Here is a 144,179-nt window from a genome sequence, read left to right on the forward strand (position 1 = left end):
CATAAAAAAATGAGCAATGACCATCATATTTTTTACTGTGTACTTTTTAGGTGGTATAATGGTACAATATATTCTTTTTCTTGAGATAGCATCTTGTTCTTCAGTGGGCTGCTCTTCATTTTTCCTAAAACCTATGTGCAACTGAAATTTGAATTGTGAAATAAGGAATAAAATTTTTGATTGGAGCTTTATTTAGAACTTCTAGTAAAAAAGGCAGGCTGAATCACACCAAAATAAATAAATAAATAAATAAATGTATATAATAATAATAATAATAACAATAACTTTTTATGTAACCCAGGTTCAGAAAAGGTCACAGTAATTCAGAAGTAGCTGCTAAGAAACCCCTTGTCTCCAAACATTGAGTCAGTCTGAGACACACACACATAGAGAGCATGCATGGGCATAACACTTGAATGCTGCTTCAGCTATGAATGCCACAAGGAAGCTGCTGCACACTCAGCTGTTTTACAAAGCAGACATACTGAGCTATTTTCCAGAGCACTTTTGTAATCACCAAGCACATGAGGAGGCTTTATTAATGTGGTGATTTTCAGACAACAGTAAGAGTACTCTCTTTTTTTAAACTTACTAAATCAAGTATGTGGCACATTCCACCTTAATCAAATGAACACTCCCCAAAATGTAAATATTTTCCTTTTATTCAGCATTTCTAGTGATTAAGTTTTACCATCATTAACTATTGGTTTTCCCCAGAACACAGTATCAGTACAGATCAGATGCTTCCTATGTTCCTCCTGTTTTTCATACAAAAACTACTTGAGAACTTCCATGATTATATGTTCCAGTTCATTTATGTTTTGTCCCACATACATCTGTGGGATTTTACCATAGGACATAAACCTGTGAATGATTACATCGGCAGCATAACCTCAAACTAATTTCTGGAAAAGGATTTGATGGGACAGAACTTGAAAAATTCAGTGTGAGTCGGTGTTTCCCACTGTCAGATTGTAGTTACCAATCAGAGTTTCTCTGATTTATTTGGCACTAATTTTTTACACAAAGGCTAACCTCTAGATCTGTACATTGGTCTTGTCTTTTAAATTCTTATAAAAAGAAAGAAGGGAGAGAGGTGGAAAAAGCTGCACAGAATTGATGCCCAATAAAAAAAAATAATATCCAGCAGTATAGAAGGTCAAGAGAAAAAAAAAATGGAATTGTGTTAGACAGAACTAAGTGCAAAAGGAAGGGGAGGAGATTCTCACTTGTAGCAGCATTTTGTGACTGCTTAAGCATTTGTTTTTCTGGAGTGGTTTCTTGTAAATGCCTCCATCTTTTACTGAATTATTTTGTTTGTAACTCTTTTTAAACAATATATTTCAGGCATGATCCTGCTCTCAAAAGAAACTATCTATAAAGACCTCAGTGCTTTTTCATCACTGGTACACAGATGTATTTAGAAAGATGCCTGCAATGTGGAGAAGTAATAACTCATGTAAATGCATTGTTTTACTTTCATTTTTAGTACACAGATATCTACATTCTAGGTCTTTTATTTTATTAATGAAATCAATAAATGACTTAAACACAGTATTAGAAGTTGTGCTTTTAATTCTAATTTTTTAGTTGGGCAAAAATGAACGAGCTGATAATAAGACAATAGTATTATAAAAAAACACATTACAAATAATGTGTCAAAAGTCTTACTGTTTAGTAGAAGCGTATTCTCTTACAATTTGGTTCTAAGTGTTGAGAACATTTATCTAAATACCTAAAAAAGACTGCATAGTTTAATGGTAAACACTTTACATGGTGTAATTCCATTTCTAAGCACAAATAGTACAGAACCACAAAAACCTAGGGAAGAAGGAAGGTTTCAAGCAGCTACAGAGGGGAGCAACGACATGGCACACCAGGACAGCAGAGTAAGGCATATGGTAGGTCACGCACAAAGCTTCTCTCAGTTCCTTGTGTTTTCTGGTGGAAGTGTGGGAGTCAAAGAAAGGCATGCATTCCCAGACTTTCTCTTAGGGAGTAGAAATTGTTCAAGTCTTAGTTTCTGAAGGGGTAGAAGGGAGGGAACTCGGTGGATATTAAAGTTCTTTTAGTCAATAATAAACTAATTAATTTTGGTATTTCACAAGCTTAGATTTGAGTTGGATCAGCTGTCAAAACCAGTTCACAAGATACTTGCACAAACCAGGTTATGTGTAATTCCTGGGTTGGGAAGATTGAAGCAGGAATGCAGAATTGGAGATGGGGAAACCTAAACAACCATGGAACTGTATCTACACTTATATAAGTTACAGACTGAGAAGGTATTTGGAGCAGAACAGTCCTACCACACTGCAGGCTCATGAAAACCTGATATCCATTCTGAAGGCTGCAATGGTTAATTCATGTACGTATAATATACCACATAATACTAATTTCATCATGGAGATAGTATGGGTGGAGATCTGTCTAGAAAATGATTAATGAGTTTTAATAGACATTCATTCTCTGTCTAGGCCAAATAGAATCTGAATTCTATTTGAAGTATGAATTTGAAGTTTAGCTGTAAAATGAATCTTAGACTCAGTTCAGCTCCACCAAACACATAAATAATTTTTTGTATGGTTCAGGAAGGCCCAGTTACTACTGATTGTAGCACTTAAAAAAAAAAAGGCTAAGTGACGCATGATATCATGGATTTAATTTTAAGTTTGCCTGTTTTTAATTCCAGGTTAATCTAAGGTTCTGCATTATCATCAGTGACAAAGGTAAATTAAACACATCAACACTGACTTGTTAACATATACATGATTCTGCAAAATAATGTTTATTAATTTCTCTTTAATTACAAATACAGTTCTAAATCTTACAAAAGCATATTGTTTACAAAAAGCAGAGCTGTTCAATCAAAACACTGTAAGTGTTCAGTCACCATGTGTAATAGTGCTATCTTGCAGGAGCTTTCTGAAGTCATTTTTCAAATGCTAAATTCATTAAGAAGTTTGGGGCCAAAATCTCTTGAAGTAAATGTAGAATTCCTATCTCCATGTTAATGAATCAAGAGATCCTAGAGATATATTTTTCTTTGAATAGTTGTCCTTTTATTTTGCTGTACAAGTACTCAAACTTTATAGCTATGACAATTATTTAATTTCCATTTCTGGCCTGTGTGGAAATTTTCTGTACACAAATTCCAACAATAATGTCAAAGAACGTTTTGGTTCTAGGCCCTTGTATATATTCTTGAAATATCCGCCATGCGAGTCATAAAAAAGTGCAAATAAAGCATATACTTTCTCAAAAAAAGTACTTTGTCTTGATCACTAGGTGGTAACTATTTCTTTATAATAGCTAAATATTTTAAATAATACAATGGATTTTTCTTTCATTCTTAAACCAAGTCACTATTTTTAAGGAGATGGCTGTGTAGAGGAGAGTCTTCTTAGTAAAGACAAATTTCAGTGTGTATACTATTTTTCTTAATAAGCAATCAAATTGTACACAGCAAAAGTTTCAAGATTTTTCACAAAAACTATCAAAAGAGCTTTAGTTTTTTTTTTTTTTTAATTTTATATTGTTTATTTTTCTTTGTATAAAACAATGTAATAATCTAACATTTTGTAATTAAATGATGACAGTCTGCAATAAACACTGTCCCCCAAAGAGTTGTCAGAGTTTTAAACAAACATTTTAATTCTGACGTAATTTATGTGTTCAGTATCATACCGACCCCACTGGGTCAGTGGCAAAACTCTCACAGTCATCATTTAAGCCTAGTTTGGTAACTTTATAAAGCAAAAAATCTTCTAAAAACAAGCTGAAAATTGTATCCTCAGTTTTTAAGATACGATTACATAGTATGCTTAATACAAGTGAGAGAACATATTCAGCTTAAGGTGCTGAATCATGGAGATTTGCAATCTGATTGAACACTCATAGCTCAGCTAGGCCCTTCAAAGCATATTTTACATGGATTTTTTTTCCTGTATAGAAAAATTGTGAAACCTAGATTCAGTCAATAGCCCAAATCTCTGTATATATATATATATATATATTTATTAAAATATACTGAACACAAAATTTCAAACAGTCAAAGGAAGAAACTAATTTTGAATAATTTAAATGTTCAGTCCCCCCCCTTTTTTTTATAAATATATGCATACATAGAATCTTATTCTACAACTAGTAGACAGCCAATTTCTTATTTGTGAAAACTGAAAAGTGGATATAAAATGGAACCTTTCACATCAGAAACGGCTTTTAGATATTTGTAAAACAGGCACAAATGCCTGAACTTTTCAGCCTTTGCCTAGTCATGTTTCGTGCTTAAAATATATATCAAAATTAAACAAATGTCAAAGGTTTAAGGACATTCTTCTTCTTCTATACAATCAGGAGATACATGTACTTACAGTCCACAGTCATGGTGTTTCTCTATGACTTCCAGTTTAAGCAGAGTCCAGTCACTGACTACTGCTTAATGGACAAAAGATAGACCTTTCAGCAAGATAAAAAATGTTTCAATTGGACTGATTTATTTTTTTTTAAGAAATTCAGTCATTCTCAAAACCACAATATGCATCTTTTCTATTTAAACATTAATTCCAATGATGAAAATTCCTCAAATGAAATTTTCTAACAAAAAGGAAAAGAACCACTCATAAATTCCAAGTTTTGACAGGGAGCCATAAGCCCAAATTTTAAAATACTGGAAACATAGACATCAACAACTCATTGGAAAGCCATTTAAAAGTAAATGATGATTAAATTACACCTTGCTAAAAAGGATTTCTCTCTATACATGTACATGCCAATATTTAAAAAGGAAATATCTGAACAACAACATAATGTCTACTAAATTTGAAAAGTTACATTATAAAACATAATTGGTGTCTTTTTTTTTTTCTTTCTTTTTTTTTTTTTTTTTTTTTTTTTTCTTTCTGCAGAGTAGTATATCCATCCAAGGTGAAAAAATAGTGTGGTGAAATGAAACACATTTCAGTTCTTCAGATAAAATCATATCCATGCAATGCTCAGTTCCATTGGCATGAACATTCTATAGGTTCTTGAATGACATACATAATTTCAGTGCCATTTCCTGCACAGTGTAGTGGCACAGTCAGATTACGTGTTCCATTTTCTCGACAACATTTACAGAATCTTAAATGGCTATCAATATTGACATTGAAAATTGTTGCGGACGGGCATTTTCCATCACAAGAAGCCACATTTATCTATGAGTAAATAAAAAACTGTAGTTAGACATCTCAGGTTTTGTTTTCCAGATTTCAAACTTCTTTCTGATTAAAATCCATTTTTATACTTGAAAAGAACTCTGGTTTTAGAAGTTATCTTCTAAAATTCATTCATTCCAAACGGAGATACATTTTTTAAATAAAGCATTTTTGTTGTATTCTGTCTTAACATTGAGCAATACTTTGTGCTGTGGATACCAAAATTGTATCCCTAGTTTACAAATGAATAATTTCAAAGCAGCAAAACAAAATTCATGCCTGTTTCATGTTCACTGCTGAAAAGTTACATTCTAAGCAAAACAAAGCATAGTCTGTCATTCTTTTTGAAAGTTCAAGAGGAGAAGTATATCAGTGCTAAAGCTTTTCCTTTCTCACTCATACTGCTCACAACTAAGAGCCCAACAATATTAGATGTGTCGTCACTGTAACAAATATATTTGCAAAGTAGATTTAGTATCAAACAGCAAGGGGAGAAACAGGCTATAAAATTATTTGTTCTGTAGACTTCATCCGAGCTAGTCTTTCACTATTATATTACGTGAAGTCTTCTTAGGTAATATTGTAAGAGAAAACAAATTAGTATTTTTTAATTAAAACTTCAAACTACATTGATATAGCAGGAAATTGGAAGGAGGCCATATTAGACCTAGTTTTTTTTTTTGTTTGCTTGTTTTGTTGTTGTTGTTTTTTCATGGTAGTGTTTCAATCTGATTTCTTATTCAAGCGAAGCCTGTGAAAGGTACAGTGATCCACACCCTATAAACAGTGTCTAAACAAATTAGATCAAAAGGTTAATCTTAAGACTTTCATGAAATTTGACAGGGAAAAAATCATATATATTATAACAATATATATACATTATATATAAAATACATAATATGTATATATGTTCTATATATAATTTTATATATTTATATATATATATAAGATCTTGTCCAAATCATTAATAATCTCAGTTAATAATTAATTAAATGTAATCATGCTCAGCCATATCAGAAGTTTGACAGCATTAATCTGCTCAAAGAACACAGATGTAGCTCCAAACCAGCAACAGCCACAGCAGATACTGCCATTTGATAGGCCAAAGTCTTGCAATGAAATAAGGTCCCAGGTGTTTTTGTGGTAGGGGAACTGGAAGGGGATGGATCTGAGCTAGCAGCAATAAATTAAATGGGAAAGAAGATGCTGTGGAAAGGGGCTTGTAAGATGGATGGAAGTGAGATAGGGCTTCTTTCTAGACAATGTTTATTAGAAGGTGCTTAAAGGTAGAAGGAAAGATAAAGAACCTACATGTATGGTAGCAAGTCAGAAGAAGCAAGGCTTAATTACTTGTGTCATTTATGGAATGACTCAGTGAACATTCTCATTGTCCTTCCCTGAACCCTCTCTAGTTCTACAGCAATGTAGGGAGACCATAATTGCAGAGGACTCTTTTTTTGCACCATTATTGGACTCTTTTATTGCACCATTGGCTCATAAGAGACACTAGAATGAGTTTGTTGCCATTCCCTGTCCTATTCACTAAATGTTGCAGGAGCAAGGTCCTTTTCAGCTACTTTAAAAACCTATGAGTTTTGACTACATCTTTCTTTTTAATATTATTTATTTATTAAATATTTTAAATTATTAAATTATTAAATTAAATTATTTTTTATTTATTTATTTAATATTATTTATCAACACTATGTATTTGTTCTGTCATATTGGTGTCCCCTAACCTGGCTTGCTAAAGTAACTGTGAAGGTATCTACAATCTTCTCTGCTCTTAACTATGGCAAAAAATTTTAATTTCATCTACAGACGTATACTCCCTCATTACCTACATTTTTTCTAAAACTAAATAAATACACCACACACGCTTATTCCTCCAGTTAAACCTTAGGTATGTCACTGTTGTACTTCTGACAGGTTGGAAATTAACCTGCCCATCTTTCAATCTGTGATGCTGTTTCACATCTTCCCTTATGACTAGTTCTTCAGCAGAATCTTATCAGAGCCATTACAGAAGGCTCAAGATATGGTGTCAATTGCTTCTCTTTTAAGTGCTACATGAGAAGCCCATTTGCTCCTCAGACATATCCTGGGTTTTATAGATGGGGCTACATCAAAGCTGAGAAATAAGATACATGAAGCAGACTCATAAATAAATGGGATCATGAATTTATGATATAGAGACAGGCTGTGTGGAGGAGAGGACACACAGAGTAAAGGTCTTCAAGGAGAAATATAGCAGTGTTTCCATCACATCCTAAGTGGAAGCATTTCTACTCTTGAAGAGTGGGATGTTATTTCATGGTGAAGAGTTCAGTGCCTTTGTTAGTTATAAGCAATTATGGTGTGTACTCTTCATTTGAAGACAGATGTTTTTCCAGGTAGGAGGACTCAGTCTTTCAGCGATAGGAACAGCTAACTATTCCATTTACGAGTAGAATAACATTCCTGGGGTCAAAGGTCTGCTTTTGAGAAGATAGCAGCATTTTTTGTTGCTTGTTGATAGGCATAACCCATTTCTAAATACTTGGATTGGTATGCCATAGGCCCAGCATAAAACATGAGTTTTTTTTATGCTTACCGGGGTTTGACTTATACAGTCATTTTTTCTTATAGTTGTCCTTATTGTCATTTTCTGGCAAATTCTTTCTTCCTTTTTACCTGATAAAATACAAAAAGAAGGCATATTGAATCAATATACTTTTTGCATGACATTTTTCTTAATAAAATGTTAATTTATTAAAATAAATTCAATGATTACACATTAGCTTCATTAATGTACACAATGAAACTATTACTTTTATAATTATTATTTTTTTTTAGAAAAAAACTCATATATTAATAAATAATTTCAGGAATTATTGATTTTTTAGCTGGCACATATGAGGCATCAACCTGTGCATTAATCTATAGAGATTTTATAAATACAAAAATATTAATGTGGTTTAAAATTGCCCATATGGCAAGATAAGCATAATACCAGTAACCAAGAGAAAGATCAAGTAATTTTGAATAGTGATAGAATTAATTCTCTTTTTAATGGGAATATGAAAAGTATGATTTTTTTTTTCCTGCATTTTAGAAGATATTCAAAACTTGACATTTGAAAAGATAAAGCTGTGAATGTGATTACAACTTTGATGCTACTATGACTGCTTAGAATTTAAATAGAATAATATCCAATATTTTTCTGACAAAGAGGTCCTTGAATGAAGCTTTGAAAGAAAAAGATGCATATATTTCCTAAATACGGTGCAGCTTTTACCATCCAGAACTGAACCTGGTCAGCATATAGATCTAGGATTATGGAAATACTGCATTTTATCAGTATGGTCTGGGAGATATTGATAGGAGAGCTTTTATTTGAAAAATAGAGCTGTACAGTGCAAAGCCATTTTTTTAACATAATAAAAATCGTAATATTATACTGAAATAATTAAACATAAAATCTTCCATGCTGCACTCCATAGCAGACAGTTTGCTATTACTATTTGTGTAACAGAAATTATTTAGCTCTCCAGTTCCAGTAAGCATCAAAATCATCTATTTGTTTGTCTACGTGGACATTCTAGGCATCCAGTTTATAAAATAATAACCACTATTCAGCAGAGTCTCTTCACCTTTAGCACATGCCTGCATGGTCAGGTATACACCTGACCATAAAAGCATAAGTTTTCTTCTGAGCATTTTTATAAATTAATGAGCTCTGAGTAACCAAGATATTCTGCAATCATAGCTCCAGTGGGTATCTGAAAATTAGTCTGGCTCCATAATACATCTAGTTTTTATTCTAAGCATTGCAGAATCAAACAGTATTCTCTTGTGGAGCTAGAAGATGACTGTAGGACCAAAACTGCAAATTCCTACAGTATCTTGCTTTTCTTTCATCAGCAACACTAGACAAAAAAGTATTCCTATTATTTTTCCCTTAGAAAGCATTTGCCATCATGAACTCATACAGATATATGACGTTTCAGCATATAAGGTGCTTATGTCTAATGAAAACTTCCCTGCTGCTATATTTTCTCTCTTCCACTTTCAACTGTCAAAAAGGTCTTCATTCAGTATTGGGTGTACTTGTTTCACTTGCTCCTTATTTGAGTAAGGAATCTTACTAAAATTTCTGTGACTTATCATTAAAAGCAGAGTTATGACCATAATGCGACAGTTCTGTAAGCTCCCACAATTACTGCTGTAGAGTATTTATTAATGCATGATTTTACTTTGAGGATTGTATGGTTTTTTCCCCCAACATTTTCATAACTTTGCAAAACGTGTTATTTGTGACAAAGAAGTACTGTATAAATCCATATCTACAAAGATGAGATAGGGCAGTAATGTGCACTTTTGATCTATTTTAAGGCAAAAACAGTTGAGTTATTAACTTCAGAGACATAAACATGAGATCATTATCTCTTAGTAGCAGTATTAAGGATGATGATGTTTTAAAAAGTAAAATCATTTCTTATTATAACTGTATATTATATAATTATTTCTTATTATGTACTGTACCCTGTACAGTAGGTCCATGTAATAAAACCAATTTTAGAAACAAACAGGAGGAAGAACCATCTTCAGCATATAACATAAATGAATGAACCTAATTCTGACAGGTGTTGAGCAGTGAACCCTAACCAGGTTTTAAAAAGTCACTGATTTGGGAGGCCAGCAGGGGTTCACCGTCTCTCAGCATCAGGCCAATACCATTAAATACATTTAATGATGATGACAGCTCTATGCATATATACAAGCAGTGCTTACACTACTATTAAAATAAGAAAATACATTATTAAAAATAATACCTGGTTCACAATTAATACTATCAGTAGGCACTACTGGACTAATGGCAAAGGGTAATAGACCCAATCCAGAACCTGGCAGAACCATTAGGAATGTAAGTTTCTCATGAAATAAAAACATATTTATATAAATGACATTTCATTAATTCTTACACTGCCAATTGCAATTTTTCTTTTAGCAAAAGATGATGAGCTTTCCTGTTAGTATTCGAAATTTAGAAACTGTAGCTGCTTCAAGTCTCACTAAAGATGTCCTAAACTTTATTACTCTCCTGATTAACACAAAACTGGAATGATGCTTCCTTGTAGACCAAACTTTTGCAATGAGTCTCTCTATGGCAAGGTAAGAATTAAATATATGCACTCACTTTGCATGCACTGAATCAAGCTCTTCCAAAAAGACTATTTGTTCCCATTAAAACCCCAAGGTTTTGCAAGCTCTATTTACACATACTCTTTTTATCTGCTTCACCACTGGGCACATGCTTTTAGTTAAAAACAAAGCAAAAACAAAAATAAAATAGCGTATAAGTGTATGGATCATATATATTTTTAGCAGCCACCTGAGTAAGAATTTCTGAAGTATAACAACACCTTTCCTGAGGCCACAGAATATGGCCAAAATTATAAATCTTCCTAGTCAACAGAAAGTCAGTAGCCATTAATTCTTCAAGATATTTTTCTAAATAAAGCCAACCCATTTTTTCTCATTTTAGTTAAAGATTTTTCAACATAGCTTATTGCATTGGAGAAAGAATATTGATTCATAAGATTTTAGCAAATTCTGGTGTGTTACTTTTCTCTGCTGATTCTCAGTCAAAAAAAAAAAAAAGTATTTTGTTATATTAAAATAGCTTCTATTTTCTATGCTATGCATGGTATAGAGCAACAATATTTGCAGATAACTTTCAAAGTTTTACATAATTTGGAAACTGGAGTATTGCTCTGTATTTTATAAATATGAATATTTCCCCTTACATAGCCAAATCATTTAGCATACAAACACATGTGTAGCTAATACATTGCTGAATTTTACTTAATACCAGTACAGTATACTTACAAGCCTGTGACTTTCTATTCAACATTATTAAAGCCTTGTTTAAAAAAAAAAAAAAAAAAATCCAAAGATTACTTTTTCTGTACATTTTAACTCTGATATTGAACACAAAAAGATCAAAAAAGGGAGGTAGTAATTTCTGTAGCATTCAACAAGTTCTTGCTCTATGTAATTAATTTCAAAGAACAGTGCTTAATTTTTATGTCTAGATGATTATCGAACTTGATCAGAAAACCTTTCCTAAACAAAACTGCAGAGCAAATCAAAGATTGTTCTCAGCCTGCTTTTAAACTTTAAATAATGAAGACTTCATGTGTTCATAAACTTATGTAAATGTAGGTAAACACGCATCACAATACATTCATCATATTTTAAAGTTACACACACAGAAAATGTGGATGTATTTCCAGATATTAAAAAGTTAATTTTATATAAGAATTGTTAACATCAATACTACTCAACTCCCAATGACTTTTCCTCATTTGGGATTGAAATATATTTTCTACAGTAGAAAGAAATAATTTTCAAGTAAAAAAAATTATTTCAGTATTTTGGCCCTGGAAAATACACAGCAGTGAAACAGAATAAGTAAGTATGTTTGGAAACTTAACATCAAATTAAGTATCAATTTTAGATGGAAAATTATTATATTTTATGGTGAACATAATTTAGGCAATATTTTAGAGTCTGCTTAGTAATAAGGGCAATCTTTTAATTATTTTAATTGAGATAACTTTTTATCTTCGACAGGTTATATTTGGAGAGATTTGGTTATACTCCAGAACATTAACATTAAAAACCACCAAGTCAGCAGCCAAATGAAGCGAGACCATTTAGTAAGAGTAGTTAAGTAACTATAACAATTTTGATTTGTGTAGGGACAGCATGCTTTTTCCTTCTTTGTGTCCCAGCAACAGGTTAAAAAACACAGCCCTCCAAAACCAAAGCCAAACTAGCATTTACTGCAGCCTTCATCACTTACAGGTCTTGCAGCAGCCATCATTATATGTCTGCACAATTCCTCCGTTCTAGAGAAATAAAAGAAGAATATATCAAAAAAGACTGTGCCCAATGCAAAGGTATATTGTATCTCAAGAGATTCCATGTTTTAAAGATGTCCAACTAATAAAAAGTAATATCTAAATCAAGAGAATTGCACAAATATGCATCAAATGTTTGGTTCATAAATTCTTTAGTCTTTAACACTGAAAATTACTTGCCCCTGGTTATCTGACCTTAACTAGTATCCTTTGAATAAGCCACTTGATTTCTATAAGCTGTTTTTTATATTGCCCATTATCATCTATTTCACCACCAGTGAGATTTAGCAGGAAAGTTTAAAAAATTCATTTATGTAACTTTGTGGATGATGTAAAAAGGTTTACACTGCTTATATACCTAGCAGAAAATTAGTACCTAATAAGGAGCTATTTACAACATTAGAGATATACGTGTATGTGCAAGTACGTATATATACATATACACACACTTTTGAAAGAGAACATGAATTGCAGAGTTTCATATATGTTGATGTGCTCAATTATTTTTTCTCAAACAATAATAGTCTTTGCTATTTTATTTTCTAAAGTCACTTGTCAGCCAGAAAGTAAAAGTGTATCAAAGTGGAGAAAATTTCCTTGTGAAATTAAAAGAGAGTGAGAAGGAAAGAAAGACAGAAAGAGAGCCTGCCGTCTCTCAGAATGTGTGCAAGGAAGAAACATGTGCCCACAGTTTTATTGCACAGCCCAGAACTGTGTGTAAAGCAGACAACTGAACATCAACAACACTTTTATAACAAAAGACAAAAGCTTCCATTTGTAAGGTTCCATTTTTTGCATGTATACATGCATTTTTTATCTCATTACAGAAAAATTACTAAGTTGTTCAAGAACTTCTTAGATGAGCACTTAAACTCAGCCTCTTAAATCTGTATTTGTTTCAAAGTTATCCTGAGCAGACTGTGAGAAGAGCTTTCTCCTGGCTCAAGTCTACGTTTAGCATCTCTGAAAAAATAGGTCAGTCAGGAAGTTAATTTTAGTGCTCTGTTCATTACAATCTCAACTAGAATTATTAAGGAAAGATCCTAATAGGTAGTGACAAAAGGATTCCAAGGAAGAAACTCAAGGATAAAGTTAAAGTGGAACAGGCATTAATTTTAGATTGAATGCCTTCTTCATGACTGGAAGAAATAAGGAATTTTAAACAAATGCAATGGACATATAAGAGTTGGGCTAAATTTGTAATGTGTAGTCAAGACAGTGATGGTACTTACCCTCTCTACGTGTGTTTTTGTTTGTTTGTTTGATAGCTTATATATGGTTTGGTATACCACAAGTGCAAGAACTAGAAATATGAGAAGTATTATAAAATTAGGGAAGTACCAAATTGCAAGAATAAAATTTTCAAACAAATTTGTAATGTACATGAAGCATCTACATTCTTTAAAACAGCTTATTGGGCATGCCAAAATTACCTTTTTAGATATATGGTGTAGGTAGATAACCTTTCAAGTATGATAAATACTTTTTGTTATGTCATACAAAGTTTAGTTTGAGATAATTAAGTTTGTATACACATGGTCATCCTTCTAATCCTTGCATTGCTTAAGTAATTTTTAACACAGTTTGCATTTATATGCAAGATTTCTGAACTGCTTCATCCAATTTATTCAATATATATGCACTATAAACTTCAAAGTATTATTCTGAACTAAGTAAGAACTAGTGATTAACACTTCATATAGCGGTATCTCAAGTGCAACACAAATTCAAGAATATTTCAAAAGCAGTCATTATTAAAGCCCACAAGGAGTTTCTGTACTCCTCACAGATATTGTTAGTCAAAATGCAAACAGAACAATAGAAAACAAGACTGTACATTGATCACTTACATCTTGTAACTTACCACTTTTTTTAAGTTTAAAGAAAGCACACAAAGTGTGTGTGCATTTTCAAGTGTAGGCGAAACTCCATACTGACAGATGAGTTATTGTTACTTACCTCACCCAAAGTACAAACCTTTGTACACTCAGTGTCATTGAAAGGGGGGCAAACTACACCAGAGCCCAGTATCATAGCACCCGCAGCAGTCTTTGTACACTTGTAGTTTGTGCAGTTGGAGCTCCAAGTGCTTCCTTCCTGAACATGTAATACAAAACTGTTGTCAGCAAAGAAACACATTTCAGCTACATCTCAACTCCCAGATGTCTGTACAAATCTTGCCTTCATGCTGCAGTATCTACTGGAGTGGAAAGTTTGTTGCACGCTTACCCACACCAGCAAAGACCATCCTCTAACTGCAGTGGCGGCTCCTCCCTGGAGGTACTGGGTGTACTAGGGCAAAATGAAGGGGGTCTGTGCCAGAAAAAGAGAGTAATTCTTTTGCTCTAAAAGCAATGGAAAGCATGAAACAAGCCATGGCCATGTCTAAATTTTCTTGTATGTGGCTGCTGGAATGCAACAGTCAGATTCTGAAACCCAGTCATTCTGTTTGCACACTTGCATGCTGTAGGAACCAGAATGGAGAAAAGAGTGACCCTGAGAAGAGGGTGACACAGGAGTCCTGATGTGGACCCAGAAGCACAAAAGTACTGCCAACTCTTCTCAGTCACAGCATATGACTTAGAGTTACAATTCAACCTCTAACTTGCACTTAGAACATATCCAGCCTTAAGTAAATGACTACATTTACCTGTCTTTGTGGGGGATATTATAATCAATAAAATGAAACACAGTATTTATCTGCTGTGAAATGGCAAGTGTATAAATAAATATAATTTTTCCCTGTTATATCATTTACCATAAAGAGCCCCCAAGTGCATTAGCAACAATAAGGAAGTATGAAGCAAGACTCACTGCATGAGTTTACTAAGTGACCATCAGACATCTGTGCTTATCATGTCATTATACTTCTGTCCCTCTCCAGAGGCACTTACCTCATATACAATTTGTGTGCCATTCTCAGTGTGAAAAAAACAGGACACATTTAGACAGGTACCACAGCAACTATGGTGACTGGGGGAAGGAATATATATTTGATGCTAGAGGAAAATGGAAAAAAGAAAGAAAAAGACTTTTTTTTTTAAAATATACAACTTATAAAAATTCATTGAATTCTGAAAATAAAAATACCAAGACAAACAATATGTATGTATGGATGAATATATTCACAAACACTACTAAATATCACCTCTTAAAAGAAGCCTGGAGTCACAGAAGATATACATCATCACTGTTAAGTTTTCAAATTCTTTCTGAGTAAACTAGACTAACAAAAATCTGCCCTTTGATTTTTGTCCTAATTGTGAAGTTGTGCTTAAAATTGCATCATTCCATTGTTTAAAGTATACTTACAGCTTCACATTGCTGGGAACAGTTCACTGTTGTAAAACGCATGGCATTGTATCCTGTGTTGTGATCTTTTTCTTGTAAACACTGTACAGTATAACAAAGGTCTCCATCCAAGTACTGAATCACTGATTGTCCAGGATTCAGTACTGTTACTTCTTGGAAGATGCACACATCATCCTTTTCTGACACCAAAAGAAAAACATGTTACAAGTGAGAAAAAAAAAATAAAAATAAAAAAATCATCAAGCAAGTTAAGAGGATCTCTGTGAGGACAAAAGTAGGGCAAAGTCCTATTCACTGCAAAAGGCTTCCAAGTTTTAGATTTGATCAGTTTATGCATTTAGTTACCAAAACAAAGGAGGGAGGGGGTATAATTCAGCTCAAAAAAAAAAAAAAAATGCTACAAAGTGCATAACTGACTAAAATTGACAATATTGCTACTGTGGATTTTTTTTTAAATAATAACAATCTATTGTTCTTTTTTAAAGAATTCTGTTTTTTAACATTGGGACAATTAAATTACATGAATTATTCTGCACATCATAAAATGTAGCACTTTTTTGTCAATTAATAAAGCATTCCTACAATTAAATGTGGGACATTAATATGTTCAATCTGTACTGTAAATTTGTGCTTTGCTACCAGAGGCAGTTTAGCCTGGGCTCCTGTCAGGATTATGGGATGCCTCATGAACTCCCATAGACAGTGGGCTGTAATCTAGTTTGCATAAGGTAAATGAGTTACAGAAGGGAGCAGAAGTCTAATCTTAAAATTGGGCTCCTACCTTCATGCTGGCTCATTTGAGATTAATAGTGTGCAGAAGAAAAGAAAGAAAGAAAGAAAGAAAGAGAGAGAGAGAGAGAGAGAGAGAGAGAGAGAGAGAGAGGGAGGGAGGGAGGGAGGGAGGGAGGGAGGGAGGGAGGGAGTATGGACAGTTTTAATACACTCCCTATGCCTCTCAAGACCAAACACAAAATTGATGAGTTTGCAGATGAAATACAATATTAAGTAATGACAGCATAATTCTATATCTTGGTAGACATCCATAACAGAAGATTGTTAAAATTGAGAAAGTGATTATCCCCCTATTTCTTCTTTCTTTGTATGCCCTTTTTAGTAAAATTTAAAATCAAGCAGACATAAATAAAAAGTTACCACAAATGTAGTGAGTGCATCCACAAGCACTGTAAATGTTACTGTCTATTTTTTTAACTTCTCCCTGAGTGTAAAAAAGATAAAAGAATTTGCAGTCATACACAAATGTATATCTCTAAATTTCTCTAAAAATATAAATTATTGCTTTCATCACTTTCACCCATGTTCCATAAAAGAGTAAAATTGCAGTGTCCTCAAGAAACAATAGCATATTCAAAAATATTCAATGTATTTATCTCTTTCAATAAGCGCAAAATACTTCATTTTCTCTAGGAATGAATATAAACAACAGAGTGGTTCTAACAGCAGTTTTTCCTGAGATAAAAAGTTATTTCAATAATGAACATATCAGCAAAAGAATGCCTGCTATGAATTTTCTTCCCAAAGATAGGTAAAAGCTATTAAAATTTGCAACTCCTGTTTACATATTACATTATCTTTCTTCACATAAGAGGAAAAGGGGGACAAACTACAAGCATTTAATAGGGAAAATGTCCCTGATATTAGAAGTTTGAAGATTCGCTTATCATTATTTTCCAGCTCACTGTCCTTGCTGTGGGAGCATACAAGGAGCAAAGTATTTATGACTTTTCATATCTAAGCTAAGATATAGCTAAGTTCAATAATGTTAAATCATCCTAATTTAAAGCATAAATGCTTAACAAAATAACACATTTCTCCGGATGATACATATGATTGTAAGGGTCATCACTCATTAATTATTAACAACAATTAGGAATTATTTAAGTGGGGAAACTTCTAGCATTTTGTTTTGAGTCAACATTGAACAGAATAATATTACAGTTGCTTTTCTTCTTTTGTCATCCTAAAACACACAGAATGAAATTTCCCCAGGGAACAGCTGACAACACCATATAGAAATTTGATCGAGTTACACGCTTGAGCTGGGAGCTGAAAGGCAGAGTCCTGGCCTGTCCAAGTTCAGACTTATCACCCTTTATAACAAATTAAACAAAGAATGGAAAGGGAGGAGTAAGAGTGCAGTCCATGATTAATAAAAATATTTAAAGGGCAGCTCTTACCAATTTGCAAGTCGCCATAGTAGCATTTTCACAGCTACATTCTGAAAAGAGAACAAGAAAAGCATATCAGTCAGTTACCTAATTACTTTTATTAACTACAGTGACCAAGGAATAAAGTAATAATTACCACAGTGCCACTCTGGACAACACTGCCCAGGTATTTTTTCCTTCACAAGTTTCATGTCATCTGTACAATTAATAGGAGGATCAGAACAAAGGTTTTCATCACAAACTAAATGGGAAAAAGAGACAGGTATCAGAGTACTAATGAAGAGTACAACAGAGGTACAATGACATAAACGCTGTCTATTTTATTATAGATGTTTTAAATGTATGGATGTATATGAACAATTGTATATTTAAACACTAAGGATCAGATCAGAATCCAGATTAATGTATTGGTATCTAGATAGCCCTGAAAGTAGCTTTTTAGTGTTTGGTGAACTAAATAAACTCTTCAGATTCCACTGGCTGTTCTGGTTAGACCACCATTAAGTATACCAAGAACTTTGAGCCTATCTCAAATGTAGACACCCTCACTTAGAGCCCTTAATCTCTAGCTGAAGCACATCCTAAATGCTGCATCAAAGAAACCTCCACACACACTTCCTGTCATTTTTATTAAATTTGGTAACATATTGAACTAACAGTTATACTCACCACAGTAGTAATGAGGACAACAGTAATGTATGGTATTAAGGTCTACAGTGAGAATTTCCCCTTCATTACACAAGGGAACAGGCTCAATACAGGATTCACAAACTAAATGAAAAACAAAACAAATATTTACAAATTTTAGATAATAGAAAGTTAACGTGCACATTTTATTTATTACTACAAGTCTTATGCCTCTTACTTGGATAACATAACTTTTATGGACTGGTATTCAAATCCAGAAAGATGCAGTGCATGTAGTAGTGCATACACTTAAGTGTCAGGACTTACACTAAGTCATAGACAGCTTGGTGGTAAGGAACTACTGAGGCTCAACTGTGATATGGCACACTGACAACACAGATCATATAATTCAATGGTGAAGATCACTGTATGATAAAATTATGTTTGAAATGAAAGATCCCCAAACCCAAGTGTAATTCATGCTCCAGTCAGCCTGGCCTGTGTGAAATCCCACTGATGTCTTCAGGAATTCCTGGTTAAGTTATAAGGTTTAAAAATATATACTACTTTTGTAAATACTTAACTATTCCTCAGTTACCCACAAAAATAATATATTTTTTTTTTTTTTACCACAGACATAAGAGAAACAACAGGGATCTTCCTGTTTTGCTTCAACAATGAACTGGTCTTCTCTGCAGTCCAGCTGAGAAGCATTGAAACAAACTGAAGGATCACATTCTGTAGGATATGAAATAACCAGTATTTTAAAAAGAGTCGAAGAAACAATGCTAAAAAGATAAATAAAAAGAAATCTTCTTTTGCTTATTAAAAAAAAAAAAAAAAAAAAAAAAAGGACAGTAAATCAAAACTGGCACAAAACACAAATACAAAATAATATTGAGAATTTGAAATAGATATACCATTGCCTGGAGCTATTTACAGTGTCCCATTCTACTAAAAATTAAAACAGCCTGTAAGGCAAACTTTCTTACTACAGACAGTAGAAGCCTGGAAAGTGTCCCAGTAATTGTGTTTTTGTATTTCCCTTACCACATCGGTATTGTGGACAGCAGGACAGAGGGTTGTAGCCTACAACCAATTTTTCATTGGTTTTGCATGTTGGAATAATGGCATCACATAATGACATGTTACATTCTGTGGGATAAAAAAAAAAAAAAACTGCTTTAACATTTACAAACAAATACAAGTGTAAATCCTACAGTTCAAGCTATTTATACCATTTACTAGGAGATCCACATACTAACAGCAGTCCAAGGCAGCTTGCAGTGCACTGCACATCGGCACGTAAGCCTCCCGGCTCAACCCAGGGCTGGTATAGCTCTGTTCATGTAGCACTGTGCAAGCACAGTGTACCTAAAGCAGGTACTTACTTTGCCCTGCTTCCTACAAATGGAGCCAGCTAAAGTGTCCCAGTGAAAATGTTCCTTAAACAAATCAACAACACAGTGTTAGTTACAGGTAGCTAAGGAACAAAATCAGCAGATCTGCTAGACCATTTGTTCTCTTTTTCCCTGAAGACGTTATGAAGAAGGAAGTATCTTCTGCTTAACATTTTTAGCAGCAATAACTATATTCATTTTGCTACAAACCAGAGCTGGGTAGAATAAAATCAATGATCATATCATGGAGTAATGTTTTCTTTGAAATGGCATGAGGTCAGAGGATTTAGCACCAAGACACTCATAAGAAATGCAGATAGGCTTGGGTAACTGCCCCAACTACCAAGCTACTTCTTTCATTGAGTATTTGTTAATTTCTTTTGAAATTCTACTGAGGAGCTTAAAAAATCATTTTTTAACAGAAGGTTTGTTTCACTAATGGGTGTGGAATACAAAATAAATAAATACATATTTCAGTGAATCACTTCTTACATAGAAGAGAACTTTGCTTTGCTGACCCAACCAGCCACAATTACCTAAAAATCACTTCTCAAAAATGTCACCTTGAACCCTGCCTAAAAATAAACCTCTGCCAACAAATACCAAGCACTTAACTTACACTTATGTTACTGAATACGTGTGCAGCTGGGTACATACCACAAACTTTCTTGGGACAGCAAGCCCTTTCTTCAATGACATGGATGATAACTTCTCCTTCTCTTTCACAAGCTGGTGGTGGATCATCATTACATTCAGGTTCTACAGCAACAACACTTCCATTTTCTAAGCAGTTGTATATGCAACAACCTCTCATGGACTCATTCCAGATCTCCCCAGCAGAGTGGGGTTGGCCTCTGTTATCTGTACATGCTGAGAGAAAAATATCATATCCCGTTGACAAGAGGAGAGTGCAGATTTCCTGCAAGCAACTATTAGTTTGTCATCTAGGTGGCCATACTGCACAAAATAAGAGTGCTGCAGAACATTACAATGAAGGAGCCCCCCCCCCAAAATGATGACATTAAAAACCCCAAATGAACAAATGATCTGCTAGGGCTGGGAATAATCAGTTGATGCAGGAGAAAGAAGCTGTCCATTCTACTCATTCCTGAGTACTCTAGGAAAGAAAGCCTGGGAACTATGGAAGGAAGAATGATCATCATTTTTCCTGTGCAGGGTGACATCAGCAAGTGGAGTTAAAGTATAGACTGCTATAGCTTGAGATTAAAGATAGGTTCTGCAGAAGGGAACTATACCAGATTCACACCTACTGAGGCCTGAAGTAGAACTTAAACATCTCTTACACTGGTCAGTGGTCAATATTAGCAAGTATTTGCCTAGCTCTTCTGTCTTGCTGTACTTACTACATTTTTCTTCTGGAATACAGAGGTCAGAGTCTGTTCTATGTAGAATAGTTCCATTTTTACACACACAGTCTTCCCTTAAATAGGAGCAGGGAGAATCTTCATACAACCACTTATTCAAGCATGTCTTTGCTTCACAGGGTTGCACACAAGGCTGGTATTCCTTGCCCTCTGGACAACTCAATGCTGCAAGTCATAAAAAGAGGAAACTGAGTGCTGGTATCATTCTTTCAGAATTTCATTAGGTATACAGGTAGTAGGAACAATAAAGTATATCACAGAAAGCGTATATTTATATTGTTAGTGGTTCTTTAAATAAGCTTCTTGTTCAATCAAGATTAAAATTCTTTCATGACACTAACTGGTGGTACATTTCAAGAACTTGGACTGTGGCTTACTAATACTGTGATAAAATGAGACAGCACATCCAATAGCAATAGGAAGAAATTTATTTTTTAACTCATCTAAACACTGCAGCAAGATAAAGTCACATCAGAATATAGAACATTGTTATTTGCTTACAGCAATAATCAGATGTCCTCCATTTAATGCAGATATTGTGCTTGTTGCATAATGCCACATATGCAGAAAGTGCATCACACTCATAATTCCAAAAATGAGTGCTGTTGATCCACATCTTTTCACAAAACTCCTGTGGTGAAACCTAGGAACACATTGTGATTGAGAATTAACAAGTAGAAGAGTTTTCTGTAGTTAAAATTAATCATTAATTACAAGAAATAACAGAGCTGCAGGGGAAATAAAATCACAAGCATTCTCCAAAGTAGAAATTTTTTTTTTTTTTTTTTTTTTTTTTTTTTCCAGAACAATCATTTTGCAAAACTCGAATTGCCAGAAACTTATTCTCATTAGTAGGCATGAGACTGTAATGCTACTTACAAGAACTTTTGCAGTACTGTCTGATCAGCTAAAAATCAACAATCTCAATTAAACATTGCTGCTATATCTTCCATAAATTCCTGCTGAGTACTCCTTTTGTGTGTGTATAGGGCCTGATTGCCTATGATTGTCTAAATGCAGGTTCCAAACTATCTTATTTGCATTGTTTTTCTTTGCCTAAGTTTACAAAAAAGGTGGGAGAAGTCAGAATTTGTTTTATTCTGCCTATCCACTACTGTGCAACAACCCAGCTCTCCTGGTGGTTTCAGCCAATCTTCAAGCTGTTGTTCACTCCTGCCTTATAGTTTGTTACACAGACGATTCTGTTACCTATCCTTCTCCAGTTGCTTCATGTCTGTGAAGCACACAATATGCACCATCCAGTCTCACTATGCTACCATAACGTACATGAAAGAAAACAAACTTTGTAATGGATGAACATGCTATGTCAGATTTTGATATAAGCCAGGAAGATATGCAATTGCATCGCACCTGAGGATATGACAGTTCTCCTGGAAACATATATGGAGTAAATTCTGACTATTCAGATTAAATTATTTCAAAATCAGATATGGTAAAACAATTATGAAAAACCTATTGCTGCCCACTGATGCTATTCTCCCTTCTTGATTCCGCAGTTCATTCCTTGCCATTCAGCGTCTGTGGCAGATAGCTATAAAATCTCTTTAAGCCATGTTTTTAGGAAGACTTCCCTCCATTTTTTCTACCTGGGAAAAATGAGGAGAGGACTTGGAATTGCCTACAATCCCTGTAACAGCATTTGTCTATGATGAAGACCACACAGAGTCATACAAAGCAAATCCAGGTTGGAGAGGCAGAAGAGCTAGAATTGAATCAGGAATCTAGACATGTCCATCTCTGAGAAATATAGGGGCACTTGAATAATTAGTCCTTTTTATATCGAATTATGTGGAGAAAGTCAGTGCTGAGAGAGATGGGCTTTTTCATTTCCCATTGTGGGAAGCAGCTCTGCTGCTCTAGTGGTAGTCTGCATGCTAGAGATACATCTCTGTTTGAAAGCACAGTTTCCAGAAATAAATTATTGTGATTTCTGTAAGAAAAGCTACCAAACTGTCAACACAATAGTAGCAACATTAAAAGCCATTTAACAGGAAATTTCATTAGTCCAATCAGTCTTAGACTACATGAGTTGCTGTTGTATACAGAAGAAGCATGAGGCTTTCATTTGTAGTGACTGTTGTCAAGCTTTTATTAAAAAGCTATCATTCTTCAGTAATATACCTGTGTTGACTAATCAGTAATTTAAGACACGGAGTTAAAGCACAAAGATCCATACAGATGCACTTTTCTTTTTATGTTACATCACCTGAGGAATTATTTACAATAGACAAGATGACAAAAGCATTAGAGCCACCCTGTTACAAACTCATGAAAATAAGCAAAACATAAAAAAACTGCATCTCTCTTACTCTTTTCTTAACAATGCAATTTTCATTTAATTTGCACCTGGAATTTCTTTGAAAATTGTACTCACTTTCTTGTGACAAGGAATGAAAACACTTCTGTTTAACAGTTCTATGCAGTATGTGCAGTTATCTTCAGTACAGTTTCTTACTGGCCTCCTAGTTGTTACATCATGTGATTTCTCAATTGCCCAACTCTTAATGAACATTTCAATTTCTTCCATATTTGTAATTATGGTCCTGTTTTGCATTTTCAGGTCATCAGAAGGGTCTCCATTACACACCCCTGGAGTCAGAGCATCACATTCAAAGTAAAAACAAACAAACAAACAAAAAGGTGTGTTACTTCCTTTGAGAAAGAAAAGTGCACTTGGTAAGATTAACATTGCATCAAGTTCATGTGTGAGACAGACATTTGAATTAATAAATCAGAGCAGCTACATGTTAACTGTAGATCCAACTGTCTAGATATTTTATCATTAGCTTAGCAAGGCAAGCAGATCATATAATACAAGTAATAATGCTTTTCCCAACAAAGAATGAACTTTTAAGAAAAACTGTCACTGAAATATGCTGTTGAGGGGGGGAAAATTCATTGACATGGCACCAAATTCTTTTCTGTTCCACTGAATAGCAATCATCTGCATGGGGGTAAGTGTAAAAGATTTTCAAATTAATTGCACATCGCTGACAATATGACGCTTTATTGAAATTTAATTGGACATTCTAAATGCAAGAAGTTGTGAAAGAAGCCTTTTGATGAACAAATTGCATTCTTAATTGAAAATATTTTTCCTAACCGATTTATTAATACAAAAGCATTCAAAAAAGCACTCCCCAAGCCCCAAACATCCATTGGCTACCTGAATTAGAGTGCAAATAGAGTGTATTTGGTTAGTTAGTTTGGAAATAGTGTATTTAGTTAATTTATCAATGGAAATACGTATCTGCTATGAACATACAAGAAGTCAATAACTTCTTTCTAACACCTTTTTAATTTCCATAATAGTGTTTTAAATCTCAGAGACAGAATACCCAAAGTTTCTGTATCCTTTCTCCACTTTGCTTCTACACGGCTAATCATAGCCCAAGTCTTCATGCTTCCAGCCCTGTATATATATATAGCTTCCAGGGAACCTGGTGGGCTAGGCTGGTGTGATTGGTGTGATAGGCCCTGCTATTCTCTCTGACAGCATGGGGAAATACAGGAGATGGTATGTGCATGATAAGAAGCACTTGATGGTAGCACTGCTTCTTCTTGTCCCAATGCCACCCCACAGTCAGTACTGGCATTAGAATTCTGTAAGATCACCCTATAGATCATCAGCAGCAATACAGATGTAAAAATAAAACCAATTTACCACATAGTCCAACATTTTATTCAGTATGAAGGGGAGAGGACAGAATTCCAGATGGAAACAAACATAAGATAACAGGAAAAAAAAAAGAAACAAACTAACTAACTAACTAACTAACTGAGGCTTCATATTTTTTGCAAAATACCAGGTAGAGCAGCACTGTTAAGTTGAAATTGGATTTTTGTGCATATTCATCTTCCTCCTGTCTTTTCATGACACAAAGAGCAACTATTCTATAATACTTTCTACCTGCAATCTCATCTCATCACAACCTTTCCGGTTTGAATAGAGAAGATACTGGGCATGATACTGGGAAAAGGTGCAGTATCTGCCACAACCAGCATTCCCCTTCCCTCATAAGATGTAGGAGAACTTTCCTTTTGTTCAAGCAGAATACGGAAATTGATTTTAAATACTTAATCTGCTTAGAATGAAAATGTAAACCATACCTGAATTATTTTGTTTGCTTTTAAAACTAAAAGCAGATTGAAATATTTCAAAAAAAAAAAAAAAAATCTGATCAATATGGGATAGATTTCAATAAAATAAATGCACTAGAAAATGAACATTTATGATGCAATTAATGTTACTCTGGAATACCTGCTTACGTTTTTCCATAAAATTCATACTGGCAGAGTTATAAAGATATTATTAGGGAAGCTTGGAACATGCAAAATTTACTGTCATTGTAATTTAAGTCTGAGATACCTCAAACAGCCTTTGACTCTAGATCCAACTGTAACACATCTGGATTTGGATTCACCATCCTTAGAGAACTCAGACCCTTCCCAAGTTACACCTTTTATAAGTGTTTGCATAGCACTAGCTGACACTGCCAGCATCCCATAGTTATCCCTTTCTCCTATAATCATTGAAGCATACTCTCTGTATTTGAACTTCAGCAGTCACTTTTCCATATAAAGTTTTGCCCTTTTCTTTGCTTGGCTTCAATGATATTCTTAGCACAGGAAGAGATGAGTACATTAAAAAAAAAAAAAAAAAAAAAAAGATAGTTAAATACAGTGTATTGATCACTACTTGTTCTGAAAACTGCTGTTATCAATCATTGCTTTCAAACAGTATTATTGATTTATCCCTGTTAATACAAATTCACAAGCCTACCTCAGATATGATTGTCAGTGTAACTACTGTGAGTCACAAGGAAAGCTATAGGGATAACAGATCACAGACACAAAAGGAAGGTGTAAATTGTAAACATGAAAGTAATTAATTGCGACCATAGCCTCACCACAAAGTCCTTCTGTCTTCATTGATGTGTTAGAGTGTAATCCATACTGTATATCTATGATGCCTGTAACATGAGCCCACTTGATGCTAATACCAGCTGGGGTATTAATGACATACATTGCACCAGTATCCTGAATACTCAGTCCTTCTTTTGAAAATGGTAATGATGGAATTACAGAATCCACTACTACCTACAATAAACCAAATACATTTTAGGGACAAAAGCAGTTTGCAAGGATGTGTTTTATATTTATTTGCATCTTAAAGCAAAAGATAATTTTACAGTGTCTGCCACATACAATAGCAGTAGTCACTGTTTATATCACAGTGCTTCCTGTTAGCAACTCTGTAACTGCAGATGAAGTAGGCATGAGAAAAAATAATGACGTGGAAGTCTTTTCTAATTAAGGAAGCAATAAATATTATTTATCCTATATCATCTGGTAAAACAAAAAAACAACAACAACAAAAAGTGATTATTCTGATTATTCAAAGTTATCTGTTCTAATCTGTTATTGTCTAGCAGAAATGACAGCCTAAATACTTATCAAATCTTGCAAAAGTATTCTGTTCTAGGTTTTCTGGAAATATTGTCTCAAATATAAATGCCTTTTGTAGCTTCTTTAAAATCTCAAATCACTTTAAAGTGTTGTATAAAAGGCAAGTGAGGCTTAGTATCAGAAATGTAATTTTTTCTTCTAGCATACCATAAATTACCAGGAACATGAACTGCAGAAGTAATCCTAGTCTTGTACTACATTCACTATAAGCCTGACCTACTGTATTCTATAACAGAATAGCTCTCCAGTTATCGCTTAAATGTACACATATATGTTGGTGATATATACTTACTTTTCTTGCTAAACGATTAATAAGTAATTTAGATCTATGTGTTGTTACATTCAACTTCTTAAAACAGAGCCCTGAAGTGCTTGCAGGGGAAACCTTGAAAGAAAAAAAAAAAAAAAAAAAAAAAGTGATAAAAAAGTTTTAAGGAGTAGAACAACTATTTCAATATATGTAATACCCGTACAATTTATAATTAACAAAGGAAAAAACTACTTACTAGATTTCTTATTGAATTTGCACTCTGAAAAATAAAAAAGTAGATTAGAAGTGCAATGATAATCAGCAGAATTCTTATTTGGCAAGAATAAGTTGAATGTTCTCTTTTTGTTTAAAAGTTCTTCTACAAACAGCTTCCTAATTTAAATCATCCAATATATTCCTTATAAATAATAATAAATAATAAATAATGATAATAAATAATAAAAAATAATACACATTTCCCAGTAATACACTGCACCTTTCAATTAACTAATTTTAGAAACTTTCTTTACTTATTAAAAAGCTAAATAAAAGGGGTTTATATGGCAAATAATACAGAAAAGACAACCCAACAACCTAGACAAGTTGATTAAGAAAAGAATACTTAGGGATATAATGGTCATCCCAATATAATCCCCTGCCTTAACTCTGATAAAACAATTTTACCAAAACGTCTTTCCACACACGATTGCAACTCATGTATACCATAGTTCAGCTGGCTTCCAATGAATCACCTTTAACATTGAGAGCAACTCATTAATAGCCTCATGAATCTCAGCATATGTTATAAAACCCTTTTAGAAAATATTTATTAAATAAATACAACTACAGACTTCTCATTTGCCTATGTAAGCTACAATCACACCTTTAGTCTTCATCCAAGAAACAGTGAAAAGAGTAATTCAAAAGAACACATCTAAAACATTGCAATGCAAAAGAAACATCTGTGCAGACTCTAAGGATGAGACCGACCTGATGAAAAATGGCAGTCCAAAAATGAAATGTCTGGACTCCCTCTGCAGGCAGAGAGGTAGACAATTGCAAAGTATCTCATCATACTAATCCTGAACTTCTACTACCTTCCTTAAATAAAGACAAAAGGTTTCTCCAAGTATTCCAAATATTTCTTCATTTTGACAATACTGTAAAGTATAAATTCAGTTGAATTTATGAAAAATGAATTTGATATTTGAAATGATTTGATATGAAAAAAATTGATATGAAAAAATATGAAAAATGAATTTTTGAAAAATGAAAGTTTTTAGTGATGCATTTTTGCGCTTTTTCATACCTATAACACCAACATTCAAGACAAATTATTGAGGAAAAGCAAGTATCTTACCTGATTAGAAGGACATTTTTCTATATGAGCAACAATAATTTCTCCTGGTAGCTTGACTAGAATATAGGAAGCCATATTACAGAGGGCTATGTTGTTTCCATCAAATGTAATAACACTCAGTTCAGACAGTACAGAACATTGACCTAAAAAAGAACTGTCATTTATTGAGGTTATCACGAAACAGAATACTAGGAATTTCTAAAAACATTATTAGTTTGAGCAGTAGTTGCTTTCATATGAGGTACATTCATGTATATATTGGTGGCATTTTTGTGTAGATAGCATGTCGAGCCACAAGAAGAAGCACCTTGTATTATTCAGTGGACATAGCTTAACCAAGTGCTATATGCCCAGGAAATTTTAAAATGGTAAAAATTTTCACTTACAAGAAGGTTTTACAAGTAAGATTAATGAATCTGTACATTGTTAGATGAAATATATACATTAATGTATACAAATATTTGGCATGCTGATAGCAAGATACACATCCATTCTATCTTGAAATAAATATATAAAAATGTGATCTGTGTTTCAGAAAAGATGCAAGGCTTTTAATATGACTTCTCTTCAACCTTCTGGTTCCCTTGATAGACAGTCTGCTGCCCATTTCTACAGTTTCTAAATATAATTAAGTACTCCTTTTAGAGCTAAGTGAAGTTGGGGGGGGGGGGGGGTCTTTCAGAAAAACAAGAATTTAATTTTTCTTCCCAAAAGTGTAGACATCTCAATGTTTTCTAATGATAGAAATTCTGAAGATTTTCAGTTGAAAATGTTAACATTTGATTTGCAGATCTAATTGCAATGTTTTCAGTTCAACAATCTTTTTGACTGTCCTGAATGATAATTTAAAGATAACAAAGCTTTTAATATATTTCATTGTTTTGCTGATGAGGCCCAAAACAATCTCCTTTAAACTCATTTCAGTGTTCAAATTAATCTTCCCACTGTATTAATCCCTTAATTTATTACTTGAAATTTCCATATTAAGTCTCTGTGTTGTAAGTATATAATAGTAAAATGGTGACTTACAGGGACATTCCCATTCTGGGCAACAACTATCAGTGTTAACTTGAACTGGCATTCCTCGAAAACCACAGTCTGGCTTCTTCACATCCTTAGGACAGTTCCTTGAAAGGTTGTATAACATCCAACCCATATTAACACATATATACTGGCTACATTTGTCGACAGGTTCAAGATATCTTGGCTGTCATATATGGAAAAAACAACCAGAGTCAACTTTACACTCATTGTACTTATGAAGTCCAGGTGATCGCTTGTTTATTGCCCTACTCTGAGACAGAATTAACATATCTATGTGACTCCTCCTATATATTTGACTTTGGGTCTGGAAGCTGGACTAAAATATTCTCTTGTCATGCAACTTTAGATACAGTACAAACACCTGATCTTGCATTTGACTACCATGAGATGCATAGGATATCAGCAAGCTAACCATAGCCTTTAGATCTCTCCCAGGCAACCTGGTCACAGGTTAAAAAAAAAAAAAAAGAGAGAGAGATAATTAAATTAATATTCTGCACTGCTAGTACTAGAAAATAAAAGACCCCTAAGTAACCAGAACACTGGGAACAAAAATGTAGCACTTCCTGGGAGAGAATAAATACATACCCACAAAAAAAAAAAAAAAAAAAAAGGCATTAAAATAAATTACATTAAAATAAGCAGAATTCTGAATATAGTTTGGACAGTTAAATTCTTCAGGCTGACAAGCCAAGGAGGCTTGGGTGAGGCAAAAATGTCCTCCAATTTAAATACTGAGTGTCTAACTTTGCTGTATAGACTTAATTATTGTGCAGTTGTTATTTGCATCAGTTATTTTGGAAAAAATTGCTTATTTGTCACATATGACAGTGATGAATGTCAATTCACCTACACCCCTTCTGTTCCATCTAGTGACAGTGGAATACTCTATATAAACCATTATAATACAAACACATTTAAAAAAATACAGAATCATGCATTCCCATCATTTTATACCCTATCAGAAAGAAAGAAAAGGAAAACAGAAAGGTCCGATTATGCACAAAACTCCCATTTCTATGGACTATGGCTTTTTTCTGCACCTCAGAAATATATTTTGCTGTCTAGAATCAGCATATAGCTTTAGACTTTTTTTTTTCCTGAGCAACATATCGGGGGGGGGGGGGGGGGGGGGGGTTGGTCTATTCTCCCATGTGCCTGTTAGTGTTAGGTCAGAGGTTGGATTCAATGATCTTGAGGTCTCTTCCAACCTAGACAATTCTGTGATTCTTTGATTCTGTGATATCTAAGTTGCAAAATATACCAGGGCAGTAAAAGTGCAGTGATACAACAATCCTCTAAGAATAATTCATTTTTACACAAAAGAAAAAAAAAAAAAAAAAAAAAGATACTTAAAATCTCTGGTATAACATGCTGAATATCAGTATAGATATCCATACATTAACACATCAAGGCAAGTAAAACTTATCATACCACGCATTCAGAAGATGTATACGACAGTGCATGCATCATTGTCCCAGAAGAAGCCTTGTCAGCTATAGCTGTCAATGTTTCTGTGCTTGCCAGAGAAGTTTGTGTTTCCACAGTCTCTGAAGGGGAAGAAAGCACCATTTCACCAATAGAATGGGATAAATCTATTATAGTTCAGTTCTCCAACTCTGGCCTTTGTTAAATTGAAATAAGGTTTACCTGTTTCCTGTGTTACAATTTTAGACCAATCTGATGTTGTTACATCTGGAACTTCAGAGAGATTTTTTGCTAAGGTTATATTTCTTTCTCTTGAAAAGGGTGAACTCTGACCTGCAGGTACTGTCAAATAAGGCAGGGAAGATTTCTCTGTTGTGGTTGACTTTGTCTTGGTTACATTTCTTTGCAAATGTGAAGTCTGGCTGCTTTCTAAAGTATCTGAAGTTCTTTCAAATAAGGTTGCATACTTAAGTTCTGAAGCTGTAAATGACAAACTCTTTGTCTGTGACAATGGGTTTGTAGTACCAGTTGTTTTCATGATTGTCATTTTTGGAGTTTCTGTACTGCTCTCTGAAACGTGAGATGCTGGAGATGTAAATAAAGACTTGCGTGATACATACATAGGTGTTTCTATGGTAGTAGAAACTGAAGATGAAGCCATATGAAACTTCAAATCAGCAACAAAAGAATCAGATGTTTTTGTAGTAATCCTAGGGGCTACAGTAGTGTCAGAAGCAATTAATAAACTGGCTGAAGAACTAGGTGGTATTTTTACAAAAGTATAAGATGCTTTTAGGGATGTAGCATTCACTGTTGTGTTCATTATCATTGGTGTAGTGGATTGAGTGATGATTCCAGCTGACATAACTGATATTCTTCCATCTTCTGCTGAAGAACTTACCGAAGAACTCTGTTTTCCTAGAGAAACAGTAGAGATATGAGTGGTCTTAGGAGGAGGTGAAGATATGGAGACCCTACCAGACTGGCTTTCTAAAGTGACCTTAGGAGTTTTAGGCATTAGTAAAGAGGGCATTATACTGGATGTGTTTAGTGCTGCTGAAAGGCAAGTACAACAGCTAACGTTTAAAGCGAATGTAGGAAAATCTGCAGAAGTTGCAAAGTCTGTAACTGGACCTTTTGAGACTCCTTGTGCATCTAGAGATGAAACTGGTATTTGGGTAGCAGTTATATTTTGTGTTAATGAAGATGTCCTGCTGAATATGGGAATTACTGAAAAACTTGTAGTATGAGATGTCACAGAGGATGGTAGAGATGTTGATAAGATTTTAAGTAGAGATGATGGTATTGTGAAAGAAAGATCTTTAGGAAAGAAAGTGCTTGCACTCTGTGCAACAGGCATGACTTTCATCTCTGTGCGAAGACTTATTAGGTACTCTGTAATTTTTTCAGTGGTAATGTTGCATTTGGAGGTAATACCAATGTCCTAATAGGGAAGACTGTAGAACTAAAGATTTTCTTTGGCTTTTTAGAAATGAATGACAGTGAAAAGGAATCAATGAGCCTTATGTATTTATTTTCTGTTGAGGCTAAGCTTGCTAAAAACATATCAGAGATTGTAGGATTGACTAGTAGAGACTAGAGAAGTGGAAGGTTCTTTATAAATACTTTTTGTGACAACAGTGACATCTCTCATAGCTTTGGGCTTCAGGGAAGTAGTCAGAGAATGCACTGGTATTGAGACTGTGTGTGTTATAGAAGGACTTGAAGAAGTTTTTATAGGGATTTGAGAAGCAACTTGAGGTAAAGATCTCTATGGGCATTTCACTATGGGCAAAGCAGTAGAAATACTGCCTTTCATTAATGGAGATGTCTGCTTAGAAACAGTCACATAAATTTCCACTGAAGATAAAAATGGCTTTGGAGAAAACCTAGCTAAAGAACTTGTATTTAATGGTACCAGAGAAGTTTTAGACAAGGGCTTGGTTGCTTCCAAAGATGAAGCTGTGATTAATTTTCTCAAATCTAGTTGTTTTAGGAATTTGAGAAGCTGCTGAAGTCAATGCAGAAATGGGTGTTGAGTGAACTACAGGTTGGCCAAAACCAGACATAGTTCTAACAAAGTGGATACAGGAGAAGTAGGTGTACTTAATGTCAGCCGTGAACCTAGAAGAAATATGGATCTTGTGAAAGTTGCTCTGCCAGCCAGCAAAGCAGGCAAAGACACTTCAGAAGATACTCCTGTTCCCTTAGAATGACTTACTGAAGGACTCCTACTCCTCACATTCCCTGCTGGCAGCTCAGAAGTGACAGATGATGGTTTGGAAATCAAATTTGTTGAGGTAGAGGGAACAGTTCCTGTCTGGGCGGTTGATGCTTCAAGTGGAAGTGGAACTACCCCCAGTGAATTGTGTATTAAAAATGTAGAACCTGTTGGAAGAGGACTGGCACTGAGTAAGGTTGTTGAAGTTGTTATTGGAATAGGTAAAGTTATAGGTGGGGTAGAACTGACAGTATATGATGTGACTGCTGAAGTTTGAAAAGCAGTTAGAAAATCTGTTGAAGATATGAGTTTGGAAAGGACAGAAGGGCTTGCTGTGCTGTGAGGTACACCAGAAGGCTCCACTGTACTTGATAATGAAAATGTCGAATAGGTGGCTGCATTAGATGCTTCCAGTGAGTAAAAGTCTGTAATGGACTGCGCTGACATATTCATTCCTGCTGACGTTGTGTTTGCCTTCATGGTAATTTCAGTTGTCATATGGGTATGAGTTGACTCAGTCCCTGAAGTAACAAGAATAGGATGTTTCTGAGGAAATGTCGCTCTGGTAGTAATCATGTGAGGGTATAACATTGAAGGTTTTGTTTCAATTGCTGATTCCACAGGTGTCACAGGTATACCTAAAATGAAAATGCACATTTCACTGTCTTTTGTGGGTTATTGGTAAAGCAAGATAGCAACATCTATGTATACTCAAGTCCCTTTTAAATACTAACAAATCAGAGCATAATTTTGCTGAAAAGATAAGTTACCAATGGTTCCAGGTTGCCTGATGGCTTTGAGGAACTCAACTCACTCTCAAGAAGATTCTAATTTTCTTTGCAAATGGAGTAGCCAATTTTTATTATTACTGAAAACCTTGAATTTGCAGAGCAGTTTTGAAGCAACAAGGGAACTCTATGGAAAATTCAGTAAATATAAAATAGTAAAGAAAATTGGCATAAGTAGATTATAGAGTATGTTATCTTCTTTTATATCTTTGGAAGGCGGTGTAATATATGAGATAACTTTGTACTAGCAAATATCAAAATGCAATTAATTTAAATTTGTAAAGGAAAAAATTAAGTATTAAAATGCAATAGTTGTGTTAAAAGAATGCAATATTCCAAAAATAAGCAAATAGTGGTATCTTCACACACCAGAAGTTATTAAATTGATATAAGGAAGCTGTTAGGGATGGTTCACCTACTGAAAAGTCTGAATTTTTCACCGCAGCAATATTTTTTCCATTTGAGATCTTTCATATACATATGACACTCTAGCATTATATAGTCAAATCACGGTTACAGTAAGCCTAAAAACACCAGAAATGTTGAATTTCATGCTATTAGATAAATGAAGGTATTCAATGTAAATACTCATGTGAATGTAGAAGATTTATTTTGGATGACTGGGAATGGAGCCTTGGTCCCAGAGAGAAGCTCTTCAACAGAAAGATATTTTGTTAAAACATTTAATAAAAATAAATAATAATAATAAAATCAAAATACATCTGATTAAATCACTTCTCATTATCTGTAAAACACTTTATAAGATTAGATTAATATCATAAAATATACTTACAATCTTCTGGGTAAACACATTTAAGTGTGACCTCATCAAGGATCATGTTTTTGGGACAGTATGGCAAGCATCCTTCAACCCTTTAAAATATTGTATAGTTACTTCTAAAGCCACAGCAGAAATATAAATCAATTTTTAATTATTTTACTTTGGTAAAATGAAACATTTGAATGTCTTCCACGTCAGAGTTCTGAGAACTTTCCGGTGTAAAGATGAACACAGAATTATGAGTTATATTAAGGTCAATGAGACAGCACAATTCTGTTTCTAAATTGTTAATAATCAATTATTTGCATATACTGATGGATGTGATGGCTTTGGAGCATTCTGCTTCCACAAACAGGTGGAAGTTCAGGTGCCTAAGCTGAACAGATTCCAACAGGACCAAGAACTTAACTTGCAAGAGTGCTGTTTTGCCCAGATATGTTCATTTCAGATATAAAGATATTTAGACTGACTCTATAAAAAGTCTCATTCAAGTCTATATATTATCTTACCTTTTAATTATGGGGGGAATTTTAATAATAAAATTATTTAATAAACAACCAGTCTGCCAATACAGAAAAAATGTAAAAATAGCAAGACAGGAAATTAGTTATATTAGAAATAACCCTAACTACACATTGCATAGGCCCATGGAGATAATCTGAAATTCAAAATATCATTTCTTTTCCACCGGATTTTGTGTCTTGAGTTTTTAGACATATTTTCTTTTGGTTTATTTATAAAAATTCATTTTCCATAGATGCTGGGGAGATCCATGGAAACAGGAAAGCTTGTTACTAAGACTAACAAACTAACACCAGCAGGGTAAAATCCCTCCTGTCATGCCAAAAACCATCTTTTAGTATAAAGTTCCATCCTCTCACAGGAGAGGGCGTCATTCACCCTAACTATTCCTCTAGCTTTTGGTCTCAAACTTTTAACCACCAGAAGGATTAAATCAGTTACAGTATCATGAGACACTAGTTTAGGATTTGAATATATAATATCCATTGAAGGGAACAGAGTTCATTTCATTTAATATATGTCAACCTAGCACTACCAGAAGCTAATCCCCTAGGCTAAATACAAACCCTTTTATTCTTTGTTCCTTATGACAAAAGATCACATGTAAACAAGAATATACAACATGGAAAACAAGTGGCTTGTTGCAAATGTTTTCACACTAATTGTGAGAGTTGCTATTGAAATTTGGATGACTAAAAATTAATGGACATTGCAGCTGAAGTAATTTTCAGAAAACATACTGTATGAACATTAAATGAAAAAATATAGCAGTAATATTGAGCTTAATTTGACTTACGGAGGAAGAAATTTACATGCTATTCCTTCAGGATCACTACATGTTTTAAAACAAGGATTAGCACAAGGTTCATATCTCCATTCACACATCCTTCTATAAGGCACAGAGGCACTGAGTTCTGAGAAAGAAGAAGGTATTATTTATTGGTTTAGTAGTAAAAAAAAAAAAAAAACAAAAAACAACAAAAAAAAACATAAATTTATAGTATTTTTAATATCCTTGGAATTTTCAGAAAAATGTAAAAAAGGAAAACCCGGTATGGAAATATTCAAGAACTTTAACGGGTGAGATTTTGTTCATTTATGTCATTTGAATAAGTATTTTAAATTCAGTCAAGGTAAAAAACACTGAAACAACTACTCATTTTTCACAACATATTCTGTTTAAAAAGATCAGTTAAACATAGTTAAACACAGTGAATGTATTCTTTGTTTCAGATATGATACTGTTACTCCATTTGTTTAAGAAAAAAAAATAAAAGATATCTGTAGCTCAATAACAAGACATTAACATGCACTTTTTGTGACATGCCACATTTATTTTGAAAGAATAAAACAATGACAATATAGTCAAAAGATAAAGTGTCCTTTGTATCTGAAAATAATAATAATAATAATAACATTTGGATGTAGAATGGAAGACAAATACAGAATAGTAATTAAGAATAGGATAAAAATACTTGTTACTATTGCTAATGCATGAGAAATGCTCTGAAGGCAAGCAGAAGAAATCAAACTTATCCCTGCAGGTTATGCAAAATTTACCTTCAATACTAAAGCTACTTAGACGTTTGAATTCTTCCGAGTCATCGTACTTTGCCACTTTAACACCAGATGATGTGAGAATGATGAAAAAGCCTTTTTTACTGTGCAGTTCGAAGGCACTGAGCCCTGGACTCCAGAGGCCATGGTGGTGGAAAAACGTGGCTCGTCTCCGAAAGGAGGCACTTGCCTGCCACTGTTCCAGCCCAATGGTTTCATTAGCATGTATGTACAGAAAGTAGTTTGGCCTTTCAGCAGATTCAAGCGAAACAAGAGAGAGAGCTTCAACAAAATAAATAAATAAATAAATAAAAGTAAATTAATAGCAAACTTTTCATAGAAAACAGTCTGAAAGTGAGATTCAATCTATGTATTGGCTAAGTGGCTCCTTTCAAACACCTGCTTTATAGAAAAATAAATAAATAATCTATGGTATGGAAAAGGTAGAAATGCAGGTCAAAAAGAAACTTCAAGTGATCACATAATGCAGAGCTCACAAAAGAGCTAATCAGAAAAAACTACATTCTGCCTACTACTACCAGCCTTCAAAATAATTCATAAGCAGTCTCAGCTTGGGATATGCTCAAATGGAGATAGTTTTTCCTAAGCTTTGGACATCCAACTGTTCAACTGCAATGAAATTTGTTTAGTAAGTAACATTGCAAATTCTGTAAGACCATGCTTTACTTCATCTTCATGTCAAGCTCTTTTTACATGCAGTCATAGCCAGAAATACAGTAAGAAAACTCATGGGTAAATAAAAGACTTAACCCTCTGTTTTTTCTACTCCTCCTGAAAATGGAATGTGAAGAAAATTCTCTGAGTTTAAGAACTTAGAATAAGGCTGACTTCAGATCTGTTTGTCGCCTTGAATACAATCTAACAATATCTTTAATCTAGATGAGAACTACTTCATCCCTCACAAATATGAAAACTGTGTATTACACAGACATAATGAATATACTTATGTCAAGTACTTATACTTGACACTGGTTGGAAAATTGGACAAGACTGAACTAATTCTTCTATTTTATACACTTTCTGTTTTTAAAATTGTAGCTAAAAACCTACATGGAAAATTGTCCACAGCTTGTGCCTATAGTTTCAAATTTTATAGTAAATACAGCCCTTCTCCATGTTGACTTTTGAGGGTTTAGAATTTTGTCAAAAAATTAAATTCTGTAACTACAGAAAGCAATGAGAAAGTCAGTATTGACTTCAGTGGCACAAACTCAGTGTACATGAAGAAAAGAAAACATATGCAGAAGGCAAAATATTTAAACATCTCTTTTTGGATATATTGGTTGGGTCTGTCTCTGATAAATGAAGAATAGACTTTAGGAATAGCTGTTGACCTAAGAAACTTCCTTCTACATTATATTGAGATACTGTTCACTAATAATGCAGGAGCCAAATTGGTTGTTCTAATTTGCATGCTTTATGGTGCATTAACAGTCACAAAAAAAAAGAATAGAAAAGAAATTATTTTACTGGAGACAAGATTTTCTTCACTGATCTTCAGAATTGTTATTTTTTAGATACATATGCAAATTTTTCTATTTTACAGTTATACAATCTAATGACATTTTTCTCAAGAAGGAATTCTTCACTCATATTTTGCAGCATATCTAAAACAATTTCTGAAAAGTCAGCTTTAGAGCTGGCAGGTATGTTTTTCACTATTTTTTTCCAAAAAGTCAGTATTCGTCCTCAGAAGTCCTCACTTCATTGTTATTACTCTAATAACTAAAAATAACTAGACTATTTTAGGTTTAGAAGGTGCAGCAAAAAACATTCATATAGTTTGAAAAATATGTATTGACATTCACAGTAATGTTGAGAACACTTACATAAATCTTTATCTTTGAAAAGACCTGGAGTTATCATGAAACTGAAAAATACATTTCCATATGCTCCAGTTCTAGGCAGGGGAAATATCCTTCTACTAGATACATTAGCTCCTATAATTATGTCATTTTCTCCAGAACTTGCCAAAATATAGGGTCCTTCACCAAGCCCTAAGGGAAGAAAAATCAAATTTTAAAAGAAAAAACAATCCTACTTGCATAACATACAAAACTTAAGCCTTAGCTGACATAATATAATGCCTTAAATGTTTCACCTTACCTGGAATCAAATATTTTATGAACTACAGCTCAATGCCTCAAGGTATTATGCTGGAGTAGGTCTGTATCTATCTGTTCAAGGTACTCCGTTCCTCTTTGCTTGCTTTCCAGAACAGAATCGATACAAAGTGAGCATAAAGTGTGGGAAGTGATCCTCATAAAATGGCACATGCAAGAAAGCAATCTGGGTTGCCTTTGTGTAGTATTTTGTCTTTCATGTGTCCTTATTTCCATATTTTGTAACATCAACAGAGTAACTTTAATATTATTCCCCAAATAGACACTGAAACTACTCCAATATCTACAAGGCAATTAAAAAAGAAGGCTGTAATTGAACTTTTGGCAGCACCCTTGCTTAAGCAGTTGTCTAGTTCATCTTCTCCCACAGACCACTTGCTTCTGTCCCCCTACAGCCCCATTTATTATGCCATCCTAAGTACTTCATCAGTAAACTAATCCTACTGAAAAATGACCAGCTAAATTTTCCAGTCTGGTTCAGCACATAGTCATCCAAAAGTTCATGCCAATATAGCGGTGACAACAACTTCAGCTGGTACTGCTGCCAAAATGCTGCTGTCCCAACTATGCCCCAGACATCCTATAACATACCCTTAAAGCTATTTCTGCGGGGCTGGAAAGGCTCACGGGGATATACTGAGATATAACAGCATCAGTCTTTGTCACTATACCCCACTGAAAGAACCAAGAGCAGCATACTTCTAAGACCTTGCTTTGTGAGTAATAAACAAGCTTTGTAAATTTTGAGAAAGCTTTTAATCCTTTAATACCAGTGAGAAGACTGAACCCCTATCCTAACCTAGAACATCTGCTCTCTGATATGACTCTTCTAAGAGGGAAGAACTTATCTTAATAATGAGATTTGGCTTTGCTAGAAGTTAAACACCATTTTCTGAAGAGAACTGCAAGAAAATAACCAGTGTTTTTATAATGAAGCTATGCTAGAGTTTGTATACACTGGAAGCTCACAAACTTGCCACAATGTGATCCCTTTTATGGAAGTGGCAAGTCAATTACCGACTCTACCCTAAATCATGGGATGTTCATCCCCATATACTAACAGACATTTTGCCTGTGACTTCAGCAAAAGCAGGACTAAGCTGTTACTGAGAAAGTTTCCACAAATGTTCAACAGTTTGACATCATGCAGAACTAAAAAGAATCAGAGGAAGAGCCATCCCACATACCAGAAGGTGTTTTGATGGCATTCAATGGTCAACACATACTGCCCTTGATTTTCTTACTACTTTTTAAGTAAGACAAAATTCCACATTGCAAGGAATATTGTAGAAAGCTAGGTATACCTAGCAATATCTAAATTCTGCTAAAGTAGAGGGTTGGACTGCTCTACAGCAGAAAAGCATTGTCTACTGTATGATGCTCATTACAGGCTGCAAATTGCTAAAAAGGATGTATTGAAAGTCACATTTGTGTGATTGCAGTTAGCCAATTTTCCCTTCTTTTTTAATATCTCACTTCCTACAAATGCTTGCACAGTATCCAAATCTATGACAGGATGCCACAGGAAGTTTATTGCATGAATACTACTCTCATTCTAAGGCGTTAGTTACTTTACAGTACAGGAGTTAGTTACTTTATGGTAGAGTACTTGTGAGACCAGTGTAGAAAATCATGTATCTTACCAATTTCAAAATGTAATAGGTCTCATTTCTGCATTCTGGAGCACAAGAACAAGCTAACTTCCTTCTAGAGCTTCTCCCTGACTTCAAAAATGTGCTGCATGGCACAGCAATCCACCCACATGCTGAAAATGTTGAGGTTATGAATTGAGACATTAGGAAACACTAAGATTATTTAACACCTTCACCCTTTAAACATAGAAACAAACCAGTTCTAACTACACTTGCCAAGTCAAAGAATCATCCCATCAGTTGGTTCAACCAAGTTCTTGATTGAATTAGTGCAAACTCTTTTATATTACAATATAAGAAGGAAAATCGAAAGAAAACAAGCCAATTTAGAATAAAAGCCAATAGCATAACTTAATAAGTGTGACAAATATTCATAAAATATGAGGGTTTTCTTTTTCTTTTTCTTTTCTTTTCTTTTCTTTTCTTTTCTTTTCTTTTCTTTTCTTTTCTTTTCTTTTCTTTTCTTTTCTTTTTTCTTTTCTTTTTCCCCTAAAAATCCTATCAGATTAATTATGATGATGATGATTAATCTTAACTCAGTATCATCAGAGATGCATTATGTCTACACCATTCCTTTGTGGATAAAAAGACTTAAATTTCACAACACCAAAGGCAATTAGTTCAGTGGGGTGAAAATTCAAATGGTAATAACCATATGTAACATTGTTAGATGCACAACAATGTGTCAATATCTGAATCCCTTAATAATGTGAGATTATCTGTTTTAATTCACACCAGACAATTCCCAAATAATATATCAGATATTGCACAGAAAACAAACAAACAAACAAACAAATGCAGTATTTTTAGATACCTATAGCAGAACTGAATGGAAGAAATACCAAAAAATAACAGGAATGGTGGGTTTCCTTAATCATCAACCAAATCTTTCATGTTTTAACATCCCACGTGCAATATCCAGTTTCCATATATTTTATTTTGTTCTCACAGATATTGTAGCACAACACCAGTAAACAGTGTCAAAAAGTAATTTTGTGCAAATTCATCCTGTGAAACTCAAGAATACAAGGCATGTGTTCAAGTACTTGCCTCCAGTGACACTTTACTGTATCTGCCTAAGCAGAGGAAAACACCTTTGTTACAAATCAGTGGTTATGTTGCAAAATATAGTCAGTATAGTGATATAATGATATTAAATGAGCAAGGAATATGTGGCAAATTACATATTTGTCACCTATCCTATCTAATGGATCTGAAGGTCCAGAGAGCTCAAGTGATTGTGACTATGTAACCCTACCCTAGGGAACAGGGAGCACAGAAATGAGATAACCTCCAACACTGCTGCAGCTTATAGAGACTCTTCCCAGCACAAGCTATAGCTGGTTTTGTTTTCTGTGTGCAGTGTATCATATTTCATCTGAGATTCCAGATGTGTGTTTTTACTTACAAGTAAGTTGTTTCCATGCTCCCACTGTCTCTGGACATACAGCAGAAAGACTCATGGAGACTTGCTTTGCTTACTTGCTGAGCTCACTGAACTCATATACTCAAATCAAGAATCCAAACAAATAAATAAATAAACCAATAGATAAATCATAACAACTAAAGAGATATAAACTAAATCATAACAGCTAAAGAGAGATATTACCATATTAAATGTTTTTTTTTCAGGTTTATTCTGAGTGAACCAATATAAGACAAGTGTGTCTTGTTTTTGTTTGTTTGTTTGTTTTAAAGAGAAACAAAATAATAGGTGGGGAGAAAAGTATTTCAAAATAGCATAGTACAGAAAGAAGGATGATAGTATGTCCAAAACACCTTCCATATTCTAGGGCGGTCAATGTGAGAAATTACTGGTTTTTAATCAATGGCTTGCAACTGAATGCTTTATAAAAACAGATTTGATCAGGGAATACAGATTTGTTTCTAGCATATAGCTAGGTGTTATACTAGCAAACATGAAGCCTAAGTGTTTTGAACAAGGTATATAAAAACCAGGATGAATCAAAGAGAGTAATATTAAGTACTACATACCTTGATTGTAATATTCACAGTCATAAGCTAAAACAAAAAGAAAATAAATTATTACTGTAAAGTAACAATAGAGTTCATGCTTACCTTCATCCTAAAAATGTAAAATTCACTTTTATCAGAGGAAGTTTCATTTTCTGTAATGTATTTCAACTAGTGACTTTATTTCTTCCGGCTTTTATTCAGTGACATAGAGCTATATTTGAATAGCAGACCAGAAGCACTAATTGTTCTATAGCTAAGAACTCTTCTCACTACCAATGAAAAGTAGAACAGATTGAATCTCTTTGCTACCCCACACAGAATCCTGGGCATCCCCCACAATGGTGTGCCTGTGTCTTTCCAACAGCCTCTCAGAAAACCAGTCCTCTTAAGGAAGATGGTATATTCAGGTGTTTAGCAGTTAACACACAGGCTGCTTGAAAAAAAATAAAAAATGTAAAGTATATCTATTATCCACCTGCTTCTGTCAGATTTTTATTTTTGGGAAGAGAAAAGCCAAAGATGTCCCTTTCTCTGAGTGGGCTCTGGTGTGAGGCCAGCCCAGGTACATACCACAGAGAGAGGGAGATCGCCAGTGTATCACTGCTCCCTGCTGGCAGCACTTGTGGGCATAAGCTGCAATACTGGTACACAAACATTCACAGTCCCCGCCAAGATTGCAGTTACAGGTATCCGTATGACAGTTTTTGACAAAGGAAGTCACATCAATCTGGAAAAAAAGAAAGGGGTAGGTGGGGAGAGAGAGCAGGTGACTTTATTGCATGAGCTGTACAAATTCCTGTTGCACAATTTTCAGCAGGAGTGCTACTTCTGGAAGAAGTCTCTGAAGTAATTTACCACGAATATAAGGCATTTTCTAAGGTTTGGATACAATTCTTTATAAAAAGTGCACTGTGAATGACCATTTTGTACCTACCTTACAGATCAAAAGAAAAATTTAACTGGTGACTATTAATAAGTATGACTGTCTACACTTTCTGTTTGTTCATTCTGAAGAGCATGTTGAATGTGACAGTTCTGTGTTTTCATAAAGCAAATGCTGCCACCTATAGCCATTCTGTTAGTTTTGCATGAAGAACAGCAAAACCAGAGCTGCAACTGATGATCAAGTAATTAAAGTAGTAATTTTTAGAGGGGCTTTTGGTCAGCAGAAGAAAGCTTGAGCACTTGGTGATATTTTACAGAAAAAAAAATATATTCTGCATTTATCAAGTTTTTAATATAATTTGTCCAAAAATCTTCATTAGATCAGGCACTCACTTTGCTGCTCTAAAATCCTACTGCAGTCCCAAATTTAATAGCATGATACTGATCCAGTATTTCTTGGATTTAAATCACCTTTTTTGTAATATCGAGTTGATCTCAAAAAGAAAAAAAAAAAAAAAAAGCGTTCTTACTCAACACATAGGAACTTTAAAACAATGCATTTCTTCAGTTTAGAATCATTTATAGACTCTAATCTAGCTCAGCTGTAGAGCACTCCAATGGCACTCATCAGATTTCAGATTACCCAAATAACGCCACAGCAACAAGGCAACACTTATGTAACATTGAGACAGCTTCTCAGCTGGCAGTTGCTAGACACTGGCAGAGATAAGATGATCATTTTTCTGTCTTTAGTGCTTGGAGAGAGATGCCATTTCGCTTTCAATCTTTTTCTTGTTTTGAAAACCAGTGGGTCAGGGACATGAGCATTAGCTCCATTGAAAATGGATGTAGTAACTTAGCAGGAATCACAAATCAGCAGAGTTCAGCCTGTCTCCCATTCGTAGAACAGCATCTCTCCACTTTTGTGACAAGCTGGGAGGCTAGGGTCAAAGCTCCCGCTGAGTTCAGGAGTTATGAGGAAGACCTTTCTTTCTGCAAGTGTCAGGGCTCCCCTCAGGCCCTGCTTTGCTCAGTGCTCAGCCAGGCAATTGCAATCCATCAGTCACTGCCAGCCAGAGATGCGAGATTTTGTCTCCCTTAAAATGGGGTTTTCCAGCCTATGCTGAACACACAGGCTGCCTGTCCTAGAGAAGAATCTTGCCCCCATGCACAGTAGTATCCTTCACTGCCCGCACAACAGGAGCAACTGCAAGAGCACAGCTCCATGCACATCCTGAGACTCACAACTACACCTTCTGTTCCTCCCAGGCCTCCAGTGTCTGTCTCTGCTTGTATGCTTTTTTTTCCTTGGAACCACTTTCCCTGCCTGTGCTGCCAGTAGTTAGGCAGGTATCTTTGATAGGAAGTCACAGTACCTTTCAAAAGAGCAGTATTTTTCACATGCTAAGGTTATAAAAACACCTGAAAGATGTTTACTTTAAAAGCTGTCTCATACAAGATGGATGTGCATATGAAAATACCTGACAATTGATTAAATGCCATGTTTTGCACCTGACATGAATTTCTTAATATCAGTATGCTAAATTCTTGGAATAATAATTGAAAATGTTAATCACAACATGGGTAAGATACGGGAAACGAATGTTCAAAAGAAAATGTCTTTCTTTAAGAGTTATTATAATACAGGTCCTTAAAAACTCTCAAAAGTTCCATTTTTATTTATTGCTTTCCACTTTGAAAATACACTCATCACTGTGTTCTCAGGCACATGCTCAAAAAATTCTTCACATAGTAACCAAAGTCAACATTAATAAATTTCCTGGGTTAAGCTTCTGCAACCTCCTCTTCAGGCAAATTCCTCACCATGTTGATATCAAACTTCAGTCCTGAAAGTCAGGAGGTTCAGCTGAGACACCTAACAATCTCATTTAATATTAATAGTCATAAAGAAAAACAGAGACTGAAACAAAATGTCATAGTGAGTCTTGCCTGCACAGGTGTTAAGAAGCACGTCCAATTACTGAATACCTTTGGGAGGCTAAAATCGGAAAGAGGTATAAATGTAATGAGCACATCACGCGTTGATAAAGGGTGAACTATGATGGAATAAAAGATTCCCACACAAGCTGTTGTCGTCCCCATCTCATTTAGACTGATCTTAATGACATTCTTGCAACTCAAGTTCCAAGCTCAGCCAGGTATTGGGGAAATAAGGACACCATACTGTGGAGTTTTGATAAAAAGCAGATGATAAGCTGTCAGCCAATTAAAAATACTGATAGCTCTGAAGTTAAAATCTTGCTCTCTCATATTTCTTTCTATATTGAGCAGAACAGTTAACAAAATAAAACCATTTTAGATAAGCTGGAGGCACATTACACAAATGTTTATTTTAGAAACCTATGATATACACAAAAGCCTTTAAAGTGCAGTTACCTATATAAATAAAATATATAAATAAAGCCTAAAGAGAACAGAACTCTGATTGTCCTGTCTACTAACTCATGACTCCCAGTTACCACCATAATGTTTAGGCTCCAGTTTTGATAGGAACAAGGAGCTCTGCTCAAACATAGCCCACCCACATAGTAGCAGAGCTCTACTAAGTATCCTCCATGGCATTCAGGCAGAGGGGAATGGCAAAAAGAAATTAATTACTGGAATTTTAATGTTTTCCTATTTGAGAGCAAATCTGGGTTATTTAATAAACTTACCACATTGCGACAAGGTGCGAAAACATCACTGTATAAAATTGAGCATTCCTTTTTCGCATAAGGGAACTTGCTCTGATGTACCTCACATGGTCTTAGTGTTTCATTTGGGCTCTTGCACTTAAAAGCAAACAAAACCATCACAAACATTTTACACAAAGATGTGTTTACCATGGACTCAGGTACACTATATGCATCCTACATGTATATTTCAATACTTGCATACTCAGAAAACTCATATAATGTTTACATGCTATTTTCTCCATCTTCTTCTACCCCTGATTTGTTGTTATAATTGAAAACATTTGAACAAAACAGAATCTTTGTGTTTTGTTCTGAAGTACTAAAATGTTCCTGCTGTCTGCTCAGTGTATGAAGACAAAATGTTTTCTTTGTGACACACTATAATCATTACCAGAGCAACCAACTGTAACATCACAAACAAATACATGGTCCAAATCCATCTCTGGTGGTTTTGCACTGACTTTAAATGGAGGCACACTACAGATGGCTTTAGCCCTGTAAGTTCAAATAAAGAAGCAGCGGTAGGAAGAGAGCAACACATAAAAAAATAGAGTCAAAGATTATCATGATAACTCAAAAGTGCTGAGATACAGCTCCCTCTCTTTAAGTCTCTCTTCAAGAAAAAAACAAAATGAACAGAAAAATATAACCAAAACGACACTCGGCTCACAAGTTCATCCAAAAGCATACTCCCTTGGTGCAGCAGAGAAGCCCAGGAGACGGCAGTGATGGATCTATAGGCAGAGTTGGGGTGTTGTGGCACAGCCTCGGCTGCAGAGCAGTCTCCCAGTGCACTGCCCTCCTGTGCGGGTGTTCTGATAGTGTTGTGTGGGGATGTGCTGCCACTCCCCGGAGGGAGAAACCCTGGAAGCATCCCACACGCCTCATCGTGCCAATGCCGGCATGTTTGCCAGTAGCAGAGTTGGGTTGTAGGCCTCCAGTTACCAAATACGCCTTTCCAGTGTTTAGATTACACAGAAAGGATGACCAGGATACCTCTCTGCAAAGGCCAGAGCTCCTTTCTGAAAAATGTCCTAATGATGCCTACTGAGAAGGCAGATACAGTGCCAAGGCTGCCTGAGCACAGGCTGCCTACTAGGCCAGTAATGAATTCAGGTCCTCCGTGCTCTGGCAGCCACAGAGACTGGAAGATTATACGAGATTTTACAAAAATATATGGCCTCAAAAAGGCAAGTGCAAGTTTGGGTTGGTTAAGCAAAGGTCATAAAACTCCAGAAGTTCATGTTAGGTTCAAATTGTGCAAACACTGTGCCATTTATTAAAGCAACCACTGAATCCAATGAACAGATAAATTGAAAAAAAAAAAAAAAAAAAAAATATATATATATATATATATACGGGATTGGAACCAAAAAGATATCTTTATTTTTTTTTATGGAATAAAACCCAAAGCCTCCCAGTTACACTTGCTTCTTCAAGTATTTTTTTCAAAGGGAAGAGAGCAAATGGAGAGCTAGTCTCTGGGACCCCTCCTCGTACCCTGCTAACCCTGGCTATGAGTCATCAACACTCAGTGCTCAGCCAAGATGAACACTTTCAGTGTTCACTGTGTAGGAGCCAACACATTTCCCTTGCTTGGTCACAGGATTAAAAGATTTTATGTGGTGTAATATAGACCCAAAAGGAGAAATTGAGGGAGAAAAACCTCAAAGGCTTTCTTCCAAAGCAGAAGAGAGATCATATTCTTTCATGAGGTGAGAGATTCTGGTTCAATTTCCTTCTCTGGGTCAGGGAGAGAACAGATTAAAAACCGGGTCTTGCAGGCATCCTAAGGGAGTGTTTAACAAATATTGATTTATCAGGAGGTTCACAATGCTATAAAACCTTTCTCCTCAGCACAAATGAATAAAATACCTATTCTCTGTGTTATAAAACACAGTTGCACACTTGCTCTCTCCAGCCTCTTCCCTCCTCCTCTGAAAGCTAATGGGTTGTGCCTGATGCTGTTCTTGCCTTTTCTCTCCCACCACTTCACCACTGCTGCTTCATCAGTTTGCTTTCCGATTACAAACTACAATCAAAAAAGATCACTGATTGAACATGAATGTACATTTTATAGCTTCCTTGGCATAGCTCCTCCTTTGAATTTCTGTCTTGTGCTGTGGAGAAAGCCCCTTCTGCATTCACTTGTATGCAGGCAGCCTTGGAGGGCTGATGACACCTCCTTCTCCAGTTTATTCTTTCAAATCCTATTTGCTTTCAGTATTCAACATCCAAAAAATTACAATTGCTTTTAAAATTGGTATGAATCTAAATATCAAAAGCATTTTATCTAAATTTGTAGAAAACTGAAATCCAGACAGCATCATTAGTTATCCAATGATAATTAGTTATCATTAATACAGGGATAAGTGTATCCTTACCTAAAAAGATTGGATTGTTTCATTTAAATTCAGTTTATGTTTCTTTCATTTAAATTCAGAATACATTTCTTACAATATAAGACATTATTAACACATCTCATACCTACAGACATAAAAATAAAAATATCCTCGTGCATACAGACCGTCAGTTTAGAAAATCCCTGTACTTCATGTACTAATAATCTATTCATTTATAAATTAAAATTAATGACTTTTTTTTTCTAAATTTTAACTAGACATGGAACTTACCTGTCCTAATACCCAGCTGTCTCCAAATACCTGTGCATTTCTCACCTCCATGTTGTTGGATGTAGTCAGATCATTTGAAGTGTATTTGTCAAAATTTCCACACAAACCTGCCAGTTTACCCTAAACAAGAAGGATTTATTTTTTACATATACTGATAGTCAATAATCAATATGGACTATATTTGTAAAGTAAAATATTCTTAAACTGTAAAAAGTGAATGCAACTCTGACTTAGACTTGGAAAATATCTGATATTATGTGATGCTTACAGTAACCAATTGCAAATAACTTTCCATAGAAATTTCTTCATGTTTCCCAGAACTTGCTCTAACTACAAAGTAAGAACTTAGTAATATTTTCTTCTGAAAGTTTAGTACTACATACAATCCAGAAGTCAAAAGTTCAGGTGAATTACCTTGTAATTTTGCAGCCTGTCTAGTTGTTATGATTAAAACTCGCTGCCTCTAATTTTAGATCACATAGCAAGAACATTCATAACAGCAGTTATGAAAGAGGCAGCTGCAACATTCTTGTGTTTAGGGAAGTGCTGCTGATGAACATACATATATGCATACATGCACATATAGATACATACAGGAAAAGACACTTCTGCATGATAATACAATGTAGAGCTGGGTTTCTGGGGTGCTCCAGCTCACTCTAATCATTTTTTTCATAATGAATGCTGCAGACCTTATCTTACTAAACTGGAGCCTAAGGAAAAAACAGCTGCTAGAAACAGAAGGAATTTGAAGTATTGCTGCATCTGCGTGCAACTTTTAGATCTTAGCCTCTTGTTAGCTTACTGTAAAATAGGAAAATAATTTTTCATCATCATTATTATGTGTATCGACAGTTGATAAATCTGCAAGCAAGCATCTTATGGTTATTGAGAAAAAAGCCTACAATAATGTTGCTTTAAAATAAGATTAGATGGTTATTATAACTTTGACCTACGCTTCAAAATACCTGATGTTGTTTTCTAGCATGGTGCACTTTCTCTTCTTTTACTGTAAACTGTTCTCTCTCAGTACATGCACTCATAGCTAAAATGGAGCAGGGATGTAATTATTGAAAGTGCAGATTAAGTTACTCCATTAGAACTCATGGATTGAGCTGCAGATGCACCAAGGCATACAGATGACGATGTAGAAAAGGACTAGAGAAGAACAACTGGAAAGATAAAGAGCCTCATTCTTCCCTGCATCATTACCTAACCGTGTCATGGGATGCTTATGAGGTTTAAGTGCAAGTTCTTGTCTAGATCCTTTCCCATCTCTCTTTTTTTTTCTTTAATTGATACCCTTGATACCCAAGACGAGACACCATCTGTTCACTATATCTCAGGGTGCAGTTCCACCATCAACCTAACACAATCTGTGGTACAAAACTGCTTTCTTCCATGTTGCTAGCTAAGCATTTCCTGCGTTTCTTTTCCACTATTTTCAGCAATTACAAAAACATACGCTTAACTAGGTAACTCAAAACAAATCCTCTTTTCCCACCCCAAATTAACTTTGAGTCAGAGCTGAATCACTTGCATTGCAAGGCTGCAATGTGTGGAGCATCAGAGTAAACATGCATATAGGAACAACCCCTTCTCTTCAGGACTTCAGTCATTAAATTGCATCCTCAGGCACTTCTTATCTGTGAAATGCTAGCAGCTGAACACCATGTTAAACAGCTATATCACTAGGAAATTTAGTCATGAAGAAAAGGCAATCACAGTAATATAAGAAGATATCACACTAGTAACATTGAGAACTACACAAAATCTCAGTTGATTTTTTTTTATTATTTTTTTTATTTTTTTGGCTCACCTTCCATCGAGGTCCAACTTTAATATGCATCATGGTCTTCTTATCCCACAGAATTGTAATGTCCTGTTCTGGAAAGTGTATCACAGTATAATATCCAGCCTTCCACAGCTGATAGTTAGATTTGTTTTCCTGTCCCCTTAAGACATTCTGACAGAAATGAATATTTTTTATTATCTAATAAAGTAATTCTACCAAGGTATGCAGCCAATTAAGAATGTAAAGTGTATAGTGAATAATATTGTACCTGTAGCATATAACTGAATCAATACTATTACTATAAAGGTTGTTTAATATTTTGTTACATGTATTCTGCCTTCTTCGATATTATGCCTTTTGGATCATTCAAGTTTGTTTTTATTAGATACTTTGGTTTCTCTTCAAAAACAAACAAACAAACAAACAAAAACAACAACAACAAAAAACAAACGGAGAGAAACAAACAAATGCCAGTATGGTTTGACTCCTTGAGGCTTTTGAGCAGTCTTCTTTGTGAGACAAATAGAACTCAGAGAAAAAAAAAAAAAAAAAAAAAAGATAAAGTAAGATTTTTCATGGGAGCTGCTGTGTATTTGAGGCCTAGGCATTTGTGCTTCATTAACCCAGACTGAGATATTTTCCAAAAATATGCTCCTTTAGAGTTGTAACTTCTATCTTAAAAAGCAACCCAAAAAGGAAAGAAAATAACTAACCTGCTTCTCAGAAGGTTCACTGAAATAAATCTCAATGTCTCCAACAGTGATGAAAATATTCTTTGAGCAAACAATATCATTATCAAAGCACTTTTTGTTCTGAGCAATTATAGATATGTTTGAGTTATCTGTGCTCTGCAACATGAAGAAGAAATCATTTTACTTATAGATGCAATTGCATTTCATTCCTGCAGATTTATTCCAGCCTCATAAACACAAAAACAAAAACAAACAAACAAACAAAAAAGTTGAATACCTTAGTGTTCTCACATCTTTGAAATTAAATTCAAGAAAAAAAAAAAAAAAAAAAAAAAACACCAATTAAGGAACTGCATTTTTAAATTCAAAGCTGAACCTTCAAGAAACTTGGACTTTGGATTTTAGCACAAAGAACCATTATGTTCAGCTATGAGTCCTCTTTCTGAGGATCTCAGAAACTCATAGGATCAACCTATCCCTAAACTAAGAATCTAGTTTAGTCTTGCAAAATGTGCTCATACGTGGAATCCAATACTTACTGCACAGTCTGGTTGTCATAATTGAGACATGCTATAAAAAGAGCTGTATTTTTAAACCAAGGTACTTGAGATCAAGCTGTTCATATTTTTAAAGCCAAGAAACCTACCATCAGTCAGTAGTAGATAAAACAATTTTCATACAAACATCTATAAAAATGTATGAAGCTGTGAGTCATACTCAACGTTATTGGAGTGGGGAATCATTTCTGACGATATTTTTTAAATTATTATTATTTTTTAACACTTAGAGGTATTGTCTGGAGACCAGTGATATTATCAGCATTAATAACACTGCCACAAATAAAAATGAAGTTGTTATTACTGTTACTATTTTTTTTTCTTTTATTTCAATTCTGTACCAACCCTTGCAGGACAACAAGAAACAGTAGCTGTAGGACAGACTCAAGAGGTTTATCCATAAAAAACATAACCATTTACAACCATAAAAGCCAGTAACAGTGCTTCTGAAATAAGCTCAATTTATGATCACATTGAGTCTTATAGTCATTACAGACCTGTGACAGACATGAAATAAAAATCTTGGAGGTGGCAAGTTCTATATAAGGGCACTTAGTCATTCAGTCACATATGAGACACTTGGGTAGTGCTGGAAACAAAAAGATGTTTAAACTTCTCTTCTCACTCCCACCCTCCTTTAACCTCTCTCTGAGAACACAACTAGCTAGAACTAATTGCAGATGCTAATGAGCATAGTGGGCAAGATGGGAATGGTGGCTCTCAGCAGCTTGCCAGTGCTGGGAACTCTTGGCTCCCAGCGATGTTCTTGGAGAGCTCCACTCAGCCGCAAGGGGAGGGACCCCTGCCCCTGCCCTGGTCTGTGCCCTCAGCACCTCTCCCCAGAGCTTTGCTCCCTCCCTTCGGCAGTGTACCCCAAAATGTGCAGGGAGCATACCCCTAACTACTCCGTATTTGTTCTGCACTCATCAAAGTTCAAAAATAAAAACCATATCAGCAATTTTTCCTTACCAGTGAGAAACTGCATAGAGAAAATATTCCTGCTGCAGGAAGCAGCTTTTTTTCTTTTTTCCTTTAATAAAAATCAAGGTGTTTTAAAGAACACTTTCAATCCAAAACCACAAAACAAACATTTAAAAAAAAAAAATCCTAGATGATGGTACGTGTAGAGGTATTTTTGTTGCCACACAGAGGAGGTGCTCTACAGCTTTGCAGCCCTGAGTCTAGCATGATCCACAAACCAGAGAATGATGCTGCTTGGCACAGAGAAGACTACAGCAAGTGTGAGTGGATGCGATGAATATGAGATCCAGTAGATGCCAGCAAGCTTTTTTACCCTAACACCAGGGTGTAAGAAACAAGCAGGTGGTGTGTGCCAGCAATCAGCTGGGAACACAGTGGTTAAGGTGGGCTAAGCAGGGTCTAGATGCCAGTGGTGAGGGGCTGCAGGAAAGCAGCTCTGCTCTTCACCTTTTAGCAAGGGAGCACAGTTCAAAAGTACTGGAAGCTTTGGAGTAGAGAGAGGTTCATCTGTCCTGTCCTGCAGTAAAGTTGTTTTAGGTTGCACTCGGAATAAAATTGGTCGCTACCTTTTTGGGAAATGCACTATGTTTTAATTAAGCCAGGCTTACTGCTGGAGCCCATCCAGTAATTATTCCCCTCCGAGTCAGATAACAGCCCAGAGCATTTTGGGATTTATTGGAGGTGATGTGGTAAATTAAAAAGGAGACAAACTCATTAGTTTGGTAAATAGGATGCAAGTCGATACCTTCTATGCTGGCCAAGGGAAAAGTGAGCAAGGAAGCTACCCCCTTGCCATGAGTCAGTTCAGAAAGGGGCTTAGCTTGCAGTCTGCAGATCTAATTGATGCCTGGAACATTACGGGCTGTTTTCATTGCAAAGTTCATTCCTCTTCAGTTAGCTTAGCCTCAGCAAAAGGGGGTACTCTGAGTTAATGGGGAAGCAATGTCTTCACTGTAAGGAAAGAGATGGAGGGTTTTATTTTAAATAAGGATTGTTAATTCAGGCTAATTATCCCACAGTAAAAATACACCTTTTTTGGCAATGAAGACAAGTTCTTGGAGCAGCATCGGGTAACTGTACTAGCTATGCTAATCAAAACTGCTGCCTGTGCCTTCTGACAGTCCAGGCCAATCCCTTCAGCAGAACAGCATCAACATACTCGAGACAGAAGTTTTTGTGTATGGTTGGGATTTGAGCCAAGGGCAAAAGTTGAGTTATATTTCAAGTTAACTCTGCAGCAGAGAGAAGCCTGGAGACAGGGAGTGTTTTGCTGACCAAAGCCAGAACAGGGAGTCCTGAAGACATGTGAAGTACTTCCTTACTTGTAGGACTTCATGTTGGTGTTAAATTACTGGAAATGGTGCAGGATGGAAATGCAGTTCAATAGAACTATGTGTAAACAGATGTTTAAGAAAAAAAAAAATGTTTACATTAAATACGGAATCTTCTGTACTTTGTCTCTTTCCAATTAAATCTTAGACCTAAAACAAATTTAAGAACAGTTATCTCTTATGGCTCAAACCTTTCAAGACAAGATTTCCTTTACTTACGCGCCTTTGCCATTCTCTCCATACAACTCAGTAAAAATGGTTCTTCTCCCACCCATGCAATACCATCTAAATTCAAAGTTGATTACACCATGGCTACAATGGGCTTCAAATTAGTCTGTAGCTGCTGTATGAGCAGCCTCTGCTATCAGCAAGGAAGAAAAGTACGGTTGAAATATAGTGCTTAACTATTGCCAATGCAGAAGAAAGAACAAGGACTAAGATAAAGTGAGGATTGTCTTTTACTATTGAAGACAGAGAGGTCTTGGGGAAATCGCTGGAGCTCTTAGGGACTGCGACGTTATAAGTGATAATGATCGATTTCTATTTCTCTAGTCTGTGCTGGATCCACACACAGGTATGAAAACCAGCTTTTGTCAATGTTGTTGGAAGAAATGTCTGAGTGGGCACTTGGAGCAGGTCTAATAAATAACAAGGTGTTATTTCCTCCTTTCTTTCTCTCTCTCTCTCTCTTTCTTTCTTTCTCTCTCTTTCTCTTTCTCTCTCTTTCTCTCCTTCTCTTTCTCTCTTCCTCTCTTCTTCTCTTTCTCTTTCTCTCTCTCTCTTCTTTCTTTTTTTCTCTCTTTCTCTCTCCTTCTCTCCCTTTTTTTTTTTTTTTTTTTTTTTTTTTTTTTTTTTTTTTTTTTTCACAGCCTTTCCAAGGCAGAGTTGCTCTTTACCTTTTTAGGTAAAATGCACCCGACAGGGGATGTACTACAGTTCATCATGTTAAACCTACTTACGCTGACAGAAACTAGAAATAAAATGGTTTTCCCACTGCAAGAGTATCTTCCCACGTAAATTACCATATCCAGCCTGTTCCAACTTAATATCAGTTTCTTTGTGATAACATGGAGTTGCCAAGCAACAAGGAAGACAGAGTCACAGATCTGGGCAGTCAGTCAAGCGCTCATTGTCAGTCCTGCTTCTCAGAACATTCTTTTTCTAGACTTCACTGCACTTTTTTCCATATTTCTTCTTATCCAAAAAAACATGGTCCTTTCGATTTTTTTTTAGTAGTGCTTCGGAATGCTAGGGCTTATTTTTGTTAGAAACTTTCTATTTCAATATCCCAGCAGAAATTTCTATCAACCAACAACAGCACTGTGCAGCATACTTACATAATGAAACTGAAGCCTGGGATGAGATAATTTACGGGGGCTGTATTTATTTCTTTGAAAGGTTCATTAAAATCTCTCTAATTTGTCAGTATGAAGACTTATTTTATTTTATTGATATGCTGCCTTCTTTTGTTGTTGTTGTTGTTGTTTGTTTGTTTCCTACAATATGCTAACTTGCAAACTAAGTTGCCCACAAAAGCATCTAGGGACATACTGTAAACTAGACAGAGATAGATCAGCCCCATTTTCCTTTTGTTTTCATGACTCATTGGAGATTTTCATATATAGCTGCAAACACAAATACATGTCAAAAGCTCCAAAACAATGAAAAAAAATACAATTATTCTTAAAAGTATATATATATATATATATATATATATATATATTTCTCTTTCCTGCATATTTTAAGAGAAATGCTATTAGTTCTGTTCAGACAAGCTTTCAGGAAACTCAGAATTAGTCTGATAGTCGTTTAGAGTGTTCTGAATTCCTTCTGAATGAATTTAACATTCAAAAACATTGCTTCAGCAAGCTTGATGCAAGGGGGAGTAAAGCATCTTATCCCAGGCTTAGTGAGCACTTCAGCATAAATATTAAAGTGGTTTTGGAGACCAGCCATATGATTTGGCACCTGACATGATCTTTCTGTTAGTTTATTGTACCATTTTCTAGGGTGGTTCATATCCAGATAATCTTTAAAAATACATTAGTTATTCAAAATTCATTCACAGATGACAGCAAGAAGCATCTCTGATTGAAAGGCTTCTTTTTGTTTTGCTTGTATGATAATTTCTCCTATACCGTTCCAAAATGATACACATACATTCTGTATAACTACATAATACCTGCTTATCCTGAACAAATTTGTACCATCAGTTTTCCCTATAGGTATTCAAATATTGGAGCAATATTATTCAAAGTCAGCAGATGGCACTGATACACACTGTCTCAGTTTAGGAGAAAATCTGCATGAGATTTTGGATACAATATTATAGGAAAGAGAGAAGTTGTCCTCTCACAGGAGAGAGAAAAGGAATAGTAATATTATTTATTTTCCCACTTATGTTATTTCTACATAAGTATACAAAAACACACTTAGGAACTATGAACCTAAAAGAGATAAATTGCTCATATACATACAAAAAAATTTTAATTCCATCAGTGTCTTCTACAGTGGCAGACTATGTGATTATTTGCACTTAAAATATGGCAAAGAAACTTGCAATGAGTCTGTGCGATATGACACATTCCTGTTACTGTCATACAATTGAGTAAAGATGCAGGAGAGCAACACTAAATAGAATCACTGAAGAAAATTCAAAGGGAGAGAGATTATCCCAGCTACTGACTCACTCTCAAACTACTTCCAGATGTCTGCTAATGCATTCATGATAACTCCTTTCTATTTCTTTAAAAGAGACTTCCCAAAATTATAAACCTCAGGCAACATGAACTCTCAACAACTCTTGAGAAAGATCATTACAAGTATGTGTACATGTATACAAGCAACAGAAAAAATAGATCATCATATCAGTTTTTATTTATTATAGAGATATTTAGTTGTAATTTTATGGCAGTCTAGAGTTGTTGGGTGTTCTTGCATTTTATCAGTAACATTTTTAAATCCAAATAAATTTCATAATTCTACTGCTAATAATGTAAAGTACGTAATGGGGAAAATTTTACTTGATACACTTCATAACCTTTTCTTCTAAGTCAGCACTTTTGAATTTTTAAAAAATTGATGAAATCAAATAGAGATAGCTAGAATGGGTTTGGTTTTTCTTTTTAATATTTTAAGATAAATGCACTAAAGAGGTTTAAGAAAAGATCCTTTAAAACAGATTTTCTTTTGTTCCACTTATTTAGCTTTGCATGTTTATGCCGGCAGACTTACTTTTGCACAGGTCAGATTACTGCAATCCTTTTCTAATTAAAAATTAGATATTCTGAAGATTGAGGATTTGGGAACATTCAAATATTTGTTTCCAAGTGACACAGTCTGCAGCATAAGCTGTTCTGATATATAAACCAGCAGCACAGTTGGTGATGTTATTTTTACATATCTACATAACTATTTATATGAGACTTATTTGTATTGTACTTGTATTGTTTTATTAATAAGTGCACAATAAATGTAAATATTTTATCACTATTCATTTGCAATGATAAAACATAATAGAACAGAAAACAGAAAAGGACAGGACATAGTGGTGATAAATTTGCCTTTCTGACCTCTAGCAAACTATGGCAGGAACTAGAAAACTGGAAATTGCAAGAAAACTATTTATTTATTTATTTTTAATATAAGGAATGTTAAATGTGCTTACTTACACTGCTATAGGCTTAAGTCTTATATTCATACATTCAGAAACAAAAATACTCATATCCTGAACTAAACCAAAATAAATTTAGGTCACATCTCTCACTGACAACAGCAAGCATCAGAGGCCATAAAATGCTAAGCAGCATCTATGGGTGACAAGCCTGAGCACCTCCTACTTCAAAGATGGCAACAGGTTTCCATTGCACTGCTGACAACGTACCATAGAGCTTCCTGAAACAGCAGCACATGGTGCTATTTTTTCCTCAACTTTTACTGCTCTAACAATAGAATGTGGGCAGCAACAGTCCACAAAGCTTTACCCACCAGAGGTGTCTCAACTGAGACAGCCATTCTTACAGTGATCTGACTTTTCGGGCAACTATCAGATGATAATATTTTAGAGTTGGTATGACCAAAGAGCTGATGGATGCTGAACATAAACAGAAATCCAAGGTGAAAAGGTCACTTTCTTCAAGCTGGGTGGTTACTACATGGCAAGGCCCACAGAAAGAGGATCTAACTTATGAGTCATACCATGCTCCTCCGAATAGCCAAACTCATGGCAAGAAACTTTTCCCCAAGCCTTTCCTGGAAACCTTCCATGCTAATCTGCACAAATTGAAAGAAATCTTTCCTTTGTTGGAGAATAAAAGTGATTCATTCACTGCATAATTTAATGGTCTGAAGAATCAGGTGTTGGAGACAGAAAGGCATGTAGAGGTAATTGAGTCTGAAATCATTGATCTGGAGAAAATGGAACCAGAGCATAAATCCATTGCCAAGTGTAATCAAATCTTCTGCTCACAGAAGGGATAAAACAAATGGAAAAACACAAACAAGCCAACATTATCTGGGCTCTGTGCTGCCCAGCTGAAGAGTAGGATGGAAAGGAATGTCTCCCACGGGGACCTGGCTACTGTCTTTTGCAGGATTTCCATAGACCCAGAAAAAAAGGGGGCATCCAGAATGGTTTCCTCTAAAATAGTAGGACTGATGAAAAGCAAACTGTTGGTGTTCTTTGCAACTAGAGCAAGGCAAACAACTCACAGTAAATAATATTTTCCCTGAATAGTAATGTCCTTTTTTGGACACTAATTTGCACAGAAATTGTCAAGAAACACATTGTTATTTCTATGCAGTTACTGTTGATATAAATTACTTGAAAAGTGGTTTAGGTGGATATATTTTGGTATATCACTTACTCATGAAAGCCTTTGATGGAAAGTAGCTTTGAGGATTATATAGGTTAATTAAAAAAATAAAGATGTTCTGATTACAATCCCATGTTACAATTTTATTCCCTGAATAAAAGAACTTTTAGAGTCAGGTTTCCAATTTAAAACCCCCCAGCCTGTTAAAAGAAAATTATTTTCTTAACTATGAACAGTTCATTTCACGATGTTGGTTAACTGAATCTGCAGCTGTAATCCTCAATAGGGTGACCAACAGCAAGCAGAATGTGTTAATTTTACCAGCAGGCTATGAGAGAGATCATGAAGATACTACTACATTCTATAGGTTTGCTAATTTAATGGATCTACAGACTGTCTGACACAAATAATGTCAACAAAAGCCACACAAAAAATATATATACATAAATATTCAATAAGGGGAAGTGGAATAAAGGCTACTTCTGCCTCCTCAGATGTGACAAATGAATAATTGAAAAGTGGTTGCTTTGTGTGTGGTTGCTGCAGTTTATATACAGTCATCATTTAACAAATTTAGTAACCACATATATCAGCAAGTAACAGGTAAAAGATTATCACTGCATCAAACAACTTCTGTATTAAGCATTCTAATAAAGAGAGCATAAACTAGGAGCTTCATAGTTGTCTCAATTTATAAAAGAAGGGATATGTAAAAAAAGGAGCTTCCTTACTGTATTCCTGAGGGCAGACCCACTATCTAACACAAGGGACACAGGACAATCATTTGGAAAACTGGGATACTGGCTTAGTTGATCACGTATGTTTTGTTAAATGAACTTCTTTCTCAACAAATGGGCTCCCATGTGGTGACTCTTGAACCTTCTAATTGGTACAACATGCCAATTATTTGATCAAATGTCTGCTTGTTGTTTTCATAATCCTCCAACACATTAAAACCAGTGGCAACTTTGTCTTTAAAAGAGCCTTCATGGTTGCATCAAAGTGATTTAGAAAGTGACTAACATGGCCAAACCCATGGTCCCTCTAAATTCCCCTTGCAGATTTCACCAAATCAGAGAAAATATAAATCTGCTCCTCAGAAGAGAACAATTCTGAGGGGCTCCGAAGTACAAACATGCTGACCCTACAAGCCTCAATAAAGAATATACTGAAATGCAGGACTGGAAACCAACACAAAGCAAGAAAAAGACCAATGTGTATAATAGAAAGACCGCAATATTACTGTAAAAGCAGAAACTCTATGAAACACAACTGGAAGAAATAAATAGCAAGCACAAATAATGCTCAGTAAAAGTTTGCTAGAAAATAAGATCATTTTGTTAGGGAAAGAATGTAGCATCACTGAAGACAGAAGACAAGAAGGAAAATGTAATAAAACAAGGTATTTACATATTTTTAATTAGGAAATTGGTTGGAATAACTAAATCAATGAAGTATTTGCATGATCCATACTGATAAAAGAGAAATTTATTGGTCTCCTAGGGTTTGCTTTTTTTCCTTTGAAATTACTGAGTCGGGTTTTAAGAAGCAAAAATATTGATATCTTCTCTGTGAATGTCAGCTATTCATACAGAAACTTTACACCTCAGTGTGCATGGTAACTCCTAATTCCTTGTTATCATGTCATGAAACATTAGTGGCCTAATTTTCTTGATTGCATTAATTTTTTTTTTGGTCATTATTTGACTGATGTATATATCTCCTGAACTAATTATAAAGGGCTTTTTCATTCACCTACTGCCACCTTAAACAAAAAGATCTGACAGATGATACTCTTGTTGAAAACAAAGTTTAAAGTTTCATAATTGGCTGAAAGATAATACTTGATTTTCCCCCCATCAGAGCACAGGAGTTCCTTATTAAAAAGTAAGGATGACTACTTTGTTCGGTAGAGTGCAATATAGTGGCAAATTAAAGAATAGTTCAAATATATTAGATTCATAGAGTCTAACAGCCAAATCAAAAGGTGTATGTTTGTAAAGCATGTTGGAACAGAGCGTTATCCTGAAATTGGGGACATGGGATCCAGGTGATAACTCTTAGACCCGGTTCTGTCTCAGGGATGAATTAGTGTGCTGACAAATTAATTGTAGTTATGGTTTCCCTTATTGCACTGCTATAGTACCCTTGTTTAAAGTATTTAAGATAGCAAAGATGAAATTGTCTAGTTCTAACAGGAAAAAGATTAATAAAAGGACAAAGTTATTACAGTGTTGTATATATATAAAATATTAGGACCACATCAACTACTTCAGTTTCAGGTGTTTGGTGAGCCCTTTACACACTATTCCTAAAAATCAACTTTATAATAGCACTCCAAACTACCAGTAAACCAATTAATTTTTCACTAGTAACTATCAAATCTATGATTCTCTGTAATACCTGTGCATATACTTGAATTTATTTTTAAGTTAAAAAATACTGGTATATTGGTTTGTGGGACAGGTAGTATGGTTTAGGAGACAGCTCTGCCTGCCAGGATGTTAGGCAAGGCACTTAAACATTGGCAACTACATCTTCTTTCCCACCTTTCATCTGGCTTGTTTATCTCAACCTAGAAATTCTGTGATTCTGTGATTCTGTGATTCTGTGATCTGGAGAACAGACTGTAAGAGACAGGGCTCTCTAGCATACATTCTACGCAAAAAGATGCTCAAGGGGACTCATTATATTAATGTGAGACTACTATAAAAAAACAATGCTGCACATGGTCATTATATAGAGTAGGGCAATGATGAAAATACAGGCATGGAATCCTCTGATCTTTGAACAACAAAGCCTGTTTTGAAAGAGCAGCCTCATCACGCAAACATGTCTGCTCATATAATGTACTTTAACCACATCACTGCATGGTACACAGCTGCAGTGGAACCATGTACATGGCAATAAAAGCATATGTGAAATTGCAGAATGGATGATGCCTTGTATTATCACTCAGGTTGCTGCTAGTAAGACACCTATTACAACTCTTTCTTATACTTTTGTCACATAAAATTTAATTCCTGCATATTAATAGGCAATTTAGAGTCTATCTTCATGGTAGCACAGTCACAGTTATTTTTTCTAAGTGTGCACTGATCTGTATTTTTCATTGTAGAATTTTATCTTCCATTTTATCTTGCAGTGTTTTCTACTGTAAGATATTCTGAACTTTTTGGTGGTCCATTCCTGTTTCAGCTGTTCAGACTGTTTCTATATGATCAGCACTCTGTTTGCTCAGTCCCAGCAAAACATTTTCAAAATTGTTACTGAAAATGTTAAATAGAGGTTTCAGAATCTTCATGGGATATCACCAAGTTCTTCCCATTCAGAGAACAAGAAAAAAAAAAAAAGTAAAAAAAGCCATTTATTCCAATCCTTTACATTGTAACTTTTAAGTTATGTTTGAAAGAATCTTCATTCTCATCCTATTAGAGACTAGTCTATAAAAAATATTTGTTGAAATCTGTCTCCAAAATGTCTTTATGTCTAAGATATACACATATTGACCTGATCATTCTTATCCATATGTCTTCACTGAATAAGTCAGAAGATTCATGATGTGTGACATTCTTTTACAAAAAGGAGTTCAGTTCTTCCCCAATATCATGTCATTTCTCTTTATTATGATTTCAATTAATTTCCTTCATATGGAAATCAGATGTATTAGTCTATTTCTGCCAAATTCAGCTGAGGAGTCCTCTTAAAATATTTAGTTATACTACAATCTTCCATTCCTCTGATTCCAGGATTACAGATCACATAGTTCATCAATTCTATATTTTAGTTCCTTCAAAGTTCTTGTATATCTGCCATATGATCCCATCTTTTGTTTCTTTTTTTCCCCTAAAACTTCTCCAAACTTTTCACATTTAAAAATGAGCCCACAGATATATAATCTATTCTAGACACAATTACGTAGTGCCTGATTTGTGAAAAACATTCCTTCAATATAGATCAAGTTTTCCATATACTAAAGAGAAATGAAAGATCATGAACAAATTAGGCCATATTTTCTCACATTAGCTAAGTTGGGAGGAGGTGAGATCTGAAAAGTCTGAAAAACAGAACTACACATAGGCACTCCAGTTACCGTGTTCACCTGATGAAAAGACTGTTGGCAGGGTGCCATGTGCCTTAATGATGTCACTGCCAGTGCTATTCTTGGTCTCCAAATGCTCCCCATGGTTTGTTTCCAAATAGGTGTTTTCATATGTAGTAGAGTGGCAGGTGACATTTGATTGTAAAAGCAAAACATTCAAGTATCATATGAAAATTTGAAAAAGCAGCCAAGATTTGCCTTATACATCTCTCTAGCTGGATGGCATATAAAATAAGAAACAGCAACCCACTTTTCTGCCTTGTCATATGGCCGAGATTGTTTCACAGTTAAAGTAATCTCTGTTTTTTGCATCTTAAAGGAGGCAGGGTTGTGCAAATACTCATATTCTTCTAAGAGCAAGAGCTCTGTTTTGAGACAATATGATACATGCCAGGAGTTTGTAATGAGGTATTCTTATAGAAAAAAATTCTGGGACCATTACATTTTATTTTGCAGCTGTGAATACTCTGCCAAAGTGTACATGAGATAAACTATTTTCAGTAGTCCTTGTTGAGAAACCATTCTTGTTCTTAAAGTTCAACATTTAGGGTTGACAGAAAATGAATATTCTTCTAAACACATCACTGTAACTCAGAAAACACTCTTAATCTTAATAATAGCAACAATAATAAACAATAGTGTTGTTAGAAATAGAATATATTTCTAAATGTCAGTAATGGTATTTTTAAACAAAAAAGGCTAGCAATGTACTGTAAATATGTGCTATGAGGAACATTAGCATGTAGCTGCCAGACAATGTCAATGAAGTATTTCATTATTCAATTATGAAATCATCATGCTTGATATTATTACATAAACTCCAGATCTGATGCAGAGTACATTTGAGAGATTCCAAGCAGCCTCTGAGGTCCTCATTAACCCTCTGCCAAGCAGAGTTCACAGATAATTTTTAAATAAATGTAAAGATTGTATCTAGCTGTAGACCAGTTCTATAATATTATTCTTCCCTCATTGTGATGAAAACATGGTTAAGGTAGAACAGAAAACTTTGATTTCTGTTCTTCTCTAGACCACATAGCTACATGTACCATTTTCAAATGAATTAGCACAAAATGTCATTTATGGAATCTTCCTTTAGACACATCTGTTTTACACCTGTTTTCTTGATGTTTGTTTCTCTCTATCATCTTCTGATGATCCAAATATCTGCCCTCTCATGGAAACTTTCAGTTGGACACATGAAAATATATGAACAATCTTCCTACCTTTAGCAAGTAAGCTTGGCAGTCACTGACATAATCGTACTCCAGTCCATCAAAGGTATAATAATGTCGATCACCATAAATAGTGCATACAGCTGGACAAGGGTAACTAGTGCAATTGAATATCCCTCTCCGACAAACACTGTAAGGAAGAGCAACAATCAGTATCATCTCATAGCATTTTCTTTTCTACACAGTGTTGAGTATTTGGCCATCAGCACACAGATACAAGGATCCATAAGAAATTAATACAAAATCTTAAAAATTCTATGACTTACGCAAATATTTTCTATCACTGCCTCCAGTAGAGCTAAAACACTATATCATAACATGCTCATTCATAAAACATCAATATTATATTTTTTCTTAAGAAATTTTGTTACATTTACTAAGATATAAATGGCACATATTCAGTGCAAAGGACCTTCAGTAGCTGCCTGTAAGATTTCAGGGTATCATACAAGTATGGAATGAGTTTAAGAAATAAATGCTTATACTTTGAGGGATTACCTTTCCTGCCAGCTATATTAAGAGACATGCTTGAATTTGTTCAAAAGTAGCAGTACAAAAAATTATGAGAACCTCTGGTTGTGCGTGTCCAAGTTTATAAGCTCAATCAACTTGTCAATAATGCATTCAGCTAATTAAAAATGGATAGGCCAAACTTTTGGTATTTTGATAATTCAATGAATATTGAAGTAAAGACAGCTATTTTGGCTAGCAAATTATAAAGGATGAAAAATTGTTTTGTGTCAACATGAGTCAGGTTTTTCAGAAAAGATGCTGGGCACTATCCCATTTTCCAGTATTAATGTGTTTTTTTGTTGTTGTTTGTTTTTAATTTCCTTTCTATTTTTATTGCCCATTTACTTCCTTTATAGTCCCTCATGCTGAATGGTAAACTCACACTGCAAACAGTCCCATTTCCAAGGTGCAGCCTATTTACCAGTTAGACATTTAATTTTCCTTTTTTTCTCTCTGGTTCTCTTTCCTGATAATCTATTCACAAGACACCAGATGTCTTTTCTCTAGAGATTACCTGATATGTGTGTAACCAAACATTTGTTCTTGATGCCTTTTCAACTTTCTTATCCACTGCTTTCTTTTCAGACCTGAAGAAGCACTCACCCAAGTCTGTCTATTCTTCCAAGACTATTATTGAGCCTAATAACAGATATTTCTTGCAACTGTCTATAAACAAGCATATACATTTTTGATTTTCAATTTACTCAACACATTTGCTATGCCAGTTTCATTGCGTGACTAGACTGGGATGATTTGGAAATATGTAAAATGCATGCCACTCACCAAGTGTAACAAGGTGTAGCTATGACTTCTCCTGACAAAAATTCCCTGTCTTTCCAGGTGCATGGACAACTGTCAGGAATATAACATTTCCCTCTGTGTTCAGCCATCCTTTGAAATAAAAGAATTATTAAGATGAAAAAGTAAATTCTTAAGTATATCAACATAGATCAATGCCCAAATCACATCAAGGGCAACTGGCCTTGCATCCAGCCAGGGACAATTTTTCCAGCAGCAAAAGCTGCCCAGATCAAAAAGTGTCCTCTGTGCACCGCTGGAGACCTCACAAAGCTCACAGTTATGGCTCCTCCTTCTACCTCAAAGACAGGATGTTGGTGTGAGGCAGCAGCTCCTCTGCAAGAGCACAGGTAGTGTAAATGCTCCTCCCTGCAAACTGCAACTGCAAAACCAAGTATCTTTCAAGGGTAGTGCCCCACCTAACTATACAGCATCCTTGTGTTATGCACGCTGCTGAGGCTACAGCCAGGCTGCCCTTCTTTCTGTGCTGCTCCATCATTCTCATGTACCAGAGAAACAGTTGGACTGGCATGCCTGCTTCTCTGTCCAGAGCAGCACTCACCCTGTTCTAAGCACAGGAGAGCAAGTCGGGCTATGCTAGCTGTTGCAGAGTTGGCAGAATCAACAAAATACTGCTTACAAAGAGCAGTGCTGAAGGTTACTTGCCTACACCAGGGAAATTGAAACAACTGGCAAGGTTAGACCATTTAATGCAAAAAGTTGCAATTCCAACTAGATCATGAATAAGTGACCCAGAGATGTGGCTAACTACTTTTTGCTGTCTCCTACTTTCCTACTATTTGGCAGCATTAACTTTTTAAAAATGATATACTGCTGGTGTTGCTCTGGAGGGGAGCACTTTCTGCAGTTGTCACTGCAACTGTTAAAAGTAGAAGCAGAGGGTTTTTTTCCTCAAATATGATCTGGAGATTGCTTCACTTGAAGCTAAAGCTGAAATTAAAAGGAATACACAGATTAGAGTTTTCTTCTCCACATAATTAAAGGTTCGTTAAAAATTAATTGGTTTTAAGGAAAGTCAACTTAAATATTCATAAATATGATTAAAATGGGAAAGCACTAGAATGGATGCCTTAGGAAGGTCATTTAGAGTTTCCATGAATGGAAGTGAGTTTAAAATCTGCCACGAATAATATAGGTACTGCTGACACTACCTGAAGGCAGGAGAATGACTTAGGTGGCCCCATGAGGTCCTTTCCATACTACTCTGCTTCTGTGATTCGACAATACCCTTGTAACTCTATCTCAGTGTTAGGATATGTTTAAGGACAGCTTTGGATGATGAAATTACTGGGATTCTCAGCTCACTTCCTCATGAAATTTTGAGCTGTGCTATTTCAGGTTTTATAGAACATTCCAGAGAGCTTCAGCATTTCTTTTTCTTTGCCACCTCTTTAGTTACTAGCTAAAAGAAAAACAAGTTGTGTAATAGCTTTAAGAATAGAAAATTTAAAGCACTTTTGTTTTAAGAGGACCATTCTTTGCATAACAGAGTTTGTCCTGCCATGTGTTTCCAAAGGAAAGGGCTTCACTACCATTCACAGTAGTGCTTAGTCATCTGGGAACATTACAAGTTTTTGGAAGGGCAATTCTAGCAGTCTCACTACACTGTGATCTGTGCACAACCAGTATACTGTCAAGGGACCATTGACTACTATTCAGGAAAATAAAATCAAATGTTGATTTAAAAAAGAAATGGTGAGCAATCCACTTGAGGTCAAATTGCAGCAAGACTCAAATCTGAAAGTGCACACAGAAGGTATTGGAGGGGGAACAGGCGGGGGAAGGAGTGAGTGGTAGTAGATCCTGACAGAGACTTCACAACAAGTGTTTTTAGCTTTCATACTTTGATTTGACCCCTACAGAGCTCAGCAGACTGTTTCTGGGCAGCAAATACAAATATGTGAGTGGAGAGAACAAAAACTTTGGCTGAGTTCAAAAGAGCAGAGAGTGAATGAAGAGGAAGTGTGCAGGATACAGCTCATACCCCCTCCCTCCCTCCCTACCCCCATCAATACCATAACCCTGACTAGAAGTCTGGGTGAGACAATTACTTGTGTAGTAGGCAGGAACACAGATAGTTTACTTTATGATTTATGTCATGTTTGCTTCTATACTCATAATAACCTGTACTGAGCAAATGTTGGGAATCGTCCCCTGTCCAGACAGTCCCAAATACCAGTTAATCAGACTGTTTGTGTAAGCTGGGTATCTCATGAGATACTGGAATCATGGTATCAGGATGGAAATACCATGGGACTCCAGGAAAGCATGGAGCCTCATATCAGCAGGAAGGAGAAAAGGACTGTGAGAGACAAAAGAGACAGTCTTTTAAATGTAACTATATTTTCAAAAATAGATAGAGCAATTGATAAAGTTTCAAAATTAGAGGTGTGATGCCAGTGGAATTTAAAAAGAGGAATACACAGAGTCAAACTGTAAAAAATATGCACATAATGCACTGCTGAAGCTTACCCAGGGGGGCAAATACAGCCGCTGGCACAGGGTGGTGAAGGGACACAGGAGAAGTTCATGGCAAGGTTTGCACAGGAGATCCCGCAATTCACACCTGCTGCCGGTAATCCAGGTGCAGGAGATCTGCAGTCATAGTAGATTTTCCCTTCTGGGCATGTGTGAACTTCAACCATAAAATACAGGTTAAATGAGATTAACTGCTCCCTTACACTGACTACTTTCTAGATGTTTTAGTTCAAAATCTATTTATTTTAGTGCACTGTTAGCATACAACATAGTGCATACAGGAATACATTCTGAGTAAAAGTCTATAGCTTCATTTTTATTACAGAAATATATAATGATATATGTTTTAATGTAAAACAATAAAACTATTTAATGTTAGGCATCTGTATCTATGCACCCTGGATCTAATACACAGTCAATTCTTAAAGGAATTAATGCCTCATTATGCCTCAGGGTGGGCAGATTCTTTAGAAGTGGCAGTTTTCGGTATACTGAAATCCCTTCTGAATTCACTAGAAATTTCTTTAAAATTTACTTGCTAGAAATCAAGGTCCTAAAATTTGGATACCAAGCCTTAATTTAGGTATTCCTAAACATCCTGACCTACACCTCGCATTTAAAAACAAAAAAATCCCAAGTGACAAAGCAGTACAATTTTTACTATACAAGCAGGAAAAAAAAAAAAAAAAAAAAAAAAAAAAAAAAGTTGTGCTACTAATCTCCTATTTTAAATACATCAGGACATTAAGTGTATCAAAATTATTGTAGACATGAGGGTAAAAAATGATTATTCAGTGTCAAAAACTTCCTCTGTGCAACTGTAAGAATAGACAAGATGATTTACCTGTATTGTCTGTAGTAGCTTCCATACATCTCACTGTTCCATTCAAACACTGGCTGATTAAAAGAAAAGCGAACCCATCTTTATTCTATGGGAAAATGTACATAGCCACCACGTTTAAAAAATAATAATAATAATAACAAAATACAATTTACCCCCGACTTAACAGAAATCAGGAGGAGAACAGTGATTAAAATCTGAAAGTGCAAGTTCTGACCAACATTTTCTTGGCTCTTCTAAATACTGATGTGTAATGAAGGCCCAGATTCGCAAAGGTGGTTAGGTACTATTTAACTGTCTAAGTTTCACCAAAATAAAAAATAAAGTGGGTACTTAAGTCTCTCTGGGAACATAGGACCAGGTCGTTCAGGATGCTGGCAGTGTAACACAAAACCTTATCTGCCCTCGTGAATACAGAAGGCTACATCATGCAAAATTGCTTGTTGCAGAAAAGGTAGGATACATAGCTTTATTCTTTTGCTAGTAAAACACAGAATAGCAGAAAAACACATTAGACAATAGAACTAGTCTACTTTTTTTTTTTTTCCTCATTAAATAAAATGTAAAAAACAGAGCATAGAAATAACAGAAAGTGAAACCCCCACTCTCACCTCTTCAACTGCATGATTACAAAGCTTCAGTTATAACAACTGCAATATATGAGACCTCACCAAGAGCCAGTCTTGACACTCAGGTCCCAGACATGTTTTTTAATTAGCAGATTGAGAGCACTCCTTGTAAAATGAACAAGTTTGACTGGGAAACCTGGGAGGTTTCCTCACTCATTTCAGTGAGGCCATGATTCCATCACAAATTCATAATACAAAATGACACAAATATAGCTCCCTACAGGCCTTTGTTTGAAAGACTTCCCAAGATAGAATCACATTGTTTATTCTTTGGATACCAGCCTCACTTTGCTATCATAATGCCCCAAGTCTAAGAACAGCACTGCAATCTTGATGCATGTATTTTGAGATACTCTTTAGTCCCTGGCTTACAGAATATTTATGGTATCTTCTTCTTAAAATAACTGAGTATACAATACAATTTATATTAAGCTACCTATCAATAAGTGTCTAAAAGAAATCAAATCTTGATACAAGAGACTTTCATTCTATGTGAAGAAAAAACAAACAAACAAATCTCAGGACTCTTGAGTAGCATCTGAGCTGTAATACACAAAAGATAAAACCCTTGGCACTGAAACCTACCAGGAGCCTGTTGGTGTAGGGAGGATTTCTCCAGGCTGTAGGGCTTTGCCTTTGTAATGACAACGACAGGCAGATCTGTTAAAAGAATATTTATACATATAGATACAAAAGCAAAATGAAATGGTATTTAAAGGCAATTATCAAGCTGTTATGATAAGAAGGCTTTGTAATTCACTAATTCAATCTCTTTGAAGGTCCCTTCATCTGGACTATTCCATTCCATTCCATTCCATTCCATTCCATTCCATTCCATTCCATTCCATTCCATTCCATTCCATACTATGCTTTTAATTTATATTTACAACATACTTCTAACATTAAAGGATAACACTCTATCTGTATTGAAGTTAATGGCAATACCCCCACCATCTTCAAAAAAGCCAGGCCTTTCCTCAATCTCCATCTTATGTATGTGCTATTTCTGTGCATTACAGTCTTATAGAAAGAAGCGTTCCTCCCTAGTTATGGGAGTAGTGTGGCAACATGTAGTTCCTGTTCAAAGTAGTTTAAAAATCATAGGAGAGAGGAATTGTCATAGAAAAATCCATTAACCCTGACCTTGACAGGGTTCCAGCCAGACAGGACAGAAGTAGTAACAGAATTTCCTAGAAGCCGCCCAGTAATATAGCAATACCTGGTTACCTCACACTCTTCAGTTGTTTGAAGCAGTCCTCATCCCAACAGTATGAACTTTACAGATCTTTCCAAAATACATGTCACAATGAACAGCAGTATCTCTGAATAATCTTGAAATTTGTATAAATATTCATTCTATTTTTTACTCAGTACCTGAACTCAGTAACCCACAGTTGTAACCTACAAGCTGTAGGTACACAATTACAGAAACTATATCCTTTCATTGACTATTTCCTTCCATCTAACTGGAAATTCTTGCATTGTGAGAAAGTAAAAATACCTCTAGCCACTTTATCCATACTATGACTTCATGGAGTGCTGCTATGTGCATCCCTTCCAATTTTTTCTTAAGTGTTAAAAACAAGCGTTTCATGTGAAAATACTTCCCCATGAATTAAAAAAAGTTTCATCACCCTTCTTTAAAGCAGTATGACATATTTTCTCTGATGTTCCCTAGATGGCTTTACAGACAATAGGGCATACATAGTGGAAGAAGCTCCACTATTGATTAGTACATAGCAGTGTATGAAATCTTAGAATCAGAATCATTGAATGGTTAAAGATCCCCTAGTCCAAGCCTCCTGCTGCTTGGGGATATCTTCCACCAGATCAGGATATGCAAAGCCCCATCCAACCCAACTTCAAACACTTGCAATAACAGAGCATCCACAACCCCTCTCAGCAACCTGTTCCTGTGTCTTAGCACCCTCATTGTGATTTTTTTCCTTATATCCAATCTAAATCTTCCCTCTTTATGTTGCCCCTTGTCCTGTCACTACAGGTCCTAGTAAAAAATATTCATGTATTGCTTGCTATTCCGTTTCTTAGGCAGTCTACATATTGAGAGAAACAGCAGAAAAACTATTTTCAGTCTTGCTGGAAAGAGAAAAATGTGCCTACACACATATTCTATTTTAGTATGACTTACATTGATACACAAAAGTTGACCGACTCTTCAAAGTATTTCCCATCAGGACAATTGCATCCTTCTGCACAGTCATCACCACAGATATTTGCCATAGAAAGTGAAGCACAGGAGTGTTTACAAAAAGAAGAGCACTGATGATAAAGCATACCACTGTGACACATCACAGCTGGGGGAAAGAGAGAGGGAGAGAGAAGGGAAAACAGCATACTCTTAAAATGTGAAAAATAAAAAACAAAACAATATATCATGGGACACCAAAACAGCAGTGCAAAATGGTCCTTTGCTGTTCTGGAGTGAGTTAAAATGCATGAGAAAAATAAACTAGTTAATTGATTTCTAAAGTTAGAAATGTTCAGGATGGCCTTATGTTAGAAAAATCCTTGGCTGGAATTAAGTCTATTTTCTATTTCTGTGTGTGTGTATGTGCGAGTGGTGTGTATCTCCATTCATCCAGTAACTCAGGAGAGGAACAACGGTCCAGTTAAAACTAAGGCATCACTCTATGATTTGGAAATGTCCTCTTTCAAATCCCTGTTCTGCCACAAATATGCTGTATCCCATTTGGTAAATCCATGCCCACCCCAAGGCAGTTCCCACCACCCTGTTTCACCTTCCCTTAGGGAACAGCCCTGCTTCTGCTGCTTCCTGACACTGTTTACTACTGGCTGTAGCCTAATGTGTGCAGCAGAAAGGGACAGACACCTCTGTGAGTCAGCTCAGGGTCCCTGACTCAAATGCCTAACATAAGGCTATCAGCATTCTCCCCCTGAGCAAGATTTTAGCCCTTGGCACAATTCTAGCTTCCACCAAAAAATCATCAATTGCTATATTTCATGAAGCCAGTGACATTTCTAAAATTTAACACATTTTAAAAGAGTGTCTACTTTGCAAACATTACTCACCACAGTAAGAAATATGAGATCTGAAGTCCACGGCAATGCCATGCTTTCCACAGACATAAGCATAGTGTGCAAGAGCATTACACAAACAGCTGCTTCCACATTTGCAGGCATCAAAGCGGCATAGTTGGTAGTATAATGCTGGACTGATGTAGGCATGGCAGGGAGCAAAAACTTCTTGATTTATGATATCACAGTGAGAAGCATACCCAACTAAAATAAAGTGACATTGTTTTAGCCAGATCCATGTTAATATAGTAATTAATCAAATTAATAGCACAGAATATTAACACCAAACATAATCAGCCAGTTGTACAACAAAATCTTCTATACAATGTATTTCTGAAAAGTTCTATGGTTTAAGATTGTTATGTTATCTCAACAACAAACTCCACTTAAAACAGTTAATTATTTAAAAATAAGATAAGATAAGATAAGATAAGATAAGATAAGATAAGATAAGATAAGATAAGATAAAATAAAATAAAATAAAATAAAATAAAATAAAATAAAATAAAATAAAATAAAATAAAATAAAATAAAATAAAATAAAATAAAATAAAATAAAATAAAATAAAATCTTCCCATAGCAATGAAGGAAATGTAAATGGCAATATAACATATTTCAAGGGAGTTGGCAAAGTCCTCCAAAGCTTGGAATATGTTTTTTCCTACTTAATGTTACATTTAGCTTTGAAATTGGTAACATCCATATTGTTCTTGGCATGTCAACTCAGCAAGCATTGCAAAATGGAACTCAGGAGCATACAAGCCCCAGGCTAGCCATATACCTTCTAGTACCAACAGACCCTACTGCTGCCACTGGAACATGCTATCATTACAATGGTGGAATATCTCAGGAACACCATAGTGTGGGTCATATTTAAACCAATTTTGCTGCTAAAAGAGTGTCCCTAACCTTCCTCCTCTCTGTTCATTCCTATATTACATGCTGACACAAAGGTTTCTGGAGTCCATCTATAAACAAGATTTAAGGAGTGAGTGTATGTGACTTGACTGAAAAATAGCCTGACAAGATAAGTAAACAAACAGATCGTGGCAGGACTGAAAAGATGCTTCTGCTGGCTCAGCACAGGTGATAACATGCAACAGCACCATGTAGCCGAGGAATGTTTTTTCCATAATCACAGGAAAATGCAGGTTAGAAGGGACCTCAGAAGGTTATCTAGTCCACCTTCCTGCTGTAAGCAGCTTAGTTATATGTCAAACTCCATCTCCTCTGAGGAAACACAGAACTGAAGGTAAGGCATAAAGGCAAAATGCTGGAGGCATAAACAGTCTTATAATGCCCCAGATTCTTAAAGGTTTATGGTTATTCTGGGCTCACTCCCATTAAATATGGCCAAATCCCACATCCTTACTTCTGAAACATTAAAAACACCAAACTAAATTCTGTCAGAATTGGCAACTGCTCTCTGCTCTATTGTCTGCATTAATTGGAAAGAACAGCAACATGGAAAGGAGACAGTGAAAGTTGAACATAAAATGTGGGCATGTCAACAAGCCAAAAGTAAATCTTCAGTCAGGAATTTGAACAAATCTGCAGATCTCAGATTGTTTGTCTTGATTTGTGTGAGAGACCATAGATGGAGGATAAGGAAACCTTTAAATACAGCTTAGAAAAGCATGGAGAAGCCAGAGACAGGACTTTTGATCTGAACACTGGTTAGACAAGACACTGTCCCATTACTTTCTTTCTCAATGAGTAAACATGCATTAAAAATATCATTTGGTCTTCTTAACTGGAACAACTTACAAGACTACAGTACAAGACTACTGCACCATTCTGCCTAACGTTCTGCACGTATTCTGGACAGCAAAATTTAGGGCTTGTGGCCAGTATGCCCAGCATAAAATGATCAACTTACTTTTTTTAGTTTATTTGCTAAATGTGTGGAAAAAAATCATCTTTACCAAAACAGAAAAGGAAAATAAAGAGTGTGCATTTAAAACTTAAGTTTTATATGAGTTTTATATTCATATATATATATTCATTAATGAATAGTAACAGTGAAACTCACTCACAGAGAAAACAAAAATGTCCCGTAGCAATAAGATACAAATAATTCCAGATTGCCCTGTGAAATCATACCATTTTGCTGATTAATGTTGCAGGGATCAACCACGGGAATGTTGATAGGCACAGAACAAGCTGAGGAAACCTTCCATGCATTGGCATGAAGTTGTGGGGTCCCTTCTATCATCCCTGCTGGAGAACTGAAAATGAAAAGATCAACGCTGCAAGCATCCTGCTCCCCTCACAGACTACACATGAGAACATGTGTACAAGGTACATCAAAAAGCCTTAGATGCATAGAGACATTCAACATTCAACATGTCAAAAGAATTTCTGTCTGTTAAGTATAAAAGAAGAGAGGGTATGTGAAGATTTTTCTCAATATTTTGCTCATGCAAAAATACTCTTAACACTCAAAGTCTGCCCTCCTTTACACTTCATGCAATTACTCTGAAATAAGTTGGATGAGGCATTAATGAGAGAAGAATTTGGTCTTTGTTCAGTGGAATGTCAGAAGATCAACCCTTTAGCTTATTTCAGCATTCTAGAAGGGGGCCGTTTGCATTTTGATTATGTTTTTCACTACATATTTCAAAATAATTCATTATTACTAGAAAAGTTTCAAGATATAATAGCTTGGAGAACTCTGGTGAAAATTAAGTCAAAGAATAAAGAAAATGTACCCTTCTAATTAAACTATTCCTGTGGCTCAGGAATATATTTTTCCATTAGAACTTGATATAGGGAAAACAAAATCAAACAGTAGTAGGTGTTAATTAGGTGAGGATTCTACTAGTACTGTCATCCACTCCTTTTATCAGTGCTCATTTATTTGCTCTGATGCTTAGGGAGCAGCAGGGAGGGAAAGGCGTGCATTCAAGCAATATCATGATCCAATAACCAATCTTCAAGCTTTCTGTAACAACTTAGTTAAATGTCTTAGAATGACTTTTCTAATGAGTTTTATATTTAGAAGTGCCTAAGTTTTAATTAAGATATTTTGTATTGGTTATTTTAATAAAGTACAACAGAATTAATGACATAAAAATATGAGGTGGTTACATTCAACAAAACTTTTCACTTGTTTTTAAAAACAGTCTAAATGTATTGTATCTAACTTACAGAAAATCATCTCTTAAATTCCCATTGTAAGTTCCACATAGTCCCAATGTTCTTCTCTTCCAGCTGACATCAACTTGAATATAGATTCTCTCTCCATCTTTAGCAAACAGTATCTTCAAACCAAACGTAGTTTTTAGTTGAACAAACAAGGAAGATATATTCCGAATTTCAATAGCCCCTGCAAATAGCAAAAGAAAAGAAAAGCAGTCACTGAAATCCATTTCCAGATTCTACATTCATCCCTAAAATAAAATTGATTATGTACAACCTCACCTGTAGCCAAATAACTTTGCACATTCTATTCTATTATCAAAAGTTATAAGACTACAAATCTTTTTCATTAACAACACAAATCAGGTATTGCAGCTACTGTCAACAGTAAAAAAAATCTCACCTTTCTGTACCTGTGAGTTATCCAGAAACGACATGCACTTTTTTTTTTTTTCTTTACAAAAAGCAATGCAACAGCATGCCTCTGGTAACAAGAAGACAAGACAAGAAACCACTTGTTCCTTAGCCTTCAGGGATGTTATAAGATAAATTAATAGATGTCTGTAAAGTTCATTGCAATCTTCAGATAGAAGGTTCTCTCTTACTGCTATTGATATGACATCAGTATATCTCATACATACACATACATACTTAGATTGTATGTGAACTAAGGCCCTATCAAATTCCCAGCTCTCCTTCCTAGCACATCCATAATGCGAGGAAATGGAAATTTCACAGTCACAGCATTCATGTGCTACACATTGTTTGGCTACTTGCAGCTGCAGACTTAAATCAGGTCTGTCTTCACAGCAGCCTCTATGCACAGAGACATACAGACAGTGAAGATAAAATGCTTATGTGAGCTGATAAGACTTAACAGATACAGCCAATTATCAAGAATGTGACACTAAAACATTTGTCATAGGTAGTATTTGTCATAGACTGTGAAAAGGGACAAGTCAATAAGGTCTGATTCAGAAGATACGAAATTAAATTACCAGCAAAATTATGAAGCAGAATTTTGATATAATTAAAAGTACGTGTATAACTGAGCTGTGAAACTCTTTGTCATAGGATGCTGTGAATGTCAAAAGCAAAACTATGACTAGTAAAATCCAATGAAGTAAAGAAATAGTTGCAGCCAACAGCTCAGAACTCCCTAAGCTCCTGACTGCCAGAGGCTGGGAAAGGACCGGTATTGTATCGCCAGTAAGAAATTATTACTGATCATTTTGAGATACAAAATTTAGCTATATCATTCCCACCTTCAGTGCTTGATTTTATAACATCCTTTCAAGGTAAATTTATCTTACTATCCTTTTCAAAAATGTGAAGAAACCTGCCCAAGATCATCAGTCAGCCTTGAAAGCAATATAGACCCCACTGAGTGCATGGATTCTATTCCATGCAATTCATTCTAAAAAACTTCAGTCAAGCTCCACCTTAACATCAACCTTTCAACTTTCAACCTCTCTTAACTTCTGTTTTGTGTGTGTGTGTGGTTTTTTTTTTTCTTACCTCCTCCCCCCTAAACAGAGACAAACCAGATGAGTAGAATTTCTAGGTGCTCTACAAGATAAGAAATGCAAAGAAAGGAGGGCGTCGTTTCATGAGGTGAAATGGTATATTTCTGGAACCAATACAAAGGTTATTAAAAGTAAGTGATTGTACTTTTCATATGTTATCTTTGAAGAAATTCCTTTTCTGATAAACAGATATAATTAAAAAGCTTTGGAGAATATAAAAGAATAAATGGGAATCCTGGTAAAACTCTACTCTTTATTTCTTACCATTAAGATTAAAAGCTTGATTAGGACCAGTTTGGACTTGACCATTTCTTGTAAGAGTTACTTGTTTGCTTGCATCATCTTCAAGAACTAGTGTTATAGACTCAATGCAGGCATGATCAAAGTTCTAAGGAGAAACAAATTTCACATCAGAAAGAGAACAAAGGCAACATTAGCATGGAAAGCAAAAGCAAACAGTGGGAGAAAACAGAAAAAGAAAATGAGAGAACTGTCATCAGGTAAATCAGGTGTAAACTATTATTCAAAGCATTAAACTGAGTACCCAAAATTAAATGCAGGACTTAATAAAACCTTGCTTATGGATGTAAGAATGAGGTGAATGCATTTTAGCTATTATGGCAGTCTAATAGTAGACAGAGCAGACAGAGATCCCCCAAAATTGATACTGGGTTCACAAGACCATACTTGCACGTCCACCCTGGGTTCTCTTCATTGCTGGATTAACCTGTGTCAGCAAAATTCTGACATCTGGGCTAAGCTGGTGCAACCAGAGCCCAAACATAGTACTGCAGTAGAAAGAAACTATTGCAGTTCTGGAGGTGCTTCTCTTCTTCCTTGAAACACAGTCATGACCTCTGACTGCAGACAAAAAGATATAATTTCTCTAGAATTATACTAAAATAATTTATAAATGTGTGACTATCAAAAAATGATGACATGTAAACTAACATCCATTGTTTTAAAGTGCTGTCCAAGCAGAATTTATGAAACCATTTACAGGACAAATGGTGACGCATAGCCAACTAAAACCAACTTATGTTCCCCTGGGCCTCTATGTTTTCACACAGGAACTTTTTAAGTTGCTTGGAGTTGTGCTAAGGGTCATTTTCAGTAGCAGCCTTATCTCTCAGTGGCTACCTAACCAACTGTATCATGCTTGAGGCCAACCTGAAATGCAGAAACAGGAATCTCAACACCTATGCAGAAGAAGGTATGTACAGAAAATCAGAGACACCAGCACACAGGCTGCTGTGAGGCAGTCTCAGAGTCCTTTCCCCTAACAGCCTAGTTGATTAAAAATGTCTTTAAATCAAGTCTCACAAATAAGTACTTTTTATAAACACCTCTATTCATAAGACCTGTCATTGAATATCTGCCAAAATACTTTCAAAAAAATATGTATGGTGCTTAGTCTTTTCAATAATTTTCTAAAAGGAATGGTTCCAACAATGTAAATATGCTATAACATAACAAATAGATATCTAAAGCTATAAAACAAAAATATCTTGCCTAATTGTCAGTGTATTAAGCATGCTCCATACAGTCAGCAAAAGCTGTTCTAAAGCTTCATGCAACTGTTTGTACTGTAAACATAGAAACATATGTTTATTTAATGTATGTAAATTAATAACTCTTTAGACTTAATCCTTTGAAAGTTACCATTGCTTTTACAAAGGACAGTAAAACATGTAGCAATTTGACAACTTAAAAAAAACTGTGAAAAGGTTTCAATGTATGATATTTTTCTGTTACCATAAACTGCTAGTTTACAGTAGCACCTTTACAAAAGTAAATACATATGAAATATATGACCACATGTTTGTTATGGAAGTTCAATAACAGTGTGACTTACCTGTCCACAAGATGCTTTTTGTAAAGTGATTGTGAATTTGTTTTTCCCAGTGCCTTTTACCAAAATGTACTGGCAAATCCCAAGAAAGGTAAAATGACGTCCATCAAATGTTGTGAAATGAGAGTTACCTGTGATGGAGCATTCAGCTTGAGAGAAAAAGGATAAATAAGAATGTTCACTGACATAAGAAGTTACTGTCCTTCTGTAAATGAGAAATATAATATAATTAAAAAAAAAAAACAAAAACTCTCCCCTTATTTTTTTGGCACATAATCCAGTCTAGCTTTAATCTTTATGGCTGTTACAGCATTTGGAAGTGAAATATATTATAGACACTTATTTCTATTTTAGGTATGTTGCACGTACCCATTTGCAGCTTTGGTTCTAACTAGAGTGAGATATGAGTCACAAATTCTCTAGAATACATGAAAGAGATAATTAAAAAAAACAGAGCTTTTTCTTTGTTACAACTGAAGTTTCCTGGAATCAGCTTCATCTTTTGACGTGATTGAATGTAAAGGAGAGAACAAGCTTCTTTCTCCTCCCTCACAGGGAGCCTGTTACTGCAGGCATGGAGATGCCGTGTCCGAATATGGGGGCTGTCCTGAATTCCAGGTGAGCAGAGGACACTCTCTGTCCTCAGGATGCATCTATATTCATGCTTCAGTTCAGATCAGGAGTGCACTGTTGAAGCAAGTCTCCAGCACATACACGCCAACCTTGGTTCAGTTCATGAGGCCACAGCAGAGCACAACTAACCCTCTCCCAATGTTAATAAGCATTCAGTCCCTAGGATAAGACTAATCATAACCAACCCCTCACAGGCACACACAACAAATACGAGACACATATGGAGTGGTTCTATGTCAGCTTTTTTACTCTACAGATCCACCCTGTTAAGGTTTTTTGTTTGTTTGTTTGTTTGTTTTAGCACCAGCTAAGTCTTGTTTACTACTTCATTCAAAAGGGTTTCCTTAATTTGTAATATATATATATATATATATATATATATATATATATATATATATCTTTCAGAAGTTTCATAGCATAATCTTGTGTAAAGTACAGAACTGACAAGGGAGTTTCTCTACTTGACTAATAGATATTTGTCTGAGTAACTCATTACAGAGGCATGCAATCTTTAAAGATGATGATCGAGACATGAACTGCTGTTACAAGGAAGACAAGATAGCATTCTGAGCATTAGAATAATGCTCTTCTTGTTCTCTGCACTACAGCAGCATCTAGAAGCGAGGACATCCTTAAACATGGCCCACCGTACAGATAGTGTGGTGCCGGTCTGTGGAATAAGGTGCCTGTCCCCAAGCACTTAGAGTGCAAGTAAGAGATAGAAGAGAAAAGGTGAATGTAACACACTGAGTTATGGAACCAAATAGGAAAAAGCACAGTTAGTACTGTCAGACAGTTAACAGCTTTGCCTCAGCTTGCCCAATGCTGCTGGGCATGCATCTGCTAAATCTTTCTTAAAATCACATCCCAAACGCTTAGACTGTATTTGAATCTGTTGTCTTTTGAAAAGTTTATCTCTTATGTTCACTGAGGAGACAAAGAAATCTTTAAATATATACCTGGGCAATCATGATCAGTACAGTTCCAAATGCCACCAGTGCAAATACTAAAAAGAAAAATCACAAAACACAGAAATTCACTGTTTTGACATTTATCAAAAAGAGGAGCTTTGAGATAGTTAACAGGTCTTGAATTCACTGTTTGCATAAAATAGTCTGTGTATTTTGGTGATACACAGAGCTCAGACTGTAAAGCATAAACACGAACTATTCTTTAAATTTTAAGTGTGACTATCATGTTAAACTAACTACAGACTAGAGTCACAGACAGAGGAAACACAAACATGAGGCTTTTACATACCAATTACTACATTCTTGTTCAATTTTTGAGCCTACAGAGAAGGCAGTTCCATGATAAGTACAAGGACAATTTGACACGGAGATACAAGTTCCATTTTCCATAATGAGACCTATTGGGATGGAGGTTTATATTTGAGATTAAAAACAAGTTAATGGACTCCAGATCACTGCTGTTCCCCCATCTGACTCAAATACTCAAATATGCCAGAAGGTGAGCTCATCAGTCTTAGCCAGGGACCAACATGAAGAGTCACCTAGTGAATGCAGATGGCCCAGAGCAATCAACAACATAGCTCTCTCAAAGCAGTTTTCACTCTGAATGGTTGCTTTATGAAAAATATATGCCTGAAGTGTGTAAAACTGTAGAGCCAAAAATACAAAGATTCTGAGAACAGATAATCTTCAATCCTCCCAGAATAGGACTGTTCATAGTCCAGTCCCTACTTTTTGTTTAGTACAGATCAAAAGAAGGTTTCTTGTACAGAGTGTAAGATACATTCTGTTTAAAGAAAACCTCAGTAGGTTTAGGAGTCATTCAGATAAAGTGGATTAAATTTATGCTATCCCTCATTGTAGAGAGCATTAGTTATGGCTCCAGGTTTTAATTGATATTTCATCCTAAACCACAATGACTAGATAAATGTTTAGAACACAGCAAAAGGCAGAATCACAGTGAGAGTAACAACAGCTAAAGCAGAAATTACAATATTTTTTGGTTTTAACTTTAAGCATAGTCTATTTACACAACTTTATTATTATGCTGCATGGTATCTTTAAACATGTTTTTCACCTAAAAGTACCAGTACTTACCATCTGGACAGTAACAGCCATCTAAGCAGTGCAAGTTGCTGCCAAGACAATCTTTTTCAAAGGTGCAGGTTGGTGGACAACAACTGATACAATCACGGTGTACAAAGCTGTCTTCACACGTCTCAGCTAGGAAAAAAAAAAAAAAAAAAAAAGAACATTATTACATTGCACATTAGTGTAATTTCTCTTCCCATACTGGAGAACTCCTATTTATCTGAACAAACAGTTGTGCAACACTTCTGGTATAGGTAATTATTCAGATCAGGTACAGTGTTTGTTTGGAGAAACTGTAGCAGATGAACTGTGACAAATCTCTCATCACAGTATTTCTATGTATTTTAGTATTTCATAGTATACTATGACAACGTCATAGTATTGAAATCTATTTATCAAGTTCTTACATCACTTCTCCACTAGAAGTTATAATTTCTGTAACAGGGGAACATGTGTTCATATCTCAACTAGTTCAGAGTTCTGTGGATGAGACTGAACTGCATTTCATGGGTGGTGGTGATGACTAGAAGGAGCTGGATTCACTGTATTCATTCTGTTACAGAGCCAGTAGAGGCTGAAAGGTCAGCTGGGAAGAGGGGCAACATCAGATCTCCACAGATGTTTTTTCTTCCCCCTAGAATATGATCAGCATACATGAAGTTTCAAGCAATCTGCATAAACATGAATTTTGAATGGATCTGCATCAGATCACAATGTAATTAAAATATTCCTCTAGGAAATCATTTACCTCATTTTTCACCAGCAATAGTGAAGCTGGATGATCTACTTTGGTATCAGGTTTGAGTCCAATAGTAACAAATGTCAAGATGGAATTATTTGAAACGGATATGTGGGGTTTTTCAAAGCTCACACGATATGCTTTATTAAAGAGTCTTACTACAGGCAGGAAAATCGTCCCTCCAATCCCTCACAGGGGACCCAGCATGAGAGCATGCTCGAGCGTACTCTGTCACGGCTCTGCAGTACGTTTCATCATCATCCACTCTGAAATGATAAAACGAGGGAGCAATTACCAAACTCAAATCCCATCTACAAATTTCTGCCACCAAACACTGCTCAGGATAGTTCAGTCAGCTGAGGCTGCTCAGCTTTAGAGGCATACTTATTGAAAATACTGTGAAGAAGGATAAACTGTACTGAATACAAAAATAGTAATTTATTACAAAATAAGAAAAAAATATATGCTTATGATGAAAGGGAAACATGACCTTGTCATGAAGACGTCAAGATCTATGTCTTGGTCTCTCTCCTTCCTGTATGACGTGGAAACTCTGATCTACACTGATAAGAGACATTCTGAGCCAAGTAACAAGTTAAAGTTTCTGATTTATAGTTAGTCCTTGAACTTAGGTGAGGAGAACCCTGTTGGTAACCTCCTGACCTTGTGCTGAAGTGCTTGGCACTAGAAGCATAATCAACCAGTTATTGTAGACAATTACAAGACAGTGCAACCTTGAACAAAGTCATTATCTCCACCTTAGTCTGTACAGAAGAAACCAGACAGTGCACTTTTGTCAGGGTCAAGTAAAGAGACATTCATCAATATTTAGGTAACCTCAAACTTTATTCAGATTCAAATCACATAAGGCAAGACACCACTATTTTTTTTTACCGTGAAAGTTCAACAACTCCTGTCACTCACTGTGAACCTGATGACAAAATGAACTAGTCACAACAAGACATTTCTAGTAAAGCATGACCAGGACAGATTAGCTGAGTTTGTCTTTCAGCACAAAAGATCAAGCTTCCAAAATTAATGTTCTTGAGAATACAATAAATAGTGTTTGTATTCTGCTTTCAACACGTTATCAAATCAAACAGCACTATATTCTTCATGACAGTGATCAGAATCTCTTCCAATTCTCCTTACCTAATCCAATTAAATGGGTCTTAATAAAAAGAATACTTGGCATATACAGTGGCCCCACAAGAAACATTATAGACTTACACTAAGACACAAGAAGAGAGGTCTCTTTTATAAACAAAATAAGCCTAAATTAATGAGGTTCTCAGACACAGAAACTTTCTTCAAGGTTTTTAACATTGACACAATTCATATCAACACACACATGCAATTTGACAAAAATCAAATCCTCCTTAGCATCATGACACTGATTCAATGCCACATTTGAAAATTTCCTTTTCATTATTCTTCTTTTGCTAAAGAAGAGGCACAATAAACTCCTGAATTATGAAGTGGCAGCTCAGCTCTTCTCTTAGCAAAATCAATGTACAGATCATCAACTTCAGGAAGCACACTTTGGAGACCTGCTTACAAACCCATATTCTTCCATGCTGATTTGGTAGCAAAACAGAAAGTCAAAAATTCATTGAAAATGAACTAAAAAGTTGTAATGGATGCTTCTAAATGGTTCTTACTTTTAGTCTTGCGAATTTTTCTGTACGCTCTTGATTAAATCGATGATACTCTGAGAAGGCCATCATAGTATCTGCTATTACTTCTTAGTTATAAAACCTTTTCTAAAAGGAAGTTATACATTGCTCAGTTTTCTGTTCAGTTATGCTCTGGAGAACCTGTTTAGCTTGAACAACTGATATTAACTAAATGGGAGTCTGGAGCTAAGGAAAGAATACCAAGTTGCATAAAACACAAGCAACTGAGGTAATATAACTCCCACCAAAGCCAGTGAGTGCTGAATTCTTTTAACATCTCTTAATTTATACAAATAAAACAATTTTGAAAAAAGCCTACTAAGTTGAATGACTTAGTAGTTGAAAGGTTACTCTGCTATATTTTTATCAGAAGAATAGTACAACTGTGTCAGACAAATGGACCTACTCTTCCAGTATCATTGACATTTCCCCAGTAGATTTTCCCAATCTCCATCTATTTTTGATTCAAGACTTCCAGATATAGGTATATTGTGTGTGAGTGGTTAGCAGCTCTCTCTTCTATCATTAGTGATTTTCCACAGATTTCTTTCCCAAGCATTTGTCTAGTTTTTCCTTGAATCTATGTAAATCTTTAGCAATCAAACTATTCCTTGGCAGAGACAAAGGTTGTGCGTCCTCTGGTTCCACAGTAAATCACCCACTAAGCGAAACCCCATCTCTTTCGCTTTTAACTCATTTCCTACTAACTTCACTCAGTACTGCTCAATTCTTGTCTGAATAGAGAGAGTGAGGATTCATTTCATGCATCAAAAATAAATACACAAGAACTCCATTCTTACCTGCAAAGATCATTCATACAGCTAGAAATATAAGAATATGGATCTATGCTTTCATGACAGCTGAAAAAAGGAAACTGTAGGAATATTTGGCACTTGAAGAATATGTCCTACACATTAAGGAGAAACAGGAAACAATAATTAGCAAATACTTTCTGAATGAGCATAATTGTTTTGATTTGTTGAGCTAATCCAGGATCCCTTATATTCCCATTAAAACCTGAGAATCTCACAGTCTCATTTTATTATGTCTCCTTTACTGTACTTCCTAAGATTTGTCCTCTCTGCAGTGTCTTGATTGCAAACTGCTCCTGCATAGAGCTGAGATGGCAAAGTGAAAACTAACAGAAAGAAAAAAAAAAAAAAAAAGCATTTCATGTCAATCCAGGAATATGGTACTTCTGCAATATTTCACAATTTCTAAAATAATGAGGTGTAAGATGCCAGAACTGGTAACTGAACCCAGGAATAATGATAATGCAGCAACAAAGAGCTCTGCCAGTGGACTTGTACCACTTGGCACATCCTATCTGAACATTTGTACTCTTAAGCTAAACTTCAGAAGATCTTCAGATATTCCCTAGCAACAGTCCTGATCTGAATCTTCACAAAGCCTCAATGAATTTGAGTTGTGTTTTTTTTTTTTTTCAGTATGGTGTATATGGCTAGATTCTTGTACTGTCACTATGCAGTGAAGATGAAAAAAAAAAAAAAATCACTATATGATTAATTTACCTCAGTGGATTTTTCATCAGCTGAGCAAGGACTGGAAAAATCTGAGGCAGTAGGTACACAAGCTGCATCATCTGGGGTTTGCACAGCCCAGCTATTTGCAAATTCAGCAATGTCTTCTGTATGTTCACCTACTGCATGAAAAGAACACACAGAAAAAAAGGTTGTCAACACAATCACAAAAGGTATCTTGGAAATTTCTGAAAGTTTTAAAATATATTCATTACTTCAGATACAGATATGTTCAGAGTAATGGGAGTGTAGAAAAAGGTTATTTTTCCTTTTTAACTACAAGTGATATTTTATACCACATTTAAATGAAACAAACAAAAAAAAATTTAATACAATTACTGACATTTTTGTAATAAAAATTCAAAGAAGGACTGCAATGAATACTTAAGAAAGAATGCATTTATTTAAAATAATTTAAAGCTTTCATCATATTTAACAAAGCTCAGTTAGCACTATTATCTCACTCCCTTTCCCCTAGTGCAGAAAAGCCCTATGACAAACACAATGCTACATGCCCAGTTCTCTTCATAGCATGAGCAAGGGAGAATGAATGAATGAATGAATGAATGTAATGCATAATTGGAAGTCACAGTAACAGGCAAAGAACATACACACAAAAACATACAAGAAAGTTGGCAGTAGAGGAACAGACCCCAAATTTCCATATTTTTGCAGCAAGAAATAAATATTACATTTTCTGTATGTTCTTAGATATGATAAAAAGGGTGTATGGCCTCCACTTTGAAGAGCCTTACTGTAATTAGTATCTATACTATGGGTATCTATATCAATGCATGGTTAGGAGATGGGATATTGGAAAGAAATCAACTACGGTTTGTTTTGTATTGTTTTGTTTTCACAGGGCTGTATTTTCCAAAATTTAATCTAACTTCTTCCAGGACAAGTACAAAATTTGACACTCTAGAATGTGGAAAACCCCAAAACACAATAATCATATGTTTGTACTTGGATCTCCACAAATAAACAAAGCTATTACCCTAACCACCAATCTGATTTACTTAAGAAGCAGGGAGAGTTAAAACTTTTCTTCCTCTCTGACAAAAGAGCTCATTTTACACAGAAAACACTTTGCAAACATAAAAGGCTGTTGTTTTTTGTTTGTTTGTTTGTTTTTATCAAGAAGTAAACCTGTTGACATAATTCTGGTTCTGCAAGCACATTTTAAAATATTTTATTTTCATTTCAAAATAGCTTGAAAAATCAGTTCTAAGTCTTAAAAAAAAAATTGCCACAAAATAAAATATTTGTCTTTGTAATAGCTTTATGCTCAGATACAGTCTCATATATTAAAGCAATGCAAAGATACCATTAAAGATGATGATTAAGGAAACAAAAAAATGAGCTGATTTTTTAAAAACATACTTTGAAATGGAGTATAACATGTCTCAGCACCTTCTTTATTTGCAGCAATGCAAATACAGGGCATTCTGACTGTAAGACTCAGGATAGGTGTACAAAATTCCCTTACACTACTGTGGGAGTAGTTTAGTTGGGGGAGATAAATCATCGTCCTGGGTGATTAATGACATTTTGAAACACTTAGAAAAAAGTTGCTGCTTAGAAGCAACTTTAATTAGCAGTATATTCTTGTGAAGATAGCAGAACTTCTTGCTTTGTATTTGCACAGAATCAAGGCACCGTGTTATACAACTAGTTCAAGGTTTAAGTGATTCACAGTGTTCTGGATGGTACGCTGCAATAATGCTGTCATTTCTGACAATGAAAAATACTAAAGACGTGACAATAGAAAAAAAAATGTGGTTCTGTAAATAAAGAAAGCTAACAGCTGCCCTACTTCAAATCTTTTATAAAATATATTTAAAGACACTGAAATTATTACTTTTGAAGAGATTGTATGAATTCATGTGAATTGTAAATCTTCTCTGAAGTCCATTTTTATTCATTATTTTAGATCAACCCTTTCAGTTAATTATTAAAAATACTATACCCTGGTGTGCAGAAGTTCATGTATGAAACAAGGAACATACTTTTGTCATGGTTGAAGACAAGAGGAATTTATATTGGGAAGATTTTTAAAGACTATGCGAAGATATGTAGTCTGCTTCTTCCCTTAGTAAGAAAGTCAAAAACCTCCTACCAATTAACCACAATGAATAGTGCAAAACAGTGGAGGGAAAACAGTTACTGTGAGATAACCTTTGTGATTTAACGACCTGCAGGGACATGGGACTTGATTTTCTCGGTAACTAACAGTAAAAACAAGACAGTCCTATCTTTATTTCTACCAGACTAAGTAAAGGATTTCTCATATTCCCAAGCTTGCTCTTTTTTCATATTAGTCATGAGTAGGACAAAGTCTCTATAGAATATTCCCTATATAGAACTACAAAGACTACAGAACACTTTATCAACTTGGCAAATCACCTCTTCCTCAGATACAGCATTGGGCAACTCCTAATCCTACAGGGTAGTAAGAGACCCATAGCACAACATAAAAACAGAGAGATATGAGCAACTTTCTGGAAAGAACTTTAAAGATTTACATATTTCAACTCATATTTTTATGATGGTAATGTAAACAAATGACTCAAGATTGTGTTTTTTCCAAATATTAATATTTTGGCTTTTTGCTCCTTCTGCCTCCATCCTTAAACATAGAGAAAACCACAAGCATTTGTTTATTTATTTATAATTTGAAGGCACTTTCATCAGCTAAGATAAACATACCCTGAGTGCTTTGCTGAGCAAGAAAGGCTTAAGCATACATATAAATACTTTCTTGAACTGTTTTTTTCCCCCTTAACATTTTTAATGGCATTGAAGAGTAGAAATATTCTATTTTCTACTGAAATAAGGACTCTGTCTTTTTATATAATAGTTTTAAAGTGAACATTGAACCTGTTTAAACAAAGGTAAGGGTGCATTTCTAAGCTATTTACTTACTATTTTGCAGTATCAGGTCATCATATTTATTGCCATTAAAATTTCCACAGAGGCCACAAGGTTTCCCTTTATGATCTTCTGTCAGCTTAATATAAATACCAGAGTTTCCATCCCAAGCAAGAGAAAAACCAAAGGTAGTTTTCACCAGAATATAGTCAGCCAATCTCTCAACGAAAACATTTCCAACTGTCTGAGGCAACATTAATCTGCAAAAATAAACAGCCTACTTCAAAGAGCTCAGATGAGATGAAGTTAGTGATAGAAAAATACCACATAAAATATCACCTTCTAACTCACTACACTCTTTTTTCCAGTCGTATACAGTCACTTAAAGGCCTCAAGTTGCACCAGGAGAGGTTCATGTTAGAAATTAGGAGACATTTCTTCTCAGAAAGAGTAGTTAAGCATTGGAGTGGGTTGCCCAGGGAGGCATTGGAGTCACCATCCCTGGGGGTGTTTAAGGAAAGGTTGGACATCATGCTTAGGGATGTGGTTTAGTGGGTGACATTGGTGGTAGGGGGATGGTTAGACCAGATACTCTTGGAGGTCTTTTCCAACCTTAATGATTCTATGATTCTTTGTTACATTTTTACCATGTTCTTTTCTATTTGCTTCTCTGTATTGATCATCAAAAGTGAATGCTTTTCTACTGTATACATCTATCGGTTGTACTAATTCTAAGCCTGAAAGAATCTTCTTTTCAAAGACCAGAAGAGGCATATTAAAGAGCACATGACTTCATGAGCATGCTGTGTTGCACAAGAAGCTCTGTGAAACTACTACCAGTGTTCCTGGTGTGGTGAACACCAGAAGCCCTTCTGGGCAGAAGATGGATCATCAGATTAGATGTATGCCAATAAAGAAACTTTCAGTACAGAAAATACCCTTGACCAAAAAAAAGTATATCCTCCTCCTTCAGCCATTGACCATTGGAAAATAATATTTCAGTACGATTTAGTCCTAATCTTCAAAAATTGCCTCTGTTGTGGTGAAGAGAGATGGCACAGTAGCCATCAGTCTCAGATGTTAATAGCATTGTTACGTCAAAGGTAATCTAATCTAATCACCTTCAAAGTGATACAAAAAAACCCACATCTTTACAAGTCTTTGAAATTTTCTGCACTTTATCTAACAGTAAAAATAGTTGATAGCCTTGTACTCATTTATTTATTTAGAAAAAAAAAAAAAAAAAGTATATTTGAGGGTTTGATGTACCTCAGAAATGTGGAGGTTTTGCCCAAAAGGGCCAAAGAAGAATTAAGATCTTTGATTCAATTAGTTCAGGCTTATTTATATGAAGGTTATGTGTTGAATTCAGTATAGCTGCACATCAAGCGTAAATAAAGACTACCTTGTTCAAAATGTTATCAGGATGCACCAAAGATTAACCAGATTATTGTGATGTAGACCTTGTCTATACAAAATTTATATGGTTAATCCCAATGTCAGAGCTGAGAAGTTGAACACAAGGCTCATGGGGTGCACATGCTCATTCATGTATTCACGTATTCACTTCATTCACGTATTACATGAACAGCATTACATCTTCTCACACTAGCACTCTATCAGTCCCAATATAGAATATCCAGGGATCAGTAAAAATATATAGCAAGTTATTTTCTCTGGTTGATGTCAAAAGCATCTTCACATTGTCATTCTGCAATAAAATATTTGAAACCATCATTAGAACACTTACCTTTTTCCTTCTTTTCTTACTTCATGTCCTGAAATAATTATTTCTTCTTGGTTTGAAAAGAATAAGCTGACTGACCTCTGACAAGAATATACTGAACCATAACAGTCAGGACTGTTATGAACCTTAGAGGGGAAGAATACACACACAGAATAAATGTTTGTTCTCAACAATTTCGTGCAAGTTTTCATAAAGTCATATATGATAATTTATTTTTCTGAATCACTGAACCACTGAAAGAGTTTTAGAGAGAAATATTTAAAATGTAAAAAGGTCATACTTACAAACATATGCAAAAACAGAAGTTCATGCTACCCAGTACTACTAAGAAATAGAGCAAGTGCCTAACAGCACAAAGCATCACAAGTTAGTGGCTTAAGCACTGTGTGAAATAGGTAGTTTACACAGATGAACTTCATAGACACCATAGTGTGCTGTTTTATCACTGCCAGTGTAGGAGCTTGTTACTTGCACTGAGACACCCCTACTGCTCATTTTCTAGAGGTCTAGAAAGGACTACTGTGCAATACAAAACCTCAGCATAGTGCCAGCATTCTCCGAGCCAGCTGAGACTGGCACCACCTGATCCAGCATGCCCTCCTGAACCACTCAGGATTTGTTGAGATTTTGGAGTGCTCCCACAGATTACTGCAGGCATCTAACATAAACACATCTGTTAAAACCCATTTTGCATTAGTTTCTCAGCATTGTCATTGGAGAAGTGTAGGCTCTTCCAAAGTCTGCCTGTCCCCATTGTACATAGATAGGGTAGTGAGTCAGGGTGTTGCCTTGAATCTGACATCAGCTTCCCCAGTTTCAGCACAGAAAGCATCACTCAGACAGAGAGAGATCTGCAAAATAGGGTCTCACAACTATTGGCAATATGTAATTTCCATGACTGCCCACTACTAGAGGTGTTAAACAGATCCCAGATGTGTACTTCTAGAAAAGAAAAATGTGCAATTCTTATCTTAGCGTGCGTACAGATTTATGGCAATGAAGTAATCTCAAAACAAAAATAATGTTTTATCAGAACTTGGAATAGGCATGATATGCCAGCATGCATCCTTTTTATAGTTTGCAGAAAGGATGCTACCTTTGCAGTCAGGCTTCCTTTCCATTCCCAGTCATCAGCCATGGCAGAGCATGACTCCTGCCTTGTAGTAATGTCTGTATCCCCAGAGACAACAGGGCTTTTGTTGGCCAGGGTGCACTCTCAGGACATGAAAAACATTGGTTCAGGTTTACTCTGACTGATGATAAGAATGCAGGTCTCCAACTTTCTGTGTGTATGCTTTACCCAGTCAATCACTACGACACAGTTTTGTATTACTTTGACAGTAGCTTAGGTGAGTCTGAAGAACATACCTTGTCCAAGGGCCTATGCAAAGCTCCCGCTAATCTATGCTATGCTAATCTCAGAGGAGCAGGAATACCCAAACTGGTGTGATGCTCTAGACTACTATGCTTCAAAAGCATATGTGCTGGTTTTAGTAACAACTGAGGAGGCATGGGGATATGCTGTGAATCTTAGCTACCATTACCTAAATTAAAATGTAGACAGAGTTTAGACAGCTCAAGCGTGACTCCTCTGACCATGTGCATCAGCTTTCTGCGAGAAGGATTTGAGCCATGTTACCAATTTACTTGACAGTGCTGTGAAGCTAAATAGATGAGTAACTGTGAAACATTTTGCCAGCATAGTAATGGGGGCTGTAACTAGTAACTAGAGCTATCACTTTTGTAGAAAAGATTTATTGGTAAACACATACAGCACTCACACATACACTAACTAATCTTCCTAGGTTGACAGTTAATGCTGGAAGTGAAAAACAGTTACTGCTTCTCTGAGTGAAATAAACCAAGCCAGTAAAAGCATTAGGGTTTTTACATGTATAAAGAAAGTTATAATTAAAGACATAATAAATGTTACTAGTATTGACAGATGGTTTCTATGTAAGCCTGTCCTAAGACAGAAACACAATCAAGGAAAATCAAAATAGGTCTTTTGTTTTATTCTGCTCTAGAGAGGTGGATTATTAAAACCAGAAGGACCATAATGTGAGCACTTGGCAAGACTTTCAGCTCTCCACTGCCCAGCTGATTGTGACTGTATTGCTTCAGCATTACTTGTGACTTTTCTGAATAAACATTTTAAGTTTTTAACAAAGTATGGCATTTGTTCCAGCAACTGAAAGGTAATTTCTCCCTTTCCAGAGCAACTGGAATACACTGAAATAAAGATTCTAGATTTTTAATATAATCTCGGGGTTTGCTATAGCATTTTCTGAAATCTCCTAAGAGATAATAGCTGCATACAAAGAATTAAAATGAAATAATGGAAGGTAGATGAAACAGCCTATGATCTGAGTGAGTAGAAAGGGCAGATTAATCTTCTCAAGATGCTAGTATTTGGGGGGACAGGAAATCATATGTTTATAAATGAAAACTTGTTCTTGGAGCAGGAATCAGAACCTAGATTTGCCCCTGTGATCACTGTGGCCACCATGGTTGCATTACAGTTAGGACCTCTCTTGTTCCCCCTCCCCTGCCCAACCAGCAGCAAATCCCAACCATTGAAAAAAATACCATAATGAGCTTATGTTCTCTGCCCACAGTAACCTACAGCCTGGTAGTTAGGGCACGTTCCTTCAAAGAGGATATAGGTTTGAACTCTGCCTGATCTCAAAATCATTAACCATGGATACCCATAAATCTGAGGAAATTACTAAAAAGAATGCCCCCTATACATAGGTCAAGATGAAGGCTTTTGAGCTGTTAACCTTCTCTGCATGACACAGGGGTAATCCAAAATTAGAACACAAATCCACAGCAGGGACAAACTTTTTCATGGGCCAGGGGAGGTAGCTCCACATCCTTGCATGTCAATGGCTGCAAGTTGGAGATTGGTACATTTGGGTGCCCAGCTACCAGGCAGGTAACAGCTGTTTTCAATTTACTTGGCAACTCAATTTTTTTCTACAATCTGACAGCTAAAGTTTATTGAAGTTTCCAAGGTCTGCCTTAAGACCCAATTTTGCTACACAGGATTTCCCAGAGAGGAGAGAACAGAGATCCTTTTTAGGAGAGAGGGAGTAAGAAACACTATTTTTAATATACTGACTCTGCTGATTATCATTTCATCGGTGTTTTGAGTTGCTGCACACATGCTTAGACATTTTCCAGCAGCATAGTTTTGTATTTAAGTAAGTAATGCTACAGTTTGATCTATTTATTTTCTCTCTACTTACTTTACTTATGAAATACACGTATACGCAGTATGTTATTTCTAATGTATGCTCACATACTTACCCAAACAGTGTACTGGGGTTCTGGAGTACCGCAGTCTTTTGCAAAAATATAGGAGCAATTTCCCGGAAAGTAGTAGTAGATGCCATCAAATGTTTCAAAGTGATACTGTCCCCATGACTTGCAAATCCCATCTCGGTCCTTACCAGTGTTAGGAACTGGAAAGAACACACTGAGTTTACAACAAGCACGCATGGTATTCAAAAATTGACAGGTGGCAAAGGTGTCCACTGAAGTAAATGCTTAGAAGGGAAATAAGAGCTTATAAACAAAATGGACAACAAGGATGAAAGATAACCTCACTTCTTCAACTTTATTTAAAGTCAGTACTTTTTTTCTTTCTTTTTTTTTTTTTTTAATCTTTAGAATGCAGTTTTAGTCACATGTAATCATTGCAGGTTTTGGATTTGCTTTGGTAGAGGCATTTTAATTCTAAGTAGAAGCAAGAGATTAAAGTCTACTGAAGATCCAGAAAGATGATTCTTGCTAAAGGAGATTCCAGAAACCAGTGCATTGAAAGAGTTAATTATTTTATTTGCAGTAGGTCACTGCTAGAAAAATGCAGTGACTTTTTAGTTGTTCAGTTAACTATAAAAAAGCTGGCCAGCCGCTGACACACTAGACAGTGATCTGTTTCTTATGGCATCTGTGAATCACCATACACCAAATGTTAAAACGTAGGCATTTGTGACGGTGCTCTGTATATTTCCCTAACATATAATTTTAACCCCCCTGTCTTCTAGTGGATAACATCCCTACTACAAAGGAATCATAAAAGTGCTGTTAACAATATTGTTTTAAAAACTTTCCTCTTAAATCTTACTTGAACCCAAAACTTGACTCTTTTGGTCCCAGACTTACCAATTTGGCACCTGCTTCCTTGAGCCTGAAATAACTGACAATCACAGTCACCTGCCTCTGTGCAACCTGCTCCATTAAGGCACTCTGGAGAACATGAACCTGTAAGCAAGGACAGCAGCCTTTTAGCAGATACAGCATTCTGCAAACAAATTGAGACCCACATTAAATTTGTTTATTGTAAATTCATTAGCAGCTGTATTAGCTAAGAAAATTAACCAACAAAAATCTCCAGTTTTTATCATTTACTTAAATTTATCCTTTGTGTTTCTTGGTTAAAAGACAAGGTTCTCTTTTGGTCTGAGACTTGTACACTAACAAAGGAGCAAAAGGTCAACCTCCTCCCAGCAAACAAAAGGTCAAGTTCCCATGTAAAGAAACCAAATCCCAGTCCTCCTGATCTTGAAATACACAGGACACAGATTATTCTAATTGTCCAAATTCAGCACAATTTATGCATATGTTCAACTCCTCCCTCCAAGGCTTTACAGCAAAGGGTATATTCAGCTTATGAACAGTCTGGAATGCATAATTTACAAAGTCAAAAACAGATAAAAATAACCCTCCACGCATGCTAAAACTTTTAAAAGGTTATTTCTGCTTAAGAGGTGACTGGAGTCAGAGACTTAAGATTCCATGGGAATGGCTTGTTTTATGTTATAATTAGTAATTGTTTCTAAATGCAGTTTCATTAATGAGTTATGTGGTCTGCTTGGACGCTAAGACTTCACTGTCTACTAACCATTCACTGAGGTGGGTCTAAATCATAGTTCCCCAAAAGTGAAGGAGAAAGGAAATTTCAAATCTCAGGGTTTGCAGATAGTTGATTTCCTTGTTGGGGAGGAATTAAAACCCTAGATACAAACATTTACAAAGTTGCTTACAGAGATTTAAAAAACATTCCAGAAAGCAGGAAGGCAATGAAATAAATAGGCCCTTCCACACCTAATGGAAGCCACTGTAAGCTACTAGTGATGCTAAATGGGAACAAAACTAGACCTTTACAGTAAAGCTTACTTTTGAATGCTTAGTTTTGAATTTTTCCCATTTAAGAATTGCTTTCCAAATATGCACAGATACCCTGAAAGTACAAGGCAAAAATACTGTTTATAGAACAGCATTAATGTGGAAAACTTTTTTGCTGTTACAACTATGAACTATGAATTATATATATTCATTGAGATGGAAAAACACACCTACCCAGGCATACATATTTTCCAAGGATACTGAAGTTCAGTTGCATACAAAAAACATTTCTGCAAAATAACTTGGACCTGCTGTAGGTGTTTGGACAGTGCCTGAACCCCTCTAGGAGTAACCCTGTGCTCATTGTCTGGGTACAACTGTACATACACATAACCAGATCATGCCTCTCAGACAAAATTACATCCTCTCACAAGGACAGAAAAAGTGGTAGTAAGAAAATTGTACTAGAAATAAACTTAAAAAAAAAAAAAAAAAAATCAAAGGATTAGCTTAATTAGCTGTTCAGATTTGGTCATAAATCATTATTTTGAAAGTCTAATTTCAGTGGGAACCATATGCTATTTAACATGGATAAAATGAAGTAATGAGTTAGTGTGTTGGGTTTTTTTTAGGGGACAAAACCACTGGCAACATGGGAAAGTAACAGGAAGGCAGCGTGTTCAGGGGCATCTCCTCCTGGGACGAGCAGCACTGACCTCCCGGTGGGCTGCGCATCAAGGTCCCGTGCAGGTGTGACCGAGGAGAGGCAGCTCGAACCTGACAGAAACACAAAAGGAAAATCAGTGTGTTTCTGCTTTATGAATGCACCACTATGAGCCCAGGGACTTGCAGCAGCATTGAGTGAGGACTTTGAGGGTTATTTTAGCACAGGAGAGAGATTTGTGGCTGGTCCAGCACAGGGCATGGCCTCAAGTGCTGTGATTGGCAGCCCAGACTAGCAGGAAAGGCAGTGACTGCAGCACCTGGCACTGTGGGGAAGGGAAGCATGGTTTCTGGGGGACAGGGAAGGATACATCTGTGCCCTGGGGTCACTGCTGGCCTCCTCTCCATGTTTTCTGCTTCACCAAAGGCAACAAACCAGCAGGGCTCCACTGGGAGAGATTTGTGTTTACATTCGGGAGGAAGAGTGAGGGCTCAGACAAGACTCTTGCCTTTTTTGCTTCCGTCAAATACCAAATGTTTCTCCCCTAACTCATGCCCTGTGCCACTCCCCAGTCATCTAACTGTGGCCACTTCAACTGTGATGGATTTCACATCCCCCTTGAGATCCTTCAGAACTCATTTAAGCTGGTCTCAAACAAAAAAAGGGGGGGGGGGGGGGAGGGGGGTGAGAGAGAAGAGATCTGCCTGATCTGCATCCTGTCTTGTATAGGAACAGGGGGACTTGGGACTGTAAGGAAGTCCTGGATCTGACCCAACACTCTGCTATTGCAGTTTGTCGCGTCACATCATCTCTTCCAAGAACTAATCAAGTTCCACGTGACAAGCACTCTGGGGTTTTTGCCCCGACAAGTACGGTTGGGAAGTTTACCAGGATGAAGTGCTGGGCAGTTAAATATTTCCCCTGTACATTTATTCGTGGTCATTTAAAATCTTTTTGTTTTACAAAGCTTAGCCCTTTTTCTTAAATAGCTCTTCATTCCTGCTTTGTTTTGTTGCTTTGTTTTTTAAAAATTCCCTCTCTGCTGTATTACAAGAAAGCAGTTACCCTTCCATGCTCCCCACACGTCTAACACCAGCCTTCAGCAGTACAACAGAGCAAAGCAACTTGTTTAAGTCTTCATTTGCAAGATACTCTTTCTTCACTCCTTCTGCTAGTACTTCTCCATGTCTGGAGCTTAAACTAATGGATCTTGGCATAAACACAACAGTACAGTAAATGGTTCAGGTGAAGTCCCACCAATGCCTCATGCAGTGACATAAATACTTCCCTCCTCCAACTGGAAATACTTTGATGCACCCAAGTAGCACAATTTGTCTAAAATCAATCTGAAATGGACTTCACCAGCTCACCAGAAAGCTGTTCCAGGGTCCATCATTAGCCAGAGATGTTCCCCACCACCCCTGCACAAAAACACCCCTCTTCATATTCTCTCTTGGTTACCCTGAGCCAGGCCTCTCAGCAAAGAAGCTTTTTGCTTTTGTGCTGTTTTGGGGAGATAGAACTTATTTGCTCTCCTATTGAGCACACCTCTGGACCACCATCAGTTCCCAGAGCCCATTTCCCTCAGAAGGTGTCTTCCTAGTGAGGAGAAGAGGTATGACTCACCTCAGTGTTATATTTCATACTGGCTACCTTCTAACTTGGTGAGGAGACACAAAATTCTCCAAGGGACATAGAGAAAATGATTTGTGGTTCTGTTGCAGCCTGCCTGCAAGACCCTGAGAAGAGTCTTTGGGCTCCATGCCTGCCCCTGTAGAAGAGGGCTATAACAGCTGCTTGGGCTCTGTAGCCCAAGATGTCTACCCACAGGGGAATGAGTTTCCCCTTATACTACTAAATTTTAGTCAAACATCACCTTTGTGCAGCATAAGGCAGCAGTACAGAGCGTGGAGTGAGGAGGGACAGACCTTAGGCTGCAGTGGTAGGACCCGGGCCTGGGCTGGAACTGCCACCATCACCACACCACATGCAGGCTCCTTGTCTACAGCCATCATTGTGCTTTGCATCAAACACCAACAGCTTTCTAGGGCTTTCTGTTTGCCTTCACAAAAGGCAGAAGAACCACGGTGTTATTTCCCATGGTATGCGTCAGTCGGTCTATCAGGGTGGGTGATTCAGAGAGCGTTTCGCCAAGAACAAATGAATGTGTGAGGCCATGGGTCTTGGCTGGAGGTGAGCAGGTAGGGAACAGCAGCTCCTCCTCACTGTCCTCCTGTTACCACAGCCTTGCTCCTTACAAAGGCCCCATTGTAACATCAGCAAAGCCCCAGAGCAGAAAAGGGGGAGGCTTTCCCCACCATCCCCCTTTCAGAGGTATAACCTACCTCTGCTGTTAAGAGATCTCTTTTCTGTCGAGTTGCATTAAACTCATTTCTGGAAGAAAACAAAAAGGAACCTGTTTAATCAAAGGTCCCTGGAACAGCCTGAATAAGCAGCTCCCAAGAGAGAAGCGTTTCTCTCTGATTACCATCACTTTATCAAAGAGGTCTTTCTTGGCTTAACATTTAAAATGGTGATTTTTTTTCATGGTCTCATTTTACAGAATTCAATAGTGCTCCAATCTCTGCTCTCAAACATGGGATGCTTTATTAGGGAGGTACATAGGTCTTATGAGGGAGAGGTAAGCAGGCAAAATAAGCTTTTATGACAGGATACAAAATTGCAAAGCAGTTTCATAGGTACCTGGCAGTGTGTGTGGCAGCAAGTTCCCCCAAGTATGATTTGAATATATTGCGATAGGGCTTTAAATAGCAAAAGATGGCTTGCCAGCTATAGCTGACTTAAATTTGCAATTAAGTTTAGAAACAAGGGCAACAGGCTATAAAACATACTTAGTTTTATCAACAGTCCAAGGTGGCATATCATTTGATATGCATGTGTGCTCACTAGATACAGAGGTCACTAGACATCCAAAGCTATGTCCAACTGGACACTTCTACTAAAATTGATGGCATAGTTCCCATTTAATTCAATGGGATCAGGAACATTCCCTAGTTTGGGTTTTGTTTGGATTTCAGCTTCTACATGAAAACTTGTATTGAAAATGTTTATTTTATGGCTGTATAGCACTTAGTTTTCTGTGCTTCAAATAGCAGCTAGGATTTTATCATGCAATTAAAATTGTAGAAGGATACTCATTTAATGTATTTTTCCAGACATAAAATAATGATCTCATCCTGGTTTCATTCCATTATTCCACTAAGCTTTCTTGAGACCATAGAAGTATCATTTTTCATAAGTGCCTTCATTTTTCAAATAGAGGATCCATGCCTGTTGTGTAAATTCTTTGAAAAGAGATGTAAACATTCTGAAAGTGTGTTTTACATCCAATGCACATGTACTTGACATCTTACATGTCAAATTCAAGGCTATATTTTACTTTCTAACTTATGCTATATCAGATAAGTCTTATATGTTTTTGTTTTATTTGTAGAACTTGACAAATATGGAATAAAAACTTACCTTGAAGTTCTTCTCAAAAGAGAAAGCTTGCAATAAGATCCTGTAGATTAAAAAGTCATTAAGTTAAATGTTTTTCTACAAACTCACTCTGCATTTGGCAAACAACACTACTGAAATTTATTCTTTAAAAAATAGCTAATGATCCTGAGTTTTCCAGAGCACTTTTACATAAACTTTTTTCTCTTCCTAAGGGACCTAGCAACAGACGCTTTCCTTCCTGATAGCTTGATTCTTTCAAGGGCTTATCAACCCCAGTTTTCCATGGTCTCAACTCTGGTAAATACTACCACCAAAAAGAGAGAAGAGTTCTTAGTTGTTCAGGGGCTCAGACTAAATCTGATAAAATTACGGAAGGTAATTATAAGTACAAGGGATACTCAGAGCTATCCAGAATCAAGCTCCTTCAGCAGTTAGGTGTAATCATTTTCTGAATATTACTTGCAAAATTCAATTGTAATCAGGTTACACTCTTTCTCAGATTATCTTAGAAATCTTCATAATGGCTGCAAAGAAACTATCTGCAAGACCCATCTGAAGTGAATATACCAGTTAAAAATAGGATTGTTTCTATAACCAGAAGAGCAATTATTTATTCTAGCATTCCAAAAATGCTTAAACAAAGTGCAGGTGCAGTCTGATGAAATAAAGTCATACCTCGTTGAAATTCATTACCTGCTTACTCATCTGACAGTAGTGGCAAGAAATAAAAGAAACTTAAACATAGTTCCTTTATAATTATTTTGTAACAAAATTCAGACATAGAAAATGTGTCTTTTTAAAAAATAAGAGCTATATTTTAGCTTCAACACCTGTCAGAGAGAAAGGAGATATGTAAAATGGATTATTTAACCTATGTTATTCTTTCATGAATTCCAAGAAGGGTTAAAAATATTGTTTGATAATGATAGAAAAAGAAGGAGCTGTATTAATAAAATATTTAGAGAACTCATTTTAAAAGTTAGTATTTCTTCAGAAATGGAATAAAGTTCTTACCTTGCAAAGAGGACAGCAGTGAATGAAGCAAAAATATACTCCACGGTATCATTAAATTCAGCTTTCCCACAATGTTCATTTCAGTATAATTTGGTAATAGGAAATTTATCCAAATTGATGGCTTTGATTATGATGGCATCTTATAACTACGTATTCCTACAGTGTGTTTAAATCCTTTCAAAGATAAACAGTTGGATGCATTATTTGAAATAATACAACGCAAAAAAGGAAAAAAGAAGACATCAAGCTTGGTAGATACATACAGCTTCAGGAGCTTTGCAAATGTTGCATACAACTTTCCGGCTGCATGTCTCTCATTAGTAATGCATGGTAACTCCTCAGCAGAGTCTGTATTAGTTACACTTTCGCTAGACCTGCAAGTATTACTCCTCTGTTGAGCTCAATTGGCCCTTTATAACACAGAAAACAATGACAGAAAGAAATTTTGCCATGTCATGATGGTTTGAGAGATCCTTCAGTTGTCATTACACCTTTGTGTGCTTTGCAGGTTGCGTTGATCTCTGCCCTTTGCTTCTTATAGTGAAAAAATTTAGCAAGAACCTCCAGTTATGTTAATGCATAAAATATAACCAGATTATTTCAGAGATTAACATATGAATGTTCCTCATCTGTTCCAAAAGGAGAGACACAAAATTCCATCAAACAACACATTTGGATTCTTAAGAATATTTGAGATACATTCTTGTATATAGTTTGCTCCTGTCACAAAATAAAAATTCCCAGAAGATAATTGTACTTCACTTTCATTAAAAAACTTGTTTGGAAATTTTCATACTACCAAAAAGGAGAAAGAAGTCAACGGAGCCAAGGGGCTTTGTTTCTAATTTTCATTAAAATGGAAAAGTGTAACTTAAACAAAATTTAACATGAACATATATTAAAATGGAAAAACCTTACCCACTTTACTCTAAACATTAATAGAATCATTAAAAAGTGCAGTTTTAATGACACATATAACGGTAATTGAAATTACTGCAATTCACTTTCATTTGCAAAGCCTATCTTTTGCCTTATACTTCATTCCTCCTAGCACTTTGTAGGATGCTGGGAGCATTCTGCACAAGGTGGTTGTGGAACAAAATAAAATTCAGAAGTTTTGTGTCTCTCTCAGGTACAAATTTCTCCCATCAGCTCTTTTAGCCCTTTCTCTTCCCCTCTCCCCTGATGGACTGGAAGAGAGGGCAAAGGAAAACACACAACCTTTTCAACCATAGTCAAAGACAAGTCCACACAGCAGTACCCATGCAGGTTTAGGATCACTGGTGGCCTAAGGACAATTATTGCAAACTGATATAATTTATTGCAGTACACTATAGTTCCACTATTTCTTAAGTTTTATTACTGACTGTATTTAAGTGAATCTGGATGCAGTTTTCTACAAATACATACATGCACAAAATATTTACCAAACAGCCATTGAAATGGGTTATCTGTCCATCTTGTGTTTCATTATTCTGTAAATCCTAAAGGAAACTTACTTACACAATTCACATTTCAAGGAGATTTTTGCCTTGTTTTTACTTTTGACTAATTCCAGGCTGCTCCCACTCACTGAATATGCAGCCAGTCTGCATTTTCCAGCTTATTTTATTCTGCTCCACAAGATCCCAAACCACTCCAGTCTGCAGACTGAAGTAAAAGGATTGAGCTCCTTATCCAAATTAACACACTAATGTAGTCATAGTCACAGATTGCAAACATTTAATGGGGGCACCTACCCTGTAGGAGGTGGCAGGGGCTAATCAACATTTCATGCTCTCATAAATCTCCTGTTAGAGGATGATGCCTTGAGGTTGCTGTCAAGCTGAGATGAACCCAATACAGCATTAGAGTTTCCAATTTCCATTACCAGTCTCTGAGTTATTTTCCTCTGAAGCTATGTCTGATGTAGAAAACATTTCAAACTCTTGTAAGAAATCTGATCTGGGATTCTTCCACTCCTCAAGATGATATTTCACACCGTGTTTCATATGTGGCATCAAAAATAATAAAACTTTCCATTAATATAAATTAACTCTTTTAATTTAACAGAAGCCATTAAAATGATTGTTTGTTTGTTTGATTTCAATTTTTCTATAGTAAAGTTGAGGTAATATACAGTGTTAGTATTTCGTTGTTGTTTGACTTCTAATGTCTTAAAAGTAGAACAAGCCTCTGCAGCTGTAAAGGGTCTTTTTAAGAGTTAGAGCAATAGGTTTCATTAGGTCTGGATATCTCTGCTCAAGGCAGGGTAGGAAATAGCACAGTCCCAAGCACATGAAGGACATTAGCTAATAAGGAAAAAGAATTATTCATCCAAGTATACTGAACTGTAGCTCATAGAACTATATTAAGAGAGAAAAAAAAAAAAAAAAAAAGAAAAAGAAAAAGAAAAAGAAAAAGAAAAAGAAAAAGAAAAAGAAAAAGAAAAAGAAAAAGAAAAAGAAAAAGAAAAAGAAAAAGAAAAAGAAAAGAAAAAAGAAAAAGAAAAAGAAAAGGAAAAAAGAATCAAATTATATTCAAGCAATGACAAATTATCTACACAAGTAGTGGAATACTCGCAGATTGGGACTTCTGGACAATGTGATCAGAAACAATACCTTAGAAAATAATCACTTTGGTGAGAAAAAGTACACAGTACAGAACACACGTTGGCCTACACTTAAAAAAATCTGGTGTCATTTTTCAAGTTATAGATTTTTCTTTCAAAATTAAGTCAGAAGTTTTCAACACTAATATTTGCTTATTACCATCAAAACAAATTTGCTCAAGATTTTCCAACATAACATTTGAGATGACTTAATTTTATATACAGCTTATACATTTTATCATGATTATAAATAACGGCTGAAGAAATAACAGCCTTCAGTTATCTTGGGTTCAAGCTTGCCCTGTTTTGGATTTGGATCCATTATCATCAGTAACAAAACATGGTACTTTTTAGAGCTCACACTCCAGCCTTAATTGAAGTGATAATTGAGCACTGTGTGCAGTTTGGGGCACCAAAGTACAAAAAGGATGTAAAATTATTAGAGAGCATCCAGAGAAGGGCTACAAAGATGGTGAAGGGCCTAAAGGGGAAGATGTATGAGAAGACTGAGGTCACTGGGCCTGTTCTGCCTGGAAAAGAGGAGGCTGAGAGGAGGCCTCATCGCAGCCTACAGATTCTTCACGAAAGGGAGTGAAGGGGCAGGCGCCGATCTATTCTCTTTAGTCACCAGTGATAGGACCCACGGGAATACTGTCAAGCTGTGACAGGGGAGGTTTAGGCTAGACATCAGGAAGAGGTTCTTCACTGAGAGGGTTGTCACACACTGGAACAGGCTCCCCAGGGAAGCAGTCACTGCACCAAGCCTGTCAGAGTTTAAGAAGCGTTTGGACTGTGCACTTAGACACATGGTTTGAATTTTTGGGTAGACCTGTGTGGTGCCAGGAATTGGACTCGATGATCCTTATGGGTCCCTTCCAACTCGTGATATTCTATGATTCAATGGTATTTTCAATGAATAATTAAAGTGGGGACACATTCCAATGTGTGTGCCTGATCTTCCTAAGAATTTATATCAGCGAAGCTCATGAAAGAGCTGGGTGATACGGTTAGGGGCATTTCTTCTGTTCCAAGAACTACCTCCACAGCTGCTCAAAAACCTCACTAGGGGCTTGAAATCAAATTGGTTTTATTTCTTTGTGGAAGGGTGTCCTTGGCCAGAGCAAATGCTTAATCATCAGAGCTTGACTGACATCAGGAAAAGGGAGGGAAAGGGGGAAAGAAGAAAAGGGAAAAGGGGAAGGAAGATTTTTATGAAAATGTTTTCTCCTTACATATTCCCACAGTTTAAAACTTCATGTTAATTACCCTTCTGCAATGAAGTTAAGCCCTCTAGTGGTTAATCGGCCAACAACCATTTAGAATAAAGATCTCCAGCCTTCCACCACCCAGGCAGACACTAGTCCAATTCCGCAAACATTTCTCATGTAAAAAACAAGTTTGTGGGAATGACATCACCCTCCAGGATTAATAGGGCATTTTCATAGGATCAGAGTTCAGTTCAGAAAGCATTTTTATTATGTTAAGAGCTTTTTGTCTGAAGAAATAACACACAGATATCATCTCTGGATATATTAGTAGCAATGCAAGCTTTATTTTCAGCCTTTCCATAAAAGAACAACAAAACAAAACCCCCCAGTTGCTACAAGCTGCTCTGTGGGCAGAAAACTGATAAATCAGGTTTCCCCATAACTGTGAAAACACCTCTAAGGTTACTGGCACTGGGTATTCCGTTTCCCCTGCCCCTGAGTTTCACATCCCAGGAACTCTGTATCCCCCCCTTTTCCCCTGCATCTGACTGGTCTAAGAGCTCAGCAAGAATCAGTTTTGGACAAGCCACAGCATAAGGTACGTATGTGCCAACTGGCAGGCTAGTACACATTTCCTAAGCCCTGAGTGAGCCATTGCTTGTCAGTCACCACACGAGCCAAACAACTAAAAGGCTTATTTTTCCTCAGCTGAAACTAATTAACATCTATCAAGATGCCAGTTTTCACAAAACTCACGGGAATTCAGTAATCAAATTTGAAGTTATCCCTACATAGCATCTTTTCCTTAGAAAGCCAGGCTGCAAGTCAGAACACTGGAGTTCTCAGCAGTCCAAGAGCCAGAGTACTTTGTGAGCAACTCTTACAAGGTACAGACTCTGAGCAACTTGCTGGACAAGAAATGGGTCACACTGAGGATGCAGAAGGAAGGGACTGAGGAAAGCAAACTATTCATCTTGCCAAAGAGACAGCAAGTGTCTGGGATTTAATATATCATTCACTTAGCATAAGACAAAAAATCCTAGTATTTCAATTGGCAATAGAATAGGCAACAGTCCCCTCCAATGAAAGTGTGAAAGGTTTGAATAAGTTTTCTACTTCTATTCAGGTCATGAATTGAAGGATTTTGTGGCAGACACTTGACAGCTAAAATGAGAGATGGATGGAGAATTCTTTTTCAGAAAGAATTTGTTCAAGTTACACGTTTAACTCCTGAGTAACTACACTTCAGTGAGAGTACTTTAAATAAAAGCTTTATCCATAAAAGGCAAAAAGATAACAAGTGCCAATGATTATATATATAAAAAAAAAAAAAAATCTATGAATAATCATTTTCCTAAACTAGAGCAAAAGGACAATATCATGCTATATCTCCAGTTCCCCAACTCAACTCAAGGAAGTCAGTTTAACTTTGTATAGACTTACACTGAAATAAAAAAGTTAAGTGAGAGAAGAAATACCACATTTCATAGAAATCCGGACAAAAATCTGGAGTATCAAGATGCTCATATAACAATTTCAGTATTGTCATACAAGCATACAGCAGACAAAAAAAAATATCCAGATAGAAGAGAGCAGTAGGGCAGAAGCTAGGCTATTGGTTGATTTGTCCTCAATGTTTCTTCCAGTCCCTCTCCAGATTGGTTTCCAAACAGCAAACAACAGCATAGGGCTGTTTTCATGCCTGTGGGGTCAGCTCATTTCCAAGGTCTCATTCAATCACTTACAACAAGGGACAGAATTAGCCTTTCCAACAGCCTTGACACATCCCAAGTTTTACTCAGAACTTAACTCTTCCTCTTCCTAATCAGACCACATCCAAAATGAAAATCCTCAAAGCTTCAAGAGATGGGAAACTGGAACTTCTCCAACATTTTATGTTTCATAAACACACACACTAGTTATGCTCTTCCAAACTACTGTCAGATTTTCAGCTCTGAATTTTTCACATGTATTTCCCTAAGGACTTCAATCACCTCACCTAGCTCATGACATGAGCAGTCTGGCTACCAAATGGATTTTATTATCATTAGATACAGTTCTCCATGTCTATATCCACCTGTGTTTGTAATGAGCAAACATGGCCAAAAGATGAAGTGAGCCCCAATGTGTTTTGTAAAACAAAGCTCTTTTTATGTTTTACAATTACAAAAAGCTATTTTTGAAAGTAAGTTGTGTTTACTTCAAAAGTTTCCTATATTTAGACATACTAATCCAGAAAACTGCCTCTTACTGTCTGGTAACAGCTCGTAGGGCAAGAGGTCATTCTCTTCATACATGAACATATATAATTACTTTGGTTTTGACGATGTAAACTTTAAATAGGAATTTTAAAATAGTGTCTGAATATACACTTTAGACTATGATGAGGGAGTTGCCCTCAAGGTGGTGAATTATTTGCCTCACGCATGCATCAACATAAGCAGTACGTGCAAATGCAGTGCTGTCACTTAATATTCCATGTCCACATTAGGGACTTTAAAAAAGTGGTTATTTCACATTAATATATAATGGCAATAAAATTCCTTTGCAAGAACACTAAGTGCCAACCCCAAAGCATTCAGAGATACTTAATGCAGTATTACTCTAGAATGGCATACTAAGATCATGTAAGATATGCATTACCAGCTAGGAGTCAGACCCACTCCTACACATTGCATGCTGTCTGCAACTAGGCTTTAACAGACATTTTCACATGGTACTCATCTCCCCTCGTAACACCAGGACCATTCAGAACCCTGAAAAGGTCCGCATTTGTTTAGACTTAGCAGAAATGCAAAGTCCACTTCAACAAGCTGTTGCATGTACCCACCCCACCAGCCACCCTGCCCCCCCCCAAAAAAAAAAAGGATGTAAGCCTTTTATGTTCTGGTAATTTATGTTCTGAAATATATCCACAGCAGAAAATTGCTCTTCTTTCCCAAGACCCTGAAGTCTATCAAGACTTACCATGAAAGGATCAAAGAGAACTGATGAAAGCCCTCTGATTTTACTTTAATATCAATGGATTTATGAATCAATCTGAACTGAAAATCTATCTACCCATACAGGAAAAAAACAATTTATAAACACAGAATTTATCAAATTCTTATTTTTTATTGACTGTCACATAACTGTTGACCAATTTTAACGGTAAGACTTCTGGTAGCGTGCACGAGCTCCAGGTCCTCCAAATTTCTTGGATTCACAACGGCGAGGATCTGCAACCAGCAGAGTCCTATCGTACTGGATTAGGATATCCTTGATCTCTTTCTTGGAAGCTTCATCAACATCTGTTTAGAAAAAAAAAGATTTCAGTTTTAGAAACTTCACAAGGAACAAAATCTTGGCATTTTCACACCTATCAGAAGTAATACATTTCCACTTAAGGCTAATATAACAAACAAAACTCACGAACAAACTAACGAACTCACATTTTTGATAGTAAGCCACCAATGCTTTGGAAATAGCTTGACGGATAGCTGTTAAGAAAGAAGATGGATCAGTAAGGATTGCAAATATATTTAAAACTCAAAATAAACACAAAGTGCCAATTATCTGAGAAACTTGCTGTCTTGTTCTCTGCCAAATTGTCCTTCCCCTCCTTCATCTCCCCTCCCACATACTCCATGTGACCTTTATTTTGGCAAATCTGAAGAAACGTGTGCCAAGAGGCCACCCACAGTTCATTTTCTGATTCAACAACTGCTAACTAGCCAAGGTACATGGGCAGTCCTGACCACCTTCTTTAGAAACTTCAGTTTATCTTCTACCAGGCATGATTTTCAAATCCTTAAAAACACAGCTCTCTAACATGTCTATAATTTTCAGCAAGAATAAAAGTTTTTGGTGAGTTTAAATACTAAAGAGGCAAAACGCACAACAGGATGGCATGCGTAGTCGTCAGCTTTCCTCTGTAAGACAAGCCTGTAACGTACCCATCAGACCTCAAAGCAGGGCTATGGGAGTTACTGTAAACATTTTGTTTAGGATCCGTGTTTTGATGAAAAACTGAATTTTCTGAAAAATTAATGCAATCTACTTAAGAGACTGAAACATGTCCCTGCTCTTTAAGCAGCTTCAACTCCACTGATCTACACCCAAACTGTAACAGCAAAACAAATCTATCATAGGTAAAGAGCAACCCTATCTAATGCAGGTATGTTCTCAATCTACTCTGTAAGAACCACCACCTAGCTCTGCAAGTCAGATTAAAGATGATTCTGGACAACCTAAAAATTTAGGATTAAAGACAATTTCTAATGGTAAGTCCCATTCTCTGCCTTCCAAAAATTTTTGCGTAGAGGCACACTTCCAATTATCATGATGCAACATGCAAGATCCATTCCTCAAATCTCCTCACAATTTCACAAATGTCCTTAGTTCAACTTATTCCAGATGTTACAACTCTGCAAATAAAATATAACCACTATGTCCATACAAAAAACTGTATGAGTAGTGAAACCGAGATGCACAAGCTGCTACTCTCAACTCAGGCCTCTCACATGTGCGGTTTGACCTCTTCTATCCCACAAAGAAGGTTCCACAGAAAGCCTTACCGTAGATTTGCGCTACGTGGCCACCACCCTTCACACGGACTCTGATGTCAACACCAGCAAATCTTTCCTTCCCCAGGAGCAGGACAGGTTCAAGCAGCTAGGAAACAAAACACAATAAAAAAAGTTAATTTGTGATCAGAGACTGCAAGGACTAGAGCTTGTAGCACATTTACTAAGTGTGAAGTTACTAAACATTCTGAAAAGCAGAGCCTTAATTTTACAAGTACATGTCCCATGTAAATTGGACTTGTACATCTCTTGCAGCATTCTTTGACATCTACTAATACTACTGTAAAACTAAGTTGTTGGGTTTTTTATTTAAGTTTCAAAAGGTTGGACTCGATGATGTGAGGTCTCTTCCAACCTAGACAATTCTGTGATTCTGTGAAAAGGCCAACCAACCGTTTTATTAAGTTTTAACGAATCTTTTGAACAGGAAGCTTTGAAGTTTCCTGTTTCAATGTAAAAAATTGATTATCTCCTGAAAATACTTCTGACAACAAAACGCATGGTAACTGATTTTACATAATTTTGTTCCACAGCACTTCGTATCATTCATGCTCACTTGAGACTCTTTGTGTGTACATATGGATGTTTGCACGTATCAAAGTTAAGTCACCTTATACAGTGTAAATAAGGTATGTTAACCCAATTAAGCAAGAATCCCTCTACCAACACCATAATTATGACAGGAGTTTTCTGCGTTTTCTGCAGTGTTTATATTTCTACACACAAAAAATATTTAGTACTGTCAATAAGGCAATCAACTCTTCCATCCTCAAGTGATTAAGTGAATACAGGTATTTTAATATCCAAGCAGGTAGGGAGGCTAGGCGGATGCTTACTTTATACTGCAGAGTTCTGGGCTCAATCATTTCCAGAGGTCTTCCATTCACCTTAATGAGGCCATTTCCTCTTTTGCAGTGGGCAACAGCAGTTGCTGTTTTCTAGAAGTCCAAACACATGTTACTGAAGCAGTTCATTTTTCACAATAGCAACATAAAGTGAAATCTTCTGAAACTTTAACAATCTAAAATCTTTAGTTTCGTGCTGAATATTAGCACCCCTCAAAAAACAAGATAGTACCATTTCTAACGTTCCAACATATTAGAGTATTACAGCACCATCTTAACAATATTATATTTATCTGAGTGTGGGAGAAATACCCAATCCGTTCATCAAAACGGCAATTTTGTGGCCTAATTCTTCATAAAAGCTTGCTACCTACGACTTGTGGGGCGATGGGAACCCCCAGCGCAAGCTTTATTTCCCAATCTATTTAACACGACTCCCGGGCACCACAGCAGATGATCGGGGCCCTTCTACGGGGAGCCCCCATGAGGCTCCCTGAACCGGCGGGGCCGGGCCTGCTCCCTGGCGGCACCATCTCCGGCAGGCCCGCCGCCCCACAACACGTGGATGCTGAGCAGGCCTCTCCAGCGCCGACCCTGCCGCACGGCAGCTCCAGGGCACCACCCCCGGGACCGCACCGGGCTCCGCCACCCCGAAGCAGGGCCCGGGTGGGCGCCGAGCACCCGGAGGCCGCGGCCTAGTCCTGGGGGGGAGGCGGCGGGGGCGGCCCTCACCTTCCTCCCGAAGACCTGGACGCTCTGCAGGGGCCCCTTGGCTGGCATGATGACTCCTGCAAGAGAGAGGGGCGCGGGGTTAGCGCTGTGGGGAGCGGGGGGGGGACAGCGGGGCCCGGCGGCGGGGGGAGCCGGCAGCGCTCACCCTGCCTCGGCGGCGGCGCGGCGGAAAGGGCGCACGGGGCCGCCCGGCCGCGCCTCAGGGGCGGCCCCGCCGCAAAGCGCGCCGCGCTTCCGGCCGCGCGACGCAACGCCAAGCCTCCGCCAGGCTGTGCTTTACGGCAGCCATTGGGGGGGGAGGGGAGGGGGGCGCTGGTGTTTTTTTTTTTTAATAAATATGAAATAGAAACAAAATTCCTTTGTGAGAACGCTCAGTTCAGAGAGGATTTGTCCCCGGGGGGAGCTGCGCAGACCGTGCCCTGGGAGGGGTGTGGTGGAGTCACTCGCTTTCTGCGCCGAGTGTGAGCCACACGCAAAAGCAGCGTTATTAGTCCTCCAAATCTGTTAAAATGCTGGAGAACATAAACCATTAAACTTTGTACACTGCAGTCACATCACACGCTGAGTCACGTCCAGGCAGTTCTTCGTACCCTCATAAATACTCACCAACCATTACGTCTAAAATCAGAGTTCTGCTTACATTCAGGGATCCAAGCACACAGAGCATTGTCAAATTGACCTTTTATCTCCGTTTTCCTTCTCACTATGTCATAAAACACAGAATTTAAGTCATTTTCAGGCTGTAATACTTTTCTTCTACAGTTTGTATTCAGTATGCAAAATTCTCCAGAAGGACAAAAGCCGAAGCTATCAATTAAGCGAGGTCACGCTTCTTAGGTATTTTAAACAATAGAGATTTAGATTACTGTGATTACTGTGAAAGTTGACTGCTCAAATGAAACAATCGGTTCTTCTGTCTTTGGACAGAATTTTAAATACTGAACATTAGTCATCAGTCATGTGAGGATTTAAACAAGCACTTAGCTTTATGCAATTTGAGTGATTAGTTCTCTCCAAGTGAATAGTGCTGTACAGAGCATGTAAGATTTAGCACATCTCAAACCCTCAATTGTACAAAGCTTCAACATGTGACCTGAAAAGTTGGTGTTCTGTTTTTTTTTTTAAAGCCGTTTCTTAAGGAAAACTGTTTTTGCAGTCACACACATCTATCATCCATTCTTTCACCATCATCGGGGGGAGGGAAATGGTAGCCAGCTTGTTGGCCAATTTCAGTTAGTTTTCACCAAAGAATGGAAATTTCAAAACCAACTTAGTTTGTGCATATTTGGTGAAAATAGGTGGCTCTGTATAAGAGATCTTTTACTTGCATAATGAAAGCAGCTGCAGGAGCTGAGGTATTAGACATAACAAAACCTGTATTCAGATGAAGAAAGAAATGTATTACCTAGGTACTCATGTAGACCAAAATGTTCAGCTAAGACTTATGATCAACCCAAAGGTGAGCCATTACCAACTGAGCTTTGTTTGGTGTTCAGTATTTTAAAGGAACAGAAAGTAAATCTAAATCAGTTCCTTTTGTGGGTATTATCTGAGGTCTGCTAATGAAAAGCCATGTTTTAATACTAAATGCACCTTTAAAAAGTGTGTGTGTGGGCGGGGGGGGATTCAAATGTCTGCTGTATAAAGCTCAACTTTTGTAGGAATGCTTTCTTAGGTCCTGTAAAATTCATCCTCATTTGGGTATTAGTCTGCTGTACATTCTACCTAGAACTAAAAAAAAAAAAAAAAAAAAAAACAAAAAAAAAAAAAAAAACATTAATCCCAGAAGTCTGTTTACAAAGCTGGTAATGTGTCTACAAATATATACCTTTCCATTACAAAAATAAGTTAACCAGCGTATATTGGTAGCATAGTCTAGAAACAAACAAACAAAAAGGTTAAATGCTTTGTGCTGCTTACTTCCTTTGCTTTCTAGCATAATAATAGGAATAGGAACCAAGACATATTTCCTAAGTACCTACTGCAGGAATTACACTGCATTGTGGGAAGAGAGAATTAGATCATAAATACCACCATACACCAAAGTACTGAGAAGAAAGACTCTAAAAGGGAGGAGAGGGGGGGAATTTCAGGTAAGGTACTATACTTCTGAAAAAAGTCCAAGCACTAACAATATCCCTACTTAACTAGTGAGCACAGAACACTCTAAAATTGTAACATATCTCTAACATTAAAAAAAATTAATAAAATCATAAGTACCTTCAAGCACCCCCTACAGACTTGTTTTCACTTCCTTTATACTTGTAAAATAATTATACCTGTGGAATGTCAGGCACTTGTTTAGCACCCTTTTTTACTTTCCTTTGCACAGGTGCGAAGAGGCACACAGTATGCAAAAGCTAAGGCCAACAGAAATTAAAGTGTATTTGCTGGTAAGACACTTTTACCAGAACGAGCATTTCAAGAGAAAGTCGGAAGGCTTGAACCCGTCTTGCCAAGGCATTTTTATTATTTCCTAATAGGAGGAAAAATATTTGAATTTGGCTGCAGTCTATGTCCTTGATTTCACAGTGATTCTGCATTGTACTAACAGATGATATCTTGTGTATTTTTATACCAACAAGTATCCTACTGCTACTATTAGATCTTTTACATAGGATTTTAGTGAGGCTTTAAAGGATTGAAAGTCTCTCGCTGACTGACCTCCTCTACTGGAGCTTCTCTGACCTCATTGTGGGCATGAGATGTAGCATAAGACCAACAGTCCTCCCACAGACCAGGCACAGGTTCTTCTGCTCTGACAGTCTGCTGAAAAGAGCTCCTTGCAGGATGTAGCACAACGGGGGAATACAGCTTGTCTCCGGTTGTTTCCTCACTGTGCACAAAGGTTGTGTAAGTAACAGGGCTCCATGGGGAGGAGAAAAGAAGGGAATAGCAAGGGATGGGCAAGGGTGGCCCGAGCAGAGTCCATGAGCTGGGCTGACCAGAGCAGCATTGCGTCTGTTTGTTTGGAATTTGGCCAGGGTGGAGCACGTGGAAAACTGCAGTATACAATCTGGGTGTCAATCCACTATCCACCGGTACTGTGAGGCTGAAGTAGTGCAACTCATGCACCTCAGATTCATATATGTTAATTACCTGAATGCTAATGGAGATTTTATTTGGTGTCCTCGCACAGGAGTAAACATACTGAAGATTTTAGCTTTTTACACTTTAAATAAGATTGTAGTTACTTTCAAGTATTAAGTGATTGGACTTCTATGTGAAATCATGATGTTGGCTCTCCACTTGGACCTTGTCGTCTTCTAAGTCAAATTCATATATAAGTTCAAAAGGTAAACATTCCAGGAGGACAGTATTTTAACTTGCATTTACAGTAGCCACATATTTCTGCGTTAAGGCAACAAAGAGTCAAGGTCAATATGTTAACAAGGCCACCTGTATTGTGACTCTAAATTTCCTCATATTTAAAAGAAAGAAGGTACATGTAAGTTTTCTCCGTGGAAAATAAGTGTGAGAACTAGGGAAATTGTCTTCCTCATGTAATATCCAAAATATTACTAGAAAGGTGAGAACTACAGCAAAATATGGTCAGTTACTCCTATGTCATAGGAGTATAAATAATATAAAATAAAATAAAATTGTAGAAATAAAGGAGCATTTAAGGGAAACACAAAGAAATATTTATTCTATGTAGTCTGTAATCACATTCATGCCCTCTATCCAATGTCCCAGTTTGCAGTTGAATTGTATATTGTAGTGTTGGTGTTTTTGTTGTTGTTGTTGTTTTTTCCCATTAGAATGGATAGTTTTAACCAGGGATATTGCATGCATGATAAGTGTTGAAATAAATATAGCATGTTCTCCACAGTTTTTGCTTCAGACAGCAAAATCATCAATATAAGTTTCAGAAGGATTATGTCTGGTACAGATTTATATATTCTGAAAATCAGTGGTCTCCTTAACTGAGAAATATGAAGTATTTGGGGAAAGAAGATTTTTCTTTTTTTTTTTTTTTTTTTTTTTTTTTATGGCAGTTCATACAATCTGAAAGATCTGGGGACCAGAGTACAGTTCTCATATTATATTTTGCAACTGATGCATGTTTGATGATAAAGTATAATTAGCTAATGGATCCCATTATTTCTGATGCTTGCTTTTCACAGATCATGTTCATCCAAGCAGCAGCTGAAGAGTTTTCTAAACTCAATTAGTACAAGAATGCTGTGACCAATGGAAAAATGTTTGATGCTTGCCAGAAAACAAATCTTCCCAGCTCTTGGAAATAGTGTTCTGAAAACAAATAAGGAACACACAAGATTTTCATATTAATAAATATTATTTTATAAGAAAATATTTAAAATCAAAAGCTTTTTTTTTTTTTTTTTCCTATTTTCTTTTATTTATTTATTTGTTTGTTTGTTTGTTTGTTTTTAGTTTAGTTTAATTATTTTTCTCTAAGGAAGCTCTATATCAGAAGCTCTGGAAAATAGGATAAGCATTATCCTGACTGGTAAGAATACTGACTCCCATTCACAGATTATAAACATTTATGGCACACTGAGATTGAAAACTCAAGACAATTTTTAATGTAGAAGTTGACAAGTGACAAGCATATTAAAACTAAAACTTACTGCATGTAAATAATTACCAGTTCAATAGATCACTCGGGACCCACTCAGCATTGCTACTTGGGAAAAATGACTACTAGTGATTGTCTTGACTTTAGTTTTGAATGAATAGGAAAGCTGTTTCGGTACAATAAACAAAGTTTGAAACAAAGCCCATCTTGGATCTGAACATATAGACAGTCACTAAGGCACTGTTTCAGCTGTGGTGCCTGACTTGTTGCTAGCATCTGATATGTGAATTAAACTTATAACATGTGTCCCATTTACAATAGATGGAAAATGCATATATTCAATTAACATAGTTTAGCTGAAAAGCAGTAGTGTATTCACTGCTTATTTTAGAACATGTCGATATATTCAAGGCCAAAGTCTAAAAGTCAAGGCCTTACGTTTGGAATATGACATTGTCTATGTATGATCTCTCTTAAAGTCTACAAAGCTTTAGTGGAATTTATTGACAGTAAATTAGAATTATTAAATTCTTTTGTACATCCACAGAAGCTGCACTTAAGTATGTGCTTGAGGTTATACACTCACACTTTTATATATCAACAGGAATTAGAGTTGTAAGAAGCTGACTGGGAAACAACCCAGTACCCCCAAGCTACACAAATAAACTAACAAGTAAATAGAATCACGTACATGAAACAATTTATTTTTATAGAACAGAGTTGCATCTCCAAGCTTCCTGCTGTATTTTGCTGCCCCTGGAGGCTGACTCTCATTTTAGTTCCCTTTTTTAGAAACTAAACACAGCAGGGTCCAGTGGGATCCAGCTGCCCTCTCTCAACTCTTCTGCAGAGAGAGGAATTGTCCTGGGTCTTAGCTTCCACAGGCCTGTTGACATCCTTTCTGTTTTTCTGTGTTGAAGGAATTCAGGGAAGAGTGACTATAGAAAAGGACATCTATTTTGCACATTTTCAAAATACAGACTTCTTGCCCCAGTTGCTTTAGTTATGTTCACATTACAAATACATGATCACACTCCATGGTGTATGTCTACATTTAATCTTAAATCTCACTTTAGATGTAACGCATAGAGAATATGTATTCTAGGTAGATGAAAAGGTGTGATTATTGTTAGTGATTGTGTAAATACAGTTAATTATGCATAGACTTAATCTGCTGAAACATCAGTGATGGCTTAGAACAGAACGAGGTAGATTCTGTTAAGTTATATTAATCTTTACTTAGGTCATTTCTATTTCTGATTTTGAATCTGTTTGTTGTTTCAAGTGAAACATTTTCCATTGCCTGTGGTAAGAGGGCAGATAAGGCAGAAGTATCAGAGCTTATGAACTGTTGTATACTTACTGACCTGCGGAGAACTGAGGCATTTTCTCCAGAAACGGGAGCAGTTGAATTCTGAAGGAGAATGAACCCTTTTGGCAAGGCTTTGTAAAGGCTCTGTATGGAAAATCTTGTGTTTATGAAGCAGAGAGAGCAAGCAGAAACGTAGTGACCGTTCAGCTTGTAGTATTAAGGGAGCGCAATTATTCATTTTATTCACACAGGGATGAAAACTGGTGGGTTATCTGGACACTGCATGCTGCTAGGAGTCTTGGAATCATCAAAGCCAGCAGACTCCCTGCCTGGTGTAGATCTGACAAGGTGTTGATTACCTGCTGCCAGCTGTAGCTCTTGAGCTGAGACAGTTCGGTTCTCGATATCTAGTCACATGTTAATAGCCGATGCATTTTAAGTGAGCTGTCCACCCTAAGCTAGCATTTTGTTCAGGGATAGTGGTTAAGAAGTCTTAGGAACTGCTATCTCCAAGTTTCTCTTCTGCAGTACGTTCCTCCCCTGTTCCCAAGGGAATCTAGCCTGTAATATCTACCCACTAGCAGAACTACAAGCAGTTCACAGAAACACAAACACATGCAGTATTACAACACACGTATTAAAATGACTTTTTTTTTTTTTTTACAAGATCAAAAACAAATAGAAAAAATAAAGTGCTGTGGGAAAGCTTTTACCAAATAAAAATGTCTTTGGAGGCTTGATCATATGTGGGCCTGTGAATAACACTCAGGAGACTATAAACTTTAGACAAACCAGATGGTCAGACAGCAAACCAGATGGTTTTATTTATGCAGACAAAGTTCACATTTAGTGAGGTACTTTGTTCTTCTAGAGAAGGTTTCACACACAAAGTAGAAGAGTTATATACATGGCAAATGGTGATGGACTGGACCATTCATACAACTTTAAGTTTCATCAAGTAGACAGTTGTCTTTTCAATAGAAATATCATCATAATTACGTCATTGGGGTCCTCATTGGCTGCTCTTGAGGTGGTGTTGCTTCTTTTTACTGTAGTCGTCTCCAAAGACTTTAGTGAGGATTATGACCAGCTTTTGGCAAGTGTTTTAAAATTATTTAGGAAGATACAGACCTTGTTCAGAAGAGTTTAGAGTCTAAGGAAGGTGAAAAGTATCACAGAAGTTGACCTACTATAGAGGAAAGTAAGAGTGAGATAATAGTCTGTTACTGAAAGAATTTGATGGGTGTCTGCTACGAAATAACTCTCCTTTTCAGTATCCATGAAAGGGACAGAAAAACAGCCTTGAAACTAGCCAAACTGACCTTCCAGACCTTTATCTTTAGTTTTGCTATAAACACAGATAGTACATTTGTCTTAACCATAAAATCTAGGCAAACCTATTTTTCGTTCACTTCTAAAAGCTGCTCCATCTAAACCAGTTAAAACCTCAAGGTGTCTTGAAATGTCCTGTTTTGTAAATTTTCATCTCTACTTACTCAGATGTGCTCCAGCCACTCCAAAAAACAGTTATCTGTCAGGTGGAGGCCAGTTTTCTGACAAATGGCAAACAATAGGTTGATTCTAGATTATTTCAATATAAAGTGAATATGTTAGGTTATAAACCTGATGCTAGCTCTACTGCTTAGACAGTAGCATCCAGCAACACAGTAGTCACAGGCAGCTGATGATCTATATTGTCTTAGCAGGGCTCTTTTTTGAGTGTCTAGTCTATATATATGTCATAATTTCACAGGAGCTTTTAGACCATTTTTTTTCTTTCTCTCTTGCTGATCCTACTTCTTATTGATGCTTGATAAAAGTATTTTTGGAAAATGTATTTCCACAGTCTCATGTAGGTGTGGCATATAGTGATGCATCTATTAGAATCAACCGATTGAGAAGTAAGAAATTGCTTTGGTGACTTTCTTAATGTAGTTTAAAAACAATAGACAGACTTTTTCCATCCATTCCTTATGAAGGATCACACATAAATGTTTTAACACATCTTCAACGGAGTTCTGTTCCGGACTCTGTTCCTATTTACACTTATATTCAATCCAGATGTCAGTTTTGCTGAAATTTCATTTTATCCATATTCTTGCTCAGCTATTGGCTTTACAAAATTGTTTGTTAAGTGTTATAGCTTCTCAGTAGAGTTGTTGAAATTCAGAAAATACAGAGCAGTTTTCTTTTTTACTGGTAGCAAATGTGTCAAGCTGATACAGACATTACAACGACCACTTCATAATTTTTACTGGAAAGTATTATCTTTCCAAAATAAACATCATAGGAATGATAGCGCCAGCACTGGCACCTTAGACACTGTTTCACTTCCACAGGTCAAGCACTTTTTTTTTTTTTTTTTAATGAAGAATAAAAATAAGGTGTATTAACTACATAGCAACAAACAAAGGCATTACTCAGAACAATTAGCAACAATCTTTCCACCCTGATTAGCATTGCATGTGGTCTTACCCAGTAGAAGACACTGTTGATACAAGCTTGTAAAGTCTTGTCAAGTGGAGTTTGGAGAGTAATGTAAGTACTGAAAATACAAAGTACTGAAATACAAACTATGGCGATTTTATATAGCAGAGAAATTAGTAGTTACCTCAGAAATGAACCCCAGGTGTCAAAAATGTGTAAAATGTTTGTGACATTTAGGTGCCCAACTCCCAAAGGAAAAAAAACACCTCCCTTTCAGTAAATCAGGAGCCTGCAAATGACATGGATTCTTCTAATTGAAAATTAATTAGAATCGACTTTTATAATATCTGTAACTTTTGAATATAGGACTTCTGTTCATTGGAAGTGTTTGGAACATTTATTTTATGTCCAACATGCTCCCTGTATCAAGTGGAGTAGCCCTCTCAGTTCTAGCATATCCATTACTTGGTAGGAAGTAAAAGCGTATAAGTATCTCACAGACAATACAGGACAAATGCAGTACGACATTAAGGACCAAAAGGATTTAATCCATTGGATTAAAGATACTCTGAATTGTCATTCTTTGTTACTTTTTAATACTCTGAATTTTAATACTCTCTCTGGCTTTTCTCTTTTCTCTTTTCTTTCCCTTTTTTTTTTTTTTTTTTTTTTTTTTTTTTTTTTTTTTTTTTTTTTGTTAAGAATGGAGTTAAAAGCTCTTTGAGTCTGTTTATTGTGCGTTCTGGATTCAGCTGCTGGCTGTTTGTTTTAAGAGTCAAAGTATTTTGACAAAAAAGTCTCATATTATCTCTACCATGTAATTCCATTCCATGGTCAGTGACATTTTATGTTTCAGGCTTTAGTTGAAATCCTGTTTAAGCATACAGATAGATAAGCTATCAACAAAACTTTTCACAATCTTTCATCATTCTAAATCAGTTTGGTAATAATTATGAATTTCTGACATATCATATGGAGCTGATATCAGTATTTTTTTATCCATAAACAGCAACAGATCTCAAATCTTTCAAATCTTTCAAATGCTTTTGTTGTTTAAATCTTTTAAGTAAAAAGAATAGAATACATGAGATTTTCTATATTACATCAATTTTTAAAATACCATTCATACAATTCACATTTAATAGAGATGAATTTATGCATGCTTCAACAAAATATTCAAATGTGATATATTGATTTATCACGACAAAGAGAATTTTTTGCAGTTAGTAGTATCTCAAAGAGTTTGACAGGTTGCTTGCCTTTCAACAGCACAAAGAGTTGAACCACCATTTGTGCAAAAAGAAAAAAGTTCCATCTTCTTTCATCTCCATGTGTGTACATGCATGAGTTTCCTTTATGCTGTTATCCAATCCTCTGAATACAAAGACTTAAGCAAACTAACCAACAGTTCTGACTGACCATGCACAGAGCCTTGCCTTCGGCATCAGAAGCTGCACAGTCCCTGTCAGTCTTCCTGATTTAATTTTAATTCAGTGTCATTATTGCTTCCTTACAAAATGTGGCCATTTGGAAACCCTAGCAACTGAAATCTTGCTTTCTATAAAGCAACATCAGTGCAGACTTCTCTGCTGAGTGTTTGCCATGCACAAAATTCTTTAGTTTCCTAGTTGAAGCTGTTAACCTCTGCATCTTTGGATTTCAAAGTATGTGTGTAGTAAGTAGTGATGTGACAACTGTTCAATAGGTAGCTCTGCTCTAAACAATATAACTCTGCTCTAAAGAATATATTTAGTTATTCTTTCCCAAACATCAAAAAGAAACAACTGCTTTACAGTCTGTTCTGTTCTGACAACAAGAGAGCAGTGACTAAAGGCACTTTCTTTCTGCTACTCCTGCATTAACTCTCAAGAGGAAAGACTGGACAGAGAGTTTGGATCAGACAAAGTTTAGATCTTTTGCAGTGCTGGCTCATATCACTCGAACCAGATCACAAGGACCAGCTGATGGTTTTACATGTGACTGTTGCATAACTTTCTAGTGATCATACCTCAAGACCCTTCTAATTTATGCCAGATTTTAAATCAGCTTACTTGAAGTGGATGTCTCCATGTGCTTTAGCAGACCTATTCAGCACTTCCCACTCCTAAGCTTTAAAATTAACAGTTTTGGATTCCCTTTAAGCTCATTTTAAATTCTAATAGAATTGGAGAGAACTTCCAGCCCAGTCACTGTGCCGTATTTGTGAAAAGCACAATCTAACAGAATGAAGTGAGGCCATTGGTAACCTGAAGGCTGGGGAAGTTATACTCCAAGTCTCACCTTTGCAGCTCCTGTCATCTTGGGATCCTATGCAAGTGGTTATTACTGAGTTCTTATTAAACACAACATAACTGAAAAACACAGTAGGATGGCTTTTTTTTTCAGCCCATCGCCTATATATCTGTTTCCCACACCACAAGCATGTGGATGCTTTCCATCTCTCCCCTTCTTGCAACTCCTGCTATTTCTCTCCTTATTCTTTTTCCCTTTGTCTTGTTACTTTACCAGAGTGTTGTGACAACTCTGGAGCAGTCTCAACACTGATCTAAATCCATTTGGGTGGCAGGGGATGGGAAGGGAGAAACTGGGAAGCTGCATGGCTTCTCAGCTGCAGCTGAGAGGTTGGTGTTACTACCAACTACAATGGGGCGAAAGCTCCCTCAACTTTTCCATCACCCCCTAGGGAAATCTACACCTCAAACCCCATCTTGACATGGTGGGCATATTAAACAGAAGTGTGTTTGCACTAAATGTGCTTGAAGAGGATCCAAAACACAACAACCTTCAAATAACCTGTGTCTGGGAGCAGCAGGAGGGGGCCTGCTTGTCACAGTGGGATGAGCTGGGAGCTGAGGGCGAGCCAGCACTTGCAGTGCTCCCCTAAATGGGCATCACCCCATGGGGGCTCAGCTGGGGCTGGTAACAGGGTCCCTCAGCCCCAGACACGGCAAGAGGTGAAGAAGGTCCAGGGTCCATGCAAGAGATAAGGCCAGAGACAGGGCTGCAGGAGCTACATAGCTCAGGTGGGGACAGGCAGATGGCCTGGGGGCTGAAATGGGGTCCTGGATCATGGCAGGGGAACCCCAAGGGAGTCTGGGCAGTGGTTTCAGGGATCATGGGAGCCCTCAGGTCCCTAACAAGCATATAATAGTGTGCATTATGTTGCTTGGGACCTATACAAAACTGCAACATTTGTAAAATCTTCATAAAGGTTATAAAAAAATTCAAGCTTTCTAATGTTCAATATTTTCCTTTATTAACTTAGGTTCCACATTTGCTTTTTTTATTGCTCCAGTGCAGTGTTCCTTTCCTTTCCTTTCCTTTCCTTTCCTTTCCTTTCCTTTCCTTTCCTTTCCTTTCCTTTCCTTTCCTTTCCTTTCCTTTCCTTTCCTTTCCTTTCCTTTCCTTTCCTTTCCTTTCCTTTCCTTTCCTTTCCTTTCCTTTCCTTTCCTTTCCTTTCCTTTCCTTTCCTTTCCTTTCCTTTCCTTTCCTTTCCTTTCCTTTCCTTTCCTTTCCTTTCCTTTCCTTTCCTTTCCTCTCCTCTCCTCTCCTCTCCTCTCCTCTCCTCTCCTCTCCTCTCCTCTCCTCTCCTCTCCTCTCCTCTCCTCTCCTCTCCTCTCCTCTCCTCTCCTCTCCTCTCCTCTCCTCTCCTCTCCTCTCCTCTCCTCTCCTCTCCTCTCCTCTCCTCTCCTCTCCTCTCCTCTCCTCTCCTCTCCTCTCCTCTCCTCTCCTCTCCTCTCCTTTCTTTGTGTTTGTTTGGTTTTTTTTGCAAGTTTTCTTTTTGATTTTTCTTTTTCTGAAAATCCTGCAAGCCCTGGATACTACCTACATGTCAAGAAGAATGCTTATGCCTTAAAGTCCTGGCAGTACAATATAAGATATTGTGAACTGATCATTTTTTGTGAGTTTCTGGCCTTTTGAACATTCCCATGGCTCATCCTCTGGTAGCTGCAATGGGCAGCTGGAGAAATTCTGCTCTAGCCGATAGCTTACATTGTCAGCAACCTGCTAAGTTAAATAAATGATATAAATATATATTAGCCTGACAGTAGTGAAGCAGCTTTCTTGAAATTATGAAGCCATTTTTACTGAGGTGCCTACTAGTATTTAGGTAACTGTGCTATTTATGTCTAGTCAAATTTTCTCTAGAGGCCTCCAGTTTCCTAAAGAGTTCGTTGTACTTGGGCTTATGCATTTGGCATCACCCCCCCAGCCAGGAGGCTTGGAAAGAAGCAGGAACCCACGAGAAGTGGGTGTAGAGATGGGAGAGGGACCTGGAGAACAGGCAGGTGGTGGGAGGCAGAGCTGTGGGCTGGGGCTGGCTGAGCCATAATCTGTTGTGGCTTTCACTGAATGCCACTCCCCCTTAAAGTCTCCATTTGAAAAGTGTCATTGCTGCCTGTGTGCTGGGTTAGGTTTTGGTTTCTGTTTGTTTGTTTGTTGCCTTTTCCCATGACTCCCTCCTAAAAAGTTGTTTCTCTTCATTTGGGAGCCACCTTCAGTCTGTGCTCCTCCCTCCCCATCCCACAGCCCTTAAGGCACTGTGCTTGTGCACCCATTGCTTCCTCCTGGCTGTGCTGCAACCACAACAGGAGAGATCAGGGATCTTCGCTTTCAACTTGTCCCACAATGCTCAAATCCATACCTTTCACTCCAAGCTAAACCCACCTCTCTATTTAAGTTACTTTAGCCCATGTGTTTTTTTCCTGATCAAAAAAAAAAATAATAATATATGGGACTGATTCCCTGGTTTATTCAATCTGCACTGTGGCACTCTAGCAATGCAAAGCAACTGTAAACCCTGCTTAATTGGGCAATTAAACTTTATGACTGCTCTGCACCACTGAAGTGGTAAAAGGCAGCCAGGAAATCTCACCCATCAACTGAAACAGCCACGTATGCACAAACACCTCCTCAGAGCAGACCCCGAGCTGTGCAAGCCCCATGGTTGGCCCCTGGCCACACGGGCTGCAGGGCTGAGGAGGGCAGTCGTGCGCGCAGCAGCAGGAGTTCACCACTGCAGGAACGCCAGCATACCCCTTTCATCTTTGAAATGCCCTTTTTGTTGTCTCATGACCATTTGTTAGTCCTACTTGGAGCCTTTTGCAGTCAGCAGCGTTGTTTGTTTAATAAATGAAAATAAGGGAACTGAGAGCTCAGGCTGCCCCATGGTGCCTGCAGGTCCTGGCCTGTGCTGCAAGCCTGCTTCTGACCCTGCAGGCTACCACAGACCAAAATACTTTGGGAAGGCTGGGACCTAGGTGTGGAGCTCACACCATGAGCCTGCCCCTGACAAGTCTTCTGTAACTGCCCAGTGGTGTTTGATCGAAATGCCTCTTCCAGAGCGTAGGTGTTAAACAGGCCAGAAGGGTCCAGTGGCTCTGGCTGCTTCGTGAAGGTCATCATCTGGTGATTACCCAAGGGAATGGGAGCTCCTTGCTAGAGAGAGGGGCCTGAACTAGCCATGTAAAGGCATGAGGGCTCAAGATGAACTTTGGAGATGCTGAAATTTGAAGTTGCTGCTGATATCCTTGTCAGTCACACCCAGTCCCTAGGAAAAGCAGATTTTTATTCTAAAGCAGGAAGATTTATTTTAAGATTATGTAAGTAAAGCAACTACTCAAAAGCTGCTATTGCTTTTTCTCACTTCATTCACGTTTAGATATATATATATACGTGTATACATATATATTTGTTGTGTTACAAAACTTGTTTTGCAGTTACTCTTAGCAGTGTCAGTGGGAAACGTCCCTTTTAGATTTTGTGGCTGCTTGGTTACCATAGCCTCTTGCTATCCAAATAGCCTTGCTCTGGCAGGGCTGCGAGATGGGGAGAGATAAACACACAGAGCAGTTGTGGCTTCCTGCCACCAGCCCCGCTCAGCGAGAAAGCAAGAGCAGATGAACCGCTGCAGCAGCGGTGGGAAGCTGCGGCCTCGCAGCCGTGGGGCAACCGAAAAACACAAAATGGCTGTCCCAAGAGCAGGATAAGTAGCCCCCAGCTCTGTGCCTGGTTGTAGGCCCACCTCTCCGGTACAAGAGTTTCGAGGCAGCCATCACTCTGCCAGGGAAGTAGTTTGTGTAGAGGCATATTGAAAATTATTGAAAATAAGTACCAGTTTTAAGGTAAAGCAGTTGGATACTATATGCGAAGCTTACTGTGGCGGTAGACAAATTAAAAATGATGCAATAGAACCATTTGTCAGTTGCGACTAAGTGTTGCCTTAAATTAAGTGTCAGGTGTTGAATTTTGTCACTTGACCATACGTTTCCGTTGTTTATTCAGTTTTGGAAATTGTGGCTAGACAGGAATAAAAAGAAAACTAGCTGATGGGAGAGAAAAATAAGAGAAATGAAACAAAAACAACAGAGTTAAAATTAGAGAAGCACCAGCAGTGCAAAAGAAGCAGGATCACGAACACTAACAGCTCTTGAGCAAATCAACCTTTCCCTTCCCTTCAGTGAAGTGTGGAGCAGGCAGCTTTCCTACCAGGAGCTGCAGGGCTTGTTTCTGATATAGTAGAGCTTTGTAACACGAGCTTAATCAGACACGATTTTGCAGAGGGAGGGAAATAACATCATCTGTTAGTTGTTTTTTAACGTTTGGTGAGGTTACATGTGGTGCAATTAGCTGGTGCTGACAGTAGCTAAGCACAACTTTGTTTCATGTTAGAAGAAAGTTACACAATGTTGTGGGTGGCAGAATATTTTGGGAGGTACAACTTCGCTGCGGACTGTGTTTGCATCACTTCCTGAAATAGAGATTGGCTGATATGATAGATTTTTATTTTTATTCTGCTTTTCTCTTGAACCATGTTACACTTGCATGCAGTTTGTGGAGCTAGGTTTTTAGACGATCATAAATGCTCAAACCAAGGTGCATTATATTTTTATCTAAATTCTCCCTGACCTTTTTTTTGTTTGTTTGTTTTCCCCTCTGGTATCTCAAAGTAGAAATTCTACTAAAGAAGTGAATAGAAAGGGTATGGCTTTACTGAGTTATAATTGTATTTCTTGCAATATTTATCATCATTTAATTCACTTTACTTTGGGCTGTCCTCAGCTTGTGTTTTTTAATATGCTGCAGATTTTGGAGCTGACAGTGGGTAACTGCGAGAAGCCAAGAGCCGGTCAGGATGAAACTGGCGTTTTAACTCACAGGAAAGTGTAGGAGGCAGTGAGAATTTAAGTTTCATGAGTAGGAGAATTTAAGTTTGTTTTTGTTTTTATTTATTATTTCCATGGGAAAACTATACCTCTTTTCAGTCCCTTGTGTATTGGGAGATGTGAAAAAGGGAGGTCTGGCAATTTCCTGCATTGTACTCCTGCAAACCCATGACAGCAACTGTCAGCATCCTACCCTTTAGCCTACTACTTACCACGGACTGAGTATTTTTGCTGAAGTGATTAGCAGAAATAGATTTAATTATGATATATTACACAGATAGTTTCAATCTCTACCAGGACTGGAGGGGAATACAACTCTGCAAGATGGTGTTTTGGCCTGTCTGGTGTTTCTGTATGACGTTATTTAATCAAAACCCATTTGTTGCATTGAATCAGTCTTCATTATGCTTTTACAATTAATGAGGACATGGGAACAAGTTTAGCTTTGAGAACTAAAACATACTCTTTCTTGCACTAACCTACTAATGATTGACAATGAAGGATATGAGATGTAGACATGGTGCATCACTCAAAAATGACTGCTTGTCAGATTAATTGTGCAAGAGTCCTTACTGTAATGAAAATACAATTTATTTTTTTCTGTAGTGATTTAAATAGTGATTTTATTTCTTATTTTCAAGTCATGTGTAGCTAATGAAGTATCTCAGTATCCTATTTCCAACAGTGGTTGCTTGAGACAAAAAAAAAAAAAGGGGGGGGGGGGGAAGGATAAGCACATGAACCAATACACTTCTTTCTTTCTTTCTTTTCTCACTTATCCAGTGAAAAGCTAGCACTTAGCTCTTCCTCCAGTGGAAACTGCACGTGGATTATCCTGTTTAGTAGGCAGCTTTGGATCACCACTCCCTGAATTCATCACACCTCTTTTAAATTTATTTGTACTTTGACTTATAATTTCTACAGTTCAATTACTTTACATTAAGTAAAACAACAATGAAAACTCATTTTGTTTTCAGTTTGCTGTCTACCAATTTCATTGGGTGTCCGTTATTGTAATAAAGAAATTTCTTCTCCTATGAAGAAAGGCTGAGAGAGCTGGGGCTGTTCAGCCTAAAGAAGAGAAAGCTCTGGTGGGACCTCATTGCAACATTTTAGTACTTAAAGGGAACTTATAAAAAAGACTGAGAGAGACTCTTTGCTCAATTGGATAATGACAGGACAAAGGGGAATGGTTTTAAACTAAAAGAGGGGAGATTTAGATTAGAGATTAGGAGGAAATTCTTCCCTCAGAAGCTGGTGAGGCACTGGAACAGGTTGCCCAGAGAGGTCGTGGATGCCCCATCCCTGGAGGTATTCAAGACCAGGATGGATGAGGCCCTGGGCAACCTGATCTAGGGTGTGGCATCTCTGCCTGTGGCAGGGGGGTTGGAACTAGGTAATGTTTAAGGTTCCCTCCAACCCTTCTATGATTCTATGAAATAATGAGTCATTATTCTGTTCTTGATCCCAACCATGTTCTTGTAGGTCCCTAGCATGTCTTCTTCATGTGTATCTTTCTCAAGGTGAAAATTTTGATTCATTAAGTGTTCTCAAATGGTCATATGTATCACTCATCTCTAAGATTTTTCTACCACTGCTATCCAAAACTGATCACTGTATTCAGACGTGGATCACAGTGGCACAGTCATCTTGTGATTTTATTTTATTTTTTATTATTTGTCTTTCAGTCGTTGCTGACCATTGCTGTTCTATGGTGGATTTCAAGATGAATGTTTGATAAATATTTTTTAGATTACCTCTACATGTCCATGTCCCTGTGTCCTGAAGTGGAAGCCTATGTTCCAGACATATTTTGTTTTGTTTTGTTTTATTGCACTCCGATGGCTAGGTCCTTAATCTTATATTGTCTGCTCTGAAATCAGTATGTATTCAGAGAATGGAATAGTGATCTTCAGTTTAGTAAACAGTGGGTTATTAGAGATCTTTTGGATAGCAGAAAACAGGATTGCATTAAAAGTTAACCTGCTTTAAGTACTGTGCTGCTCTGCTCAATAATATGTAATTTCCACAAAGACTATGAGACATTGGAAAAAATGGCCATTAAGCTTCATCTATGATTAAAATTATAACCTTAAACTTAATTGTTGTGGTCTCTTATATCAATCTCGAGGGTGCAATATTGAATTACTTTAATTTAGCAACATGAAAATACCATATATATAACAAGGCATACTGTTTTTTTCTTCTTGATGGTGGTCCTCTTTGATCCCTACTTAACTTACTGCTTATAAAAAGAAACTCTAAAAGAACAGCACCTGGGAAGGTCAAAGAATGAATCTTTGAAGACTCTTGTTCAAATATGCCAACAAGAATTGGAAGTTACTGAAGTACTAACAGAAAGATTTGTAAAAGGTAACCAAAGCTTGATGTGGCCATATAAGGTCTTTGGAAAAGACATTATTTTGCTTTTTCAGTATTAATTATATCTGAAAGATCCTGTTTCCCTTCTTCTCCTGCCCGTCTTCTACAGATTAGATGGCTATCTGTTTACACTGAAAAGGGTTTCTGCCCCAACTTCAGCTCTCTGTCTCTCCTGCATAATAACAGCTGCTAAAGAAAAAATACTTCTTGATGCTCTGTTCAGTCATCATTGATGGAATCTGTCTTGTTCCAATTAAAATGATAAATCTTGGGGAGGTGGCAAATTTCCCATGCTTTAATAGAGTCTCACTTGAGACAGTTGTGTTCAGTTTGTTGTGCTATGCAGAGGCTTGTTACTCAATACCTCTCAGTTTAAATGAAGGCTGCTTTTGTCTGGGAGCAGGAGCTGGAATGCTAACACACACAGTACCCATGCGGCATGCAGCTTCCTCAGCTTGTGTGTGGTTAGGTGCTGGGCTGCTCAGCCAAAGATTTTGATCTGCTTTAAATCAAGATCTGCTGAAATATGCACACCTCTTTCAAACACTTCATCACTTTCTGAGCAAAATCCTTATCAACCTGTTAGTTCTCCTTTATAAATACAGTGTCTATTTCCAATGAAGGATAAAACATTCTTTTTGGCATCCCAGGACCATACATTGTCCCAGCTTTGTCCAGAATGGTACAAGCTTCATTTGCAAAGTATTCCCTGGAATAAAGAAACAAAAATCTGGAAATATCTGTTGTCATTTCACACAAATGGATGAAAACATTTTATGTTATTAGAAATAATCTTTTGGTTCTGGTCTTTTTTTTTTTTTTAATTTCAAAGGTCTTATTTTCATAAAAATACAGATATACTTTCATTTCATCAAAAGATTCATTTTGACATGCATGCTTTTTCACTTAGAAATACTCACCCAAATTTTGTTTAGAGCTTTGGGGATGTTAGCTCAAACTTTTGTTATCCTTGTTTTGCTACTACTGAGAAAATGAAGAGCAGGAGATAAAATAGTGCTTTGTCTCCTTTTCTAAACAGCTTTTTAGGGTTTTGCACTTTGTGCAAAGAAGGAAAAATAAATAAGACAAAACACCGCTCTACTTTCTTTCTCTCTTTCTCTCTTCGTCTTTCTTTCTTTTTTTCCTGCCTTCTTGCCTTCTTTCTTTTTTCTTATGTTCCTAGCACTGAACTGTGCTTGTAAAGAATTGCGTCAGTATTTTGGTAATTTATCATAACATTTATTTGTTTGTTAACACTTTAAAGCAGTATAAATTACTCAGAAAGACAGCGAAGCTAAAGACAATGTCAAGAAAATATTATTTTTACTTTAGAGTGGTATTTTAGTCTATATTTTACAAGATCTGTGTTCAAGATCATTAATAATGTGTTGTGTTTTTTAGGAATACTCTATGCTTCTTGTAAAACCAATAAAATATGACATGGTAATCATGAAGATAATAGTATTATGTATATAAGCAAGAAATAAAATTATGCCTCTCAAATTTGTTCATTGAGATTTAACATAAAAGATAGAGCATTCTACATTGAATCTTGCTCCATACCTCAGACACAGTGAAAACCCATCAGCAAATGCAAGTAATTATCCATTGGTTTCATTGGGCTGCAGTTGAGATCCTATAGATTTAAATTATTATTTATTTTTTAGGGAAAAAAAAAAGAGTTTAATTAAGTACAAAACGTATTAAAAAGCTGTGTACAGTTTTCACATTTCCAACAGCTCGCTCAATTAGAACAAAAGACCTAAGATTTGTATTTACCTTTATCTTTGAACTGAGTCTACTGTACCAAGGGTGACTTACATTTTTAAAAACTTAAAAGCAAGAACCTTTTCTATTCTGAAAGTTAATAGAATTAACTTCTATGAAGTTAATTTTGATTTCTGAATGTTTTTATATTTCTACATCCAAAGGACTTGTTGGTAATGAAGTACTTCAAGTATTTGGAAAAATATTACAATGGCGTTAACTGTTCAACAAGCGTAGAGGTCATGATGGGAGCAGCCTTCTGCTTCTGTAGTTGTGGAGTTCACTATTTTGTGAAAAGAGGAAAAGTATGAGGCAATAGATACTCAAAAAAGCAGATTTCACCATCCCCAAAGGGTGATAGGTAAAGCCACAGGGAAACAAATAGGCTGGGAGAACAGAGGCTGGATAAGCAAGCCACTGCTGGGGAAGGTTCTGCTACCCATCCAGATGCAGAAGACGGCAGCTTAAAAAGCCACCATAGATGCAACAGTAAAAGTAACACACTGTTATGGAGGAGAAAAGCAGAAAGGCTGTGACTGTAAGGAGTAACAGGAAATCCTTCTGTAATTGCACTACTGGTAAGAGGAAGGCTGAGAAAGCTTTGGTCTGCTGCTCTGAGGGGAGGAAAGATATAAACAGAAGATGCTGAGAAGGCCAAAGTGTTTAATGCCTTTTTGCAGCCAAACTCTCCTCAAAGGACATCTGCTACCAGATGGCTCACACGAGTCACACAAGTGACAAAGGGCTGGAGGAAAGAAAACATAAGCACTTAAGTTTTAAGATTCCCAAATCTGCTAGTGAGAATGAAGCCTGATAAAATTCGTCCTGAAGCATTAGACTGACTAAGCCAAGATCTGCTGTGGGGGATTAACCTCATGTGAATGTAGCTGACTGAAAGTTAGGCACCCAGTGGAAACCATTAATCTGCTTTAGGGTGGGATGAGTGGCTTTCTCCATTTAAACCCACCCTTAAGAGGCATCAGGGCCAGGAGGGCACCCCCTGCCGTGTCTCTGTTCCTTGCCTCACGGTTCCCCCACGTGCCCCAGGCCCAGGACCCCGCATCAGCCCTGGGCCTGTCTGCCATGGCCTCAGCAAGGCCACAGGAGGGCCTGGCTCCAGCTCCCCACAGCCCTGCTCTGCAGGAATACTTAAACTGAAAAATATATTACCAGGTTGTCCCCCTCCCTTTTTAGTAAATATTAGCTAAACAGGGAAGGGAAATATCCACCGACCCCTGTAACAATGAAGATTAAATCTTTTCCCTCGCCTGCTACAAAGTGTGGAAGAACCATCTGAAATATCTGCGTCTGGCACCTGTTCCCTCCACATCCTGACCTCCATGCAAAATGACTTTGTTTTCCGAGTGTGTCATTGAAATGAAGGTATTCACTCCACGCATATCTGCAATATTTGCTCACCCCTTAGAAACTGCAAGTATTCTGCACCTGGCAGGTTGCATAATCTGGCCCGATGAAAGAGAAATATGGTCTATAAGTCCTTAACATAGCCCTTTGATCTCTCTTCTTGCCAGCAGCCTGTCTCTCTGCAGTTTCCTTTTACAGGGTGATTTGGAGGTTCCTTTTAAGTAGCTTACATTTTATCTCTTGTCGGACATGAAATAACTCCACAGGCTGTACTGGAGGGAACATGTTGTTCTGCTGTCACAGGCACAGCTGCCTGGGCAGAGGAGACTATTAACAATACGGCGTCCAGATAAAATGAGCAGATACCTGCAAAAAAAAATTGCTATCTCATTAGAGATATCCTATCTTGCAACATAGTGCTTTTGGGATCCCATTTGGCTAGTGAAATATGAAATAAAAAGGAAAGACATGCAGATGGTCTATTTTAATCAGTTTAATTAAAAGGAAGGCTAGTACCTACTTTTACTTCCTTTCATTTTAATCAAGAAAAAAAAAAATGTAATTTGTGTACCACAGACAGCCAAAATAGTAGGAAAAAGCTGCTGCAGTTTTATCAGCTTAATCTTTTTCTCCTGCATGTCATTTGGCATTTGCTCTCAGAACTCATATGGACAAAATCCTTAGAAAAATATTCAAAGGGAACACTGCCAAATTTGGTGGCTGTGTCCTAGTTAAACTCTCTTTCCTCTTTTAGCTTTGTGCTGCAAATGAAAGTCACCCAAACAAGAATGTCCATCTGCAGAAAGGTTGATTACAGAGTTGCCTGATTGGTACATCAAACGGACAGGGATCTGTTATTTAGTTATTTTTTAATTGGAAAAGTACCAACCCCTTATGAAATGTACCTCTAGTCCAGCAGATGTAACTGCAGTGGTGGCAGTAGAAGAGTCAGTACCACCTCAGTCCCATTATCCCTGAGTCAGGATGGGAGCCACTCTTGCCCTGAAAAGAAGTCAAAAAAGTTAGTGTTCTACTAATTTTTCTTCAACTATTATTAAAATTTATTGAATACAGAAAGGCCTATTTATTTAGGTACATCTGAATCACAAGTGGAGAGTGATGGGATTGCTTTTATTTTTTTTGTCTTCTCCCATTTATTTTCTGAAATTTACTCTGTGTAATGATAGCCTTGAGTATCAAAAGGCAGAAGTCCAGCAGTTGAAAGCTGTGGGCTCTTCATAGAATAAAAACCCTTTCAGCAGTTCTGGACAGAAATGCATTAGCAGAGTTATAAGGGCAGGTTTATCTATCTGAAATCAGTCTTGGTTAAGAAGGCAGTACAGAAGCACAGAGTACAAAATAGTTTTGGTGTGCAAAATGTCATTGTCTAGTGCATCTCTGTGTGCCCTGATTTCAGGCTATCGATGCTCTTAACTCTTTCATGTGGGGGGTTATGTTCCCTCCCATCGTGGCATTTGTATGAGTGGCTAGCCCAGTTTTGCTCAGAACTGTTGGTTTGCTTTGCAGAATAGTCTGGGAAATGTTTAGCCAGAAGGCTAAACAGGCTCATTATTTACTCACATTTAAAAAATTTCCTACAAAATGTCTACATTTGTGTTAAAGTAACTTTATAAAACTATTCCAAAATATTGCATAAATTTTGTGTCAAGAATGAAGCATTCAAGTCTTTGTAAAGTTAACCTTTCTCCTTTTTGACTTCCATGCAAATTTGAAATGTTTTATTTACTACAGTTGAGGACCTTATATGTTCACACCAAATTTGTTCACAATTTTAGCATTATGATTTCATTTTTTAAGTCAAATTATAACTTTATAAAAGAGACTAATGAAGTCTCTTTTGAATATATAAAAAATATATAATTTGTATAACAAATGCACAGAAGTCAGCAAAGAAGATGAAATTTTCTTTGAAACATTCTGCAGTGCTTTTGTAATATGAACTCCAAACAGTCTGGATTTGCAGACCACTGGATGTCACTTTTGCTTTACACTTATAGAACAAAATCTTGAATTATAAGACCTTTATCTTTTTATGTGGAGACATATATCTGATGCAGTGCCTGTGGTGGAAAAGGATGTCACCTGGTGTCTTCTACTTCTCTACTTCCAGACAAATCTCCCAGACGATTACGCTTTCTTCTGTGTCATGCTAAATGAGGACTATAGAAGGAAAACAACTTGTAATAAAAATATAATCTAAAAGCAGTGAAGGTTCTGTGAGAGACACTAATCCAGGCCCCTTTCTGTGCAGTATACAGTGAAGAATGGTATGCACATGACTTCTTTGATCACAGTAGAGGTGACTGTAGTCCCCCACCTAGGCTCAGGTAGGAAGCAGGACATAAACACAACCTGAAATATCTTTTTAAGGATCCTAATGATATACGATAATAGATTCTTCAATTACTTTGCTGTATTTGCATTATATTATTAAAAGACCATCCTAGGGGAAAGCACAAAAGACACAATGGCTGAGAAAGAACACTGGAAAGCAATTATTACTTTAAAAAACATTGTATCATGAAACCCATTGCATGGATATTCATTTTTCTGACAAGACTCTTGCTCCTGTATCTCCCTGACAGAAGAATTTGAATGTTAAATTTCTGTAGTCAACTGTTGAGTTGGAAACAGCCTGGAACAAGAAACCAATTGAAGCATAAGAGAAACTTCTGTAGAAAAAAAAAAGCAATTCTCATGAGAACAAGAGGAAATACACTTCTAGAGATGAATTAATGTGGAAAATTCCCTTCACCCAGCCTGTAAGACAAATCACTTTCCACTGACTACCCTACTGTCCCTGTTTTATCCCTTCTGCCCCAGGTGGGACCCAGAAGCAGGGCAGGCTGGATGCTAGTACCAGGGATGTGCAGAAGCTCAAGCTCAGCCCTAGCCAGAGGGGTGACCTTGGCCAGGCAAACTCCAGCACCAGCAACAAATCTCAAGATTCACCTCAGGCTCCTGGGCAAGACCACTGTTTTCTGACCTAGTCCAGGGACTGTTTCAGAAAGTGGAGGCAACTCACACAGGAAATACATACACAGTTAAGTTTTTAACTGGGTATGTATTTATATACTAACAAGGCAGTGAAGAAGAATAAGGAGTTTTTAGTCTTCGGTATAGTTACAACCATGCTTCATTAAAAATAAATAAATAAATAAATCATTCAAGATAAAATACTTGAACGTGTTTGACCACTCTCTCCCTTTTTTAATATTAACAGGATTAAATTTTGTAAATCTGGCAGTAATATGGTATGACAATTGTCATCTAATGACACGGTATCAAAAGAAGTCCGCTTCTAGAAACACTGAACATATGTTCATGTATGTCTATGAAATTTAACAGAGAAAAATTGGTATGATGTGGTATTTTCAAAATTAACTGCACTTGCAAAAACACCATATTTAAAAATGACATAAGGATTCATAGATGTTCTAGTACCACTGTAGGCCTCAGTTGCCATAGGAACTGCTTTGAGGTGCCAAGTATTTTTCTAACATCAGGTCTTTACCATCTATTTCCTCCTGCAAACATCATTCTCAGTAGCAGTCAAGAAAGGTATGTAGCAAGCTATGAAAAATGGTAAAACTATGGAACAGGAACGCACAAAACATCTACTCATAGGGTGGACAGAATAACCAAGGAGGGCAATTTTTTTTTAATGCAATGACATGAAAGAATAGTACCACAATGAACCATTGGTGCAGTTTTATTGCTAAAATATGAAGTATGTTATATGTTTTTTAAGTCATATACAGCACTTGACATAAAAGTAGATTGAAAACAATACCCATGAGATACGATACAGCACTGCAGATTCAGAAAATCTTTTCAAGATCAGTAAACAAAAAAGGAAATAAGTGATGCCATTTTTAGTGTTCTTCAGTTTCTATGGATACAGAAAGCCAAGCTTAGAAACTGAATGATGCATGTTAAATACGGTAAATGAATAAATGTGTAAATAACAGATTATTTCTGAATGTTATTCTAACTCCCAGTACTTGAGTTTCCCATACATGAGCTAAAGATGAAGTAGAGTATAATTACCTGTTAATTGCTTTTCAGAAAACAGATTGCAAGAAGAAATTTACAGCATTAGGCATGAAAACATTGGTTTATAGTTAAACTGAAAAGTACAATAATACACATAAGAATCAGCTGTTGAGGCTCAGTTCAGTTACCCAAATATAGGCATCTTGCATAACTTCAAATGAAGCAAAGGTCACCCATCCTCATCTCTACCTGCCAAGTGTGTAGGACTCCCACAGATCCTGTGTTATCAGTCTCTGATGGGTGGCTTAGATACCCCAGAGCTTCTCAAATAGCATCAGGTACCTAAGTTAAGCAATCGAATCACTCTCTTAGTGACTGAAATAGCCTTCAGGCTACTAGAAGGACAACTAAACAAATTCTGGGGTTGCACTCAGGCAGCAAACAATGAACTAAAGGAATTATACTGGGGCATGCTAATTGTATAGAGGAATTAGCAGAAAATGAATGGAGAAGTTCATCTGAGAAGGGAACATGAGAAAAAAACTTTGGGAAATGATACAGTGAACACACAAAAAAAAAGAGACAGGTTTTGTGTTCAGATAAGATCAAGACTACTGATGTAACTTGCTTGTTTCTTGATGTATCAGATCATACTGGTACAACTTACATTTGAATGATTATCTGGCACAGAATACTGGAAATGATTCAGTATTTAAGTACTGTAACAGGCTAAGCTCCTTTTTCCTCACAGTCCATGTACCTTGGCTCTGTGAGTATTCCTCATTTAAATATAGGCTTTGTTTTTTTTAAGGTGCTATGCAAGCCTTGCTGAGATTTTGTTGAAAGTATGCATTTTTTAATTCACAGGAGAATATACAATTTCTTTACTGACTGTATATATATATGTGTGTGTGTGTGTGTGTGTGTGTGTGTGTGTGTAATTAGCCACTTGTTGAAATTGAGGCGATTTGATCTCTTCAGGTTTGGCACCACTCTTTGCTACTGCTGCTCTTCTCCCTGTGAGAAGTTGTTGCTTCATAGAGACGTCTTCTTCCTCAGCTCCATCCTCTGGCTTGCATATACTTGCCTGGAATGGCCTTACCTCTGCTGGCCTTTTGGCTTCATCAGTCCTACCGTCTAGTGCTGAAATGGCAAACACACCAGCATCGCAGCCATGCCTATGGGTTTCTTCCAGTTACTACCCGTTTATACCCAGATAAGTTGTTTCTCTTCTTCATTACCCCAAAGTTTCTCTTTTAGATCGCACCCATAAGAGGAAATCCAGAGAAGAATTTGCTTGACCTGAAATTATGAACTGTCAACAACATACACTTGAGGAAAAGTCTTACATGTCCAGCATTCCTCTGGGTTTACTCTTTTTGTGGTCTCTACCTTCCTGAAATTTTGGCACAAATCCAGCAACTCATTTATGTGAGTATTCAATTAAGATGATATAAATGGCACTAAATCTGTCTCCCATTTTTCATGTAAGAATAGGACAGCACTTTGTGTCAGATGAATTAATTTAATTAGAGTATTTTGTGAACACCAAAATCACCTTCATCATCCATCAGTGTAAAAAATAAATGAAGAATGATTAATGTCTTGCCAAGTGAAGGTATTGTGAGAGTCTGAAATATAACAGGGTCCAAATGCAGTGCATCACATTTTTTCAATTTGTCAGATCATTATTTCCTTTCTTTTTTTAAATCTTCTTTAGTTTGATTATTTTCTTCTTTTGAAGCCATGTAAAACTGTCCTTGGTTCTAGCTGATTTATTTTGTTTTATGCTTGTCTGAGAAAAAATTGTAAGAAAAACACACAGCATGTTAGGATGGATGCTAAATTTTACCAAGATTACTTCAGTCACAACAGAAGAAAAGGAAGTCTTCTTTAGAGTGTTATTGTAAAGTGCAAATTCACACAAGAGTTTTCATTTTTAAAGAAGTGATGCTGTATTTGAATTGTTCAGGGAGTTAGCCAATTGCAGATACATAGCTTATACTGTCCTGTGAGCTCTCCTGTAGGCATTTAGCTGTAATAATTTGATCAGCTTTATTGCTGTAGAAGAAGAGAAGGGAGTTCTCTGACACTTGCATTCACATGTATTTCCTCCAAAATATTCAGAAATGCTAATTAACCTGGACAGCTGTAGCAAGCAAATATGAAGTAGGAAAAAGCAATAGATTGAAAGAAACACAAGAGTTTTGTCCAGTTGGTTTTGTATGGGACATGTTTAAATTACGAAATGCACATTGCAGTGTGAGATATGTACAATAGCTTGACAGAAGTTTTATATCTGGAATTAAACTTCTCCCAAGCTACAATGAAAAGCCCCAAACAAATCTCTTAAAAGCTCTTTTTGCACTTCTTTGCATCAACATACATTTTCAGGACTGCATCTAAGACAGCCATTGTATTAACATTTTTGCCAGTATTTACTGTGTGAATTAACTAATTCTATCATGTGGTGTGAACTACAGTGCTCTGGTTTTTAAACTTTATTATTATTATTATTTTCCAAGAGTATAATTATGCTGGCCTCCAAAAAGGGATTGGGCAATTTTCCCTGTTTAAAGGGTATGACGAAATGTTGGAAGTATTTGAAGCCCAAGGAGCTTCTGAAAAGATTTATAGAACTTACTGCTATAACTGTCTAGCCCTGGAGAGCTGCCATTTGGAAGGGCCCTGCTAAGACTTTGAACTTAATTTGTCAGCATCACGTCTTTAAAATGCAATCTGCAGCACTTCAGCTGTCTCCCCAAAACTACAGAACCATTGCCCTGGTAAACTGAGGCATATCTGCATGAGTCTGGGATCCCACAGGAGCTGGTTACGAAGAGATTCCCTTGGAAAAACAAAATCTTTATCTGCTGGAAGCATCTCCTGTCGCTCCCTCGCTGCGTGATATTGGCACATGGCAGTCAGAGAGCAGGGGCTTTGTGGTTCCTTTATGCCCCAATAATCCTGGCTACTCAAATAGCCCTTTGAGACTGCTGGCATCTACACTAGCCTTTAAACCCTGCTATACACTGGCCCTGACAGGCTTCCAACCAGGAGAAAATAAAGTTGGCTCAACGCCGTGTTTGCACAGCCTGGGTGCTGCACTGAACACTCTCGTCCTCACTCTGATGATCCCAGTTTGCGCTTGTATTGAGGTTTTTGCAGAAATGGCAAGGCTGTATTTTTAGGTAGTGTGTTTGTAGTATTTTCCTCCTGCTCCAATTGAAAGCCAAATGGTTGGGAGGCTAGCATCCGTGAAAATGTTGCATATTATTGGGTGGTACATAAAGGCTATAGTATCACTGATGTAATTTCCAAATTCAAAACGCTGTTGTATATTAAGAAGTTACTAATACTCATGCTGTCAAGGGGCAACTGAATTTCTTCAGCTGGAAGGGCACTACTGATCAGCTGTCACTGAAGCGACAGCTTTTTAAGACAGAAATCCTTGGCTAAGGTATTTGCTTGTTTTGTCAGGAAACATGCCTGCACGCTGTGCCTTCCACAGACCTGTATGTATTTTCCAGCACAGTAAGAAGGACTTCTAAGACAACCTTAAGACTTTGACATTGACAGCTTAAGCCATCGACTGTAGACTGATGCATGGTCTAAAATAACTATCATAGCTATGTCACAGGCTAAATATCTGGAGTCTGTTTCTGTCTTAGTGAAAACAAAATCTATTCTGGATGTGAGTTGCTGAATTTTTAGCTGAAAGTAAAAGCTCTAACCAAGCTTGATTTAACTGCCTCTGGGTATTGACTTAAGTCATTTAACATTAGGATAGAAATGAATGCCATACATATTTGTAGGTTGAGATTTCTCTCATTTGATTTTTAACACAGTATTTAAGGTCTTCTCCAAAAAATACTGATTGTGTGAATTCCTGGTCCCAATTAATTTAATGGCAAAGCTCCCACTGATCTTTGTGGGGCTGAGATTTAACTCACAGCATGAAAGTTAAGAGTAACTCTTTAAACAATTGGATAGAAACCTGAGATCTAGTAGGAAGAGAATATATTAAATAGATAATAAGTTTATTTCTAGCCTGTATGCCAGCAAGCAAGCAATAACACGTTTATATCGTTTGCAATGACACAAGGAAAGCTACTACTCCTTGCAAGTAATATAAGATGCAGTAAATATTTGTCCCACCCATTTTTTTCTATATTTGGAAAGATAGTCTATATTCTGAAGTATTTAATTTACTTCCTGAATCAAGATAATAGTCACTGCTCATAAGAAAAAGAAATCCCTTGATTATGTCTTCAGATAAGGCAATTCATATTTAATGTGAATAACTTTAAAACACACAAAATAAGTAGGAATTTCTATATATACATATACTATTTTGAAAAGTATTATCTGTATTCATTAATACTTTTCTGATTACTGTGTGACTATAAATTCTAGAATAATTCATCTGTTTCAAATAATAATGAGATGAAACACAAAACAAGTAGATTTCTAAGCAGTTTTAAAATCAACTACAGAAATCTTGGGAGACACTTCATTATCTTTTTGAATATTACATGTGCCTTTGTCATAGCATAAATAAATCATTTTAAGAGCTCTTCACAGATTACCAGTGCAATAAACAGCATGAAAGTAGATAGTCAGCCACCTGCAGGGACTTACACACTAAATTACCTGCTCTGACCTTGGAGAGAAAAGCACATGTTGCAGGAAGGCAGAGCTTGAAGGCAGCACAGAAAGGCGAGCTGTGTGCATCTGATTTGCTGGCTCAGTGTCCTGGTAAGTGAATCTGTTAATAAAGAGACAGCTCAATTTTAGAAACAGGGAGTCCTCCCGTGCTGATGTGCCACACGCAGTACGTGAAGCATGGTGGTCAGTGGAATGTTTCCAGTGTCAACTTGTTTCTTCATCAGATGAGTTTGGCGAGAGCAGACTGTAGACACAGAACACAGAAGGACGTTGAACGTTTTCCTCCTCAAGTGTGATACTGCTCCTATGTATGTCCTGTTTTTCTTGGGAGAAGCCTCTTTCAGTCACCGTGTTTTATTTCCTGGACCCAGCTTCTGAAGGGCTCTTGCAGATGTCAGAGCCAGTTGGACCTGCTGGGGAGATGCTGTTGAGCACCGGAGGAGGCAGGGCTGTGGGTGGGAGGATGTTGAAATCCCACCTGGAGAGGGCAGGTGGCCTGCAGCCTGCCACCAAATGAGTGGATGGGGGAAAGGCTGGTGAGGCGATTTCCAAGGAAAGGAACTTTTCTAGTAGCACATCATTTTTTTTTTATTATTTTTGTTTTGTTTAATCTGCATATTAAAATTAACCATGGAAATATGAGTTATGTAAAAACTTACTCTGACTTTCATCCTTGAATGAAAATGGAAATTTGAGTTTAATTGCTGTTTAAATGTCTGGAATGAAATGGCTACCAAAGGAGTTCAAAGATCCATGGTCAAGGCATTTTAAAAGCAAGTTCAAGCAGGAGCTTTAGTTGACCCACTGAAGTCAATAGCAAGATTTTCATTTGCATCAGTGAAAAATACATCCTTTGGCCAATTTGCCACACAATTTCCTGGTATAGGGCTGGACCAAGAACTGGGCTAGGGCTATTCAGTGCAAACCATAGCAGATTTGTATTCAGTAGCTCTTGATCCTTCGAAGCAACAGATAAAAATTTACCAGGGATAAGCCAGCTAAAGAAGTTTTCCAGTCTCCTTCACACACATACTCCCACATCACACTCCTGCAAAGCTCCTTCCAAATAAATCTGGCATACATTCAGCCCTGAATGGAAAGACAGACCACTGGTTATTGGGTATTGCTGGGTGGGAAGAGGGAATAGGGAACACTTTTATTTAATTTTTTTTGTTTTCAGGAGTTAAAAAAAAAAAAAAAAAAAAAAAAAAAAAAAAAGACCTCCATACTTCTTTGTCTTTTTCTAAGGCTGGGAGCCTGAAAACTGAAAAATGTTCTTTTTGCATCCAGAGACTCCCACAGCAGGTGTGTGTCCTTATGTTCACTTCCAGAAGATCTCTCAATTTGCTCTCCACCTCATCATTAGCCAGTGACTTTTAATTGTCCTGTGCGCCTTTGACCTCCAGGCTCATGAACTGGGTGAACCAGCAATTTAATTTCAAGATGGAGCCTCCTATTGCTCAGAGAGAATTGTTCAGAAAACAACTTGTGCTATGCTGCTTTTTTTTTAGTTTTCCAGTAACTTCCTATTAAGGAAGAGCTTATGTTACCTTGCTCCTCAGTCACACAGACACGTAAGACTGTATTACTATCTTTAGAACGTTTCATATCAGCTACATGTTGCTTTAATGACACATGTAATTGCTCTCAGTCGGGATCATCAAACATTACAGTCTAAGAACTATTACAAATTCATTTGTTACTCACATGAATTCAGAGAAGCAAGGTATGTACTCTGGGTTTCAGGGATGTTGTGAGTTTAAGTGTAGCCCTTGGGGTCAGGCAAGAAAGCCCTGAGTGGGATTCTGTGTGGGCCCCACACAGGGGGTGCATCAATTTTGTAACACATCACTGGGAAGCAGTCCCAGCTGAGCTTCAAACAGTGGTCTAAGCTGTAAAAGAAAACATCTTTTACAAAAATTAATTAAATCAAACAAAGCAGTTAGATAGCACCACAATGCAGAAATACCACCTTCATGTATAAGGCTTTCTTCTTCAGCTTGCATTACAATTACATTTATTTCATGTGAATAGTTACCATAGAAGAATTTTTATATATATATATATTTATATATATATATATATATAAGTGCCAGACTGAATTTATTATATGCAAAGCAGATAACACCTTTATGTTAGTTTTTAAGTAAGAACGTGATTCTAACAATACTGTTGATGTGAACAGTCAAGGTTATGAACAACAAAGGATAGAATGAGTAAAATAGGTTTACGGCGTGAATCATGCAGCTGAGTTAACACTAAGAGGAAGCAGATGATATATTTATCATCGTAATGTGCTCTTCATGACTCATCTAAATGCAAAAAGATAAAGTATGTGAATGATTAGGCAATAAAGATAGGTGTTAAGGAGGGAGTGACAATGGAAAATATTACTAAGCTTATAAAAACAAGTTGACTTATTCATTAATTTAAAGATAATCTGTTGTTTTTCCAATTAGCCTAAAAATAAACAGATTTTTTTTCAGTATGAAAGACAATTCCAACAATTTGGATGACAGTCAAATATGTTTGAGTGACAGGCTACATAAAATGATTTAAGGCTTTATTTGGCACATACTTTTCATGTGAATCAATGTGCTTATTTTTCTTATGATTCCTCACCTCCATGCTTGTAGGGCCATAAATCCAATCTTTCATGTCTAGAAACCAGTTGACGAGTGGCAGCCGTAATATCTAAAGCATCAAGCCAAACCTGTAGTGTAAAAGGGTATTTTTACAAGATCATCTTGGGGGTTACAGTTTCTGTTGATTCGGATTTTGTTGAAACTTTATTTTATTTATAACATATGAATTGCACACTTGCAAACAGCAATTGTATGGAAAAACCTTCATAAGTAAAGGGTTATTTAGTACTGCCAATTCTAAATATTCATTTTTCTTACAGCTGAAATTGTAGTTTTCATCTGTCACCCAGTTTCTAATTCTCTTTGGCTTCTTCCAGTCCATATGTGGTAGGACAATTAAAGTGTTGCAGTCCTATGTCAGAACAACTTGCCACTATACTCTACATGTAGAATTGGAAATTTCACAGTTTCTAGGAGTCAGAAAAACACAAAATAATTGACATAGCCTCCTAAGTATTACTAGGACCTGTCTGACCAAATGTAACTATCTGAAACAGGGCTATCTGTGGTTGAGCGAATCTTCTGGGCTACCCTTATTATCAGCAGAAAGAAAGAGGGTCTTCTAAAATGCACATGTTTCATCACGCAGGGATCTAAAACACAGGGGATGAATCATGTTTCTAAGTACCTATTTCTTCCCATGATCATACATCAGACCCAGAAGAGACTGGCTCAGGGGCTGATGTCTGAATTCAGGAGAGATGAATTTCACCTTGAAACTCTGATCTGAGGCTCAGTAACAGGGGAAAAGGTACGGTGGGAGGACACAGTAAATACATCTTGTTGTTACAGAGCATAATATGCATGACTATGTGTATCGTTTGACAGGTTTAACTTTAATCTTTTTCTTCCAATGTTGAAAAAACAAAGATAAAGATACCATGAGAAAGTAGCAGGAAGCAGGTAAGTGACAGCATTGACACATGGAAATGCAAAGGGAGAGATATGTGAGAGCTGAGCTGGGACAGGGGGTGTAAAGGAAGATCTTGCTTGGCTGCTCTCACAGAGGGGCAGATAGCTTCCTCAGCTGTACTCCTGCCACCCCAGTGACAAGGGATGTGCACCGGCACAGCTGGGGGAATCACATCACTAACTGTGGTTAAAGCAAAGCTGAATGAATCCACCACACAGAAAAGGTCAGAGCTTCCATGAACCAGCCTTGCATCTCTCTTGCTTTTAGTGTTTCTCTCCTGCACATCTGTGCTTATTTCTGTAGCCTGGAAATGGCAAAACTTAAGCTTCCAGAGCCCGTGCTGTAAGAACTCTTTCTGATTTCTTCATAACCAAGAGGAACCAGAAATATCTTAAAAATACAGAAACCTGCTTTTGAGAGGTTTATAAAACAATAACAGCAAGATGCATGTCTTAGAAATGTTTCTATTGTTCTGTTAGAGATAATTGTTGTAAGGTTTCAGAATGGATTTTCTGGATACTGCTCTTTCTTGTGCTTAGCTAATGACATTAGGCAGAACTGAATGAAAATGTGGTGACTTTGCTTTTTAAAATAGTCATGGTGTTGTTCACTGGCACCCAAATAAATGTCTTCTCTATGCATCAGCATGCATATCGATGTACGTAAGCATGAATAAAGTCCTTAAAGCC

The 144,179-nt window shown here is 36.7% G+C and overlaps 2 protein-coding genes across 3 annotated transcripts; both read right to left on the reverse strand.

Annotated features, from left to right (window-relative positions):
* Positions 1-4,096: 4,096 nt before the first annotated feature.
* Positions 4,097-97,884, reverse strand: OTOGL (otogelin like; the record flags this gene model as incomplete). The annotated part of the gene is given in 59 exon segments (XM_084506096.1): positions 4,097-5,192; positions 7,786-7,865; positions 10,007-10,078; positions 12,043-12,088; positions 14,078-14,197; positions 14,995-15,099; positions 15,413-15,591; positions 16,565-16,628; positions 17,608-17,648; positions 17,735-17,839; positions 18,268-18,369; positions 18,856-18,963; positions 19,276-19,380; positions 20,283-20,495; positions 20,990-21,175; positions 21,512-21,653; positions 23,406-23,620; positions 25,942-26,131; positions 26,793-26,885; positions 27,007-27,030; positions 28,111-28,253; positions 29,140-29,317; positions 30,589-30,760; positions 30,762-31,500; positions 33,172-33,441; positions 34,385-34,464; positions 35,691-35,808; positions 36,455-36,733; positions 38,302-38,469; positions 42,243-42,269; positions 42,795-42,951; positions 45,785-45,901; positions 48,439-48,558; positions 50,258-50,404; positions 50,947-51,081; positions 63,937-64,075; positions 65,242-65,349; positions 67,750-67,912; positions 68,600-68,652; positions 69,811-69,885; positions 71,375-71,540; positions 72,277-72,486; positions 74,387-74,511; positions 75,434-75,611; positions 77,215-77,338; positions 78,806-78,951; positions 80,395-80,441; positions 80,696-80,804; positions 81,505-81,630; positions 82,397-82,503; positions 84,714-84,820; positions 85,446-85,576; positions 88,380-88,585; positions 90,076-90,197; positions 93,385-93,553; positions 94,205-94,381; positions 95,257-95,320; positions 95,922-95,982; positions 97,798-97,884. Coding segments are annotated over 59 exon segments (8,241 nt in total). The 3' UTR covers positions 4,097-4,991.
* Positions 97,885-107,237: 9,353 nt separating this feature from the next.
* On the reverse strand, positions 107,238-113,141 carry RPS16 (ribosomal protein S16). 2 transcript variants are annotated; one of them, XM_084527499.1, is made up of 6 exons: positions 112,950-113,141; positions 110,286-110,341; positions 109,545-109,646; positions 108,700-108,796; positions 107,575-107,622; positions 107,238-107,433 (listed from the first exon to the last, which is right to left on the reverse strand). In XM_084527499.1, the coding sequence occupies exons 2-6, from the start codon at positions 110,331-110,333 to the stop codon at positions 107,288-107,290; spliced, it is 441 nt and encodes a 146-aa protein (XP_084383625.1). In that variant the 5' UTR covers positions 110,334-110,341; positions 112,950-113,141; the 3' UTR covers positions 107,238-107,287. The 2 variants fall into 2 exon arrangements, with proteins under 2 accessions (XP_084383625.1, XP_084383624.1); XM_084527498.1 differs by lacking the exon at positions 112,950-113,141 and adding an exon at positions 110,431-110,505.
* Between the last annotated feature and the right edge of the window lie 31,038 nt (positions 113,142-144,179).

This window comes from Aythya ferina (genome assembly GCF_964211825.1).
Source record: "Aythya ferina genome assembly, chromosome: 1".
Classification (NCBI taxonomy): domain Eukaryota; kingdom Metazoa; phylum Chordata; class Aves; order Anseriformes; family Anatidae; genus Aythya; species Aythya ferina.

Excerpts from the sequence above, each read along its gene's own strand:
- RPS16 (XM_084527499.1), bottom strand. The coding sequence starts at position 110,333 with ATGCCAGCCAAGGGGCCCCTGCAGAGCGTCCAGGTCTTCGGGAGGAAG. Across the intron at positions 109,647-110,285 it reads TCCAGGTCTTCGGGAGGAAG|AAAACAGCAACTGCTGTTGC; the intron begins GTGAGGGCCGCC and ends TTGGACTTCTAG. Across the intron at positions 108,797-109,544 it reads CCAGAACTCTGCAGTATAAA|CTGCTTGAACCTGTCCTGCT; the intron begins GTAAGCATCCGC and ends TTTGTTTCCTAG.